This window comes from Populus trichocarpa, chromosome 4 (genome assembly GCF_000002775.5).
Source record: "Populus trichocarpa isolate Nisqually-1 chromosome 4, P.trichocarpa_v4.1, whole genome shotgun sequence".
Classification (NCBI taxonomy): Eukaryota; Viridiplantae; Streptophyta; class Magnoliopsida; order Malpighiales; family Salicaceae; genus Populus; species Populus trichocarpa.
The window spans coordinates 3,843,026-3,962,837 of record NC_037288.2 but is presented as its reverse complement, the minus strand read 5'-3'; the positions used below and the strand labels follow the sequence as shown (position 1 = coordinate 3,962,837).

The 119,812-nt window shown below is 33.8% G+C and overlaps 11 protein-coding genes and 2 non-coding genes across 16 annotated transcripts; 10 read left to right on the top strand and 3 right to left on the bottom strand.

Moving 5' to 3' along the window:
- Window positions 1–13,445: 13,445 nt before the first annotated feature.
- Window positions 13,446–14,405, top strand: LOC7476372 (protein DMP4). Its single transcript, XM_002305075.4, has one exon. It carries the CDS (start codon window positions 13,648–13,650, stop codon window positions 14,350–14,352), a length of 705 nt encoding a protein of 234 aa, XP_002305111.2. The 5' UTR covers window positions 13,446–13,647; the 3' UTR covers window positions 14,353–14,405.
- A 6,810-nt stretch (window positions 14,406–21,215) lies between these two features.
- Window positions 21,216–25,377, top strand: LOC7456262 (triose phosphate/phosphate translocator TPT, chloroplastic). Of its 2 annotated transcripts, none has more exons than XM_002305076.4 (12): window positions 21,216–21,818; window positions 21,914–21,988; window positions 22,137–22,202; window positions 22,297–22,375; window positions 22,824–22,944; window positions 23,080–23,175; window positions 23,385–23,497; window positions 23,597–23,674; window positions 23,790–23,906; window positions 24,424–24,523; window positions 24,639–24,739; window positions 25,076–25,377. In XM_002305076.4, exons 1-12 carry the CDS (start codon window positions 21,556–21,558, stop codon window positions 25,091–25,093), a joined length of 1,227 nt encoding a protein of 408 aa, XP_002305112.1. In that variant the 5' UTR covers window positions 21,216–21,555; the 3' UTR covers window positions 25,094–25,377. The 2 variants fall into 2 exon arrangements, with proteins under 2 accessions (XP_002305112.1, XP_024454237.1); XM_024598469.2 differs by having other exon boundaries at window positions 21,674–21,823.
- A 638-nt stretch (window positions 25,378–26,015) lies between these two features.
- On the bottom strand, window positions 26,016–26,722 carry LOC7456770 (putative CCR4-associated factor 1 homolog 8). Its single transcript, XM_052452510.1, is given in 2 exon segments — window positions 26,016–26,530; window positions 26,533–26,722. Coding segments are annotated over 2 exon segments (648 nt in total). The 5' UTR covers window positions 26,666–26,722.
- Window positions 26,723–30,857: 4,135 nt separating this feature from the next.
- On the top strand, window positions 30,858–42,514 carry LOC7476373 (homeobox-DDT domain protein RLT1). Of its 2 annotated transcripts, none has more exons than XM_052451924.1 (18): window positions 30,858–31,357; window positions 31,807–32,238; window positions 32,789–32,871; window positions 33,568–33,900; window positions 33,987–34,076; window positions 34,154–34,318; window positions 34,421–34,643; window positions 34,773–34,873; window positions 35,184–35,270; window positions 35,357–35,509; window positions 35,608–35,763; window positions 36,631–36,840; window positions 36,939–37,610; window positions 37,707–38,261; window positions 38,929–39,555; window positions 39,715–39,819; window positions 40,602–40,865; window positions 41,334–42,514. In XM_052451924.1, the coding sequence occupies exons 1-18, from the start codon at window positions 31,222–31,224 to the stop codon at window positions 42,156–42,158; spliced, it is 5,217 nt and encodes a 1,738-aa protein (XP_052307884.1). In that variant the 5' UTR covers window positions 30,858–31,221; the 3' UTR covers window positions 42,159–42,514. The 2 variants fall into 2 exon arrangements, with proteins under 2 accessions (XP_052307884.1, XP_052307882.1); XM_052451922.1 differs by having other exon boundaries at window positions 36,625–36,840.
- Window positions 42,515–42,900: 386 nt separating this feature from the next.
- LOC18097490 (uncharacterized) lies at window positions 42,901–57,151 on the top strand. The gene is made up of 22 exons (XM_006383985.3): window positions 42,901–43,845; window positions 44,153–44,267; window positions 44,626–44,726; window positions 45,039–45,130; window positions 45,457–45,592; window positions 45,731–45,799; window positions 45,996–46,097; window positions 46,460–46,558; window positions 46,934–47,044; window positions 47,564–47,770; window positions 48,074–48,181; window positions 48,690–48,785; window positions 48,862–48,918; window positions 49,041–49,187; window positions 49,263–49,322; window positions 52,583–52,687; window positions 53,107–53,268; window positions 54,600–54,673; window positions 55,319–55,442; window positions 56,110–56,201; window positions 56,406–56,526; window positions 56,628–57,151. The coding sequence occupies exons 1-22, from the start codon at window positions 43,132–43,134 to the stop codon at window positions 56,778–56,780; spliced, it is 3,045 nt and encodes a 1,014-aa protein (XP_006384047.2). The 5' UTR covers window positions 42,901–43,131; the 3' UTR covers window positions 56,781–57,151.
- A 3,435-nt stretch (window positions 57,152–60,586) lies between these two features.
- Window positions 60,587–63,770, top strand: LOC7456772 (uncharacterized). The gene is made up of 9 exons (XM_002305079.4): window positions 60,587–60,822; window positions 60,894–61,021; window positions 61,111–61,146; window positions 61,215–61,328; window positions 61,985–62,053; window positions 62,177–62,230; window positions 62,427–62,579; window positions 63,052–63,132; window positions 63,262–63,770. Exons 1-9 carry the CDS (start codon window positions 60,690–60,692, stop codon window positions 63,325–63,327), a joined length of 834 nt encoding a protein of 277 aa, XP_002305115.2. The 5' UTR covers window positions 60,587–60,689; the 3' UTR covers window positions 63,328–63,770.
- Window positions 63,771–64,133: 363 nt separating this feature from the next.
- LOC7456773 (uncharacterized) lies at window positions 64,134–64,871 on the top strand. Its single transcript, XM_002305080.4, has one exon. The coding sequence runs from the start codon at window positions 64,307–64,309 to the stop codon at window positions 64,769–64,771; it is 465 nt and encodes a 154-aa protein (XP_002305116.3). The 5' UTR covers window positions 64,134–64,306; the 3' UTR covers window positions 64,772–64,871.
- Window positions 64,872–67,247: 2,376 nt separating this feature from the next.
- On the top strand, window positions 67,248–68,560 carry LOC112327316 (protein E6-like). Of its 2 annotated transcripts, XM_052452247.1 has the most exons (2): window positions 67,327–68,099; window positions 68,139–68,560. In XM_052452247.1, the coding sequence occupies exons 1-2, from the start codon at window positions 67,400–67,402 to the stop codon at window positions 68,255–68,257; spliced, it is 819 nt and encodes a 272-aa protein (XP_052308207.1). In that variant the 5' UTR covers window positions 67,327–67,399; the 3' UTR covers window positions 68,258–68,560. The 2 variants fall into 2 exon arrangements, with proteins under 2 accessions (XP_052308206.1, XP_052308207.1); XM_052452246.1 differs by having other exon boundaries at window positions 67,248–68,560.
- A 6,057-nt stretch (window positions 68,561–74,617) lies between these two features.
- TRNAD-GUC (transfer RNA aspartic acid (anticodon GUC)) lies at window positions 74,618–74,689 on the bottom strand. The gene has a single exon. It is a non-coding gene; the product is annotated as a tRNA-Asp (tRNA).
- Window positions 74,690–81,127: 6,438 nt separating this feature from the next.
- On the top strand, window positions 81,128–84,379 carry LOC7456775 (uncharacterized). Its single transcript, XM_024599077.2, has 3 exons — window positions 81,128–81,526; window positions 83,236–83,388; window positions 83,853–84,379. Exons 1-3 carry the CDS (start codon window positions 81,515–81,517, stop codon window positions 84,108–84,110), a joined length of 423 nt encoding a protein of 140 aa, XP_024454845.1. The 5' UTR covers window positions 81,128–81,514; the 3' UTR covers window positions 84,111–84,379.
- A 632-nt stretch (window positions 84,380–85,011) lies between these two features.
- Window positions 85,012–86,220, top strand: LOC18097487 (uncharacterized). Its single transcript, XR_008058935.1, has 2 exons — window positions 85,012–85,374; window positions 85,653–86,220. It is a non-coding gene; the product is annotated as an uncharacterized LOC18097487 (transcript).
- An 8,145-nt stretch (window positions 86,221–94,365) lies between these two features.
- On the bottom strand, window positions 94,366–95,455 carry LOC7456777 (uncharacterized). Its single transcript, XM_002305742.3, has 2 exons — window positions 95,215–95,455; window positions 94,366–94,956 (listed from the first exon to the last, which is right to left on the bottom strand). The coding sequence occupies exons 1-2, from the start codon at window positions 95,396–95,398 to the stop codon at window positions 94,706–94,708; spliced, it is 435 nt and encodes a 144-aa protein (XP_002305778.1). The 5' UTR covers window positions 95,399–95,455; the 3' UTR covers window positions 94,366–94,705.
- A 14,400-nt stretch (window positions 95,456–109,855) lies between these two features.
- LOC127905246 (uncharacterized) lies at window positions 109,856–112,204 on the top strand. The gene is made up of 2 exons (XM_052452546.1): window positions 109,856–111,157; window positions 111,469–112,204. Exons 1-2 carry the CDS (start codon window positions 110,089–110,091, stop codon window positions 111,504–111,506), a joined length of 1,107 nt encoding a protein of 368 aa, XP_052308506.1. The 5' UTR covers window positions 109,856–110,088; the 3' UTR covers window positions 111,507–112,204.
- Window positions 112,205–119,812: the final 7,608 nt, after the last annotated feature.

Here is a 119,812-nt window from a genome sequence, read left to right as displayed (position 1 = left end):
CGCAGGACAACACCAACACAGGCAAGTGGTGAGCAGCACAGGTTAGGCAGTGAGAGCTATAATAACTCGGGATCATGGGCATGTCAACCGCGTGAAAACTGTACTCCCTGTCAAATGTGCACGTTAGCTTAGCATATGGAAAGGCTATGGAGCAAAGCAAGAGAGGTGAATGGAGCAAGCTTTGACAATTTACTACAAAGTGATGATGATGTTTAATTTGCATGATTTTCTTACTCTTACCTCATTAACATGATCAATGAAATGTGTCTCCCGTTACAAAGCAAAGCAAGGGCGTATCAGGGCGATGCTACTTGTCACGCTGCTGTTTTGGAGGATAAATTAATGCAGGATCTCTCGAAAAGGGGGATGGAGGCTGGCTGGCTAGCTATAATGTTTGCGGGGAAGACAAAAAAATATTATTGCATATAAGTCAAGATTGATTAAGATTTTAACATCAAATCCTTGAATGTGACCAAGTTTCTGTAGGATAATTAAGGGTTGGAGTCCAAACTACTCCTAATTAAATGTCTTGATGACTCTGTCACCCATGGGAGGCATTTGACCTCTTTAAGCTAGAGGTAAAAGCAAAGGGAAATGATACCCAAGTGCTATATGTCAACTTTGCTACCCCATCACTTTTCTATCATTACGTATAATCATTTGGTTCATTTCTCTTTATCTAATAGCCTTCTAAAAGGTCAATTTCTTTGTTTAATTTGGAAAAAAGAATCCAAACCCTCACAAAGTGGGAAACAATTCCAGGAATACCAAGAACAATTCTAGTTTTGTACGTGGTGAGGCCTATTAAAATCGCAATTAGAAAATAGTTAGGTACTCGTAATTAATGCCATACTTCCATCGGATAATTCTCCATAATTCTTTAATTGATGCTCCTGCTAACAAATGCAATGGCTAGGGATCGATAAATAATTTACTGAGCGAGAACGCAACTAATTGCTGTCGATAAATAGTTAAATTGTATTTTGACTGAGTTTCAATTAAGGATTTTGAATGAAATACCTCAAAAATTATCCTCTGTATGGAATAATGCTGGCAAAGAATCATAACTAGCTAGAGAAATTACGACACATCGATTAATAAACAATGACTTGTTCATAGAGTTTATTGACAGATTCCAACATTGATGAATTATACGAACATGGCATCTGATGATAGCTGGGGTGGAATGTTAAGTACTATTACTACTACTATAAATCACGATCTCGTGCAACATATATATATATATATATATATACTTATAACAAACAAAACAAGGAAATAAATCTATGTATTGAAGGGGTGTCACTGTGCAATTAGCCATGCAATTCACTTGGTGTTTCATCTCACTACATAATTATTACTGCTAGTTTATTAATTGCATGAAATGAACCAGAAATTTCCCTTATATATATATATATATATATATATGTATATTAATTCTCTGCTTTAGCTATAATTTTTCATGGAAGCTATTCAGGACTCAACTGGGACACCACAACTTAATTTTATCCAAGTAATGTAGCTCATATGAACAACCAGTGGTCCAGCAAAAAAAGACCAAAACCAGCCACTTCTTAAGTCGAAAATGATTAAGGATGGAGATGGAGAGCGAGTGGTCCAACCTACAAGGACCTCACTTAGCACCTTCCTAATACCATGATGATCAAGCTCTCTTACACGATAAAAATAATAAAAAGAAGAGAAGAATAAACTTTTGTGCAAGAATTATCTTAACACCTAGGCAGCACACCACGGTCCATCCTTGAAAGATAGTTGTACCAAATTTTGTGGAACCCCATCCAAGATCCGTGGGACCAAAATCAAACCCTATATCACAAACTTTGAGGCAAGTAGATGCTTTCATCCACTATTACAAGGTTAATAAAAGATTCAAAAGAATAGGAAAAGGCAATGGAGGTTCCAACCCATTTGAGTCTGTTCCAAACCACAATCATAATTGTCCTCTTGTGCTTCAAACCCATGCCACCATCTCCCACTTTTCACACTACCTTTTCGAGTGAAAAAAATGGGCTTTGCAATGGTTGTGGAGAACTTTTCTACGTGCATCCTCATTGTAGCTTTCTCTTCTTTTCCCACACACACACTCCCCTATTCCTTGTGAATGACTTGTTGTGGTAGCTAGCTAGCTAGACTTGGGATTTGGGTATTGGATCATAAAAGATCTTTGCTCTTTTAGTTCCCTTTTTTAGAATAAGGATATGTTTGATGCCGGTGCCCGTTGCTTTTAGCCACTCTAATTAAGAAAAAAGTAATGTTGTGTATAAATTTAATGCTGTGTATAAAGCATGGAGTATGCTTTAATGTGGATCTATAAATATAAAATTCAGCAACAAGTACATTCCACATAATACCTCTTATCGATAAGCCAATAGCACCATAACAATATGCTCTTTGAATTTATAAAGAAGCTTAAATAACGCAGTTTTAGCTAGCTAATGATGCATGCTTAAACTTTTCTTTTGTACTTTGACCAAGACAATTAGCAAATGACGAAGAAAGACGAGAAAACGACAGTGATGAAGAAGAACATTTACACCACACCGAAGAAGAGATAATTAAGAAGAGAAAAACAATTTATTGTCATTTTCAGCAATCATCAAGAGATCAAGATTAGATGAGTTGATCATGAAATCAACTGCCATGAACAATGCTGCAATCATAAAAACAGGAGGTCATCGCCCTATATTTACTTTAAAAAAATCATTAGTGATTATGACTCGCTCATTGGAATAGAGATTTATAATTCAATAAATAAATAAATAATAATTAGAGATATAACCTCTAGTTTATCACGTGATCAGTCGTGCTAGAGGGAAAGATCCCGTGATAAGTTGATGAAAACATTTAATATCAAGAGTTTGAAATTTTTATTTAGAAATTTATTACAATAATATATTTTTTTAAAATTTATTTTTGACTTAAACATATATAAAAAAAATATATATATAAAATTAATTTAACAAAAAAAAAAAAACTTTTTTCAAAAACGTTTATACACAAAATGTAACTAAATATTTCTCTCTATGAAAAAACAAATCCCAGAAAAGTTTACTTTTCCCCCCCTAGTTCATCTTCCTTATCTGAAGGGGAAGAAAAGGATAGATGGCATGTGGAAAAGGCCAAAAATACATGTTTTGCCACAAAGAAGATGATAAAAGATGATGAGCAAATCAGTTCTTTATCTTTGAATATAATGTCAAATTATATCTTCAAATCCTCAAATTATTTCAGTTAAGTCCTTTAACAAATACTAACATTTCAAAAGTGTTTAGGGGAGAAATTGAAACTTTTAACTCATCCCCATTTTTCTCCTCTAGAAACTTAATTTCGTTGTTCTTCATATCAAAATTATATATACTTGTATCAGATCAATATACAGGAGTTCATGAAATTCAAATTAATATGATTCATGGATCTTTAACTGCATCAATAATAAATGAAAACAAGAAGACCAAATTGAGGCCTCAATGCAAGTTAGGGGACTGGATTGCACTTGTTCGAAGCTGAATAATTGGGAAATTGTTCCCACAATTATTCATGAATAATTGCTGACCAAGTAATTAAACCAAAATAAAATAAAGAGATGGAAAGCCAAAACTCTAGATGTGGACAAGTGATTGATGGATGGCTACCCTTCGAAATGGAACTTGTTGCTTGCTGCTGTTGAATCTCTTATCCGTCCCCGACTCATGTTTTTGACAGCTGTGACAGTGTGAAACAACCCACATTTCGAAGGGTAGGGCATTTATCATCTAAATAAATAGTTAAATATGATACTCCTGTGATAAAAAAATAAAAAATAAAAAATAAAAAAATCTCAATGTGTTTGTCTTTACATTACGTGTACATTGTTCTGTTCTTGCTTGCGTCCATGGCAACATTAGCTATCTGCAACGGAACTAGTACAAAATAAATTATGGCTATACCCTAACCTAGCTAGGAACTGCTATGAGCTAGCTAGATACCACTTCTTGTCTTCGCTTTACTGGACTAGTAGAGCTAGGGAATTTGGAACCCAGAGACGAGAACCCGTGACTCCGTTCTCTACAGGATTACATCCAACCCTAAGTTGAAGAGTTTCTTTTTTAAATCGTAAAATATCAGAGTTCAGAAAATATTTTGAGAAACAACATTTTTAATCGAGTTAATTATAAACCTAATTCGTGACTCACGAGTTACATGCAGCGTTTACTACTCCAATTATAATTTATGAAGATGAGCTCTATTTGGTTCTTGCATGCCCAAATGAGCTTCACGATCCATCATAACTTTAAACTCGTGTCTCGTATAGTACATATTTTGAACATCGAGTATGGATCATGTGGTCGGAGGTTAGATCGCCGGCCATAAGTCCTGACATTCAAGAAACAAGCAGCTATTCTTCATAAGTTCCCATCAAGATATTCATGGTTGAGTTTGGCGTAACAAAATCAAAAACTCTATTTTCGAATCCATCTATACGATAAACTCTTTAACTTGGAGGTTTAAAAGTCACCTGGGTTTGAAATTTTCATAGATACACAGACTTTTTATGCCTAAATATTTCCAACTTGATTACAAGAATGGATAGTAGAATCTGAAGTCAATCAAAGAATGTCAAGATACATGCTTGTTGAATGCATACTCTCTTTCCTTTTGTCATTCAAGGGGCTCTGTGTTTTTTCCGATAAAGTTGTATGGTGGCCGGTTAATGGCCTTCGGAGGGGAGTGGTCATGCCCAGGTCATCACTGATACTGTCCATACCATACCTTAAATTGAGGGATGACCAGTTATATAATCAATTGCAAGGAGCACTGAAAGGGGAACCAATCGAATACATGGTTCAGACAATCAATAATTAGGAGGGTGAAAAGCTAGTTTTTGCACATAATTTTGAGGAGACACCGTATCAACATGCTTGTTTGTGCACAAGGAACTATGCATGAGTTGTAGGCTAAATGCAAATTAAAGACAGCCTTGTTCTCATTGCAATTGGGACACTTAATCATCACAGCCCAAAATCCCCATCTCTTCTGTGTTATTTAAAAAATCAGTTAAAATTGTATTTTTTTAAAATTTAATTTTTTATTTAAAATTATTTTTTTATATTTTTATATTTTTAAATTTTTTTGATATTCTAATATCAAAATTAATTTTTTAAAAATAAAAAATATTATTTTAATATATTTTCAAATAAAAAACACTTTAAATTTTTAAATTATATATAATCATAGTTTCAAACACCTTTTTCATCCCAATATTGGATTAATTGTAAAGGAACATCGTTCATGCTTTTTGTAGGAGGCGCGTATAATAGAGATTTTTAGGGCATTTATTTTTATTTCTTGGCTTCTTTTTTTCTCCGATTGTGAACAACGGTCCGAATCAATTGATTACACTTTTTTGCTTTATAGACATTAACGTTTTTTCTCTTGTGATCCCAGGTACCAAGGAGACAGATTTATATTAGAAGGGGGTCCAGTTTGATGGGTGAAATCTTGGAAACATTTGTAAGAGTGGTGACTAAGTTTGGTAGCCATTATGGACTCTTAATTTCTCGGGAAAAAATCAAATTTGAAGCTTGGTAATTTCAATTAAGAAAATCTATGTTTTCAAGAATTTAAAAACGAAAAAAAGAAAAAGCAAATGATGCCACGCGCGCGATCCATTAATTATCCATACATGGAGAGTATGTTTTCTTATACAATCAATAAATCAAGGTCAAAAAATGATTATTTAAGGGAGCATAGTGTATTTTAGCCACATCCAGTTAGTGTTGAAAAGTTTATTTTAGAAGCAATTTGAAATTAATGTCTTGAAAATTGAACAAGTGAGAACGAAAGAACAGCTGACTTGGAGATATATGGAATATTCACTTTCATGAGCATTTTATTTTTAACTACTTGAGGAGGAGCACAAGACAAAATGTATGGATTTGTGAAATCACATAGCAACTTCCACTCACCATTAGAATCCCATTGTCACATGAAAATGATATGTTAGGTGCAGGAAATCATCGAATTTAAATTGAAATTTACTTAAAAATGATTGCATAATGGCCCGGATCGATCAAAAGGTCCTGCTTTTATAATTAATCATGTTTTAATTAAGTAAAATAATTCGAATAAATCACTTTATACCCCTAATTGAAGACAGATACCTAACCATTTGGACCAGATTCTGCAATATTATAAGACCTCCCAAAATTATTTATACGAAATAAATAAAAATAAGAAGGGAAGGAATCTCGGCAAGGATAAGTTGACGAATTAATGCTATTTCTATTACAATCTCTTTAGCAGGCATGCAATCATGTTAGAAAGATAGCAGTTGGATCATCCATCTAACCTGCGTCTAATTTTCTAGTTCATGAATTAGATAAATACATATAGGATGAAACTCATTAATATATCCCTTTACTATTATTGAAATCTAATCCGATGAAATTAAACCCTTGACAAATAATTTGAGTTTTTTTTTTAGGGGGGTCTAGCATAGAAAATTATTTTGGAAAAATTACACATTTTATAAAATATTTTGAAAAATAATATAGCTTGACAAGTTGCACACCTCATTTGTGACTCAGTAAAATAAAATTAAAGTAAAGGATATTTTTCCTAACTCTTAACTTACTACGTAAAACCAATCCAACAATTCACATTTTAAAAACATAGTTCACAATTTATATTCCCAACACAATTAAAAAATTAACGCAATTACCAACTAATAATTCATAATTAAACATAATGGAAATTCATATAAGATTTGATTGAATTCAAACTAAATTCATAATTATTATAATATTAAATACATAATATAATTATATCTAAAAATTATCCCAACTCGTAGATGGATCTAAAGAGCTCATGGATAGGCCTGCATCACCTTAACTCATCCAAGTTGATGACAGGCTTGTAGTGCTTGTTGAGTGGTTAGCACCAAAATTATCTCAGCTCATAGATGGGCCTAGAACGCTCTTTGATGAGCCTATTGTAATAAGTAATGCATCTAATAAATACATTGAAGAATAATTATCACTTGTCATCTATAATAACATTAAAATATTTAATAAATGTTATATAGAAAAAAAACATATTGCATACCAATCGATTTTAGTACAACACTAGACCATAAACTGCAATGAATTCTTAATATACTATCACTTAACATCATCAATACATTCAACCTTATTTTTGAGTTTTTGTTAAACCTCTAACTCATCACCTTATAAGCATTGATCCATATGACTCAAGGCCTAGTGATTCCATGCGTTTTGGGTATATCCACTTCTATCCTTCAATTTTGAAGTGAAAGGTCACATGAATTGGTTTAATGGATCAACTATCTCAGTATCATCATCTTCCTAAACTCTATCAACATGAAGGTAATCTTCATCATCACTTGTTTTGGATTCTTTATAACAATATAGAGCAATATCATACCCAACCAAAACTTTTATATCAATAATTTTATATACCGATATTAGGTTCCTTGCACTATCACATAAATATTACAAACTAAAAAAGACCAACAAAAATATCATTAAAATGATACAAAGTGTTTTTATCTAAAAAATATCACAACTCAAGTTTTGGAGGCAAAAGTCCAGCAACTCTCGATTTTCTGGTGATAAAAAAGTCATTGTAGAATAACAATTACATGATGCATCGTCTACATGGAAAACAACATGTAATCCATATGTTTTTCTTTCTTATTTTTTTTTTAATTTTGTGACAAGGCCTTGGTGTACGTGGCCAAATGTGCTCGACCTGCACTTCACCTCATCTTTTTTTAAAAAACAAATACATATTTTTTTTTCACTTTTTTCTTCTTCAATTCCATTACCATTTGATTATTTTATCTGCTATATGTAAAAAGTCTTGAGATTTCTTTCCCTTCAATTAAAATTTTGAATAAATTAAATAAGATATGTTTGTGTATTTTTGTTAAAATTCATCCATATTATTATATAAAATGTTTATTTATTTTTAACTTATTTGTTTCTTTTAATTTCACACATCCTTATGATATAAAAATAATTATATCAAATGTTTCAAATTTATTATAATATATAAAAAATTTAGATAATAAACACTCATGGTTTCTCTAGTTTGACTTTTAGTCAAATTTGCCCCTCTACTGTAAAACTAAATATGATAGATCATAAATTCTCATTAAGTGATCACATGTTGTTTCTCTAACTTGATCTGTAAGTTGAGTAAATTTAAATGATGGGATTTACGATACATCGATGGTGGAGATTAATATAGGCTTGTTAAAAACTATAAATGAATATATGGAATTACAATTTCTAAATATATCAATATTTACTTTTGAAAAATAAATAAAAGATAATGTTGTCCCACAAAATGGGTTTAGGGGAAAAAGATTCTTTTTCAACCCAAAAATAAATACCCCTAAAACAAGTTTTGTTTCACCCCGAACCCAAAAATAATTACAACAAAATAGGGGGGTTGAGGGAAACAAATTTTTTTTTTTTGTATTTAGGAGATACAATATTTTTTTTATTATTATTTTTCAAGAGTAAATATATATAATATATTTAGAAATTATAACTCACTATATTTATTTATATATTTTTCAACAAGCTTTTATTAATTTCCATCATTCACTTGTCGCGAATCTCACCATTCATGTTTACTTAACTTACACATTAGGTTAGAAGGAGAACATGCGAGTAATTAATGAAAGTTTAAAGTCTATCATACCTAGTTTCATAGTTGATGGACATATTTAATAATAATTAAAAAAAAGGTTAAACCAGAGGAATCATACGTGTTCTTTATCCAAATTTTTTTTTGATTCTTTCTTAAACTTCTTAACTCAATCCTTGATTTAAAATTTTATTTTACCTTTTTCATCAATTTTTCTTACATTTTTTTTGAACTACAGAAACCTCTCTTAAATAATATTTAGATTATTATATATCAATTAATAAAAAATGATTTGAATATGATGTATTAATAAATTAAATAATACTATTTATATTTTTAGTCTAAATAATAAAACAACTAACATTTTAATTTCTAAATTTATTTTTTGGTTTCGCCTTGCAGGAGGGCATGAACAACCAAATCCCAAGGCAAAACATGAATCATTTGGCCCATGATGATGCAAAGTGTGACCATACCATAGTAGAAGGCAATAAAATTAAGAACTCTTTTTTAGCTAAATCATTTCAAAAAATAAAAATAAAAATAAGAATATGAATATGACACCATATATATATATATATATATATATATATATATATATATATATATAAAACAATTAGCAGCCGACAATAATTTACTTAGACTAGGTGTATTATTCAAGGTAGATTCAACTTTTTGTCTACCTAAGATGATGCACATCTCACTTTCATTAATTGTTCTTGTTTTTAGCAACAAAAAAAAATGTATATTCCCTATCAATAACCCAATCTGACTTTTAATTTATCAGACTCAACATTTTCGCTGGTAGACAAGGGATTAGATAAGGCATATAGTAACATGTTGTCCAAAAACTGTTGACAGCGTCATCCGCAGCTGACCAAAAATCAGTAGATGTGGCCATTTTACTTACCATATAATTACATGGTTTAGTCCCTGTTCTAAAACACTAGAAGATAATACAGTTATATATATAAAAAAACACCCAACTAGAAGATAGTAACATCACTGCTTACAACATGTTTATTAGGTTATACTCTTTTATTATTTCACATGATGTTTAAGAGGTTGAAAAGAATTTTACTTTTTATTTATTTATTTTTAAGTTTAAGCTATATATTTTTAATTTAATTTTTTTAAAAAAATTATTTAATTAAACATCTTAAAATAATATAAATCGTGTACATTTATTTAAAACTGTTTCGAGAAAAAAAAGAATTATGATACACATATTAGCATGGAACAAAAATCAAGAGTAATGGATTTAATGGGCTTCTCTAGCCAAAAATAATTTGTGGACCTGAGCTTCACATAGTCAGAACCTACTAGTTATGTTGTAAGGCCATGACCTATGTCCATGAAGCGAGCATAAAAAGCCCGCATCACGTTAAGAAGCTGCAGTCCGGCTCCGCTGCAGAATAATGTTTAAGTGCCCTAAAAAACAAGTCATTAGAGAACAATCTTAATCATGTTATCTGCTGCTAACGAACTAGGTTCAGAGTCTATTAATTAAAATTAACATTAAAAAAATATAAAAGAGCTAAGCATTTCACCGTGGAGCCTCTCACATTTCACCGTGGATTCCCATGGTGAAATAATTGTTTTGCTCTCCACAGTGAAAACCATAAAACTGCCTTCTAGAGACAAAATCATCTTTTCTACCAGATCCCTTTGTCATTACTAGATTGAATGGAGGCATTTTGATCTTTTAACCTTTTACTTGCACACTATAATGTCTATAATATATATATTTTTAAAAAAATTATTAATTGTTGGCTAGTGGCATTTTTTAAATTTTCTTTTTAAAAGATCAGTGTAATTACTACATTACTCTTAGAAGCAAAAAATCTATAACTTGTGTCAAGGAGATTATGGATCTTTTCATTCTGGTATTTATCGTTAATACCATGTGAGATGAGACTAGTCTTCTGATAAATAAAAAAACAACAAAAAGAAAAAGTTGTTGAAAACATCGTTAAGTGGGAGGAGACCACACCTTTTGAGCAACGAGTCTAAGCTCCTTCAGAATCCAAACACCGCCTTACTTGAAGGTGCTAGAAGCAACATGTTGAGATCTTCATGGTGGCGAGGTTCGTGTTAGTGGCAGATTGACGATGTAGCTAGGATATATTTTTTTTTCTTCTATTTCCTCTTCTCTCTCTCTTTTCATTGGAAAATTACAATTGTATATTTTAATTTGTTTTCATATTCGATTTGATTTTTATTTTTTTGATTGTTAGTTGATTCTTTTATTAGCTTTTTTTTTCAATTTAGTCTCTTAACATTTAGTTTTATTTAATTTTTATCTCAAATTTGATCATCATTCTTTTAGTTTATATTTATTTATTATTATTTTTATAATTGAATTTTATTTTTAATTTCAACCTTTAGCATTTGACTTTGATTTATTTTTATGTCGAATTTGATTTATATTCTTTTAATTGCTATTTGTTTTATTTTATATCATTTTTTTAATTGTTTTCTAATTTGTTTTTCATATTCAATTTGACCCTCATTCTTTTGATTGCATTGTGATAGTCAGAGTTCCAATTACTTGGAAAAGAACCAAGACTATTATGCAAGAACCAAGCACATAAATGTGAGATTTCACATGATCAAGGAACTGGTTTCTTCTAGTGATCTGTTGTTTAAAAAAGTTCACACTTCTAAGAATGTAGCAAATATGTTGACAAAACTTGTTATCACAGATAAGTTCAAGCATTACTTAAACTTAATTAATGTCTCCAAATGCTAGATAAGAGGCATCTCAACTTATTATCCTATATAGGATTTTCCCTAATTTCTGATAAGGGGTGGATATTCTCTTATGTAAAGATTGTTGTAGTTTGTGGTTCATAGGTAGATACCAGAATGGAGTGAAGTGGAGCAGAGTGAAAACATACCATGTAACCTTATTTTGACATAGTGAAAAATAAAAACTCATCGCTCTTATGGATGAAGGCATATTGTCAAACCATGTTAAATTTTGTGTTCTTTCTAGTTTCCCTCAGATTACAATATTCATCAATAATTGTTGCAAGTTTTTCATAACAGGGAAAGCTTACATCGTCTTAACATCCTTTCTTTATGGTGAAAAAAAATTAGGTTGGTCTGTGGTGTAGCGCAAGCCACCTATCTTATTTATGTTATTGTTTGTGAGGTAGTATTTGGTTCTTATCTTGGGAAAAAAGAAAAACAAAGATATTATGATGTAAATGTACTTGATTATAGAATCAGTATCCATTTTTATCTTTAAGATAATTTTATGGTAATTTATGTCTCTTAAAAAAAATGATAATGCATCATAAACTAACGAACAATAATTGTTCCTTAAGACATTTATATTTTTTTTAGGTAATTTCAGGGTGAAAAAAAATACCTAAGTGGAACTCGCCCTATCAAATGAAACTCGCTGACACCAAAATCGATTATTTTGGTGGCCGAAGTCAGTGTCAAAGCTATTTTTTCTCTTTACCGCCAGAATCTAGCGATTTCTCTCATCTTTCAAACCAGAGACTAAAAAATAAAAATATTAACTTTTGTACCAAAATTGAATTTGAAAAAATACTGAGGGACCGAATTGATATACTATGTAAAGTTTGAGGACTAAAATGAATTTTTTGTGAGATTTTGAAATCATCATCCATTTGTGAAGTCTTTTCTTCCTTGGTTCTTCATCTTTTGATTTTATGCTTAGTCTATAAATTTGATTCAATTTTCTTTTAACTTGGGCAAAAAAGGAAGTAGTCGTGAAAAAAGTTAAGGATGGAAATGAAAAAAATTAAACTCTAAATCTACAGTAAAATATAAGAAAATAAACAGTGCATGTATTTGTAATAAATAACCCACATCTATTAGAGTGTGTGTTCCTTTGTCAAGTCGTTACTTGCTACCACATAAGATGCCATCAGGTTGTCGTGTTACATATGTAAATTAATGAAGCAGTTTAAAAATCCAGCAAAGCACATAATAAGACAGGCTGGATCAGGTCCGCTTGCCAGAAATTAGTCTTTAAGTAGTGCAAATCATGAAATCCTCGAGGTCGTGGCCCATGAAGCTATGGCGTGCAAGCCATAACCCCTGATCAGAAAACGCTCTCTTTTCAGTAAAGACACCATTCTCCGTTGCTTCAAATAGACTGCAGGAAAAGGATAAACCTAAGGCATTCACTTCTAAATTTAGAAAAATAGAAATGTTCATGCCCCGATCGTGGAAAATTAAATTAATTCTAACGATCGAAACTTCAAGCTATGAAGCATATGCCAATTAATATACATGCATAAAGTCAGTTGGCTATAATCTAAAAATGTAAGATCGAATTCTATACACAACCAAACAATATGCTTTTGGTCTGTGGGCAATGAGCTTGTACGAGAAGCAGAGTAAGCAAAGGGTTAGTTGTTTTAAGAGTACTGTAAGCTTAAAAAATGATCAATTACAAATGGCAGCTTGTCATCTTTATATTGATGATTAACATAGTTCATCGCTATACTATAATTCCCGTGCTCCGTTGAGTTCCTATTTACTAATATTAACTCTTTAATTGTTCAACCTCTGTTTATGGACTGCAGAATTCCATACATGATGGGGAAAAAAACATCTCTGCACAACCTTAGCAGAAGAGGTTAGAGTGGAAATGGAAACCGTTGTCTCATGTTGGGTGAACTGTGACCTAGTCATTGCTTAATTGAAAAAATAAACAGAACATATATATATATATATGTAAACATGGGAAATTTACAGGAAGAAAGACAAGAACCCCCCTGGAGGGCAACATACTCGTTAATACGATAAAGCAAGCTAGGTTCCATAACGAAACTCGTTAATATAATGATAGCATCATTGAAATCAGGCAACCCCTTGAAGAGATTGAGTCAGTAATCTAACAAAACTCGGTTTTTATTTCTTGCAAGGGATCCCTTACTACCCTTCCCTTCCTTGACATCCACTCAAGTCTTCTCTTTTAAAACCGCAATGCCTCGCAGCCTGTTCATACAAGGAAGAAGAATTTTTGGCAGAAAAGAAAAGGAATTGCCAGTAATGGAGATTAAGGTAGAATCTCATCATGATTCATTGCATACCAATGAAGAAAAACTCCCTCTCCTGAAAGGAGTGGCCATGCCGAATGAGGATGAGCAAAACTTGATTCAGAAAGCCATAAGTCAGACATTCAAGAGCACAGCTCATCTGGCCAATCTTTTACCTACTGGAACAATTCTTGCTTTCCAGCTTTTATTGCCCATATTTTCAAATCAGGGAAATTGCGACTCGGTCAGTAGGTCCATGACTGCAGGACTAGTTGCCCTCTGTGGGTTGTCATGTTTCCTATCAAGCTTTACCGATAGCTTTAGGGACAAGAACGGAAATGTATGTTATGGGTTTGCAACATTCCGAGGCTTGTGGGTCATTGATGGGTCGGCAACCATTCCACCAGAAGTTGCTGCAAATTACCGGCTGCAGTTTATAGATTTCATGCATGCCCTCATGTCAATACTAGTATTCGCAGCCATTGCCTTATTTGATCAGAATGTGGTAGATTGCTTCTATCCATCACCATCAACTAAGGAAGAGGAGGTCCTCACAGCATTGCCTGTTGGGATCGGTGTCTTTACTAGTATGTTGTTTCTTGTTTTTCCCACCAGGCGCCATGGAATTGGCTTCCCCCTTTCTGCAAATTAACCTTTGATATACCAGTGAACATATCCTTCTCAAAATTATTATTACTCTGCTAATTCATTTGCATGTCCTTGACCTTACCTTGTTTTATCCTGCGGGTTCAATTTCTTAGTCATATGCAGTAAGTTCATGCTCTTCAGATCATTGAAGGTGCTAAAATTGATCTTTCATGGTGTCAGAGCTTGAACAAACATTCACATCCAGTTTAGCTCCTGAAACATGAAGAGTTTCATGACTGATAACTTTATTCAAAAATTATCTGACACAAATAGAGTAATTCATTTGGAGTTGAATAATAAATGAAGAAATTCAGCAAATTGTCTGGAGAGTGGAAATTGATTTTTTCACGAATTCAAGAATCCTGAACACTCAAATTTAAATAAATCGTTATCTACTTGCAACCATGCCATTATTTTTTATCCTTGAACCATTCAAGACTTGGATTCACAAGTGTTTCCCAACCTACACAGCCAATTAATCAGTGTACCATCCGTTTATGAATACGAATCACACCCACGTTTTGGCATCTCACGAAATATCTTAAAAGCAACATCAATTGTTCCACTATTCTTACAAAGGCTTAAATCAAAACATTAAGATTTAAGAGAAACAACACTCGGCCGAATGATATACCTATAAAAACTCATTGCACCCTTTTACTGATTCTCTTCAACAAGAATTGCAAATACGATAATGTAAGACTTGTCAGTGGGTTTGCACCGAAAGTCATTCATTTTGTGGAAAATCCTGATGGCATATAATGGCATACGAACACAGCCATAACCTCTACAAATTGAAAGGAATATCTCCTCAGCAATTCTGCACTTCCCTTCCTTCATTCTATTAAGCATATCCTCTGCGGGTCTAAATTCATTCGTGGAAACTAATTTAGAGATCACGAGGCCGAACGTGGTGTGATCATACCTAACACCATTGCTGTATTCCGCGCTTGCAGAATCAAATATGATTTTAGCTTTTTGTAAGTCCTTTTATGTTCTTAAGTAGTTGCTCAACTTGAGATGGGGTGATTTCTTTTGGCCATTTAAACATTGTTTTCACTCTCTTTTAAGCGTTTAATCAAACAGGTGTTGTGCAGGAAATAAAGTGTTCGCAAAATAGCAAAATCCCGTGAATGCAAAATTATTTTTAGTAAGTTTTGAGGGAACCCTAACACTGGTGCTTGTGAAAAGAAGCTTTAAGGGAAGGAAATGGAAAGCAAATTTATGGTTCTGGTGGTGTGTATGGGGACTGAAAGAGAAGTGAGTGGATTTTGATTTTGAGTCTCTGGGCAATTTTAGGCTTCGGTCTATTTGGACCCAATGCATCCATGGATAAGTGGGTTTAGGCCGCACTTGTTGGATTCTTGGAATGAATTTTATTTACAATGATAGCCTATTTTTATATTTTAAAAACGTTTTAAAAAAAATATAAATTTTTTTATTTTTTTATTTTTTATTTTAAATTAATATATTTTTGGTGTTATTAGATCATTTTGATGTACTAATATTAAAAAAATAATTTAAAAATTTAAACACATTATTTTAATATATTTCTAAATAAAAAATAATTATAATCACACTTTTAAACAGGTTGTTATTACTCATGTTAAGCTTTGTATCTGAACATATAGTTTATTGAAATGACATTTTATCTTCAACTAGAATATGGTGAAATGTTGACGTTTCTTAAAAGTAATTTATGATTAAAAATATATTAAAATAATATATTTTTATATTTAATATTAATACATCAAAATTATTTAAAAACACTTAAGAAATTATTAATTTAAAGTTTTTTTTTTAAATAAAAAACAATTTGATAAGCATGTTGTAATGTAAAAAACAAAGAGTCATTAAAAAAGTTTGTGTTTTCTATGTGCCACGTGAATTTCTACGTATCTCCTAAATTTAACAATTTTCAAGATGGATTGATTTTTATGATCCTCGTCCATTGTTAGTCAAATAACTAGACAAAAATGGCAACTCATTAATCCTTTTTCTTCTTCGTACTTCCACTATACTCAATCCTTCATCCTTCTACTCACCCCTCTTAACAGAACATAACCTAAGATAATTATCATTTTCCATCATTTTACGTTCTTTTAGTATAAGAATCTGACCATTGAGTTGCCTCGAAATGTTAGCTAGATGGTAAAGAAAATACTAATTTAGTTCGAGATTTTCTATTCAAGGTTTATCATTTTTTTTTTTAGAAGGTGTTTGAGAATATGATATATAATAGTTATTTTTTAAAGTGTTTTTAACTCAAAAATATATTTAAATAATTAAATGATAGTCTCTCACAACTGTTGACATTGTCAGAGCTAGTTGAGATTAGATAGTGTTTATAATTATGGTATCAGTTATTTTTTAAAATGTTTTTTATTTTAATATATATTAAAATAATATTTTTTTTATTTTTAAAATTTATTTTTAATATCATAACATCAAAACAATCTAAAATCAAAAAAATTAATTTAAATAAAAAAATCCAAAAACTTTTAATCGCGAAATTAAATACACTCTTAATTTAAGGAGGCCAGCAGATTTTAACATTTAAAACTCATCTAGGCTAGGCCGCGTATATTTCCTTTATTACCAAGTCGTATGATAAATATCGCCTGGTGGAGAGGTGCTCGACTTTGTTGGATAAAATAGTCATTGTTAGAAATTGAAAATTTGATATACATAACCACAAGAACTCCTAAGAATATTTATCGTAAAAAATGTTTCAAGATTTTTATTTAAAAGCATAGTTTTATAAAAACTAAAACAATATTTCTTTCACATCATATTGTTTTAAAAAAGTCTAATGTCTTTCTCAAACAACAAGAAATAGAGCTTTTTTTATATATTAAAATACATGTGAACCCTTATATTAATTAAGAAGTAGAAAAAAAACATAATATCATTTTGATTTAAAAATAATTAAGATGTCCGATTAAATCATGAAAACAAAAATAATAATATCTTAATATATATATATATATATATATATATATATATATATATATATATATATAATAAACAATAATTAAACATCTTTTTTGACGTTTGATTTTTGGGTAACAGTCATGTAGTAAATATCTAAGAACAAAAAACTCTTGAAAAAAATTCAAGAATTTGAAAACAAACTTAGTAAATAATTGGATATTGAAACTAAGAAAGTGTAATTATGTCAATTTGAATAGAAACACTTGATAGAAAGAAATATTAAAAAATTAAATATCATACAAAGATATATATATATATATATATATATATATATATATATATATATATAAATATATTAAAGACTTGACCAATTATGAAAATAATCAACCAGTTTCCATGCGATATCTATGAAAGCTAACCTTTTTTAAAGAGAAGAAAATAATAATTTCATTACTATATATTGTCATACTACATCCAAATAAATTATAGCTTCTTGTTTTAAAAAAATAATTGACCAAATTAGCAATGTATGATAGATTTCCACACAATAAATGGTCCATTCAATGATTTTGAAGACAAACAACACCCTTTGAAACTTTAAAATTTAGATTGTCAACCTAGGAGCCAATTGTATTTTATTCGCACAGAAGAGTTTATTTGGGCCGCATGACCCGTAAATGAATATTAATTTTATCGGTTATTTAATAGTTAAAGTTTGGGATTAAAAAATTTGTTCTAGTTTTAAGTTCGAATCTTATAGTTGCTAATATGATAGACACTGGAAGTTTATATGGTCGTTAATTTCAGGACTCGTGGGATTAGTCGAGATACGCACAAGCTGACCCGGACATCCACGTTAATAAAAAAAAAAAAATTTCTCAATTAAACCAGAAACAACCCCTGAACATATATTAAAAAGGAGAAAAAGATGGACAAGAAAGGAGAATAAATTGTCGAAATCCCATCACATATATCTAAATCCAAGATATAATATAGATATATAGACACATGAAAAAAGAAGAAGAAAAGGGTTGTCGTGGCAGGAAATAGACAGTTGTTTAAAACAAAAGACTAGGGTCTCGAAGTTTTTTTAGAAATTGCAAACATACTTTAATTCACAGCTAACAACTTCAAATTATCTTAGAAATTGAACTGTTGCTTGCTGCTATTGTAATCAGGTCCTGCTATTTGACTAACCGATGTACCCTACAGGTTAGAGCCACAGTTTTTTTTTTTTACTTCCCAAAAATAATAACATACAGACATCGCTAGTATATTTTCTAGAAACAAGAAAAATATAAATTTAAAATTTAAAATTTGATGCTTTTTTTTAAAAAAATAATAGAGTAAAAATCGTATGCACTAATAAATATTAAAAACAATTATTAATGCTATGTCATGAAACTAGAAAGCAAATAAAAATTAAAATATTTGATCTTGCAACGTGAAAAACCCTTTGATTCATATACTTAATTATACAACACTCTTTTACTCTTTTTTATAAGAAGAATAATAATTTAAATTCAATTGAACAAACTAATTTGCTAGTATAAGTCTTATTTTTTTATTATCTTTAATTTCAACAAAAAAAAATCTAACATTTTATTTTATGCTATTTATTTAATTAATATAAACCAAAAGCAATCATAAGACATGCCAATACAAATCTGGACGATTTAGAATAAGAATAAAAAATTATATATTAGAAGAAACTAAAAGAGGTAGTGAGATTCATGTAAGCAAAAAAACATAGCTGCTCCAGATTCATAAGTATTGGAGATTACAATAGTGAATCTATAGTGTTTTGTTTCTTTTCTTTTATGTAGCTCAAGTTTTTTTTTTTTTTTCAATTTCTTTCTTTTTATGTTTAGTTGCTTTGGGATCGACCCTTATAGTTTGCCTCTATTCGTTTTATATTGGATTCTTATGGTATTAGGAAAAAAAATCAAGTACTCGATTTAAAAAAAACAAAATTGATAAGATATTTTTTAGAGATGGAGGGGTGCCAAAAAAACAATACCCTAGCTACCATTGAAAGTGTCAAAATAAACCCTAGCCACTATTGAGTGATCCACCATTAGAGGGACAAGGAGAGAGAGGAGTAGAGAGAAAACTTTTGAGAGATAAAATAAAGAAAAAAAATTATTTAGAGAAAAAAAAAGAGAAAAGAATTGAGAGAAAAGCATTAAGAGAAAACGAGCACAAAAAAAAAAAGAAAAAATATATAAAAAAACAAGAGAGGAAGAAAAGAACATAGAAGCTCCCTTTCTCCCTTACACTATCAATGATGTCGCCGACCACAACAACAATGAGCAACTTAACTGATCATAATCTAGATCTCTTCTAAAAGAAACAAAACTTAGCTTCAACCCTTACTTCCTCGTTCCTCACATTGTTAACCATGAACAACATCACCATCAATGTTGTCAACCCCTTCCAAAACCTTTCCAATAACTTTCTCACAAGTAGTAGTCAAATAATGGACGTAGGAAAAGAAATGAGAAAGAAGAGAGATGAAAATAAGAATCGAGACTATAGGTGGCTTGATCTCTTTGCTCAGGAGATAGTGAAGCTCACTTTTAGAACTAAAAGAAAGACCAGGAAAAGGCGCGCCAGAAGGGCTAGTCAATATGCCACCCAACCTCTTTAGCATATGCATCGACGTGCCATAAATATTGCTACCACGGGCATATATCAGACACGCGTCGCCATAGTCTCCCACTATTCTAGTAGCTTTTAGTTGATCCTAACCTTTTTGGAAGGTCAATTTTTAACCATAACACATTAATTTATCTATTCTAAATAATTTGTGTTGTGTCTTTGTTCATGTTGATTTATTTGTGATAAATAATATGTGTTGAGTTGGTTCATTTATGTCAAATATTTGTGTTACATTATCGATCTTACACAGGGATGTTTTGATTTTTATATGTGGAATTTTAAATTTTTATATGACAATATTTGTTATATGTAGAATCGTTGATTTATAATTGGATGCATAAATTCTATGTGAGGATATACCAATGTTTAGTAAAAAAAAAGCATTTGTTCTCATATAGTAATTTTCAACTAAATTTCAAACTAGAACAAATGGTAGGATTATACCAATGTTTAGTTAAAAAAAAAGCATTTGTTCTCCTATAGTAATTTTCAACTAAATTTCAAACTAGAATAAATGGTAGGATTATTGGCAGGCCAAAGCTTTTTTTTTAATATCCATATGAATTCAATGCTCATTCGCCTAAAATCTCGTTAAAATTTTAAAATTAATGAAATCGTTTATTTTGTAGGGATTAATATTAAAATTTTCTAAAATCAATGAAATCACCTATTTTTAGAGATTAATATTATTTTTTTAAATCGATGAATCTTTTATTTTTAGAGTAAATTAGTAATTTTATTATGCATTAAAAAAATAAAAAACTGATTTATCTCATTCGGTGATGCAATTGAATCCGTAAAAAACTATTTTACCCTTTCAATTTATATTTCTTTGTAGGACAAAAATGACATTATATTATAATAATAATTCAATGCACAATGAATCATGTTGAAATTTGATGTTTTACTGAACATTTTTTATATATATATAAACCAAAATACCCAACATTTAAACAGTTTTCAAAACAGTCAATAACTCAACAGTCACGCCACTCATAACTCACGACTGACACGAGAAAAGAAAACTAACTGAAGTGATAAGAGGATTGGAAAACACAGAGCAAAGAGGGGAGACCACCTCGATTGGACAAGACATCCTCTCAGATCCTCATATCGTTACAAGCCTCTCACTCACAGATAAGGTGGCCCCACCTCATCGCCATCACCCCCCCTCCTTCGTAACATTACCAAAGAACAACAATCCTCCACCAGAATAAAATCTCTCATCGCAAAAACAAATGCTATAATATATCAAATTAAAAAGAAAAATCTCCCTCCATTATTTCTACCTTGGCATCTCCCCCATAAAATATTCCCATATTCTTACTTAACTCTCAAACACGTGTTCACCGTTGATTAGGTCGCGTGACCCACACGGGATTCTTCAACCCTGATCCGCTACTCCCTTATTCTAAATCAAAAGCATCAGAGAGGTCGTGCATTGTATTAACGTACACCGCGAAGCAGGGGATAGCGAGTAAATTGAAAAAGCGGAACAGGAGGCAATTAACCGCTCTCTCGAGGGGGGAAAAAAAAGGGTTTAAGAGCTCACTCTAGGTACTAATATCACATTTCTCTCTCTCTCTCTCTCTCTCTCGATCGAAGTTCAGCCATGGAGTCGCGCGTCTTTTCACATGCCACCACCATCGCTCACGTGCGTAGGCCACTGCGAGAGAGCCACAGCAACACCAGTTGCAGCTTCATCTCGATCAAACCGATCGGAGCAGTCGGTGAAGGCGGGAATCTGATATGGGGAAGGCAACTGCGGCCGTCATTGCTTCTGGAAGCATCTTCTCCGATGAATGCAAGGAAGGATATTCTCCGGCCGGTTATGGCTGCAGCTTCATCTCCGGCAGAAGGAAGTGATTCCTCCGGGTGAGGTCCGTTTCCTCCGTTCTGACTCGGTCGACTCGCTCCGTGTCGGAATCTGACTCGGTTTTGTTCGTGTTTTTGACTCGGTGTTTTTGCAGGGATGGGAAGGTCGCTCCGATTGGGTTTTTCGAAAAGAATCCGGCTCTTGTAACCGGTTTTTTCTTCTTCATGTGGTACGTAGGAGATCACGTGACCTCATTTCCTTTCCATTGGACAATCACGTGACTTTAATTAACAAATCCCAGACGGTCAAGCTTCTTGTCTCGTTATATGATTTTATGGATTTTATTTTAAAACAATTATTTATTAATTAATTTGCAGGTACTTTTTGAACGTGATATTTAACATACTTAACAAGAAGATTTACAATTACTTCCCTTATCCATAGTAAGTATTAGTAATTAGTTAGTTGCTAATTATTATTATATTATATTATGTGTCTGTGCTTTGATGGAATGTTTGTTGATGGTGTCTTGTGTAGTTTTGTTTCGGTGATTCATTTGTTTGTTGGAGTGGTGTACTGTTTGGTGAGCTGGACTGTGGGCCTTCCAAAGCGCGCTGTAAGTTAAACCTCTATTAATTAATGCCTATTTCCTGTTCTAAGATGGGATTGTTTGGCTGATTTTGATTTAGGGAAGATGATTGTGTTTTATAAACAGTTTATGGTTACCTTATATGTAACATGTGTATAGATCGTGATTGATCTTTGACAAGTCTCTGGTTTTCAGGGGTAATGCCTGTGAGGAAACAGGGGTTGTCCTTAAATTGGGAAGAATACCTTGTATTTGGGACTTGGTGAAGAAATATGAAGATTGATAGTATTTGTACTAACTATTGCCATTTAAACATTTAAAGTTCTTATTTTTTTTGGAGGGTATGATTTTTGAAGGAACCGTGAGTTTCCTGTCTTAATCTTATTGTCTATGTGTCATATGGTATTAGGAAGATGATTGCTGAAGCTCAAGAGCACTGATAATGCATTACTTATTTGCTGTGTATTGCGTGCAGCCTATTGACTCAAATCTCCTGAAGCTGTTGATTCCCGTTGCTGTCTGTCATGCATTAGGCCATGTGACCAGTAATGTCTCCTTTGCGGCGGTTGCTGTCTCCTTTACACACACAATCAAAGGTGACATCAAGAAGGCACTTTATTATCCAAATTTATGGGAAGACAATTTTCTTGCTTATCAACACTGTTTTATGAGGACATTTTAACCTCTCAAGAGTGGTTTCCTTATTTATAGTCGATTGTGTTTCATTACAGCACTTGAGCCCTTCTTCAATGCTGCTGCTTCTCAATTCGTATTGGGACAGTCAATACCGATAACTCTGTGGCTATCACTTCTGCCTGTCGTTCTTGGTAAGCTTTCTCTTTTATTTCTGCAATAATATGCCATCTGACTGTAATCAACCTACACTCTATTGGGATGCAAAATCATGTCTACTCATTATTTCCCTCACTCCTATTAATTTGAATTGTTTGCGTAATCAGAAACTCTAAGTTGATTATTATAATACTGATAGGGTAACACAAATTTTGAATGACATTCCATTGTAAATTAAATGCAGGTGTGTCCATGGCATCATTGACTGAGCTCTCATTCAATTGGACGGGCTTTATTAGTGCTATGATTTCCAACATCTCCTTCACTTACAGGAGTCTCTACTCGAAGAAAGCAATGGTAATTCAATGAAGTTTTTTTTTGTACTATATGAGCAACTGCTTGTTGATTAATTAATAAGTACTTCCTAATGATTGCTTCTTTTTTTTATCCCTGCAGACTGATATGGACAGCACTAACATTTATGCTTACATTTCCATCATTGCACTCTTTGTCTGCATTCCACCTGCCATTCTTGTGAGTATGAAAGCATTGATGCCCCTGGAGAATTCTACTTACAAGACCATATTAAAAATCATAATCATTCAGTTCATAAAATCTCTTCTTATTTGTGTCACCTTTGCCTTTGCAGGTCGAGGGACCTCAACTGATCAAGCATGGCTTTAATGATGCAATTGCTAAAGTGGGCCTAACCAAGTTCATCTCAGACCTTTTTTGGGTTGGAATGTTTTATCACCTCTACAATCAGGCAAGAACTTTCTCCTGATCTTCTTATGTCTATACAATTTAGTCATATAAAACAATGCCTCTGGAGGCATTGATGTTTACATGCATTTAGCATAACATTTCCACAGTTTTCCTGAAGAGTTTTTGTAGTGATTTGAATGCTTGCATAGGTTTCCATAACGAGTGTTGACATATTGTGAGACTGCACTAATGATTGGGATATGCAAACAACTATTCTGGAATATTCCAATATCCTTTCCGGAGATCTATGCACTCAAATCATTATGGAAACTGTTTCAGACATCTATATAAACATTAAGGAAAAAGCATTTAAACACCAATGCCTTTGACTTACATCAACAAAATGGTAGAAGGACCCTGCAAATTAAGTAATGGTGTGGTCTCCTTTGCATGCACACAGAGAGTTCAATTCAACTACTTGCCGTTTTTATTCCCTCTATTATCTGGAAAACCAACTTTTTTTTATCACGATACCGTTTTGGAGGATTATAAAAAGTTTTTTCCTCTTGAATTTTCAGTTGGCTACCAATACCTTGGAGAGGGTTGCACCTCTTACACATGCAGTGGGCAATGTGCTGAAACGTGTATTCGTGATTGGCTTTTCCATCCTGATCTTTGGTAATGATTTGTCCACCACTTGATTACTCATTTGTTTCCTAACAAGTGCTATTACTATTATTATTTTTTGTGGATGGTAAAATCAAAATAGTACCTAACAATTCTCTCCTTGCAGGTAACAAAATCTCAACACAAACTGGTATTGGAACAGGAATTGCAATTGCTGGAGTGGCAACCTACTCTTACATTAAGGCCAAGATGGAAGAGGAGAAACGAGTGAGTTTCATTCTAGAATACTCCAACAAACATGAGTATTCTCGGCTTATTTTTGTATTTGGGTTACAAGTTGCATTATGCTGAGCATTTTGTTACTTTTTGGGTTAAAATCTAAGTTAAAGAGTGATATCAGCTTAAAATATCCATTGCTGAAATCCTTAGAACATATGTACCTGCGGAAACTACAAGGAAATTGATCTTTTCTTAAGAGATATATGTACTTTTTGGAGAATTAGTTTGTTTGATTTACGATTTCTTTATGACCATGGAAGTGGGCAGTAAGGTCTTTAAAATGAATTACCCTAACTCTTCATGCAAATTTGGTCTCTTTTGCAGCGAGGGAAAGCAGCATGAGAAGGAAAGAGGCATTGACCGTGGGTGAAGGAAACCTTGTTTGTAAAGTCAAATTCTACTGCTCCGAAGATAAGAGTATCCTGTTGTCATTGTGAAGTTATTTTTTTCCATTAATTTTCGTTGATTCAGAGTACAGACTATTGCTAAGTTGCAATCAGCTTATGTTGACTAGAAATAATGAATCATTTGCTCTGTCTCTCACAATGAGCTTTAATGATTAGAAGCTGCAGAGGGAGTTTAATAGAATGAGTGGAAATGAAATATGCATCGCCACTTGCAGAGAAGTTTTTTTTTTTTGTTAGGTTCACTTGGGGATGCAGCAGCGTGATAGTGGAGGCGGTGTAACTGTTGGAGAAATCCGAGGTTGCATTCCATATAAAAATCCTAGCTTTCCGCGAAAGAAAGAAAATCAGTGTTTTTCTAGCTCTAGATTATAATTCTAAACTATAGAATTTCTTTTATATATTTTATATAATCTGAATAACATGAAGTATGATTTTAAAAAATAACACACGATGTTGTTTATATAGTGACTACAACAAGAAAAATCAAATAAAAAAGAATTTCTAGACACTTACACAAGTAAACCCTTTATAAAACTAGGTAAGGAAAACCTACATCTAGCTATTGAATAAAAAAAACCTTTATAAAACTAGGCCAGGAAAACCTATATCTAACTATTGAATAAAAATTATGACTATTTTCGGTATACATGTAGTATATTTCTTTTAACTTTGAGGCAGTTTCATATTGTGTTTATAAAAATTTTAATTTTTTTTAAAATTAAATTCTTTTATATTTATGAATCATTTGATTTGATGTATTAATATCAAAAATAATTTTTTAAAAATAAAAAAAATATTATTTTAATATATTTTCAAATAAAAATATATTTTAAAAAATAATTCTTATAACACTCTAATTACCTTGTAACTTTGTCTACTTTGGCGAAAGCTAGGATGGTCAATAAACTATCTGATCCTGCTTGGTGTGCTCCACCCTCTCTCTCAATCCTCAATATGTTAGCCAATTTGGACAAACCCAATTCACCACCACAGAGCCCTTCACAAAATCTGGTCATGTACTTAACATCCACATCTCTGTCGAATACAGTGCCAAGGAGGGAAGTGAATCTGGCAATGGAGCAATGGGTGATCAACCCCGGTATATAGGCTAGATCATACAGGCCAAGAGAAGTAGCCCAGAACAAATCCCTGTGTTTTGCAAGAACAGCTGTGAAAATCTTGGTAAACCCAGACATGTAAATACCTTCCCTTGCATGTTTGTCATAGTCCAAACCATTCTTTTTTAAGAGTTCCACGGACTCAAAAACACACAAATCCTCAGCAAGATCGAAATAGAAGTTGAATTCCCATGCCCCAAAACTAGTGTCCCTCTCATCAGACTATGTGATATCCAATTGGATCATTTGAGAACATCAACGTTGAACTTCAAGTCTTTGTATCTCTTTGTCTCAGACCCATCTCTCGGTGTATCGCGTATAGAGCTAGGAAATTCGGTGTCAATAGACATCACTTTGTACTTGAAAAGAGCCCTGTCCAGTCGTGACATCTCTGCCTCCAAATTGTGTTTCCAGACTTGGGTTATTGGAAGCATCTTGCTTCTGCATGTTTGGTGTTGAACATAAAAATGTTGTTTATAAGTATTTGATTAGATATTAAACAAATTTTTATTGTTGTGGGTTCCACCGTAATTGAGACTGGAACTCAGTTTCTTGGAAACGCGGCTGCGGCTGCGTTTCTAAAAAATTTATTTATTTTTTTTACTAAAATTTAATATGATTTGTATGTTTTGAATCGTTTTGAATCGTTTTGATGTGTTGATGTCAAAAATAATTTTTAAAAAATAAAAAAACATCATTAGCATGCATTTTGGCAAGAAAAGTTATTTGAAAAACACCCGCAATCACACTACCAAACACGCTCTTAAATTTACTTTTCGTGAGGACATGTTCTCCTCTCTCCTTCATCGACACTGTAGATAATTAACCATTGCAAAAATTTCCCAAAACAACCCGAGAGGTCTCCATTGTTCAAATCTGGAAAAATCCTGTCATTTCCTAAATTTTCATCCTTGTTCCCCTCTCTTCCCTTTTCTCGTCTCTTGCAAAACGACAACGAAACCATTGCAAAAAATTTCCAAAACAACCCTCTTGTCTCCATTGCTTTTTCCCTTCTCCTTCTTCTTCTCCTTCTTCTGCTACATTTCTTCGTCTCCACTGTTCTACAAAGTGAATAGTGGAGAGTGAATTAATTCGCTCTCCACTATTCATGGACTAGAACGAGTCCGGTTTAAACCTAAATGCATTGGACGTGGTCCGACCTAGTAAAATAAAAAAATCCAAAAACATTTCTCAGATATTGTGTTTTATTCAAAAAAACTAGTGTTTAATATGATTCAATGACACTACATAATTACATTAGAAGGAAATCGCATGATGATGTAGCATTTGCAGAATTTGATTGCAATTCCAATTTTATTCCTAATGATATTTTACTTGATGTTTTTGCACGCTCAGAAAATCATCTTTATAGTTAATTTATGATCATCTTTTCTTTGATTTGTGGATTTTTTACCGGCCAACTTTCTTATTCTATAGGCACCAAAATTAGAGTTTATCTTGCATTGGATCATCAATCTGGTTTGGATCGAATTTAGCCAAGTCAATCAAGTTACTAAAAACTTAGTTAGACCACCTAGATTTAACCAAATCAATATCGTTTTCAATTCAACTTAAAATCTAATCTATATCAAGTTTTGGACCATGAGTTTTTTAAATCAATTTTTTGAGTCGTACTGAATTTAACAACTTTGTTTCTAACTCATTAGGTTTTTTTTAATAGAACTCCAAAATAATGTCCGCAATATAAAGTACATTATTGAGGCTGAAAAGTTTTTTAGAAATCATTTTTAATATAAACTTCTCTTGATTAGTTTTTCAAGTTTAGATTTTCTTCATCCACTTCCTTGTAAATGAGAAATATCCTCTTCTAAATGTATGTATGTCTTGTGATGCTAGTGTTAACCCACCACTATTCAGATTGTAGATCGGTTTAACTTTAAAAATAATAGTAGATAGATTCCTTTCCTAAACTTTATTTGTGAGGTGATCAATATAGATTGATGAGAACCAACAAGCACCACGAAAGGATAAATTAAAGGTGATAATTGGGCCAATTACAAGGTCAAGAAGATTAAAAAGACATTCAATGTGCTGATTTAAGATATTTAGCCCAAGACAAGCAGGGATGATCAAACGTTGATTAATGCGATCCATACAAGGGTTAGACAAAGAGAGATGATTTTAGATTAATTTTTTTCTAAAGCGCAGTTTTAATCTAACAAATATAATTTTTGATTTGACTGTTGGATTAAACTGAAATTTCATCAGAAGATTTTAGAGGATTTGCCAATTTTAATTTAGAAAATCCTTATGATAAAGTTCTACTATACGAGAATTATATTATTTTTATAGTTAATTTATGATCATCTTTTCTTTGATTTGTGGATTTTTTACCGGCCAACTTTCTTATTCTATAGGCATCAAAATTAGAGTTTATCTTGGCAAGGAATCCTAATCTAAGAAGGATTCATAATTGACAGCTAATTATTTATTTGTTAAGGAAACATAGGTTGCAGCTTACTATTTATGCAAGAATTCTATTTTTGTTTTTAAGGACAGGAGCTTAGGAGAATTAATTATCAAGCTCTTCCATATTTCATAAGGATAACGCAAGTCGCTTTCCTTGTGTGTCAAGGTCGACAGCAATAATTCTTACTTTCCAAGGATGCAAGTCGGCAACACACTTATAAATCCAAGGGTGGGTTTTTTCAGATTTTCTTTTGTGATCTTCAACAGCCTAGTTATTTATATTATATTGTTATTTTTAATTGGGTTTTAATATAACACATTAGTTAATTATAGTGTAGTATATTTTATGAATTATAAATATCCCTTGAAAAAAAAAATATGTAAGCTTTAATTTTTATTCAGAATAATATTTTATATGAGGGAGTTCTTTCGTACTTTTGATTTGTTTTTGCAAAATTCTTAAAATATAAATCTATTAAAATTATATTTAAATAATTACTTGATTATTCAATATTTTTCAAATAATATTAAAACTTTTTATGATGATGTTAATGATAAATTTTTGAATAATTATATATAAATCTAATATTTAGATTTGTTTTTAAGAAATTTCTTATGAAAACTTAATATGAATAAAATATTTATTTTGTTATTTTTATTATATTGCTTTTGTAGGCATTTTTTTTAAAAGGTGGCCCTTAATTGTTTTTCTAATTTCATTGTTTTTTAATTGCAATGTTCCTTAAAAACAAATTTATTAAAATAATTATTTGATTATGCCATATTTTTCAAATAATATTAGAACTTTTAACAATGAATTTTTGAATAATTATATATGAATATAATATGTAGAATTGTTTTTTAAAAAATAGGTCATGAATATTTAATTCAAATCAAATATTTATTTTTTATTATATTATTTTATAGAATTTTCTTAAATTTATTATTTTTGTATTTTTTAATACATTCATGTTAAAACTATAGAATCATAATTATTATTGTTAAAACCATAGAACCATAAGATTATGATAAATTTTTATTTAAAAAATAATGTTTTTGATAAAAAAAGGGCATGTTATGTAAAAAGGAAATAAATAAATAAAAAAGGAAGTCTTAACTCAAGAGATACATTTTTTCATCATTATTACAAATCATTAGAATTTTTCCGAATATTTAATTTAATCACCTTCAATTTTTATTCAAGAAACCATACTAATAATACAAATATATATTTTTATAAAAACAAAATACATGAACATAAAAAGAGAATTTACACTATAAAAGCACAAATACTAATTATATATATGAATGGAAATTCTCCATGTCACTATAAATTATATCTGTATTGTACATAGAAAATTCTTTATGCGAGTACCAAAATAATCTTTATTGGCTGGCTTAGAGGACCCTACAACCGGTTCTTTAACTGATTTTTTTTTCATACACGCACTCTTTCCTCTCGTACGTTAGATTACCAAACAAACAGAACTTATTTTCCTTTGTCTTCGTGGCATCCTATTTTTCATTCTATAAGCATACAAACAAAAAACAAAAAAAGAAGTAAGACCCAGGCCCACGCGAGCCCAACCCCGTGAACCCAGCCCAAGAACCAAGAAAAAGAAAAGGGCCCACTAGAAACACAAACTAAAAATGTCAAAATGATTGACTCACCCGAAGATCCCATAGGCTCAATCAAGCTCATATCCACAAGCAAAAACAAGGAACTCTTCAACGAGGAAGGAAGCAAGAACCCAGCCGCAGCCAAATATCCCACGATCCCATCCCTCTTTGCAAAGAAACCATCCATCTTTTCTAAAAAAGAAAAAGAAAAAGAAAAAGAAAAGAACTATTCCAGAGCCTAAACAGGGAAAAAAATAAATACAAAGTGTTACAGTGCAGTGACAAGTTGACCACCAAGTAAAAAAAAGATAAAAAGAAGAGGCAGCACAGAGGAGGAAAGCGAATGAACGAACGAACGAACATATAACATGTTCCAAACAAAAAGGATGTTTTTAGTGTTACAAAAAAAAAAAAAAAACCCATTCCTTCCTGCCAGCAACACTTAAAACACAAAAATCAAATAAGAATAATAATAATAATAGTACTGATAATTATAATAATAAAAACAGTAAAAAAAAAAAATGGAAATCCGAATTGGAGTCAAGAAGGACTATTTTGTTTTTGTTGTTCTCTCGTTGTTATTGTTTTTTGATTTCTTTCTTTCATTTTTTGTTGCCTATTTTCCCCATTTCTTATTATCACTCCTTTCCTTTTCTCTCATAGGATCGTTCAATTCTTTTCGTCACGCGGCGTTTATCAATATTATTTTCGGATTCAATTTACTTCTTAAAGATAATAAACAAATTAAAAAGGAGGAGGAGTGATGTTAATTTCTTCCCTGGGCCTTGACCCTCACGATATTAGAGAGAGAAAAAAGTAAACCAAATCAGTCCTCTCTCTCTTTCTATCTCGTTTTCTGTTTTGAAAACCCTAATCTTTACGATCGCGATTCCGGATGGAGGCCAATTCTGACGAAGAACAACAAAACAGATCGAAGAACAACGTGGTGAGCTCTAATGAAGGACAAAGCAAGCCTAAACGACAGATGAAGACTCCTTTCCAACTTGAAACCCTAGAGAAAGCTTATGCCAGTCCGTACACTTCTTCATTCTCTCTTTATGTTTACACGGTTTTGATTTGATTTGTTTGCTTTTGATCTCTTCTGGCTTGGATTTTCTCTATTTCTTTGTGTTTGTGATTCTGTTTATGCTTGGATTCCTGCTAATTTTATGTGTTATTCAATGAAAGAGGCTTAGTTGTTTGTTAGTTTTGTTGAAATTTTGATTTTTTTGGCAATTTTAATCACATAACTAGTTAATTTTCGTGTTAGTGATTATAGATGCTTAATTTTTTCTCTAGATTTATGTGTAATATGTTTACTTCACTTGTTTTTTTTTTCTTTTTTTTGCATGGATCTTGGATGATTTTGATTCAATAATTAGCTATTATTATTTATTTATTTATTTTTTGCATTATGCGCGCGCGTATCAGCATGTTTTTTTTTTTGTTGATTTTTGTTTGCTATTGCTGGTTTCATCAGCTGAGACATATCCGTCAGAGGAGATGCGGGCAGAATTGTCGGAGAAATTAGGACTATCTGATAGGCAGTTGCAGATGTGGTTTTGCCACAGGAGGTTGAAGGACAAAAAGGAGACTCCAGTAAAGAAGCAGCGGAATACAGCACCATTGCCCGAGTCTCCTTTGGAGGATATGAGGATAGGGGCTGAGAATGGAAGTGATTATGGGTCTGGGTCCGGTTCGGGCTCTAGTCCACTTTCAGAGTCAAGGAAAGTGATTTTAGATGATGGGCATACGATGAGAAGGTACTACGATTCATCACCACAGTCAGTTATGGAGCTTAGAGCTATTGCCTGTGTGGAGGCGCAGCTTGGGGAACCATTGAGGGAGGATGGGCCAATTCTTGGAATGGAGTTTGATCCGTTGCCACCTGATGCGTTTGGGACACCCATAGGTCATGCTACTTAACTGATCTTAACAATGCCATACTTTTAATTGCTTGATATCGTAGTAATGGTTATTTTTGAAATGAGGTGGGATGAACATTGGCATTTCACGTGAATTCAATTTTGAGCAAAGAAAAATATTTAGTCCTCAAGGATACTCTTTTATTCATGCCTTTTTGGTGCTAATTTCTCCTGTTTTTGTATTTGTTTGTTTGTTGTTTGAAATGAACAACCGAACTGCACTTGTACTATATTTAGATACTGATTTTTTCATGCTACCACAGTGATTAGTTCATGCTACTATTGTCACTGATGTTTAATTGGAGAGTGAATACCTAGGCATTTTTGATCACATGATCCATTAAAGTTAAAACTTGCCTAGTTATCCTGTTTGTGGCTGTTCATTCACTGATGAATGTGGAAAAGAAATCAATTTTCTCTCCAGAATGTATTCATGTTAGAATGCAATTTTGACTGTTTAACATTGGCATGTGACATTTTTATTCTTTTTGATGTTGGGATCGCATCTGCTAAAAATTTATTGGTAATCACATGCAGCATCTATTACTGAACAACAGAAGCGAATGGGGTATTCTTATGAGGACAAAGTATACGAGCGACATGATGCCAAATCAAGCAAAGTAGTTTCTTAAATTCCTCATCTCTCTCTTTTATTTTTGTGGTGTTTGTGATATTTCCTTGTGTGCTATAGAACTGCAATATGATTTAGATACTTTGATGTGCTATCATCAGCCTATCAGCATCTAAATGTTTAGTCTTCATTAAACTAGGGAACTTTCATTTGCTTTGCCCTTCCAAGTTCTTGGTATCGTGGTTTTTTTTTTTTTTGAAAAACATTTCTGGTCAGCCTCTATCACCATCTCTTAGGTCAAGATGATGCTCACTTTTCTCTTTATAGCTAAATCATTAAAAGATAGTAACAACCTGCAATTAACAGTTAACCAAAAAAAACACCATCCTTCTTTAAAAATGCAAAAGGATAATACGTGACAGCCTGAAGGCTGTGGAAAAAAAGGCCGCATCTTATTATTATCGACCTAATGGAACTGACCTTGTTGCATATCTGTCAAGTTTCTATAGCTAGTTCTCTCCATTGCTTTTCTTGGAGATTACTCCACTTCTGTATTGGATTCCATAACCTAACTCTTATATTTATGATTGGTACAATAGAATGATATGATGCATGCATTCCCATGTAAATGCTGGGCTTCTAAGTGTAGATTTTGTATTTTGCCTAGTTCATATTGGTTAAACTCTGAATAGCAATTCTATCCTAGGCCTCTGTAAAGGCTACTAATGAGCACCACTTTTTCCAGGATCATGCCAGTGTTCGATCTGATGCTTATGGACTTACTCAATCTCCTTATCACGATTCACCAGTTGATACTTTGAGGGGAAGAGCTTCACCTTTTGGTGCAGGCCAAATATCACGTGCTCGCCTTATGTCTCAACAAGACAAGAGGGGGCATGTTTTTTCATCACCTCAGAGGGATGATGACTATCTCCTGCAACGAGACACCTTTGCAAACAATAGAACAAGTGCTCAATCTAACAGTCATCCTATTATGGGACCAGAAAATCCAAATGTCTTTTCTGATGCACAAACCTTCCACCATGACACTGAGCTGCGGTTGGAAAGGAAACGCAAGGTGTCCTGAAGTTTTCAAGAGATTTTTGCTTTCTCTCTCTCTTTTAATCAAGGAGTGGTAATTATATATGTGGTTGCCTTTTGTAGATTGAGGAACCAAGAACTGTAAGGGATGTTGAAGCTTGTGAGAATCGGATGCGCAAAGAGCTTGAGAAACAAGATATTTTAAGGCGGAAGGTACCATCTTATCAGTCTTGAATTGCTGATGTAGTATTTTTTTCATCTGATTCAGATGTTTGAACTTGCATTTTCAGAATGAAGAACGAATGAGGAAAGAGATGGAAAGGCATGACCGTGAGAGACGAAAAGAAGAAGAGAGGTTAATGCGTGAAAGACAAAGAGAGGAGGAGAGATTACTGCGGGAGCAAAAACGTGAACTTGAGCGAAGAGAAAAGTTTATGCAGAAAGAGTATTTAAGAGTGAGTTTCGAGTCCATTATTCCGAGCTTTTAGGTAATTTTTTTTTAATGTTTAGATAGCAGTATCCCAACCATCTCTTTGTTCTCCTTGTTTATTTTTAAGGCCGAGAAAAGAAGACAAAAAGAAGAGCTTCGTAGGGAGAAAGAGGCAGTGAAACGCAAAGCTGCCATGGAGAAGGCAACTGCACGTAAGATTGCTAAAGACTCTTTGGATCTTATTGAGGATGAACAGCTAGAACTCATGGAATTGGCTGCTGCAAGCAAAGGCTTAGCCTCAATAGTTAACCTCAACTATGATACTTTGCAAAACCTCGATTCATTCAGAGGTAATGATGCCTGAAGATTAGACCATTTTGAAAAAGAATAATTTAATTTTTCTGTTGAAATAGGACGGTTAGAAGTTTGTTTGTTTTACATTTTCTGATTAGTTATAAAAACAAATTTTTGTGCTCCAGACTTGTTGATCACATTCCCATCCGAGTCCGTGCAATTAAAAAAACCCTTTGGATTTCAACCTTGGTTGGATTCTGAAGAAAATATCGGGAATCTTCTGATGGTATGTCCTATAACTCACCTTTTATTTTCTTGAACTGTGATATGTATTATCTATCCATGATTAGCAGATGATGATGTGATTCACTAGGTTCCATTGTAGTCCCACTAATGAAATTCTGACGACTTCTAGTTGGCTCATTTTTCACTGCTCATTTCTTTTTAACTTCATAAAAATGAAAAAAAAAATCATAAAAGTTATGCTTTCTTCTATACTGCTTCTCTATGCTTGTTGTGTTGATCCAGATAATTTTTGATAATGTTAATACTCTCTTGTCTTTATTTTGAGGTCCCAAAATCTTTATCTTTTTCAGGTCTGGAGATTTTTTATTACTTTTGCTGATGTTCTTGGGTTATGGCCATTTACACTTGATGAGTTTGTTCAAGCTTTCCATGACTATGTGAGTTTCATGTCTCAATTTTGTTTTGTCTAACTTCATTTTATGCATCTTCCTCTCAGTTGATTTTTATACTATTTTGATTTTAGGATTCAAGATTGCTCAGTGAATTACATGTCGCTCTTCTAAAATTAATAATAAAAGACATTGAAGATGTTGCAAGGACGCCTTCTATTGGATTAGGAATAAATCAATATTATACAGCCAATCCTGAAGGTGGACATCCACAAATTGTTCAAGGGGTAAGCTCTGCTCCATGGACATGTTTACTGGTATTCATTGGCATGATATCCTTTCAGTTGATGCTTAATCATTTTTTACTTTTACTCCAATGTATTAGGCATATACATGGGGTTTTGATATACGCAACTGGCAGCAACACTTAAATCCATTAACGTGGCCCGAAATACTCCGGCAATTGGCATTGTCTGCAGGATTTGGGCCACAGTTGAGGAAAAGGAATGCAACATGGACTGGTTTGGGCGATATTGACGAGGTTTGTCCTTGTCTTCATTTCTTTATTTTCTTCTATGCTCTCCCTGCTTTAGCTCCTTTAATGTGCCATATATATGCCAACTGAAACTGGTCTTGTACACCAATGGATGTTCAGAGCAGTAACATTTGGAATGACATAATTGATGTCTTGCTATAGACTTGGAAGATAGGTAGACATAGGCAAAATATTCGGGTAGCACATTTAGTAAAAGATTGAAGCTTTTTCATTGGAGTTATAAATAAAATGATATATAACTAAAGAGAGGAGGAATAATACAGTCAATAAAATGGAATGCTGAAACTGCACTTAATGGGAGTACTTACATAATTATGGTTGTTTTATGTGAATTTGTTAATTAGGATATATCTGCCTTTTAGGAGCGAGTTCATTATTATTATTATTATAATTGTTAGGACTATTTGGCATTTAGGATTCTTCAGGATTTTGTTGTGCCTTTATAACTAACTCATCAAATAAATGACATGAGTCTTCCTTGGTGCATTTGTGAAATTCCTAGGTTTTCAGCTATAAAGTTCCATGTTTAGATCCTGAGAAGCAGGCATTTAATGAAAAAATGCTGAAACGTATGATTGTCTCTAAATTTTTTCTCCTAAGATAGTTAACTTGGTAATGGTTTTTATCAATTTAGTGTCATACATAAAATGTTTCTTGGTGGGTTTTGAGCTTCATTATGTTTCGACACTTGTCAAATAACTTGGTGTGATATCAATCATGTTCAATCTAGTTGATAACTGTCACCACATTTTGTTAGTGTGTTATTTTGTATAATAAGATGTTTGCTGACCGATTATTATTTTTATGCTTTGTCCTTCTTGTACTCACAGATGATTGTTTTTTTAGATGCAGGTTAAGGATTGTGAAGATATCATTTCTACTATACGCAACGGATCAGCAGCTGAAAATGCATTTGCATTAATGCGAGAAAAGGGTTTATTGCTTCCTAGAAAGTCTAGGCATCGGTTGACACCTGGAACTGTTAAGTTTGCAGCTTTTCATGTTCTTTCTCTTGAAGGGAGCAAAGGATTAACAGTGCTAGAACTTGCAGACAAGATTCAGGTGAGTTCTTTTGTTTGCCAACATTAATTTTCCCCACTGTTGTTTTCCTTGTCTCCTTTGCTTACAGATATTTCCTTACTTGTCTCCTTTGCCTACAGAAATCTGGACTTCGAGACCTGACAACAAGCAAGACGCCAGAGGCATCTATTTCTGTTGCTTTGACAAGGGATCAAAAGCTTTTTGAAAGAATTGCTCCTTCAACATATTGTGTAAGAGCAGCTTTCAGAAAGGATCCTGCTGATGCCGAGGCAATACTTGCAGCAGCAAGAAAAAAAATTCGAATATTTGAAAATGGATTTTTAGGTGGAGAAGTTGCTGATGATGTTGAAAGAGATGAAGAATCTGAAGGCGATGTTGATGAGGATCCTGAAGTTGATGATTTAGCTACTCCATTGAGTGCTAACAAAAGCACTGTCCCTTCTAGTAAATTAAATACTTTGTCAGTGAGTGGAAAATATAAAGTCGGTAATGATATTTCATTAACTGTACAAAATGAGTCTGAGAAAGGTCTTTCAACTTTCTCTCTGAATGGTCCAAAGGATGTGATGACTCCCATTATCATCGAGCAGTGTGTTGCTCATGAAGATGAGGGGACTAATAATGGAGATGGACAAAATATTGAAATCGATGAAAGCAAGTCAGGTGCATCATGGATTCAGGGACTCACAGAAGGGGAATATTCTCATCTCAGTGTCGAAGAGCGTCTTAATGCTCTTGTTGTATTAGTTGGTATTGCGAATGAAGGGAATTCCATTCGTTCTGTTCTTGAGGTAAAAGCTCCTTTTCATTTTGTTAAATGTTAAATCACACTCTCATCCCAGGAAGCTGTTAGTTTTTCTCCTTGTAACTAATAGCAAGTTTTACAGGATCGTTTGGAAGCTGCAAATGCTCTTAAAAAACAAATGTGGGCTGAGGCGCAGTTAGATAGAAGTCGGTTGAAAGAAGAGTTCATCAGTAAATTAGATTTTCCATCTTTAACTGGGGGCAGAGTTGAAACACAAGTCGCTAGTTCTGCTTTGGAAGGCAGCCAAAGCCCCTTGGTTCTTGTTGATAGCAAAAATAAGGAAGCATCTCCAAGTAATGCTGAGGATCAGAAATCTTTGGCAGAAAATGTAGAGAATCACTTGAGCAGTGTTCTTTCTGAAAAAGCCTTAGTTGTTCAAGATCTTTCCATGAATCCAGATAACATTTCAGTGCAGCAGCATGGATATGCTTCAAAAAGGTCACGTTCACAATTGAAAGCTTATGTTACCCACTTAGCAGAAGAGTTGTATATTTACAGGTCCTTGCCTCTTGGCCAAGATCGCAGACGTAATAGATACTGGCAGTTTGTGGCATCTGCTTCTAGAAATGATCCTTGTTCTGGTAGGATCTTTGTAGAACTGCATGACGGCAATTGGAGAGTTATTGATTCAGAAGAGGTAATTTCTCTCGTTGTGGTTTATGCATTTATATCTTGATTGCAATCTCTGTTGAAAAATATCTAAGAACCCATGGTAAAAAAATATTAATATTTGTTTTGACTCTTAAAGCTAGAGTTAAAATGAGGTTCTTTAGTCAAAGAATAACACCAATTATCCACAACGACCATGGATATATTAGTTGCAGACATAATCTGAATAATGGTAACTATAATGATTTTACCTATTGGGAGGGGGCAGGGTGGTTTGGACATGATGATGGTGTGTTTTGGTTTAATGTGGCTTCACAATTATGGGACATTATTAAATCATCTTGGGGATAATTAGTGCTTTTCCACCATTCCAGGGGAAGCATATAGTTGTAATCTTAGAGATAATATATAATCACCTCTTGTAGTGGAAGCACATGTTTTCTCATCTCTTACCTTTCTGTTGGCTGTTTCCTTAGAGGCTGTCCTGGCATTAAAAGCAAGAAATACTCCACTTTTTCCTCGTTTGCTAGAGCTGTAAAATCATCTCTATACTGATGAAAAACCAGGCTCTCTTTATCTCTCATGATTGATTGCATGAGAGTACGAACCTCCTTGGGTCATATGGTTGTTTTTTGTTCTTTGGTTGATGCCTTGCAGCATTCACTGACACCGTATTCAACACTATTTCTGTTCAGGCCTTTGATACTCTCTTGTCATCTCTGGATACTCGTGGGGTTAGGGAATCTCATTTGCGTATAATGTTGCAAAAGATTGAGTCTTCTTTCAAAGAAAATGGACGAAGGAACTTGTGGTCTCCAAACATTGTGTGCCAAAGTGGAACAACAGATGAAAACAAAAAAGCTGAAACAGACAGCGGTAATTGCCCAGCTGACATCGATGACCCTAGCAGTATGTTTTGTGTTTCCAGCTCAGATACTTTCGATACATTTTCATTGTTTAGAATTGAGCTTGGGAGAAATTCAGCAGAGAAGAAGGGTGCTTTGAAAAGGTACCTGGATTTTCAGAACTGGATGTGGAAAGACTGCTTCAATTCCTCAACATTACGTGCCATGAAATTTGGGAAGAAAAGATGTGAGCAGTTATTGGATACCTGTAACCTGTGTTTCAGCTCTTATCTCTCTGAAGACACCCACTGTCTTTCTTGCCACCAAACATTTAAAGTTGATAAAAAGAATTTTGATTTTGCTGAACATGAGATTCAATGCAAAGAGAAAAGGTTTGATCCTGGAAATGCACGTGCTTTTGATTCTTGTTTACCACTGGGAATCAGGTTGCTGACAGCGCTATTAGGTTCCATAGAGGTTGGAATGACATTTTCATATTACAGTTTAATTTTGATTTCCCAATTCTCTCTATCAATTAAAAAAATACGAGGAAAATATTTTCTTAAGATTCTGGGTTCTAAGCATTGATAACTTCTAATCATGTTGACCCATATATTTTCACTTTTGAGTTGGCAGGTATCTGTTCCACAGGAAGCTCTTGAGTCATTTTGGATGGAAATCTGCAGGAAGGACTGGGTTGTGAAGTTGATAATGTCATCATCAACTGAGGAGCTCCTACAGGTTCTCAACATCTTACACATCGCTAAAATTTTACTTGCACACACACACACACACACACCCCTATGCTAAATCTGTGTTTTTCCTGTTCCATTTCTGGCATAAATCTGTAATGCCAAATCAATTTATTTTAAATAGTGATGATCTTAGATTTGTTTTGTTGCTTCTATTACTGGTTGTTTTATTCTGTTAATGATGGGGTGGGGGAAGCATTTTTTCATTCATTTTCTCAGAGAAAACATACTGTTATTCCAACACTGTTTTGTTTTTTTCAAATATTTCATGGGTATGCAGGCTTCATCTGTGGAGGTATGTACCACTGTTCGTTACTTCCTCGCATAAAATCTGAACCTGGTTTTGATATATAGAAGAATCATGTATATTGATTTTCTCCCGTTTCCATTGCTGCATTATTTTCATGCATTCATTGCTCCATAATGCAGTACACAATCACATTTTGCGATAATAAAGTCATTACATGGTATAATAGACCCAAAAAGGCTGTTGCCCTGTTATCGTTTTTCTGAAGTTCTGTCCCGGGAGGCTATAAAAGACCATGGATTTCAATATATCTGCATGGATTAAAATTTTCTTTGTGCTAATGTGCTCTTACATGGACAAGTGTGCCTGTGGATGTGCCCATCTTATGATTTGTACCAAGCTAGTAGCCTGTTATGATTTGTACCAAGCCAGTAGCACAACAAGCATTTTACGTACCTAGTGTCATGTTTCTGTCTTGTGTGTATGGTGGGATGTTTTTGCTTATTTTACAGTTCATATCGCAGAGATTGACTGTGTTCGAGAGTGCCATAAAAAGAGAGAGATTGTCATCAAATTTTGAGACGACTAAGGAATTATTGGGCCCCTCTGCATCATCAGGAAGTGCAGCACGTGATTCTGCTAGTCTAGGATCAGTTTCTCTACTTCCATGGATGCCAAAAACCATTGCAGCTGTGGCCCTGAGGCTTTTCGAGCTAGATGCATCTATTATTTATGTAAAGAATGAGAAACCTGAACCCTCTACAGACAAGTCAGTCAAAGTATATATGGTCAGTTAGTTTTTCCCTCCTCTTTTGATCCTTTTCTGTTTCATTTACTGCAATTGTCTATGTGCGCGCACGCTCACGTGTGTGTGTGTTTGAGAGGGAGGGAGGGAGAGGGGGAGGTGGGTAGGCATCACTTTCTTTCTTTCCTTCTTTTTTTATTCCAAGTTTAAATTGAGTGCAAACTCTTGCAAAAAGCCTAAAAGGGTTGGTCGTTCGAGTTTTTTAAAGGGAAGTTATAATCCCACATGTTCTGAGGCTGTTTATACCCATATACTTGGTTGGGGGAAGAGTAGTTTCAAGCCCATGCTTGGAATGATTGCCTTTTATGGGCAAGTTGGGGCCACACATTTAGTTAAAAAAGAGGAGAGAATCTGCCAGTGGCACTTTAGAAAATTTCAGGTGATCACTGATAGGAAAGATGTTTTGATTTTGATTTTGATTATGATTATGCACCTGGTTTTTCTCATGCAGAAACTTCCATCAAGATATTCTGACTTTAAGAATGAAGAGGTCGAAATAAAAGATGTAAAGCTAGAAGAGCACAATAAAGAAGAGATTGTTGATCTACGTGGTAAGCGTAGCAATTATAAACGTGGACGAGGGGGGCGTGATCAAGGACTTGCTACAAAGTGGCAGAGAAGAGTACCTGGTTTAAAATCTGATACAGGCAGGCAGAGTTCTTCTAGGGGAATTCAGAATTTGAATCAAGGTCCAAGGCAACAGGGTAGAAAAACAAATTTGCAAGCATCTAGTCGGGGCCGTCGGACAGTTAGGAAGAGGAGAGTGGAAAAGACGGTTGCCAAGGAGCCATTGCTTGGTCGGATGAGGAGAGTGGAAAAGACGGTTGCCAAGGAGCCATTGCTTGGTCGGATGACCAACACGGTTGCTGCCCCCGTGAGCTACCTGTCTAAAAAAACAGCTGCCCGCAACAGCTATGTCAAGTCATTCAGAAACCTGGATGATGAGGATTGGAGTGCTAAAAAGGGCAGTCTGAATGTGGTGGGTGATGATAATAGCAACAGTATGGAAGAAGCAGAATCTGACGATGATGTTGAAGAAGAGGTATATGAGCAAGGAAATTGGGAGCCAGGTTTCAATGGCACTTCCAATGGGTGGAACAGGAATTCAATGGAAGTGAGTGATGATGATGGAGATGCATCTAATGGCATTGCAGCAATGGGAGATGATGATTCAGAGGGGGACATAGAAATGAGTGACGGGTCAGACCGAGAAGCCAATCGGGTGAAGAATGATGAAGGCCTAGACTATGCAGATTCAGATGAGTACAGTGACTGAAGCACATTGATATTCAAGGGATTGCTGATGCGCTTGCGATAGTCATATATTGAGCTGCATTAAAGTTTTTTTGTCATGCAGCTTGACTGGCAACCAGAAATTTATGTATAATAGGGGAAGTAAGAAAGTGAATTGCCCCTCTCCATTCCTCTCTACATATATAGGGCAATACATAGCAGAAAGAAGAGGTAGAAAGTAATTAGGTAGATCCGCGTTGTAATTCATTATTGTTAGGGAGGCAGTGGATTGTATTTGTACAAGTGCCCTGAAAATGAGTTTTCTCATCCTTTTGATTCTATTTAAATGGTGTTTTGTCTACCAGAAATTTGTCAATAAAGCAAATTCACGTTACTCTTTTTCTTTTTCTTCTCCTAGGGAATTTTCTCTTTAATCAAGTAAAAAAGAAAGGCTAATGAGGAGCTGCTCCTGGTCCTGGTATCAGAGCTAGAGTTAATATCGAGCATGACACGGGAGATCTAATGGCATCCTTTATTTAAGCATGACATAAATTGAAAAAAACAATAATAATAAATGTTTTTTTAATTAGAAATATATTAAAATAATATTTTTTATAATTTATTTTTAATATAAAAACATCAAGATAATTTAAAAATATTTAAAAAGTTAATTTTAAAATTTTTAGAAACTTTTAAAGAACAGTTTAACCGGACTCCAAAGACACCTTTATTTTCTCACTTTTCTTTCTTGGATCTGGAAAAGTTGCAAAAGCTCTCCCTCTCTCTCTTTGTCATTACTCTCGAGATTCAAACCACGAAAATCAAATCAATCCCTTATAAGTTGCACGTGTGTATCTTTATGACTTAACTGCCCTTTATTTTAAAAATATCCAACTCTAGTCTCTGAACATCCTCCTCCTCCACAACTCACTCACCCAGTACCCTATATACTCACTCACTCACTCACCGTCTCACCCAACCAAAAACTGCAAACTTGTGCAAAAAGAAGAAGTAAAATGTCTGCAATTTCAGTCCCTCTTTATCAATCAAAACTCACATTTCCATCAACAACCGCCGCCGCCTCTCCTTCCTCTGCGTTTTTTGTTTCCACTAACAAACTCTCCTTTTCCACGGCACTCCTCCATGTTACCTCCCATATTACTTCCCGTACACTCGCTTCCACCAATCAGTCGCTCTCCACCACCACCACCGCAACTATCGAAATCAACAACAACGACCCCTCCGATCCTCACACTACCGCAATTGTAATCCGCGCTCGCAATCGAATCGGTCTCCTCCAGGTAATCACGCGCGTCTTCAAAATCCTCGGCCTCCGTATCGAAAAAGCCACCGTCGAATTCGATGAAGGCGGCGGCGGAGGTGGAGGAGAGTGCTTTATCAAGACGTTTTATGTCTCTGATTCACATGGTAACCGAATTGAGGATGATCAAAGTTTGGAGAAGATTAAGAAAGCGTTGTTTGATGCGATTGATGGTGGAGCTGGAGAGGTCAAGGTGGGGTCTAGTAGTAGTACAGGGAAAGGAGTAGTGGTTAGGAGAAGTGGTGGATTAAGAGGAGGAGAGACGAGAGTGGGAGTGGAGAATATGTTTGGGTTAATGGATCGGTTTTTAAAATCCGACCCGAGTAGTTTACAAAAAGACATCTTGGATCATGTTGAATATACTGTTGCTAGGTCAAGGTTTAGTTTTGATGATTTTGAAGCTTATCAGGTAATTAATTAATTGATTATTATGCCTATCATTATTAGTCTTTTTAATTCTGTTTTTTTGGTAACGGTGTCTTTTTATTTTTACGGTTGGTAAATAACGGCTCTTTTGAATTTTGGCGGGAACTCAGGCTCTCTGCCACGCAAGTGGGTCCATGGTTGGTTATTTTGGTGGGTCCCACTTGCAGGCGAGACACGGAGAGAGTGAACTCTGGGATCACTGATTGATTTTGTTTTTAATAGTAATTCGTAATTTCTTTTTGGAGTGATTATTGTTGTGAATTTGACTTTTGGAATGGTGAAATGTGTAGGCTTTAGCGCATAGTGTAAGGGATCGGTTGATTGAAAGATGGCATGATACACAACTACATTTCAAGAAGAAAGATCCTAAGCGCATATACTTCTTGTCGATGGAGTTTCTTATGGGTATTGATGTGTTTTGTTACTATATGTGATTTATTTTTGGTGTTCTTAGCTTCTGTTGTATTGTAATATATCATGTTGGAGCTCTTTCTGGTGTTCTTAGCTTCTGTTGTTTTGTAATATTATCGTGCTGGAGGAAAGTTGGCAAGTTGATCATCTTGTATGTGAATCTTGAGCTTTCTGTGAAGTTTGATTTTTTAGTTTTTCAATATTGTAATAGGATTTCACTGGCTTCCCTGCTTTATTATTCATCTGTGTTTTTCCCGTGTTGGAGTTTTAATTTTTAGTTACATTTTTTGCTTCTGAAACGCTTGCTGTTGAATTTGAATTACGATTCACCCAGTGTATATTGGAATATTAGGACGTTCCTTGTCAAATAGTGCCATCAACCTTGGCATCCGGGACCAGTATGCGGATGCTTTGAAAGAGCTCGGTTTTGAGTTTGAAGTTTTGGCAGAGCAGGTTGGTTTGGCATATACTTTTCTACACTTTGGTGGGAGCACATTGATTTAGCTAGTAATTTACTTTTCCTTGAAGAAACTGATCCAAGTTAGATTTTTGGATTTCTGTGGTGGACTGTGGATTTGAATTCAGTCAATACAGCAATTACAATATTTTAGATACTCATTATTAAGGGATGTTTTAAATATCCAATAAAGTTAATTCATGCCTTGAAACAGTGAAGGGTGTTCTTTAACTTTTTAAATTCACATAGTGACGCTTTTCTAATCATAAATCGTTTTTTTTTTTTTGGTTCTGCGCTGATGTTTCAAGGAAGGAGATGCTGCTCTGGGTAATGGTGGTCTTGCTCGTCTTTCAGCATGTCAAATGGATTCTCTAGCAACAATGGACTATCCTGCATGGGGGTATTTCTCTACTCTGTGATTCTCCTTGTAAGAACCTTTTTTACTTGCTTACAGTGATCATCAACTCTCTGAAGCTTTAAAACATTTCCAAAGTTGAACGCAGCTGTATTGCCATGATTTTGGCCTTGCTTATCTCAAATCTATTGAGATAGTGTGAGTGGGATTCATCCACTGACACTTGGTATGTTGCTAGGTGACTTTATCGGCTAACCTAACTAACACTAGCAAAAGCTTTAACACCATTAAATAACTATTCTTTGACTATTTTTTGTTTCATATACAGGAAGATGTTAATTGATTTTCTGGAACACATATCATTTTTGCAGTTATGGACTGCGCTATCAATATGGGCTGTTTCGCCAGGTCATACTGGATGGCTATCAACATGAGCAGCCTGATTATTGGTTGAATTTTGGAAATCCTTGGGAGATAGAACGAGTTCATGTAACTTATCCTGTGAAGGTTTGCAAGTACTTTCCTATTTCTATCTCAATCAAGTTGCTTCATTCGTTATTGTTTATGTTGCATTACCACTGTACCATCCTTCTACCTTGAACTTATCTATCAACTATCTACTTGTGTTCTTTTTGGATGGATTAGTTCTATGGGACTGTGGAAGATGAAAATTTCAATGGAGGAAAACGTAAAGTTTGGCTCCCTGGAGAAACGGTATTGTAATATCTTCATGTACTCAAGACTGCATGGTTCATTTTCATCTTTTTATGTTACTTGACTTTTATTAGGTTTGGATGCTTCATATATCTATTTGAAATTGGATGACTTGCATTTTTTTAAATGATAGCACATTTATGCTGACTTTCCTGAATTTAACTTATAGCATAATAGTTTGGTTCCATTTTGGCAGGTTGAAGCTGTAGCTTATGACAATCCAATACCTGGTCATGGAACAAGGAATACTATTACTCTTCGCCTCTGGGCTGCTAAACCAAGTGATCAAATTGATATGGTAATCTTGATTAAGTTGAATATCTATCCTTCCTACGTGTCATTTGATTTTACAGTTAAAACATGTGATATATTCCGGTGTAGATCAATTGACAGAAAAAGAATATTAACTTGATTTTTAAAATAACACTTTAGTTCAGGTAAATTTTTTCCAACAAAAAAAATAATAATCTTGCATCCTCATTTGCTGAGTATAAAATAGCATGGGTAAACATTTTACTTCTGCAGAAAAGGAAATGGTCACTATGTTTTTGTTTTGTTTTTTTCAATTTTTAATTCTCTCTTGCCGAGTCACTTTTTTTTTTTTTATAATAAAACCTGAAAGATTCTTAAGCCTTTATCTGAAACCCATGTCATTTGCAGGAGTCTTATAACACCGGAGACTATATTAATGCTGTTGTCAATAGACAGAGGGCTGAAACTATAAGTAGTGTTCTATTCCCTGATGACCGTTCATATCAGGTATTGTTTTTCCTTTTTTCTTGGCTCATAATAGCATGTGTATATTGAATTTCACTGTCCTATTATGTTGTTTCTTTATCCTCTGTTTGTAGTGCCTGTATTTTAAAAGCAATTTGATTTCTTTGGAGGCCAATTTCACATTGATGAAAAGGGGATAGCACAAATATCTTTAATCAGATACTTGCACTTAATCATTGGTGGTTTACGTGTTGTTTTTTCAATTGCTCTGTTTTTTCCTATGCGCAGGCTCACATCCTTTTTGAATTATTATTTCCTTTTCTTTTTTCCAGTTTTGAGGCATCTTATTATCTTTGATGAAAGATGTTTTTATCTGTCTTGCAATGGGTTTTCATTGGTTGAGCTACTCTCTTGCAGGGGAAGGAACTACGGTTAAAACAACAATATTTCTTTGTCTCTGCATCATTGCAAGACATCATTCGGAGGTTCAAGGATTCTCACAGTAACTTTGATGACTTTCATGAGAAGGTTTTGCTCATTAGTTTTTGATATATGCAAAAAATTAGTTTTCTGACAACCAAATTTTTTAGCTTGCTTAGACCGTTCTTAGGCACTGTTTTATGCTGAACTACAAAGAAACAAATTTTTTTTTGGTAATTATTGATTTTCTTGTGGTGTCCTTTTCTAGAGCACACCATACGCCCGTGAGCGCCTGCACCTTCACACTAACACATATGTAGTTTAAATGTCCACAAACATTTATTTTAAGACAAACTTGACCAGATAACAGATACATGTGGCTTTTATTTTGCATTGAAGCCTTAGATTTCAGAGATTTTACTCGTTTCATTTATGGAGTTTGTTCTAAATTAAGATGATTAAACCATTGTCAACTTCTCGATTCATTATGAATGGTTAATTACATGTAAATTGACACATGGGCTGCTCCGTGGTATGAAGATGGAAAGTTTTGCATTTGCTTTCTTCCATAAAACTTGCACTAAAACTTGTCTCCATTGGTCTGACTTTGCCTTGCCACTTATATAGGTTGCTCTACAGCTGAATGATACTCACCCTTCTCTTGCAATAGCTGAGGTTATGAGAGTGCTTGTTGATGAAGAGCACTTGGATTGGAATAGAGCATGGGACATTGTGTGCAAGATTTTTTCTTTCACAACTCATACAGTATTACCTGAAGGACTGGAAAAGGTCCCTGTTGATCTGCTGGAAAGTCTTCTACCACGCCATTTACAAGTGGGTTTTCCTAGATGATTGTTTAATTGTTTTCCCCCCCTCTTACATGAATTGGATTCTATAATCATTTTCAGAACGTCCAGAAAACAAGTTTGGCTAGCCATTAATTGTATATACTCAACTTGAATTTCTTATTTCCAGCAGCTCATGCCAGAATCCCTTAGCAACCTCATATATTAATCATGATTGTTTCTGTAACCATTTCTATACTACAAAATCAATCTGCTAAAGATTGCAATTATAGATTATTAAAATATTCTCCACCTTTTTTTGAATATTTTTTAGTAATTTCTTATTTTTCAGATTATATACGATATAAATTTTGATTACATTGAAGAGCTGAAGAAGAAAATTGGTTTGGATTATGATCGACTTTCTAGGATGTCAATCGTTGAAGATGGTGCTATTAAGGTACTTTGCAAAACCACCCAAAGTTTTAATCTCTTCTATATTGGCCAAATTTTAATTCTTTTTTAACATCACTGACATACTCTTCATGTTTTATTTTGGCTCATATTTCTGCATTAGCTACCTTTTCTTATGTTTTCTTTTATGGTTACATGTAAAACATTTTCTTATTCTTGTCATGTTGTGAAGAAAAATGTGCTGTTAAAGAGCGTGTGTTGCTAGGAAATAGAACATGATTTGTGTTTGAAATAAAGAGCCGTGTATTTCCTTTCTTTCTCTCTCTCATCATCTCATATTCTTTTTTTATCTCTGCGCACATGTATTTTTGTGCAAAATGAGATACTGAAGGTAAGATTGATGCCTTGGGGACTCTTTTACCATTTTGGGTGGTTTGGTAGTGAAATCTTTTTGTTCTTTTTTTGGTAGTTTTCACTTCTCTTCTATATGCATAGCCTGGTGGTGAATTGTAAAGTTGTTGTGACAGCTGAGAATCAACCGTATTGTTTGACAGAGTATTCGAATGGCAAACCTAGCAATTGTTTGCTCTCATACTGTGAATGGAGTTTCTAGAGTGCATTCAGAATTGCTAAAAACAAGAGTATTCAAGGTAAACTTCACTTGTTTGAAATCTAAACATGTTAGATATTCATTGAGGCCTCTGACTCTCAGAAACTTCTTTGCAGGACTTCTATGAGCTGTGGCCTCATAAATTTGATTACAAGACAAATGGAGTAACACAGGTTAACTTAATTATCACCTTTGATTCACTTATTTACTCAAACCTTTTTCTTTGCTTGGGTGCTGCCATCATACTTACCTTTATACTGGAAAGGATTTCAAGGTATTAATGTTTATATCTCAGCGTCGCTGGATTGTTGTGAGCAATCCAAGTTTAAGTGCTCTTATCTCAAAGTGGCTTGGAACAGAAGCTTGGATCCGTGATGTGGACTTATTAGCTGGTTTGCAAGAACAAGCAGCCAATGCAGATCTACATGAAGAATGGAGGATGGTAACTTTATGCATGCAGTTACTATGAAATAATCTTTTACATATGGATTTATTTGTGATATTCTTATTCTTGTAGGTTAGGAAGGTTAACAAAATGAGACTTGCAGAGTACATTGAAGCAATGAGTGGGGTCAAGGTTTGAAACGAAACCTTTACAGGAATTTTTTAGGTTTTGTGTTTCCTTGTCTCTTTTTAGAAGACTACTTTTTTTGCATGGGCGTTGCCGTGGCCTACACGTGATTAGATGATTTTAATTTTTGTTTGTTATTTTAAAATGTCTTTCTAAAAGGATATCTTGGTATCAAATAACTAAAATCGATGTTATGTATGAAAATAATGCAATAAACTAAAAAATTAATTAAATTATCTTTAATTCAATAACATCCTTAGTGTTGTTATATAAAAAAAATGTCATCAGATTTCTTATCAATTCTTTAATGAAGTTATTTTGTTTTATGAGTAAGTGATAATAATATGAAATTTTAACCTTCCTTTTCAATTAAATAAACAAAATACTATATTCAAATTATTTATTAAATGATCTTTTATAAATTTAACTTTGCTATTAATTTAAACAATTAATAACCTATGCTATATCATAAATCAAGTAACTCTATGTCGTTGTTTGTTATAAGGAGGAGTATGATTCAATATTTCATTGTGTCTTTGATAAAATATATTGATGGAATGAAATCTCGAAACATAAATTAAATAACTTGAATATTGTAACTCACATGAACCAATAAACAAAATGCAAAATCAATTTTCAAAAAAATATTAATGGAATCTAGATGAACCCTATCAATTCATGAGATTTCTAAAGTCTAAAATTTTAAAACATTTTGCATGCATTTGGTTTAATCTCATATTTTCAAAATCCTTTTCTTATGTTAAGTTAAAAAGTGATTTCTTAAGATTGGAATTTTAGGTTTGTTATGCATTCATGTTCAAGTAACAATTTCTTTTTAGATGTGTCATCCTACATCACTTTATATTGCACATTTTTCTATTACAACATTGCTAATTTGCAATAACAAAAGCTGAAGAAGAATCAATGATACCATATAGGCAAAAGTAATATATGCGTGACATTAATCATCTTGTCAAGTCGGAAGTGATATAATTTTGCATAAAAAAATAACAATTTATATATATATATATATATATATATTTAATTAAATCTTAGGGATATAAGTGATATAATTTTGCTTACACAATAATATAAGTAAATATTTATAACTACCTTTGTTTTGGAGGGATGTAAATAAATCACTTAGATATAAGAAAAAAAAAACTTAACATATAACTGTATATTAAAATTCATTTGTCTATATATAAATATAGTATATATTTTAGGAATAAATAAAAGGTTAATGTTAATTTCAAATGAAAAGGTAATTTATTCTGTTAATTATCATTATAATTACTCTTACTCCTTTTCTTTTCTTTTATCTTTTAAGGAAAGAGTGAACATTTTTATCTCTGTTTTCTTTTCCATTTTTGCATACAAACATAAACACAAACTTGCTTCATTTCAATAATTTTGCTTGTTAAGAATTGCCAACTAATAAAAAGATGGAACAATTTAACATAATAGTATTTGTTTTAATACAAATATTATGCTAGTAACTAATTAAGAAAAGATTAATGCAAGTAATTAATTTAGCTTCTATTATTATTATCTAAAAAACAAATGAAGAGTTAATACAGGATGTGAAAAATGTGGTATCAATTTATACAAAAGCCTGCATGTTGAATTAAAGCCAAAAGATTTCCTAAAAGTTAGGGTCGAAGTCAATGTTAGAGATTTTGGATTCTATAATTATAATTTCTTAGAATACAAATACAAATTATTTGAATTGATTTAAGTTAAATAAAAAAAATCAGATTTTAATATTTTTTTTATTATACTTGAATACTTTCTTTTAATTCTTGTATTTTGTTTATAGTTTGTTTCAATCTTGCAAACACATTCAAAGCAATCTAGGTAACTTTCTAACGAAAAAAGGAAATCAAGATATATACTTTGAGTTTTGTTATGTGGATCGGATTCTTTATTTATTTTTCATGTTACTCCTTTTTTTTTAATTTTCTTTTCAAACTTACCCTTAAATTCTTCTCTCTCCCTCTTTATTGATTATATTTATAAAATTAGAAATTTAGAGTGCTATTATCATCTCTTAAGTCTGCTCCTTTCTCCAATACATGATTTAATCTGTTTTATTAAAATAAATTGATTTCTTAGCTATGCTTTTAATTGTAAAGCTAATTAGTACCATTTCTTTTATGAAACAAATATGAACAAAGCATCCTCACAATAAATATTAAGAAGAAGTTTTCAATTAGTATATATAGTGATTTATTTGTTTAATTAGAAATTCCTAAAAATTATGTTAATTTTGATTTATATGCATAATATATATTCACCTATATTCATTGCCCCCCAATCACAAAAGTTTTACCTTTGCCAATGTTGATAATGGGACTATCGTGAAGGTATGAATTGTATAGCCTTGTAAGAGTAATGTTTAAGTTCTCTAGTGTACAGCTGCGAAGCTAGGTTACGAAAAGGAGGGGCAACTGCCGGATTAATTTCTTGAGCTTTCTCCTTTAATCATTACTTCTTTTTTTTATCTTTTCATATAGGTCTAAATAAAAATACATCATCTCCCATAATTGTTTTTTTCTTGCCAATGAAAAAATTTCCCCTCCTTAACAAATATTTCTACCACATGCATCTTATTTTCAATGATCATGTATAATAATATCTCAAAGACATAATTCAATTTATGAAAGTAAGCAACCATTATATGATCTTTAATATGTAAGAATTAAAATTAAATATAGTATAATCAAATTATAACAAGCAACCATTAAAAGAAGGCAAATATACCAAGATGAAATTATAATAAACAAGATTGAGAAAACAATAAAGAGAAATATACAAAGAAAAATATTAAGTACCTTGATAACAAAGACAAATACTGATTTTTTAAATTATATTCAAAGTATTGTTTTTATAAAAATATAATTATATTGTTTTTGTATATTGAATAGAATTCTTATCTAATTATAACTCTGAGTTTTGGGAAAGGAATCTTTTTATACCCTGAAAAAAAATAAATCTTATAGGATTAGGATTGTTATCATAGGCAAATAGAAAATAGAAAAACAAAAACAAAACACGCATGATAAAAAAACAGTTTTAGCTATTTTAGGATTCTTGATTTATTTATTGAAAAAAAAAACCACAGATTCACAATAAAAAATAAAAAAAGGCATTTTAGTCTCTTCAAAAATTTACCTCCTAACTGTGCCTTTTATTACATGTAAAGATTAATTTCTTATAGAAGCTTGCATGGGATCTTACATTAACAGCATACATTTTCATTGCAGGTCAGTGTAAGTGCAATGTTTGATGTGCAGATAAAGCGAATACACGAGTATAAAAGACAGTTACTCAATATACTTGGCATCGTCCATCGATATGACTGTATAAAGGTGAATGGAATCTACTTGGGCAAAAGAAGCCATTATCTTCAGTTAAATCTATTAGAACACTTGCGGTCTCTAAAAATGAGGCCCCGATGTCTGCCTCTCCCATCGCCTTGCTGCTATAAGCTATAACTAAAACGCATGAGCTTCAGCAGTTAACTCTTTCTGGGTTTGGTCCATACATGGCATAAGAGCAACTGGACAATATTTTAGTGTGTCAACAATTTGGACTTTGTTTTCTGTTAGTTATGGCCTGGTTAAAACAAGTCATGTTAGAACCAGTTTTCCTGGTTTACATGATTCATGACAGAGAGCTCATGCTTATTTTACATGAATAGTACTCCTCCAGATGTTGAGGATTGGTTTTACCATGATTTTATGATATTTGGATATAGGTTGCTTATGTTATTCTAATTTTGTTGCAGAATATGGAGAAGAGTGACAGGACAAAGGTTGTCCCCCGTGTCTGCATAATTGGAGGGAAAGCTGCTCCTGGTTATGAAATTGCCAGGAAGATCATCAAACTCTGCAATGCTGTAGCAGAAAAAATTAACAACGATCCTGATGTTGGTGATCTTTTGAAGTTGGTAAGTGAAAAGCGTGTCTGTGTTAAGTAGGTGAACAGATGAGCATCTTCTGTATTATTTGGTGAAAGTGAGGTTTTTAACCAGTTTTTTATCAGCTGAAAGGTTTGTGCTAGGCCAAAAATAATCATGAACCAAATTCCTTTTGAGTGCTAAAATGCCAGTTCCCTCACAAGAAGTTTTCATCAGGGCATTGCATCCAAGCCTCATAACAAGTCATTGTACCATGATATTGATAGTGGTCGACATTATTTCTGTCTTGCTAATCATTCTCAATGAAAATTCTTCAAGATGCATGGAAATGCACGAATATTGATATTACTGTCTATCAGGTCTATCATTAGTTTAGTGATTCTATAAGGTGAGGTAGGTAAGATAGTAGTCCTAAGTGTCAGGTTCCAATCAAGCAATTTTTTTTCTGTTCGAGCAGCAAGTGGTGGTAACTATGGAAATATTCTTGATATGCACTTCAGCGGTGGTTTGATTTTTGTGTTTATAGCATCATTTAAACTGGAAAGAGAACGAATTGTTTTTGGTCCAAAGGAGTGATTGTTTTTGTTTGCATTATTCAGTTGCTAAAAGATATCAACCTTGGAATTGTTTATTGATGGATTTACTTGCTAGTTGAAGGAGGGCCTTAGAAGTGGTTGGATTCTAGTTGCCTGGAGAGCATTTTCATTATTAGATGGGGAGTAAGTGGAAGGAGAGGAAATGGGAAAAATTTGAGGGAATATTCTTTAAGAAGTCTCAAGTTCCTGCATTTTCCCCCCCAATTAGTTTAATGCTTCTAACATTAGGACATAATTTTCTCCTAATAGTATTCAGCTGTTTTCTTATACCACTTCTGATGAGACATCAGTTAACTCAGTTTAAATTACTAGTTTCCTTGTGTGGAAATTTTGTTAAACTCTTCTATTTCTAACTTTCTTATGCTCTCAATTGTTGCCAGAGAAATTTGTTTATTTTCTCATTAGTTTATTTTCTTATTTATAAATGCTTGATTTAGTATGCTAGTAACTTTCTATTGTTTTTTTTACTATACTTTTCAATAGTATGTGTGGATCACCATGCCTCAATCCTGACTTATATACCCTTACGCTGCAATTTTTCTCCTCCTCCCTTCCCTACATGCTGTATTGAGAAGGCATATTGTTTTTGGTATTGAATCAAAAATATAAAACATCTTATCTGTCGGAGATTATTTTTCTTGGTCTTCTGCTTGTTTGATCGCAGTATCATTTGGAACTAACTGATGAATTATCTGTGCTTCTGTTATTTCATGGTTTTGTTTATCTATTGTTTTGATTCAGTTTCTTGTTTATAATCTCCTACAGGTTTTTATACCTGATTACAATGTCTCTGTTGCTGAGTTAGTAATACCAGGGGCTGACCTTTCGCAGCACATAAGGTCTGTAAATAATATGGTGCACCAATTGGATTGCAACCTTAGACTCAACCATAATTATCTTCTATTTAACTTATTTAATTCATTATTGAGTTGATGATAAATGAATATTCCCTGCGCCAAATCATTGGAGAATTTGTAAATGTTGCAAGAACCATTTGAAGTTTTTAACCCCATAAATTCTAGCTTAAAAGGTCAGTTTGGATTGCTACCTTTCTGATTCTGATAAATTGTTCATCCCAAGTATCCTAAAAAGGGATAAATAAAGTCAAAACAAAAGGGCTTGTAAGATTGCAATTGTTTTTTGTAACCAATCATATTTTTAAATTATATTTCACTTAACATATGGAATACTTTCCTCTAATTGTGTAAGTGCACAAACTGACTTTCTAGATGATAATAGTCAACTATGTTTTTTTCACTTTTCTGATCCATTCTCTAGATTACTTGTCTGCTTTTGTTTAATTTTTTTTTATAATGTAGAAGTGGTTGTATTGCATGATAGAATGTAGAAGATTGAGTTGGGCCTTTGGTTCAAAGTCCTTTTCTTTTCCTTGTGATCTTTCCTTTTCTAATTGGTTGTCCATTAGATTTAACTTTATCTGAAATATGTAGGATTTCTCATGTAATATGCATGATTTTATGCAGCACTGCAGGGCATGAGGCATCAGGTACTGGCAGCATGAAATTTTTGATGAATGGATGTTTACTTCTAGCCACAGAAGATGGTTCTACAGTTGAAATTATTGAAGAAATAGGGAAAGATAACATGGTATGTGCTAATCTGAAATGAGGTTTACAAGGAAACCATTTAAATAGAATTTGTGCATTGGCCTTTACTGTTTGCTATGACATTAAGAAACATGAATCAGCAAACAGTTCATGAGACTAAGTTTCTGATATCTACTTAACCAATTTGATGTGGTTGGGTTCTTGCTTTGTTGACTGGGATTCAAGTGTCATCAGCAAGTTATTTGCTTTTGGAAAGTCTGCCTAGCTTCATAAAGGTTGACATGACAACTTGTTCTAAGTATATAGTCGACTGGCCAGTATAAATCATTTTATAATTCAATTGAACATGTAAGGAAGAAGAGTGGATTAGAAGTGCCAGTTCCAATTGTTTTACTGCAGCTGCTGGAAAGTTTGTGGCAGTAGAATGGTAATATATTCAAATGTAATAGGAATTTGACCATTCTAGGCTCAAATGGCTATGATGCCAGTCGAGTTTTGCATGTTTGGGAGCTTTTTGAAGGCACTCCAAAACCAATCAATGCTTTTCTTCTCGGTTTCTGCATGTCTGCATCACCACTTGTAAAATCATAGGTTTCTGTCAACTGGTTACCTGTGTTGTATTTTGTAACTAGACACCAATCGTTTGGCATGCATGTGCTAGCACTCAATGGGGGAATACATTTCTGATGCTGTCATTTTTGGCTCAGTTTTTATTTGGTGCAAAAATGCATGAAGTACCAGCTTTGCGCGAGAAAGGACCTGCCCTTAAAGTGCCTCTTCAATTTGCTCGTGTTGTAAGGTATGTAATGTAATTAAACTTGGAAACCCCGCCCCCCAAATCACTTGCCTTTCAAAATCATTTCCAGCAAACCAGGTAAATGCTTTGGACATCAATTTTTCGGTGTTTCTGACGCAGGTTGTGTTTTGTATGCTGAGCAAGACACTTCTTTGGATAGTGACAGATTTTTTGGTAATTTGATTTTTATCATACTATTGCATGTAGGATGGTTCGAGATGGCTATTTTGGCTTCCAAGACTATTTTGAATCCTTATGTGACAAGGTGGAGGGTGGCAATGACTTTTACCTTCTTGGTTACGACTTCCAGAGCTATCTAGAGGCACAGGTAATCTTTTGTTCTATTGAAATTCCCAAAAGTCAAGCATTTTGGTGCTCTACTACTTGAAACGGTTCCAAGAATCCCATGCTTACACTATTCAACTGCAGGCTGCTGCTGATAAAGCATTTGTTGATCAAGAGAAGTGGACTCGGATGAGCATCCTTAGCACTGCTGGGTCTGGAAGATTTAGCAGTGATAGAACAATTGAAGAATATGCGGAGAAGACTTGGGGAATCGAACCCTGCAGATGTCCATTCTAATCAAAACTTTGAAGTTCTCTGTAGAAGGTACATTTCCTGTGGTTATCCCAATGACCTGGCGGCAACAGTTCTCATGCCTTGATCTAAGCCAGTACTTTTACTGCCGGAGGACGAAACCACTTTGGCTTTCAATTTAGATACCTCATCTTCCCACACATTTCCGGCAACTATACTGACTGCACATAGAAAGAAAACTCTTATGTTTGATTCGAAGTGCAATAATAACCCAATAAACCTCTACGAGGAGCTTGGCTTTCGGACAAATTTTGTCGTGAAGTTGAGAGGAATATCGTATGTTCATGGAAAATTATGTTTCAGATACGTACCACTATAAAACTATATGTGAGAAACATGTTTTGTACTGCATCAAAGTCAAAGTTATTATTCTAAAAAATGGCGTTGTGGTGTGTCGGTGGAATCCGCGTAGAATTGGAAATCGATCCCAGAGTAGTTAATTGTTGGGTTGAGGCCCGAATAACACGTGGGTTTGTCGTTAAGACAAAACCCATAATTTAGTGGACAAGGTTGTCCTAGCAGACCACCGAGCTATCCACTTCGACCAATACCCAAATGGCCAGGGTTGTCATAGCGGACAGCCAAGGCCCATACAAATAGGTAGCTGTCGGTTATTGTTTGCCCCATCAGTCGACCCAGGGCTTGCATCCGTCGTCATTTACATTTAAAAGTTCTAATAATTTTTCCTTCATTGTGTGCTTAGTAGCAGAGTTTTGAAACCCGATTCAAGTTTTGATCGGTCACTCAAATCAACTCTAATTTTTTTATAAATAGAAATGATATTATTTTGTTTTAAAAAAATTCAACAAATTGTAATCGGGTTTTGGACCGGGTTATCGGGTCAACCCGTCGGGTCATCCAGATTTTTAACTTATCTTATTTTTTTTAAACTTGGCTTGGATTGACCCGCCAGGCAGGTTAAATTTTAAAACTATGATTAGTAGAACTTCTTACGCTTATTTCTCCGCTATATCTTACACAAACTTCTATTTAGAAACACATGAATTATAGATGTGAATCTTCTTGTTATTGGCCGTCATACACTTAGATGTCTTACCAATGATTATTAGGGATAGAATGAGTATCTATATACTAGATTTGTAACTATTCATATCCAACTCAAAACTGGAGTATAAATATTTTGATACTTGAATCTAAACTTGATCAGGTGTTGAGTATTCATCGAATATCCCTAACCCAACTACTATACTAAGATCAATTCATCAATAGTTCCCTAATGAATTAAACTACTCTCAATCGCTGCAAACATCAACCCCCAAACACCCAAATTGTTTTAAAACAAATTACCCGTATAACTAACAAAATTCAAAACACAATTAACCCTTAATTTTAATGCCTCTCTAGGCTCCGTAACACAAATTCTTTCAATAAAATCTTTAGCACTACCTAACACAACTCTAGCTAAGTAACTTGTGCCTATGTAGTATTGAAGATTCTCACTTCTAGAATTACGTTGGTGTAAAGACTTTTCATAAAGGAGAAATTATGGGGATGTAAAGGGATGTTGGAAGCTTGTAAAGGTTTTGAGTTGGAACATTGTCGAGGTCTTGGTATGGATGGTTTTTCCTGTGCTAGTCATCATTTGGGTTATTCATGTTTTCATTTTTTTTAAGGTTAGGTTTTAATGGAGTTCTTGATAAAAATATTGAATTTTTGTGGGCTTCTTTAATAGAAATAATGGATTTTTATGGGTTACTAAGGTTTTCAAATAGGGAGAGGCATTTTTTTTTATTGAGGAAATTAACGTCCAAGTTTCTATATATATAGCTTGATATAAAAATAATTTTTTCAAACTATTAATGCATTTTGGATCAGATTCAAGTCTAATTTTGGTTAAGATAGAGAAGTATCCTTACCCAATCCATAAACTGAATTTTTACCTTTAAGTTTTACTTGAATCCGATCGGGTAAAAAAATCTTCTATCTATTCAGATCGGCTAGAGTGAATATCCATCGGGTTTAGATAAAATTGTTATTCCAAAGGGCTACCCCAATGGTAAGTACATCCAATGGTAAGTACATTTACTAACTTATCTAGTATGCTACCTACACACAATAACTCATTTCATAGGTTACTTGTGTAGTAAAAATAATTATTCTCTATGATTAACCTATACATTATGACTATAATTTCATGCTTCACGGAGTAATTTTATGTGATCAAGATATATAAATACCTTATGTCACAAGATAACAACAAAATAATAGAACAAGTCACATAACAACATAACATACACCTTATTGTATTTTTCATTCTTGTTCTTTCTATTATAACTTATTTCACTTATATAAGTTGTTAATTAAGAATTGAAGGGCCATGTATCCTAATTGGGGATTTGTTTTTACAAGAAAGCATGAAATGGCCAAGCCCAAGCACATCATCCCATCAAGAAGTTGTGGGAAGTTCAAATCTAATTTAAAGTTTTTACAACTTTATTAGTGAAATCGTCTATGATGAACTGAATAAAAACTAGTTCATTCTCATTTCATATATCATCTAAATTTCTTCTCCATGGTTGATGACTTAGAAATACAAAGATATTGAAGATTAATCAACCTCTTTACCACAAGTATATAAAATTTTATTTAATCTTTAAAAAATCACCCATCAAATTAAAGTATTTACTAAAGCTATTCTAGCTACATAATAACATCTTTGAGCAACTCCCTCGATGAGTGACACAACAACTAGCTCCAATGCATACACCCTTAAGTGTACGTAAACAACTCCAGTTTCTCAAAGAAATAAGATAAAATGACATACAGAAAAATAGATCTTTTTTTGAAACCTATGTGTCTCTAGGGTTGATATCGGGTTTTTTTAGATTTTTTTTTCACTTATTTTTTTAATTTCATCATTTAATTTTGGGTTTGTTGGAAATTAAGCTTCGTGATTTTCTTCACTTTTCTTTTTAAGGGGTTATCTTGGTCTTATAACCTAGATCATAAGTTTGGTGAGTTAGCTTGGATGACTGAAGTCTTTTTCAAATTGAATATTTTTTTGGTTTATCCTTTAATATTGGGTTAGTTTACGAATTGAGCTTCATGATTTTTCTTGTTTCGCATTCTATTAGGTTATTTTGTTCGCATGATCCGGCTTGTAGGGTTTCTGATTTTTCTTATCCTTTTTGTTAATTGAGTTTTTTTTATATTATCTTTCTATATTTGAATTGTTGGAAATTTAACATTGTAATTCTTTTGATTTTCTTTCCATGGTATTATTATGGTCTCAGAACTCAAGTTGCAAGTTTTGTATGCTAACTTTGATTGATCTAAATCATTTTTTTTATTTTTTTATTTTATTTTTAATTTCATCATTCAATATTGGATTGTATAAGAATTGAGCTTTGTGATTTGTTTTCTTTTGAAAAATGCTCTTTTTATATGATCATCATGATTGTTTTTTATTTTTTATTTCAATATATTTACTCTTGTTGTGATTTTTCATATCATATAATTACATAAAGTCATCTTATTAGATCCCATTGGGATCTATAATCTAATTCACAAAATTTTCTAATCTTTTTTATGTCAAAAAAATTTGTGGCAAAATCATCTACATAATGTAGGCCATTTATTTAATGATTAAAAAAATATTTGTTTTTGTGGTGCTTTTTAAAATGTTTTTTAATTTTTTTATTTGAAATTTAAGTTTTTCGATGATTTTAATATAAGCATATCAAAAATTTAAAAATAATATTATTTTAATATATTTTTAATTAAAAAACAATCTTAAAAATTGACTAAAAAGCAAAAACAAAATAATGCGAATCTCGTCTCTCTTCCTTTCTAGTTCCAAAATAGACGGGACATGTAGCGTAGTGTAGATGACACGGTAAAAGCAGAAGAGGAGGGGGGGCTGGAGACGCAAAAATGGAAGCTGTTTATTATTATTATTATCTACTACCCTTTGTATTTCCAGCCATTTTGTCAGCTGTGCTGGGTCTCTCATCTCAAGATCACCAAAACCAGCTCTACGAGGCCAAGCTGAGAATCACTCAATCAGGTAACCAAACCAAGAGGTTTCGTTTCAGAATTTTGATTGGTTGATTGCCTAATTAATCAATATAAATGCAGAATCTCGTCTTGAGGAAATCACTCAAAATATAAACGACAGAGACCGTTATTTGGAGAGATGTGAGAATCTAATTGGAGAACTAGACCACAAATTAAACCATCTGCAATCTGTTTTCTCACATTTAAAGGTTGGCTGGTTGGTTTCTTGAATTACATTATCACGTGGTTAGTTCATTTGGGATTGAACCTCTAATGAATGTTTCTTTTTTATTTGTAGGTTGCTGATGACAAGATTAAAGACCTAGAAGAAGAGGTGATTAATATAATTATTAACTGGTTATGTGAATAGTAGTAGGTTGTTGATAATGTCTTGAATGACAGGTTAGGGTTTTGTGGGCTACTTTGAGAAAGAACAATTTTGATATTCATGTTTTAGAATCGAAAGCCCGGGAAGCTGAGGATAGATTGCAAATGGTAACTTCGCAAGTTCAGAAGGTCAATCTCTTAACTAGTATGCTTTTATTTATTTATTCGAGTGGTTGTGGATGTTATTGTCGGGCATTTGGAGATTTGAGAACTAATTTTAGATATTGTCTGCATAAAACATTTTTTATGTTTCCTTGAATAAACAGCCGGGGAAAAAAAGAGCTGTGTTATCTTGTGTTTTGTTCAATCTTCTTATTTGCAAGTTTATTGTGTTATTCATGGTGAAGATTGTGTTGTTGGAAATCTAATGAGGCAATATTCCGTGGAAGTGAAAAGGGATATCAAGGAACTAAAGTAGTTTGTAGAGTGAGCCTTCAGAAGCATATATGCAGAATATGGCTTTGTTTTTTAGTCACTTGTCATTTGCTTGGTACCTTGAAATCTGCAGTTTGAGAGGTTAGGGGAAATTGTCTGTGCTGGAAAATAGAGTGGAATCATTTTTTTTTTTTTTTTTTTTTGGGGGGGGGGGGGGGGTTGAATTTAATAATTAGTCTTTTCTTTTGGAAAACATATTTCTCTTATTATTATGATTATGTTTAGTAAAGTATTAAACTCCCCCTCTCCTTTTCCAATATAGCATAGTTGTAATCTCATCATATACAAGCATCCAACTTTTGTTAAGTATAAAAATTAGTTGTTGGTTTATTTGTTTTTGTTCCCTACAGATGGAAGACATAGTATCAGAACGGTGGATCCAAATTCAACAGTTTGAGCAGGCTCTTCAACTTAAAGAAGTATTTTCTCACAATACAATTTGGACCAACTGCTCATAAGGATTTCTAAAATTAAACATTGTTTTTTGCTACGCCTTGATGGCTGAATGAGTCTATTATAATGTTCCCATTCTCTTTTAACAGATAAGATTGAAGGCTCAAAGACAAGCAAGGCCTCCAAGATGGACTTTTTTAAAGGTAACGTCAAGATATTTCTGCTCTGTCTTGATCTTTATATATGTTGATAGGTGTTTATAAAAAAAATGAAGTTTTAATAATTCCCACATTATGAACGATGGTAATGCTTACTTAAAGACTAATATGTCTCTTTTGCCCGATATATTATCACAGATGTAGGCTTTGACCAAATTTATTCCTTTGTGGTGATTTACAGTTTTTCAGTTACCTTTCTGGTGAATATCTTCCAAATGCTCATGGGCTGTTGAGTTCACATTTCAGTGAAGAGTCTGCCTTGAGAGCTTACGTATCTCAAACCTTCTCCTGGCTAAAAAGATTCTATTCAACAGTAAAAGAGTCCCACCATGAGGTTTGTACTAACCTACGTGCTTTCTTGATTCTGTACAACATTTTCCCCCCCTTGTTTTCTCTGTAATGAATCTCTCGTTGGTCATTCTTTTGCTAGATGCTGTACAGTTTAAAGTTTTTCGTTGGTCAAAATTTGTTGTTAATGACAAGTTAGAGAGCTGATCAAATTGAATTTGACACAAAACAATTCAGCCATTAGATACTGGTTCTCTCAACCACAAAATGATTGAGAATAAGGTCGTGACTTGTGATAGATTGCAGTTCTCTGTTTTTATACAAGCTCTCAGTCTACTGAATCATGAATGTTAAGAACTTTACTACTCAACATCTGTTGATATGATCTATCTGTTTATTTGGGGTTTCTTTCTTTGAGCTTAAGTAGAATATGGTAACTGTTGCATCATCTGCACATTGGCCAAAATACCATTGTGATTGTGATGAAAAATTAACCCTTGTCATTTCACTATTTGTAGTTGCAAGTTTTCGTCAAACAGGAAATGGAAAGACATGAGTTCACAGCCTGTCTTGCTAACCAGGAAATAGTATTTTTCGTGGTATGAGTGCCTATCCAGTTCCCAAAGTCTCTTTTATATTTAATAAAAACAGCAGTATACGACTCTGCATCAATTATTTAGCTCTTTCTAATGGAATCAAACATTTCTATGAAATTTATGAAATCACAGGCTTCTGCTTTAATCATCTTCCCTGTATTGAGTGCTTGGATATTGCTCTCATCACAGCTGTGCTAGTCGAGAGAAGTTTCCTCAAGAGAGAAGTTTCACAGCCTATTCTATTAACAGGAAGCCAAGGACACTCACTGAGCATCATTTTTCCTGTTCTTTTCTTACTAGTTGTAGTAAGCAAGAGAGAAACAGTTTGCTCTGTGCCAGTGCTGTTGTTTCATCTTCTTCTTGGATCATGCTGGAGTTTTGTTTCCAGATTCACTACTGATTCTCATGCCCGAATCAATATTGCTGTACCATGTCATCTGTATATAGTGGCAACATGGGAGATGGAGTTGTTGCTTCATACTCGTTGCATGATAGCCTAAACATGCTTCCTTTATGATCCTTTCCCCCGTTTTTCTGGGTTCTTGTGATTAAACTCCCAAAATTTTGTCATTGTACACTGGACAGCAGAATTCTCACTGATTTTATATAAATATGGAATGTAAACTGGTCCATTGGATAAAGGAATTCAAGGATGGGAATGATTTGGCACTTCATGGCCAAACCGTGTGTTACGATGTCCATTGTCGCTCCTCGCACTAAGCTGCATTTTCGTTGGTAGATAGCTTAATGTATAGGAATCATAACAAAGGCTAATTTGCTTCATTGCATACTGTGTTGATTAAAATATGCCTTTTGATTACCTCCTTTCTTAAATCCACATGTTCTTGATATGGCAGACGTGATGTTCTTCATCACTTGAAATGTCAACCTTCCAGTTTATTTGCTTTATTTTCAATCCAAGTTATTTCAGGAGTAATGGCACTCTTTATATTAGGCATCTGCTTAATCGTTGTGCAAAAGGCAGCGTTTGTGCTCCAATAAGTTATTGGCAATAACATGAAACACACCACGCCGAACTGCGAAATTCTTACCAAAAGGCCATTATGCATAGCGTTTGGCGGGCCTACCTCCATGGTAAATAGTGTCAAGCATTTGTTCCCTTGGCACTTCTTATCCAAATCTCAGCCTCATCCTCAAGAGTGTGGTCAATGAAGCAATGGAAGACACGACATGGGAGCAGAGACTTCAAGCCCTAACCCATCTTCTAACCAGCCCCACAACCACACCACCTCTCTACTCTCAGTTCTTCATCTCTACACAAATCCCATGCTATCTCAAATGGGACTATCCACCCATCCTCTGCACCAAAGACACCAAGACTTTCCCTTCTCTCCTTCTAAGGTGGGGATTCTCTCTCTTTCTCAAAAGAGCCTCCAGATTAGGATGTCCTGAAACTTCGTGGAGGTCCAAGTGCCCATACCAACAGCCTCCACCATTAATTCTTGCAAAGGGATTAGAGGAAGCACAGTGGGGCGATGAACAAAGAAGAGAGTATGTTAGAAAGAGGCTTAGAAGGAAAAAACTTGTTAGTAACGTTAACCCTTTCATTCCTATTTTAGTTCCCAATCTTTTACTGTTTTCACTTATGCTGTGGAACCCATTTCCTGATCTTGATTCTTGAGAAATGTCTTGCGGGATTGTAGCACGCATGTGCAAGCCATCTTTCACTAATTTCGGCATTAATTTTGAATTTGTTATCATTTTGACTTTTGGTACTTGAATTCCGATTGTTTCTCCTATTTGTGACCTGCATACGTATCGTATAAGTTGGAATGCCCTGGCAAATGGAAGGACAAGAAGTTGTCGTATCCATCGATTCCATCCACTAAAAGATGATGGAGAAGCATCAAATGTGAGCAAGAAATACTGAGACCACTAAACTGTACCCACAAAAATCAAACAAATTGGACAATTATGAAGGCCCAAAGAGGCTACGATGTGTTTTTTTCTTGCATTGCTTGAAGCTAGGTCACACAGTAAACGGTACCCTAAGCCTAATGGGATGAGTTTATTGTTGGATCTATTATAGTATTATAGATTTGTTTATAATTATAATACCAGTCAACTCTCAATTTAGCGCAAAATTTGAGATTCAAATGTGCTTCAGAGTGGAATGGATTGGCAATAGTTAAAAATCAAAGGAAAATAATATACTGTGGAATACTTCTCTTTTTTCCTCCCGAATTGCCAATGCCAGTACCCACTTTGACAAGCTCCCTCCCTCCGCTAATCAAGGAAGAAAAAACACTTAAAAAAAGAAAAAGAAGAAAAGGCAAAAACCAGAACTCTTTTTTCCTTTAATTGAGTGGTCAAACCACCAACGTTGACAAGTGAGAATTGGGGGGCAGTTCATCTACATATTGTTATGATCTCGATGGATACCAGTACTTGTGGTGAATGAAACTTGTATGTTCCTTTCTCCTCCACCCCTCCAGGAAGGGAAAACATTTAGCAGCTACTTGACAAATGCACGAACAATGGAAATTTCTTTGCCTTTACCTTTTTGTCCCTTTAAACAGTTGCTATTCATATTCCAAGCTTTGAAGGGACAAGGTGGCTTTCCTATCGTTTTCCCTTTTCCTTGAGTTATGGTTACAGTTAAATTCTGGATTCCATGAATTAGTGACACGAAGACATAAAATATAGGAGAGTCTAATAGTTACAAAAAATGGTTTGCAATTTCTTAACTTGTTACAAAAAATGGTATACATCATCTCCAGGACATGAAACATTGTTTTTTGTTAGAAGAAAAACAGAGCACTCATGAGAGCTACACCAGAGAGACATAAACATTCATTAATAATAGCAATCCTGTTTGGTTATGTTCGTTATGTGTAATAAACAAACTTGGACCCTATCTCACCAAATATCCGTGTCGCAATTACAGAAACAACTACCAAGTAGGATTAGCCGGTAGACATAGATATAAAACAAGCCTTTCCATTAGTAAATTTAGTCAGAAAAGTTGCCCTGGTTGGTAACAATTTTATGTATAAATGATTGCGTGTAGCAGCAAATACAAGTCCCAAATTCTACCATCCTGACCCTGCCTCAACCCCCACAGTAGGGGGGCTCTCTCTAATTGAATTGTTAGTTGATTACTAATTAAGAAGTTGTTTAGTCATAAATAACACCCTTATCTTGCATGTGATCTTCAATCTGGATAATAAAATCTATCAATCCAACGGATGAGTATTTCAGAAGTATCCACCTAACAAGCGATAAATTCTAACTGTCCTTCGTGATTTTGTGTTCGATTAAAGAAAATCTTACACATTAATTTTAAGCATATATACATAAAACCCTTTTCCTATCCCATATATATATGGACAGCAAACTTCTTTAATAAAGCTGCTCTTGGAAGAGCGCATGCCAAAAAAAAGAAGAGCATGAATGGTGGTGTCAATCCGCGTAGTAAAAGGGTTTGGTGCGTATATGATCAAATTAAACAAAGGGAAGAGGGCACATGCTGTCTGCACTAAATGGCATTATTTGCTTTGCCCCACCCACCACAATCTACGGCATAATTGCCCGGCCATAGCTTAGCATATTATCATATCCTTCTTTCATCTTTGAAATAGCCAAATCGCCCCTCACATATTAAAGAAAGGACATGATCTTTAATAAAGAAGGCCACTTTATTGATTTCACATTTTTACTGCTTGAATAATCTGCTGCCAGTGACCCCTTCTCCCCGTCAAAGAAGAAATTTCCTTGAGATAAACCCTGGATTCCTTATAACTTAGAGCCCATCATTAATTACCTCAGTATAATCTTGTGTCATAATCCTCAATCTAGCTTGGTTTGCTTAGAAGATAAGAATGATTTATGGAGAGTTAGCATGAATAAGTATTGGTTATTGTTTCGGCTGATGTTTAGGGAAATGAAATTAAAACTCATAGTTTTGGTGCTCTTCCATGATGGCATTCATTAATTATGAAAGAAGAAAAATCAAACACTAAAGAAATACATCACTAAAAGAAAAATAAGCACGATTAACAAGAGATATACATAAATCAAATAAAAAGAAAGAAAAAGAAAAGGAGTTCTTTTGTTAAAGTTTCTTCCCATGCAGGGACCACAGTCATCACCAATTCCCTCCATTTGCACCTAAAGAGTTGAAAATGCTGTGGAAAAAAAATCGGAGAGAGTGATTGAAAGGCTTTCTATATAAAGATCGCACCTTCACAAACCCTCCCAGCTCCACTATAGGCTAGTGATACACAGCAACACTATCCCGTCTTTAGCCATGGCTCCCTCTCCAAGACTCATTTCCTTTCTCTTTCTCTTAACCATTTTTTCTAAGCAAATTCATGCTAGAGAGAGCCAGTTCTTTAGCAAAGTCGGTGCCACCACCGCTACTCCCTCCACTACCACCATCAACAACAATAATGTTCAAGATAAAACACTCCCCAACAAAGAAGAAGAAAGCTTTAACAAGCAAGAACTAGATCCAGCCTTTATCCCAGACACCCAAAATGGCTATGGTCTATATGGTCAAGAATCCTCCCAGTTCCCCACCACTACTAAACTAACAAATGCACCCTACACCACAACCACTTACCAGCCATACAAAACCCAGACCCAAACCCAAGAAACCTACACCAATTATCCAACTGACTCCACCACCACCACCACCACCAATAACCACTACAACAACAATGCTTATGAGGAGCAGCAACAAAACTTTGGTGAAACAAGCCTTCAAGAAAGTGAATACACCAACATGGGGAACCAGAACAGCAACAAGTACTACAACGGTGCCAATAGCAACAACAACAACAAGTACTACAACGGTGCCAAAAGCTACAACAATGATGAGAAGCAAGGCATGAGTGACACAAGGTACTTGGAACATGGAAAGTACTACTATGACGTCAATAATGAGAACAGTAACTACTACCCAAATCAGTACCAGCAGAACTCAAGAAACAACTACAATACCAGAGGTTATTACAACAACAACAACAACAACTACAATACCAGAGGTTATTACAACAACAACAACAACGAGAACTCCAAGTACGAGTACAACAATAACTCCATGCAAAAGTACGACAACCAGGATGATTTCGAAGAGAGCCAGGAAGAGCAGTATGTGCCATGATTTTAATCTATATGGTCAAGTAAAGAGAGTGAGGTCTCTGTTGAATTACAGTGGGTGGTGTTACTATAGATTGAATTATGTTTAGTGGGGAAAAAAACTACATAAATTTATTTGTTGCGGTCTTCGATCTTTGTGTGTGATCTTGTTTTATTGTTATCATAGTCTTTCATCCTTCCAAAAGCTAAGGTATGAGAGTTTGTTTTTATTTTTATTTTTATTTTCTTACGAGCAATATTGATCCAATAAAGTGTATATTCTACTTATAATAACTAAGGAGATAATGCTTTCGTGCAGTTCCTTTAATTACTTCCAAATCCCAGTTAATTAAATAATTTATGCATTACTAGAATTTAATTATAATCCATACTTAAAGTTACTAATAATTAAAATCTTCAAAATTAGTAATTAAATGGTTAGGTGAATATCCCTTGATTTTATCAATTAGGCCACCACTTCTTGCTCTTGTAATCTACCCTAGCTAGGAGATTAACATGTGTATATATATATATATATATATATATATATATATATATATATATATGTTGTAAACTAGTTCCAGTATCCTTTATTAGGGAGCTCATATATATCCAATCCAACATAATATAGAAAATGAAAGGCTGATTTGAGAAAACTCCTAATGGAAAATATTGTGTTCTTCACACCCATGCTTCCGAATATATATATATATATTTGGTAAATGCAAGATTGCTTCGAATTCGGCATCTTTTAATTAGTCTTTAATTAATTTATTTAGTAGTAAACATTAATTAAGCTTAATATTTGTTTGTCTCCTTCTCTCTCTCTTTCTTTCTTTTTCTTTTTTAATTTATATTTCTGGAAAGATAGATAAAGACAAAAGGAAGGGAAAGAGGGGAACCCATGTGCTCCCTGAACGAGCTAGTCCCTCCCTTGATATACCTTCAATTCTCTCGATTAGACGGTTTTAGATAATATTTCTTTTTATGAGACGTATTTGATAATATATTTACACATAGCATGTTTAAAATATAAAAGTATTAATCTAATGTGTTCTTAAATGTTTTTAAATGATCATGTTGATATTAAGTACATTAAGAAATATAGAAAAAAAAAGTTTAAATATATTTTTATAAAAATATGTATATATAGCAACATACATACTTTTAATCTTCTTCAAGTTTTAATTAAATATATGTGTATTTGATACTATGGTAATTTTTAAGATTATAGTTTATAAAAATAATTTTGAAAAAAATATTATAATTTTTTTTAAATAATGAAATTTATGTAAAATAATGTATCTAAATTCCTGTTTTTCAAGCTGTTTCAGGGGTAACCTTATCGTACCTGCCAAAACAATCCATAAGTTATGCTTAATTATGATAACGACCATTCTCATGGATTATCGCATGAGAGGAGAGTTTCAAATTGACTACGCAAGTTGCTGCTGCTGGTACCAATTCGAGTTTTCTTGGGTACATACCAATTCGGGTTAAAAATGCGGTAATTAGTTTCTCTTTAAAAAAGTAATTATTTAATCATTCTCATCTATTTTATGTTAATTTATTTTTTGTTTTAAAAAATAGATATTATGAAAAGATTAACGGAAAAAGAAGATATTCTTAAAATAAAGTAATATTAGATTAAGTGTGGTAACATTGATTAAAAACATTAAAAAATATATTATTTTTTTAAAGAGAACTAATTAATTTATTTTACAACTAGAGGGACAAATGTACTATTTAATCAGTAGAGAAGTCTGCTGAAGTTTTAATATTTTGGACCGCGTATAAACTATAGTAAATGTACACATCCTCCATACTGTGGTGAAATTATAACCACTTGTTTTGTTGCTAAAAAGTAGTTGTTTGATCATGACCAGCAGACAAGGCGCATGCGCTTAGCTGATACCTCAGGTTTGCACTACTGAATTTCTGGTTTGTGCTCTGTTGGGCACTAGCTTGCACTCTGTGAGGGTTTGTGTCACATGATCATTTTTTCATTGAAATTTTCGAGCTCTATACGGCAGTTCAGCCCCTGTTAATCTTGGTCTTTCTTCATTTTTTATACTTATGTTTGCCTACGATCAAATATCTCTCACACTTAAGAGATTTATTTTTCATTCCCACAAGTTGTAAGCAAGCAAAATCCCATAAGAGGAAGCAAATTTGTACATAACATATACAAGAAAAATTCTAAACCTTTATTAATCTCAATAACAAATGAAATGCACAAACTTGTATATGTGTGTTATGCAAAAGAATCGCACGCTACACAACCAAGGCTTTGTAGCTTATTTATAGACAAGTATAGAAAGTTACAAAGCATAAAACTATCATCCCTATTTTTATGAACTAATGAGACGTTTTCTTCCTCATGTTCCCATGAACTTAGTGAGTGATTTTGACTTATGATCTCATAATTTTAATGTCTTGAGGAGCAATCTCAGACATGTCTCAATGTTCAGCGGTCATGCTCCTATGATGTGGACACTCATTTCCCCCTATAAAGTCATGATTGTAATTGTTGTAACAACCCACTATATTATTGCATAATTGTCAGTCTATGCTGCTGAATCTGACGTGTTTATTGTCTATATTGGACTGCTCATCGTCTAAGTCCAAACTCACATCAGTCCACTACTCATATAGGTTAATGTTGTTCATCACTGCTACCGAATTTGCCATTATCTCATGGAATGTCACTGCCCACTGTCTTTCCATTAGTGTTTTCGTCAGTGTATTCATACTGAGTTTTGACTCTATTACAAACCTGCCCCACTAATAGAAATCGACGCCCTCATCAGACAGATTTAGGATACCCCTGCACCACATTTTTCTATTGTCATAAATCTGTGTTCCACACATAAATCCTCTTGGTTTTGCCCACATTCACATCCAGAACACTAACCATTGATTCTACGATGATAAGGACATTGATAATCCCATTGTCAACATGTTTTTGAACCAAGCTATGACTAAAGTTTTATTGTTTTTTTTTGGGTTTTGCTTGTTTCTCACAAAGTCAAAACACACTTTGAGTCCCAAACTAAAGCATTGAGACCAATCTCATCGATCTCATCTAGCCAAAAAAAAAAGTTGTAACACACTGTCACATACGATCATGCCTCTTTAGAAATTGAATTCAACTCCTCTAAGTCACACACAAGTTGTTCTTATTCCCTTGGCAACCCCTTATACCAATTTATCAAACCAATTTATCAAACCGCAAGTCTATTTTCACAAAGTTCAAACACTTTCTTAAGTATCCAAGACTTTCATTTCTTTTTTTTATGAACAACACCATACAAAACACTTAGAAAAATCCAATGAACCCCTATAAATTCACCCAATTCTCCAACCTTTCCATATATAAACATGTAGTACCAAATGAGACAACTCAATTTGATGATCTACACAATCATGTGTCGAATTACCTCCATAACTCTTGGCATATGAAGTCCAGCTACTAGTTTCACAAACTATTCCACAATGGCTTCACATAACTGTCATTTTTCCTGCTCCTACAGATATATCCATTGTCTGCACCGAACTTAACCACACTCTAATACCAATTGTCATAGGGTCAATTTCTTGTCGAAAATTTCTGACCCTATTCGACAGTCTGGCCCCCTGCTAGACTCAACCTTTCCTCACCTTTTACACTCGTGTTTACTTATAACTAAAAGTTTCTCACATCTGAGAGGTTTTCTCCAATCTCATAAGTTGTAAGCAAGTGGAATCACACAAGTAAAAAGGTAGCAAACCAATACACATCATATACAAGAAAAATTCTCAACCTTTATTAATCTTAACAACAAAGAAAATACACAAACTTGTATGTGTGTGCTATGCAAAAGAATTGCATGCTATACAGCCAAGGCTTTACAACCTATTTATAAACAAGCATAAAAGGTTACAAAAGCATAAAATTATCATCTCTATTTTTTAGGAAGTAGTGTAACATTTTCTCCTTCATGTTTTCATAAACTTAGTGGGTGGTTTTGATCCATAATCCTATGATTTTAGTGTCTTGAGAATCAATCTCAGTCATGCCATCATTATCTGGACACTTATTTTCCTCATAAAGCTATAATCGTAACTATTATAATAACCCACTATATATTATGTAACTGTCAATCTATATTGTTGAATCTACTATATTTTGTTTCATGTCTTGGACTCCAAGTCCAAACTCACATTAACTCACTACTACTTATTTTGCCACTATCATTGAATTTGACACTATCCTATAGACGGTCACTGTTCACTATGTTTTTCTTGCATCATATTCAGACTGAATTTTGACTCAATTACAATATGTATCCAGCAAGTCATGTGCTTTCTTCATCAAGCCATTCACTTTACTTTCCTTTAAGTTAGGAAACCGTGTCTTTAATTTGTCAATTTTGGCTACATAATATCCCACTTTCAGCAAGGAATATATGTAAGGAATTAAATTAATTTCCTTACATGTAAGAATATTCTATGTGACGTGTTCATATAATTAGCACAATGGCATAAATTTCTTTCCTTCTTTCTATTAAATAATGGGATGTGATTGTTAATTTAGAGTATATTTTAATTTTAAAGTAATCTTTGTTATATCTTACATGTATATATGTTAATTAATTGGGGCGACTTAAGTTATTCAATGGCAGGGAAACAGTAGTGTCACAGCACTGGGCGATCTCTACGCTTTATTTTGTGTGCTAATCTAATCTAATCTAATCTAATCTAATCTAATCTAATATAGGCAGCTAATAGCATAGCATAGTGGAGCAGATGATTTTTAATTAATTAACATTACCAGAGATCACGTGAAGGACACCAAATCCACCAAAAACGATGGTAATCGAAAATGCAGCTAGCTTGTGTTAAAAAAGCCCAAAGTAACATGTTTTTTGTCTCCGCGTTGTCAACTTATTACTCTCAATTTCAGCCTTCTAGAGGTGATCAAGTAGCTGGTAAACCATTGGCATAGCAACGTCAGATTTGGTTGCTGTTCTCCGTGAATGGTGGGATGGCTTGGATTTTCAAATCAATCTATTCCCAACCCTAAACTCTACTGCTCTCAAGCTTTGAAGTCTTTTACCTTTTGGACTTGTTGAACTTTCAGACCTATGACCAATGTTTTGTTGTGTTTAGGTGGTAGAAGTTCGAGACTTTCTCACATGGCAGTGTTAATAAGTACTTGATGGATGATCCTACCGCAACTAATTTTGGGTCATATGGGTACTATATCTTAATGAATATGGAGCCCCATCTCACCAAGATTCACAGAATTGGGAGCCTATAATTGAAGCAGTCATGATGTTGGGTATGGATGGTGAAAATGGAGATGGGTGAAGTGGCAGATAGGAGAATATAAAGTAGGGGAAAAGCAATAATCACACCCACCCCTTCTGTTGCCACACCACCATCAACATCTCTCTATATCATCATAGTGTCTAGCTAGTTCCTGAACTTGTAACAGCACTATAATTATCACCCATTATATAAGTTTACATAACATGCTAGCTGAACATTTTGTTGGGACAGTCCACTGGTTTCAGTGCTTGATGGCCATTATTTTAATGATAGAACTGCAGTTGTATCATCGTAAACTCAGGAGGTATTATCTTGATTAGCCAGGGAAACAATATGATCACTTGGCTGTAAGAAAAAAATTGAAGTAATAGGAGCAATTGAATGTTCTGAACATATATAAAGTGGAGTTTATAACTAAGACGACGACTAATCGCATTTTAGAGTCATTAATTTCTCTTTCTATTATATATTCTTTTAAAGGTCAAAAACTATACCATAGGAGGAAAATAAAGGGGATCACCGTTTACAAAGAAATTGCTAAAAAGGGAAAAGGTATTTTAGGATACCTCAATTGTTGCAAGATAATGGTACTGTTTGTTATGTTACCAGTCGCCACTGCTGTGCTAGCAAAGCTTGAACCCTCGCTGATGGTCAAGAACTGTTGTAGATCACCAAAACATGCAAGACCAAGGGCCTTTGGTGTGAATGAGGGCACCATCTTTACACATATCCCAACACATTTGTTTTATGAGGACTAAACACTGTGCTTGGGGTTGCAGATTCTAGCTGTAGCGTTACAGATCTTAGCATCACAAAATGCTAAATCTAACCGGAAAAAAATGTGGCAGGTCAAAGCATAAACGGTTCCACTTTGATCCATCAAAGTAAGAGGCAATTTAGGTAATAGTCATGCAATCATGGCCAAACTAAGCTCAAGTTACCGTTTTTTGTTTTTGTTCTATTGAATACAAGCTAAAATTGCATGTATTTCAAGGTTTTCTCGCTGTAGGCTTCTTGCTAATCAAGAGGAAGTGAACAAAAAAAAAAAAGAGGAAGTGAACAAAAAGTTTTACGCCGTTGCCGGGGATCGAACCCGGGTCACCCGCGTGACAGGCGGGAATACTCACCACTATACTACAACGACCTTGTTGCTATAGGCCGGTCTCTCTTACTAATTATATAAATATATTCAGCTTAATCTTTATCTTCATGAATAATGGTCATATTTATTTATTTTTTAGTTTAACGTGGGTGTCCGGGCCAGCTTGCGCGCACCTCGACTAATCCCACGGGCCCTGAAGTTAACAACCATGTAAGCCTCCAGTGGCCATCATATGAACAATCACAAAGCTCGAACCTGAGACCACAGAAGGAGGAAACCTCTTGGTCCCAAGCTCTTACCACTGGGCTACCATCTAGCTACATGGTTAGTGGTCATATTTATTGATACTCCTGCATGTTGGTTTCTTTTCTGAAAACTGCAGCTTGTGACGAGGAAGAAAAAAATGAAGGTTTTGCACTGCTGAGTTAAGTTGGAAACGAAAAGGAGGGCGAATTTTAGAATACCTTATTTGTTGCTGTTTATGGTTTCTGTTGATGCTGAGATCAGTGATTGAACCATGGCTTCTTCAGTTTAGAACTAAACACCAAACCACAAGACCCAAGGAACACTGGTTCCAATGGCTGCACCAACTGATAATATAAAGGAAAATGTACATTTTTTTTTACTAAGAAAAATTTATTATTTTGGATTAATAAATATGTTATGATTTTTTTTAATGGTATATTTTTGTGATTGATTTGCAGTGGCCAAAAAATTCATAAAAAATTTCTTGTCACAAATCAATTTTAATTCTTTTTTAAATAATATTTATTTGTAAATCGATGACAAACAAACTGTGTGATGGAGTCTTGCGACCAATTTTATTTGATTACAAGCTAGTCAGTCAAAAACTAACTTAGATTATGTTCGCATTTGCAATCACAAATCAAGCATTTTTTCCCCCACAATAGTTGAAAGAATATATTTAAGTCTCTTCGTAATCGTTCTATCATTTGCCATGCACATAACCATTAATTTCAATGGAAAGAAATGATAAATGAACACATTAAAAAAAAACATGTAATATATAATGGTATATATATTGGGGTCCAAAACAAATTTAAAATATGATTTATATTATTTTATAATAATATTAGAGAATATTAATAAATAAGGAAAACGATATTTTACTTTTTTCAATTATCATTTTAAACAATTGTTTTATTTTTAATCTTAATGATTAAGTATTATCTAAGAAGAATGATATTTTATTTTTCCAATTATCATTTGAAATAATTGCTTTATTTTTAGTCCTAATGATTTTATTTTTCATGTATGATGATTTTAGAGTTAATGATAACTTAATCTCTTATATATTTATTTATGGAGATTTAATGATAACTTAGTTTCAGTAATTCAATTAAACTAATTAATCTGTCTTTTAGAAACTATATGTTCAGTTCTTATGATTTTAGATCTATTAATAATTTAGTGCTTTTGTCATTTTTATGCTATTTTAAGTTTTTTTAAAAAAAAAACTAGAAAAAGGAAAAGAGAAGTAGATAAAGTGGAAAAACATGACAAGTACGAAGGCATTTTTAGAATAAAAAACTACTAAATTGAGAATAATCAATATCGATAAATGTACTAATTTAATGAATGTTGATGCTATAGAGATTGGCTATGTAGTTTTGGACTAAGTTATAATTAACTCTTGATTTTAAACTATACATTATAAATAAAAATAAAAATTAAGCGATGATGCAATAAAAAAAAAGAGGTATTTTGGAACACCTCGTTTATTTCTAGTAAACTAGAGGGACTAATTAACAATTTACTCTTGTTGCTGCTGCTGCTGTTCTGCTACCAGTTTATTCTTGAACCCTGGTTTTTGGGCTCGAAACCTGGCTTTTGGGCTCGAAACCCAACACAAAGCCACAGGACCCCATAAGCATTGGTGGGAAAGGTTGCATTAAATTTTAATATATTGTAATGCCACCGTTGCATTTTAAATTTAAATATTTTTTAATTTTTTGTTTTGATGTATTGTGATATTAAAAATAATTTTAAAAAAATAAAAATATATATTATTTTAATATATTTTTAAATAAAAAATACTTTAAAAAATAATAATTACTACATTCTTAAATATCCTATAATGTACAAGATTACATACGAAAGATCCATTCTTGGCGAAAAATGTAAAGGCCTTCAAAGGGGAAAAGATTATAGACGACAGATCCCAGCTCCTACACAAATGTTTATTATTTGAACTGAGGAAAGATGCAAAAGCAGTAGCTTGCCTTAGTTATAATAGACAGAATTAAAAACTGGAAGATTGCAGAGCTGATGCTTTTTGATGCCTTACATGTCTATCCATCCATTTAATATCCAGACCTACAATTTTTCTTAAATTCAAAAGTCTCCGGTACAAATTCAGTGCACCGGTCTCCAGCAGGCCTAAAGTCTTGACAACATTTTTCCACATCCCAAGGTGGAACCATTTAGTTTCTAAGCAAATGGTCTCCAGATCAACTATTGTGGAATCCTCTTGACAAATAATAGCAGATCAAAATATTAGTTATTTGACAATTCTGGATTGATCTTGCTCTTGTTCTGCCGGACCCCCCCCCCAATCTACAGTGCCTTCACAATTACACCTTGAGAGGGGAAAGAAGGGAACGAAGAAGGAGACATATTTGTTGGATTTGGGTATCATAGATTCAGAGCGATACCAAAGCTTGAGTCCTGGTTTAGTGGTTGGTTGGAATCATAAGCCCAGAGGGCCACACCACAAGACCAAGAAGCATTGGTATTGCTTGGTGCACCAACTCTTTTAAATCTATTTGCAACTGGTAGATGAAGCTTGCGTTAATTTGAGTTGCAATTTTAATCTCCGTAGTGTAAATATAAGGTATATCTGTGATCAAATTTTGCCAGATCAGAGAGCCTATGGTGATTGTGTCTTCACGTAAAATTGGTTGTGCTTGTTAATATAAACAGAGCAAATTTATCAACTATTTCTAAAATTAAGAAATCATATTAGAAAATATTCATATTATTTCAAAATAATTATCAATAGTTATTTATGAAGAGACGACAGGGAAAAAAAGTGATAAAGATTATTTGAGAATTGCTATTGGCACATTTTTATTTTTATTTCTATGTATTAAATGATAAAATAAACCTCTCTTTTATTGAAAACTATGATCAACTTACTTGACTAATTAATAAGTTACTGCAAACTTACTTCAAATACAAATAAATTTTATAGAGAAAAATGGATCTTTTTAATCAAAATCCCCTTTTCTTATATATACATTGCTTCTTGTTTTGATGAAAACATATTTTTTTATTCAAGGTATTGTTTTTTAAATAAAAACTTATCATAATCTAAAAAGTAAATTTCAATAAAAAAAATCATGATTAGATAATTTTTAAGTTGTATACAAATATATATATTAATTTAATAAAGTTATATATACAATAGACAAATAGATATTTTTCATTCTCATTGAAAATTATAAGTAAAAGTTTATAAAAAAGTTTGTGTATTGGGTTCATATATAATTTTTCATAAATTAATTATTAATGTTATCATGAAAAGCTCTATTATTATTTAAAAACCACGATACAATCGAATATTTTTTAAATAGCATTTAAGGAGAATTTTATTTTAATTTAAAAAAATTAAAAAATTAAAAAGAAAGTTGGAAGACCATTAAGAAGGATAAGGGCATGTCTAGTCCTCGTTCCTTGTTTTTATTTTTTATTTTGAAAATAATGAGTGATCTGCTCAAGTTTTTTTTTTCTTTTAATATAATGATGATACATCATCCGCCTGAACATATAACATGTTAAATCCGCCTGAATTTTGGTTATTTTTTGTGATAAAAAATTGAGCTCTGAATTTTAGAACCAAGAGAAATCCAAATTTTAATATGTTTTTACAAAAAAAACCCTTAAAAACATTATAGAAACCTTAATAACTCCATTTCTAACCTAAAAAAAGTCCTAAATCAGTCTAAAAATCACCTCTTTATTTCCAACCCTAATAAGTTAAATTGAATATATATAAAAAATTGGTTTTGTGATTTTTTTATTTTTTTCTATTGGGTTGTTCTGATCTCATAATCTAGGTCACGATTTTGACAAGATAATCCGGGTTGACTCAACTCCGATTACCGGAGTTATAGATTTGTCATGTTAACTAAGGTTGATCAAAGTCTATTTTTTAAATCCAGTTTTTACTCGATTTTATCATTTTGTATTTATTGGATCGAAAATATTTGAGTTATGTTATCGTCCTCTTTTATAAGAATATTTTTTCCTAGGTTGTCTTGATTTTTTTTTTTAAATGGTCTATCTAATGTTATTGTTTTTTTTTATAATCTAATTAAATATAAAAAAAATTTAACCCAGTCACGTTTATAAACCGAGTCACAAACTTTTCTTCTTTTTTTAAATATGTTTGCGGTAGCTAAAAATTATTTTTTATTAAAAAAAATAGTTTGACCCTACAACAAAATAGGAGTCCACACCTAGTGAATATCTAAACTACAAGCATCAAATATTCAAAAAAAAAAAAAAAAAAAAATTAAGGTTACAAATTATAGTTTTATGAGTCTTAGAAATAATTAACTTTACAATGTAAATGCACTGTAGTAATTTAAAGTACATTTATACCTGCTTTTATAGTAATGAGCCAAATAAATATGCTAGCTTTTTTAAAAAAAATTAAAAATAGGTTAGATGCAGTAATTAATCAGACTTCTTGCCTTTTTTTTTTCCTCAACGGGCTAGTAATTATGCATAAACCACAAGGGAATGAGGTAATGCCAAAGAAAGCTAAGAGCAAGAGAGGTTTTTAATCTAGACCATTTTAATTTATTTTTCCTTCTTCTTTATTTAGAGATAAACAAATTATGAATAATAAGATAATTAAAGTTGGTATTACATAAACTTACATGGCACAAAATATCTAATTTTAATTAAGCAAAATAAAAAATATCAAAATACCTTACTTAAGTTATTTTTCTTACATATATAATTCATAAAATTAATACAATCCTAAAAAGAAATTTTATGATATTTAAAGAATATATAATTATCGATATTTACTATAAAAAATAGATACAAAAAATAAAAAATAAATATGAAAGAGAAAATAAAAAAATTAAGACAGAAAAATATTTTTATCACTTTTAATAAATTCAAATATAATTTTTGTTCTTCTTTTATTATTTAAAAAAAAACAGTATGACCAAATATAATTTTTAAATATCATCATTTTGAATGAGAAGGGAAGAGTGCCCGTAGGAGAGATAATGAAGATGTCGGCATCGTACTAGTAAACTGCTACCTTACACTTACTAATCACCAAAACATTACTTTTCACCCTCATCATTCATTGCCACGTCGACGCCTCCGGGTCCCGCCTGTATTCTCATCTGATCGTGACCACTTACTTTTTTAACATTTTATTCCTTTTCGTTTGATGGCCCAGTCATCTGTTCCCATGTCAGCATCTAGGCCCTAGCCATGTAGTTTATATCTGTGCAACTATGCACTGGTGATTAATGCCCATCTGACTCCCAATCTGCCTTCATCATATCTGTAGTACCTTGGAAGACAATTTAATCCGACCGAGTTTTTTTTTACTACATGAATATTATCAAATTTAACTCAAAATTCATCCCATTATAATTTAAAATATATATTTATATTAGATAAATATATTTTAAAAATATTAATTTTTTAATATAATATAATATATACATACCTTAATAGTAACATAAAACACACATATATAAATAATATTTATTATTTTATTATTTAATATAAATATACATGCTTCAAATATATATATCAATTTTTTTATTTTTTATTGATTAAAAAATAAAAATAGATAATAAATACCTATTAGACACTCAAAAATCAATAAATAATTTATAAATATCTAGATTTTTTTTTACTTGAATGATAAGAAGAAATATTTCCATCATGATTAGGCTGTATAAAGTGTATATAATTGCATTATAAGTATTTGGGATATTTCATTAATCTTTCTCAATTTCAGCTATAATTAGGTGGATGGTGATTTTTGGTTAGTTGAGCAGATTAAGGGTCTGTATAAAAACCATGATGATCCAAAAGCTTTCGTTTTGCTTGTTGGCTATTATATATAATAGACCCCAGCAACGGTCCAAATGAAAAGACCATGAAAGAGCACAAATTGTCCTAGTAGAATTTTATGAGCTTTTTTTTCTTTGTTTTTATATGACTTTTAAGATAATTGCAAGGTAGAACTTCAATTCCAGATTTGTCCTCTCTTCCACAAAGCAGAAGTTACCTCATTATTTTCTTGTCGACAAACAAAATAATTCACGAGCAGTAAATTTTTAGCGGTTACTATTTGATAGCTACGGACTTAAAGAGGGGTCCTGTTGCCCTCAATGCAGCGTGATGCTTCAGCTACTCCACATATTGTGTCCTACTTAAGGTAAAGCTTCTTCTGATCAACCATTGGCAGGTGGGCAAAGACCCCATTAACCAGAAGTCATAAAACTGGAGGTTTATGATCATAAAACCAGCTTCTACTTCACTTTGGACTGTTTTATTGGCTCCTCGGAGTACGATAAAGGGTTTTAAAATATGGCGGTAAGTTATATGGTTGAAGTCTTGGTGGTGATTGTCAATTTCTAATTAAAGAAAAACTGTATCCGTGGGACCCATGTCACTTTGATTGTCTCTTGTTTACGGAAGAATTTGGAGTGAGCTTAAACTCTTTCATTGGTCCTGTCACACACAATTTCTTACTCAGCGTGAGACTGATTAAATTCTCTGGGAGACTTTGACCATATTCTTCTTCTTCTTCTTCTTCTTCCATTTCATTCCATGTGGACGGAGCTGTAGAAAACAGGCATCATGGCAGCAGAGGTAAGATTTCTTCTTCTTTGTGTCGATAATTCTTATTTGTTGCATGTCAAGTTTAATATACATGTTTCTAGCATGTTTTGTTAGTTCCAGTCTTGTGCAGGTTTCTCTTTCTCTTTTCCTTTCTGGGAAATCTCTTAGATATCTGTAGTACTAGATTGTATTGCTGGTATAGAGTTGAGGTTTTCTCCTTATTAATGAGGTAGGGCAGAGAATTTCCTGAAATGACAAATTATATTAATTCTGCTATGGGAAATTATTTGGTGGCTCGTGGAGTTGATTTCTGGAAAATAATGTTGATTACTGATTAGTTTACTGATGGTTGCAAACATTAATTTCATGGCTAGAATTAGACATGTGTGATTTACATGCAGCTGGATGCAATGATTATTATATCAACAAAGCAGATGGGTAATGAATGTGTATACCAAGAAGAAGTATTTGCATTTCTATGCTTTTCAAAGATTTTGATGTAGAAAGTAACTACTATCGGTCTTATACATGAAAGCCAGAAGGATCGTTTTGCAGAATGTATAAATGTTTCTGATGGAGAAACCCATGAGAGGTTCCAGTTACTACTCTTTTCAACTTGTTGTATATTGAGAGGAGAAATATGTCCTTCATTTGGCGATTTGAGGTTGTATCTGATGAAACTTCAACATGTATTTATACCCTTCCATGGATCTGGGGATGTCCTGCCTAGAATGTCTCGAGTTTGTGGTCAGAGTACCGAAACCTTGAATCTGAAGACAGCTTGTTTCCCAGTCTTGTTTACATATAAATCTATGCACAGATATTGTCTTAGTAGAGAAAACTGCCTGTAATGGCAGAGGAGGGATTTGTATTCTTAGAATCATTTTGGAGTTCATTTTACTCGTTACTAATTCTAATTGCTATTGAATATTAAGTTTACCATTTGTTGGGATTTGAATTTGCCCAAGACGGAAAAAATAATGAGATAGAAATTATGGATATAAAGTCCCAGAGTCTACATAGTATCAGAAGTGCTCACTGTATAGGCACTTAATTACATGAAGGCTCAAATGTCTGAAGAAATCTTGTATTTTACCCGATAAAACAATTAGTTATCAATTGAGTTTTCAGACTTTGACTGTCCTCTTGAGCTTCTTCCTGCAAAAGAGATGGTGCAAGTGCTGCCACTTCCGGGTTGATGCGTCCTTTCCTGATCACAAATTGCTTTCACCTAGCTGTTAGTGTTACCATTCAAAGTATTCTCGGTTAATCAGAAGCATTTGCTTGATTTTCCAAAACATGTTTTTAAGGGAAGGAAACATGAAAGACTTTAATGCTTTTAGAATTTCACTTGAATGAGGTATAAGGGCAGTAATTTCCATAGATATGGTCTAGCCTCTGGCTTGTAGTCATCCTGCAGTTTCGCTCATTTCTTTTAGTCAAAAGCAAACTGGAAAATTTATTAGAGTTGAACCCTCAACACACAATTCTTTGTGATATTTCTTCACAGGCTGAGATTATGTCAGCTCTTTCTGGACTCTGTCATTCTCTCTCTCTCTCTGTAGTTTTTTGTAGTTTATCCGTTTTCTTTGGACATGGCTGAAAGATCCTGGCCTTCTATATATTAACTTAATTAGAATGTCAAGATGCCATTAAGTTATATTGGCCACACATATTGAGGGTTAATCAGTAGGAGATTGATCCGCTTCAGCTATGTAATAATCAATGCCTCTTCCCAGGGCAATGAGGCATCAAATGGATGGCCCCTCGGACTAATGAGCACAAGACTACGAGTGATGGAGACAATACAGGCTGCTCCAGCAGAACCGTATTCCTTGCGTATACGCTCATCTAGTTTCTCTTCGTTCTCATCCTCCAACCTTGACACTGAGGTAAAAATCTGCTCTTCTTCCTCCAGATTTCTTGGTATAAAAGTGTGTGTGTGTCCGTGTGCTGTGACGCATGACTGCGTTTTTTTACTATCCTAGTTGCTAGATTGGTAAACCGAACCTTCCAGTCTAAGCTCAGCAGGAATGATTTCTGAATAACTTGTAAGATGTATCTACTCATCTCCTCATAGGACATATAGTAGAGATCATGGAAAAGAATCCTGAGAAGTTCTTGCATTGCCGGTGCTTCTCTTACTCTAATTATTTCCATTTGTCTTGTCAGTGCATATTTCATGTTTTTGAACAAGTATTTGAACCAAATCACTGATCATGTGAAAATTGAGAAGAAAAAAACAAACTCCTTTTGCCTTCCAAAATAAACCGCCAAGAACCTCTGCTGCGTTGAAGTCCATCTTAAGTTGTTTCCACTGGAAGTAATTCTTGTGTTGCTGTTTGTTATGTTACAGTCAACAGCATCCTTCTTCCAAGACAAAAGTGTGCCACTGGGCCGGCTAATTGGAATCAGACCAGGAAATGGAGGTTTGTACTTCCCAAGGAGAGTCCATGCAGATGAACAAGGAAAAATAGCCGTAAGAGCTATTAGGGCTGCAAGTTCTGAAGTCTCTGGAGCACGCAGGGCAGATATGTCTCATGGAATCTGCATTCCTTTACTAGCTGGCACCCTAGAAAAGATGAGCAGAAGCAAGAGCAAGTCGAGACAATGATTTTTTTTTGGGAGACGAGGCATTTAAAGGGAAACAACATCACTGGCATTTATCATACCTGTTCTGTTCTATTGTGTATTTAGAAGGATTTTTTATGAATTGAACATTACTATTCAATTGACATTTCCATAAAGCATTGTTCCGCTGGTGGCAAACTCAAAATTCCCACTGCAGAACTTGCTGGTTTCTCTGCTGCGCGAATTGCTAAAGCACCTGATTTGCTTAGCCCTTGTATTACATATATAGTTTATTCCACAACAGCTTGGGAATGAGATGGGTGCTAGAGGAAAGTTGGAGAGTCATCAATGCAAAAGTGTGGAAAGCAATCCCAAAATCAAAGGTGAAGCATATAATATCTGATAGCAACAATGTGTGATTGTTAGCTAGTTTGATTAATAGAAATTCACGTCCTTTATTCAGTGCCAAAGACGTAACCTTAAGAGAAATTACCTCATCACTTTTAATCCAAAGTCCAGTTCAACTTCCAAATCTCCAATGAAACAGCCATGGCAGGCAACTCTCCAAACAAAGCCTGCCTTGTCTGTTCATTGCCAACAAAACCAATCACATTACCAACAGTTATTGACGAGATAAAGAGATTATTAGATATTCTCAGAACAATGCTCTCTCGCTCAAATGAAAATGAGACTCAACATAATAAATATTTATGGATCCCATTTTCCTATTGGTGAGAGACTGTATCTAATAATTTCTCAACAAAACATTAAAAGGATGATGTGAAGGACTACATTAACAAACAAGAAGCGACTACCCGCCTGCACCCGTTTCCCTCGTACAAGCACGTACACAAAACACTCACAACGTCGTCTGCCAAAACCCCAAGAATCCAGAGCCCAAAACAATCGAAGCAAAATATCACGCTCTACCCCAAATAGCCATGTCCGCCACCGCAGCTTCTAGGTCCTTCCTCCGTTCTACCTCCGCCGCTGCCAGAATGGCATCCGCACAGAAAGCCGGATCCAAACCAGCTTTTTCTCCATTTCGCATCTCCAAACAAAGCCCCTTCTCCCCTCGCATTTTCAGGTACCAAAAAATCATCCCCGTCACTCTTTTTATTACTGATACTATTTTTTTCTGCATTTAAGGTCAAATTTTTTCATGGTGGGCTTTGAATTTGAAAGGTCACCAGTGGAGATGAGTTGCTGTGTAGAGACAATGCTTCCATACCACACTGCCACTTCCTCCGCATTGCTTAATTCAATGCTCTCCGTTTCTCGCCGCAGCTATGGTTGGACGCCTGAAGGTAAATTTACTGTATCTTTAAATAAACTGATTGATTAGCTGTGAGCTTAGTTTTGTGGGTTGTTTGACATTTCCCTTTTGTGTCTAGGTGAAATTTGAATTATATTATGAGTTAAAATATAGATTTTGATGGGGGGAAGTTTGACTTAATTGTAATAGCTATCAGGCTGTTGGTGTTTTGGTTGTATGGATTTGTGTTATGATAGCTGCCGATTTCTCTTCGGTTTGATGTTATATAAGTTTGTCTTCTGATATCTTGTGAAACCCGTTTTGAATTAGGTGTTTAGGAGTGAGGGAAACTTTGAAGGCCTAGAAATGCGATAGGTTTGAATAAGATGAGGAAGGGCCTTCAGTACTGAAATCGTTGTGATGTGAATCTTGCTCTATTTATGCATGAAGATTTTTGGGTTTTTAATAACCTGGTCTCTTTCTATCTGCTTCTATCCCTTGCAAAATGAAAGAACGTTGTTCTTCTATCCTTTTGTAGGGCAGTGCAAGCCTAGATGAAGATCAAGCGATGAAAGATGGAGTCATTTGAGTCTCTTTTGTTGTCAACTTTTGAAAGTACTGGAGAATGCTATTTTTGACTTGAGTAGATTAGGACTGTTTTTTTTCTAGAGATAAGGTCAAAAGTTGAGAGACCGAACAGTTTCAACCAATGTCATGGAATTGTGGGATTCATTTATTCCTCAACCATTTCAGTTGTTTTTTCACCTATGTAACGAATTTGCTAGATTCATTTTACAAAAAAAAATCTCACAAATGGCAACTGATCACCTTAAATGGTTCAACAATGATCTAAAATATTTCATTTTTGCTAGTACTGATGTTTCCATGTCTGATTTTATTATTCAGTCACTGAAACATATATAGTTACTAATTTGATACTGAATTGGAGTATAAAAACATTAGATGGAATCCAAAGCCGATTTCCAGTTTGCTGACTTGAGCAAAACCAAGACTTCTTAATTTCATTTCATATTCATGCGAATGTAGGTATAAAAGAACAACATTAATTTGTTGTATTCACTGAGATTGCAATGATGATCTATGATGAAAGTCAAGGGATCGAGCAAATTTTTGTACAAGCACATTATGAGAAGGTGTTCGAATAAAGCTTGTATTAGGATTTTACATGCTTCATGCTGTTTATAAAGCTAAGAACGGAATTTTATAAAGCTAAGAATGCAATGGTAGATAATCTTGATTACTTGAGAAGTATGAAGAGACTAATCATGCTTCTTACTTGCTTGTGTAATTTGAAGATCTTTTATTAGAGCTCCAATCTACTCCCCAAACTTCATTTCCTGTAGCTAGCTAGATTGTTTTCGTTGTAGCTATTGTAGCTTCATTTGTTCCTAATTTTTTCTTTTTATGTGATGATGTACTGTTCTTACATGTCCTTCAATTTCCTTGATCACTACTTATTGGCTTTGTTTGGCTTGAGGAATTTCCCAAGTGTCACTATCAAACTTCATTTTGTTGGTTTTGCTAATATTGAACTAGCAATTGCTTGAAGGTAATATAGTGGCATTTCTCCTCATGCCTCTTGTACTGTAGATGGATGAGTGTTCTCTGTTTGGATGCAGTGCATTGATCGTAGTTTTTCATGATTTTATTGGATTGTGTTAGACTTGCTTGATACATTGTTCTCCTTGGTGGAATCATAAAAATCTGAAGGTTGTTCTGCGAGCACCTTTTGAAGTAGGTATCTCATGGATATAGATGCATTTCTGTATTTTTCAATTGCTAAACGCTAGTAAAATGCTTGATTTGATTTTTTGATGCACACCCTTTTAAAATTGTTGGTAATATGTGTACGGGTAAGTTCCAAATTAAAATTCATGTTTGTGTTAGGTAGAACTATACCCAAATACATGAACCAAACCATATCATTGAGGTTAATTATAGCCTTTTTCGTGTAGATATTGTGCTGATTAACAAAAGCTAAAACAATTACTGGAACAGTGTTTTTATAGTTTTATTCTTCCCATTTAAAAAACTTTATTATGGCCATTTTTTTTACGGGGCTAATTAGTCATTAACAAATTAATTTGAGATAATTAAGTTTTTTCGCATTTCAAAAATATAGTTCACATTTCAAAAGCACAGTGAAACGATTAAAATGACATTTGAAGCAAAAAAAAAATCAAAACTAGTCTAAATGGATTTTTTTGTATTTTTACAATGGTTTTTCTATAATTATTAGACCAGCTGAGGATAGATTTAATATTTGACTAAATATAAAAGAAAAAACTGCATAGTAAAATGATTAAAATATCATTGAAAATACAAAAAATTAAAACTGGTCTCATAGGTTTTTTTTTGTATTTTAACAATGAATTTTTATTTTGTTATTATCAAGTTCATTGAGGGAGGCAATTTGGTCTTTGCAAAAATATAGAAAAAAAACAAAAAATAGCTAGCGCGTGTGGGATGCACCTTGTGCCCTTCACGTGATGCATACAATATCTTTCAATAGCAAAAATCCCTCTTTTGTTGTGTCATTAAAAGCATTATTGTGTCATCATTTTTTAGGGTGATGTGTGTTAGTGATGGGTGAGCGGTTTGTTATTGGTAAAGCGCTTTTATTTTTTTATCCTTACTTGAAAATGAGAGCTTGGTTTTTTTTGTTGTTGGTATATCAACTCTTGTTTATATATATATATATATATATATATATATATATATTCTTTTGTAAAATTTTTATTTATTTTTAATTTCATTATTCAATTTAGATTTATAATATATTTTTTATTAATTTGATTTTTTTTTATTTTAATGATGTGAAATATGAACATCTTGGTGACGACAATTAAAGGACTATATGTACAATTTCTTGTATTCATAATTGCTATTAATTATAGATGTTAATGGCTTTAGGCCTACAATTATCACTCTTCATAATTTAAACGCAAAATGTTTCAATTCCAACAGATATATGATGTTAACTTATAAACAAATATTCCACATGTAAAAAAAAAAATCCCACAAACAATGTACAAAAAGGGATCACAATTTAAGCAACCTTTAATTAAAACGAGAATAGAAATCTTATTTTTTCATGTTTTCCTATTATGATGCTTCTTGATAAAATCATTAATTTCCGAAATTTGATATCAGTTAATTAAAAAAATACATAATAATACTGTAAAATATCCGTCACTTATTTGTAATTTTTTTTCCTGTAGAATAACATGTGCACAAAGCTTTTTCTTAAATTTAATATATATTTTGTTCAAAATCCGTGACTGAAAGCGGATTAAAATTGTGGTTAACAAAAATCCAAATTGTAGGTTGTAAATTCCACCCCCAATTTACTACTTTTTTTTTTAATCTGTTTGATTGATTCATAATCTCCTTTACCAGAGGTTCTACGAGAACATCCAATTGAAATCTCTGCAGCAATTAGCATTAACTTTTCTGGACAACTTCACCTCCATCAGCTAACGTATTGTAGAATTTTCCTTCGATTAATGCTACTCTTCCTTTAACCATATTAAGACAACAAGCAAAGTCATGCAAGTTTATTTTATTTCAGGGTTAGGTGTACGTACGTATACCATTTTTGACAGCTTGAAAGCTTAATTTATGCTTGTTTTCTACGATCACACAACATCCTCTGATCATCATGTTAAACTTTTCCCTTAACGTTAAGAACTTATAATCTTGATATGCTTTTTTTTACCTATTATATATAATTAGCCCATCTCACCAAAAACATATAATGTACGTATTTGATAATTTGGTCGTTTTTCAATATATACTAGTATGGGAAAAAAAGTAGATTATATCATACATTGATTACCATAAATATTGAAGTCTTGGCAAAGTACGTAGTATTTGAGTTATCCTCCAGCTACTTATTGAACGAAAAGAAAGAGTACGTCGAACAAAAAGCTTATCGCCAACATCACACATATATAATATTATGGAATGTGATGTAATATAGGAAATATTGTATTTTCCTGTATATATTTATCCTACGCAGTATGCTACATAGTAACTATTGTATGTTGCCTTAATTATATATATAGAAGAGATGGCTACAGATTATATATGTCCTTTAATCAATTACAGCTTATGCTTCAACTTGATATCAAAGCCGAAAACATTTAAACAGATTCTTTTCTCCCTAATCGGCACAACCTTCTCTTTTCTGTAAAATAATTGTTGCAGCACGTTTATTCTCTCTCCAATCGGCACAACCTTCTCTTGTCTGCAAAATAATTGTTGCAGGACGTTTATTTTCTCCTTAATCTTCCAGCAGTTTCTATCCAACTTCTTCAGCTTCTTTAGCCTCTCTAATGGATTCCTCTGCTGCTACTGCAGCTGTCATCAATGACAGTATGCCTGCTACTGCTACCTCATCCTCCCTTGTAGCTCCTGCTTCCGCTAGTATGTCTGTTCCTGCACCCTTATCTATCTCTTCAGCCCCTGCAGCACCACCAGCCATCATTCCTCTCTCAAACACACAACATGTCATCAATCTCAAACTTACCAACACAAATTATCTATTTTGGCGTATGCAGATGAAGCCATATTTGATCGGTCAAGGTGTGTTTTCCTTTGTCGATGGCTCAACGATGTGTCCCTCTCCACACAGTGATGTTTCTGCCACTTCACCTGCCTTCAGTTCTGGTTTTCCCCCTGCCTTCTTGACATGGAAACAACAAGATCAACTCATCCTCAGTGCACTCCTCTCCTCTTTATCCACAGACGTTCTTCACCTTGTAGTGGATTGTTCAACATCTGCTAGTGTATGGAGCATGCTAGAACGTGCTCTTGCGTCTCCATCCAACTCTAGAATCATGCAATTTCATGGCTGCCTTCAAGACCTTCGTCAAGGTGATGATACCGTCATCGCCTATCTGCAGAAGGCTAAAGGATTATTTGATGAGTTAGCTGCCGCAGGACGTCTCATCTCCCTCACCGACTTCAACCTATATGTGTTTAGGGGCCTTCGCAATGAATTTCATGACTTGGTTACTAGTCTATCTACAAAATCTGATCCTCTACCATATTCTGAGTTGCATAGTCATTTATCTACTCATGAGTTTTTACATAGGAGCTCCCTTCATCCTCTTCCTATGGCTGCACCATTACTACCAACACCTGTGCAGTCCCCCTCTACCTTCGCTGCCCAGCGTTCTTTTTCTGGTTTTAATGGCAACAATTCATCCTTTCAACGGGGCAGAGGTAGACGCAATGGGTGGAGGAATATGCGCTCTCCAACTCAGTATAGTGCTCTGTCTGTCAGAGGTCACAGCAGCAGCTTCCAGTAGCAACAGCGTGGGCATTGGCAGCAGAATCATCCAGACTAGCAGCAAAGTAGAACCAGTAATGCTGGTCAGTGGCAGCGACAGATTAAGTGCCAACTTTGCAATATATTTGGGCACTCCGCACAGCAATGCTCCCAGCTTGTGCAACATGGTAATCACGCCTCTGCCAACTTCTCATTCAGTGACGCGTCCACAGAAAATTCTGCCACTTGGTTTCCTGACACCGGCGCCAATCAACATGTTACTCCAGATATTACTGGTATGACACACGCAGAACCTTATCTTGGTAATGATCAATTGCATGTTGGTGATGGTAAGGGACTTGTCATATCTAATACAGCCTATAAAATTTTACATACTCCTAAACGAGTTTTTACGTTGTCTAATGTCTTGCATGTTCCAAAAATTAAAAAAAGACTCTTATCTGTTCAACAATTCTGCCGTGAAAACTGTGTCTTCTTTGAATTTCACTCTTCTATTTTCTATGTTAAGGATCTCATCACCAAGGAGGTTCTGCTTTCCGGTCAGAGTAAGGATGACCTTTATGTCCTTTCAGAAAATTCTGCCACGTCTATGCCCCAAGCTTTTTTGTCTGCTAGTTTATCCACCTCTGCTGATATTTGGCATCGTCGACTTGGTTACCCAAGCTCCCGGCTGAGTTTCTTAGCATCAAATAAAAAGGTCACTTGTATGTCTCGTCCTTTAAATTTTTAGTGTCCAGCATGTCCGTTAGGAAAATCATCGCGTCTGTCATTAGGACCTATGGGTCACAAAACATCTGCTCCTCTTGAACTCATTTTTAGTGATGTTTGGGGCCCTGCTCCTATTTTATCTTCTGATGGTTTCTGCTATTTTTTGATTTTTGTTGATGCGCACACAAAATTTATTTGGTTTTATCCTCTTAGTGCCAAATCTGATGTATTTAATGTGTTTCATCAATTTCAAGTTCTGGTTGAACGACAATTCTCTTGCAAAATCAAATCAGTACAAACTGACTAGGGTGGTGAATATCGTAAATTAAATTCTTTCTTCAAAACTATTGGTATTCACCATCGCATCATATGTCCACATACACATGAGCAAAATGGTACTGTTGAGCATCGTCATCGTCATATTGTCGAAACTGGTCTTACTCTACTTGGTCACTGTAAAACACCTCTAAAATTCTGGAATTATGCATTTGAAACCTCTGTTTATCTTATTAATCGCATGCCGACATTGGTCTTACGAAACAAATCTCCATTTGAAACTCTGTTTCATCAACCACCTGATTATGGTTTCCTGCGTACTTTTGGATGTCTCTGCTTTCCGTTTCTCCAACCATATAATGCTCATAAGTTAGACTATCGCTATACTCCTTGTGTGTTTCTAGGATATAGTTCGTGTCATCAAGGTTACCGTTGTCTTGATTTTTCTTCTAATCGTCTTTACATCTCCTATCATGTCCGTTTCCATGAAAATTCCTTTCCATTTATTTAGTCTACTCATGTTCCTGCCACAACCAATTCTAACCCACAGCCGACCCCTATCTCCTACCTTCCTGCCTTAACATCTTTCCCCTCATCCAACCCACCACAAACACCAATCCTTTCCACACACACCTCGGTCCCCTTACCACCATCTGCAACCATGTCTCTTGATCATTTTGCAAGTTCAGGTTCTGCTGCTGCGGACATCACAACTATTGCATCTCCCCCTTCTGCTACGCCACCGACATCTCCCTCACAGGTTCCTGCCTCTTCTTCCCAGGTCCTTGCAGAGTCATCACCGGGCCTAGATCTCTATATTGATATTTCCAGCTACTCCATTCCACAGCAGTCACCGCCCATCAGGTCTCCTGACTCTCCTGCTGCAGTTGCTTCTCGACAGCATCCCATGGTGCTTCGTCCCCGCCAGCACAAGTCTGTCAACGTGAGCTCAGTGTCTGCATCTTCACTGCCTCCCAACTCACGGGTAATTTATTCCTCTGCTCATGAACCTGTGTCTTTCAGAGAAGCTGACCGTTTTCTGTGTTGGCATTCTGCTATGGAATCTGAGATTACTGCTTTACATGCCAACGACACTTGGTCCTTGGTTCCACATGACCCTTCTATAAATGTTGTTGGTTGCCGATGAGTTTACAAAATTAAGCGTCGAGCTGATGACACTGTTGAACGCTACAAAGCGCGCTTGGTTGCGCGAGGCTTCTCTCAACAAGAAGGTATCGACTACTCAGAAACCTTCTGCCCGGTTGTCAAACCGACCAATGTCCGCCTAGTCCTGGCCATTGCCGTCTTTAATTGTTGGCAGATTCACCAATTTGATGTTCATAATGCATTTCTCAATGGTTCACTACAGAAGGTTGTCTATATACAGCAACCCATGGGATTTGTCGACCCTGCTCTGCCAACTCATATGTGTCGCCTTCACAAGTCTCTGTATGGTTTAAAACAAGCCCCGCAGGCTTGGTACAAATGACTGAGTGACTTTCTTCTGTCGGTTGGCTTCCGCGCTTCAAAGGTTGATACTTCCCTATTTATTCTGAAAGTGAATCATGATATCTGTTATTTGCTTGTCTATGTGGATGACATTCTGCTTACTGGTAGTAACTCCAGTTTGCTTCAAAGCCTTATTACCCTGCTCAGTTCAGAATTCAAACTCCGAGATCTGGGTTCTACTCACTATTTCTTAGGGATTGAGGTTACTCCCACCAGCATGGGTCTCATGCTTACTCAACACAAATATGCTCTTGACATTCTAAGTCGTGCTGGTATGTCCACCTGTAAGCCTGTTGATACACCGGTTTCTGCCTCCAAGAATGGACTCCTGCCTAGTGAGCCATTCTCGGACTCCACTCGTTTTCGACAAATTATTGGTGCCCTTCAATATCTTACATTTACCAGACCTGACATATGTTATGCTGTCAATAAGGTATGTCAGTTTATGCATGCCCCTACTGAGAGTCACTGGGCGGCTGTCAAACGTATACTACGATACGTAAAGGGTACGTCCTCTTTTGGTCTTCATCTTACTCGTGGTTCCTCATTATCCCTTCATGGTTTTACTAATGCTGATTGGGCGAGAAGCATCGATGATCGGAAGTCTACGAGTGGTTACATTATTTTTTACGGCACTACTCCCATTTCATGGAAATCTGGCAAGCAACGCACTGTTGCTCGCTCTTCCACGGAAGCAGAATATAAGGCATTAGCTGATGGTACTGCTGAGGTTCTTTGGCTTCGTTACCTTCTAACAGATTTGTGTTTTTCTCCTAGTTCTGCTACCACCATTTGGTGTGACAATTTGGGTGCTACATATTTATCTGTTAATCCTGTCTTCCATGCACGCACAAAACATGTTGAGGTTGATTATCACTTTGTTCTTGACCGAGTGGCTAAAAAGGAGATACAGATTCGCTTCATACCTTCCAAAGACCAATTAGCTGATGTTCTTACTAAACCGCTTCCCCACTCTGCTTTTGCTTCCTTATGGTCCAAGCTTCATGTGGTTTCCCCACCTTCAGCTTGAGAGGGTGTATTATGGAATGTGATGTAATATAGGAAATATTGTATTTTCCTGTATATATTTATCTTGCGCAGTACGCTACACAGTAACTATTGTATGTTGCCCTAGTTATATATATAGAAGAGATGACTACAGATTATGTATGCCCTTCAATCAATTACAGCTTATGCTTCAACTTATAATAACGGAAAAAATACATAAAATACTTTAGTTTTAAGTAATTAAGGCACACATATTATTAATTTAAATCGACACAAACAAGATACATAGAGGGGTGGCTAGCTTTATTACATAAATACCCACATGATTATGAAGGCGTTGCCCTTTCATGCTGCACCTTCAATTGAAAGGTAAGCACATCAAGAGCCAAGCACCTTGCCATCTCAGTGAATATGGTAGCTAGCTAGACAAGACGCAGTACATCTTAATTATGAGCTGATGGGAACATGCATGTACGTATGCACCTCTCGGAATTTTATTTCTCAATACAAATACTAGTAACACGACATATTAGAAAGGGCATGCATGCATGTTCTATTATGCTGGCTAATTTTGCCTAAAGTAATTATCAACAGCCTTGCTGACAGAAACCAAAAGTTGGAGGTAATCATAAGGAGTTGAGCAGTGCATATTAGAGACCATCCATTTTGCACTAGGGTTGCTATCATCTGTAACCTCCAATTTGAGCTCGTGGACGCTGTCCGGTACTGTGTTTGCTTCCGATGTTAAGAATCTCACGGTTCTCGAGGGGTCGTCTGCCGACCTTTCCACTGTACCTTCGACTGTTTTGATGGCACCTGATGATTAGAAAACAATGGTACATGGGGCTTAATTATTAAGTAATCTAAGATGTATAAATCTGAAGGGAATCCATCCTAGCTAGAGATCGAATCATCACATGCATGTATGGACCGGTACCGTATTTTGGAACCGACCTGGATATTTTTCTCAGAAATATATATTGTTAATTAGTAAAATATATAAGTGAAACAAGAACAACAATAAAGTGCCTATCAATTATTATTAATTGCATTTGCATCCTTAATTACACGTACCATCGGAAGTTTGGAATTGAATCGTCGCGCTTTTTTCAGTGGCAGATTGAATGTTGATCCCAATCTGACTGCAGATTTCACGTATGCGGTATGGCGGCTTGTTAAAGACACTGTAAAACTGTTCTGCAGTAGCGTGTTCAAGTGGTGTTGCAATCCTACTGGTCCTGAATTGAATTTGAGCCATATCTTGGATCTTTTGTAGACTGGTTGCTAAGAAACTCTTGGAAATTAATTAGCTGACTGATCCGACGAAGAAATGTGGAGGCCGCCCTGGCCTTAAATAGAATTCCTAGAGAGTCACTTGCCCTCTAATGTAGGACCTACGTCCCAGATGCTAGCTTGCATTGAAAGCTAGGTCACAATTTTATGAATCTTTTTCAAAATATATACCACTTTAAGTTTTTATATATATATATATAAATTGATTGCGCTGGTTGAGAACAGCACACACAGCTACATAAGTTATATTTGAAATATATATTTTTTATTTTTTTTATTTGATTTAAAATTTAAAATAATACTTATCCTCTACCCATTAAAACAACTGATTTTTATTGACGTTATTTTATTTTCAACTTTTACTTTCTAGCTAGCTAGCAACATGACACTATATACGGAGTAGTTGTACAATACACACACACACACACACACACACACACACACACATCATCATCATCAAGGACATTCATTTCATGTTTGGCTAACGTTAGTCTTCATCTTTCTTGATCCCGTACCTCTTACCCTTTATTTTTTTTCTCGTTAAAGTTTAATGCCTCTTTTTCTACTAACTAAAGAAAATTAATATATTCAGAAACTAATGTCTTATTACAAATAATGAGAAGTTTTCAAAAAAATAAAAAGGGTATAAATGAGAATAAAGAACGTAACAAAGCATTAACAAAAGGTATTCAATTGATCAAATCTTGAAATACATATAAATAGAAAGAAAAAAAAAGAGCACAGATACTCGATTTTAAAAAATAAATCAGTCAATACAAGCACCAATTTCCAAAATAAATCAGTCTTGAGGTTGGATGTACGAGACATTTGATTTCGTATATGCTAACTTTATGCATATTAATGTTGGGAGGGCTTCGGTTTCTCCCCATGTTTTTTGCAACAAAGTTCTGCTAGGCTTGTATCCATATTTGCACATTGTGTTTGATCTTCCTATTTCTGAAGGGGAGGTTCAATATATTGGACAGGGGAGCTGGATGTTGCCTCCCTTGAAGAATAGTTGCTATATTCTTTAACTGATTCAGCTGAACATGCAATGAATAAAGAATATGTCATGTTCGATGCGGCTAGTCCTTTCCTTTAGTAGACTGACATGTATGAAGATATGGATGTGGGATTGGAGAGCCATGAGCACAGCCTTATTTAGGAGCTTTTTTTTTCTATTTTTTTTTAAATAGAAAGGAGCTTTCTGAGTTGAGCAACCCTTCTCCGGTGTATAGAAAATTCTGTGTTATAAGTACACAAAGTCATTCTTATGTCAAAGAACCATCTCAATTCAAAAGCTTAAATTGTTAGGTGAGGTCCCAGGATATGATGCTTAAGCTGTTAGGTGAGGTCTTAGGATATAATTTATATTATTTTTTAACACATCCCCTCAAGTGAAAGCCCTTTGAGCTTAAAACTTGCACAAACTCATTTTACCTTGTGCTTAATTTTTATCAAATAAATGGGGATGATGAGATTCAAACTCATGACCGCTTGGTCAGACTCTGATATCATGTCAAAAAACCATCTCAACCCAAAAAGTTAAGCTGTTAGGTGAGGTCTTAGTATACGATTTATATTATTTTCTAACATTTCATTTATTAACCAAGAAGATTTAAAAGTTTGACAGTTTACTTACGGGGATGTTTAATGATAAGTGCAACATTTCGTATATGATGTGGAATCTGGAGATGTTCAAGTATTTTGATGACCACAATTTTAGGTACAACCGTTGGTGTTAACAATTGCTATTGTAGATGATAATATCTTTGGCCTATAATGTCTTGTGTTCACAATAATAATAATTACAAAATTCTCTTTTCATTCTTCAATTCCAATAAATATATGATGTTAACTTATGAAAAAACATTCCACACAAAAACTTTCGAAAAGGATGGGAATATAATGTCAAACTATTGGATAAAGATTATCATTGTTCATAAAATCACAATTTTAAGTAACTTAAAACTCTGAATAAAACTTTTAAATTTCAATTTTTCCTATTATGTTTGCTTATTGATGAAATTCCCAATTTCTGAAATTTCATATCAATTATTTTATACCAAAGAAAATATAAATAAATACATAGTAATATCATAACAACATTCACTTACCTCACATATTTGTATTTGTATTTTTTTAAAAAAAATCTACACTTGAAAGCAAATTAAAATTGTGGCGAACAGATATCCTTATTATAATTTATAAATTGCCATTGTAGATGATAATATCTTTGGCCTATAATTTCTTGTGTTCACAATGATAATTACAAAATGGGCCACTTCACAATAATAATTTCTTGATGTTAACTTATGAAAAAGCATTAATTCCACAAAATAAAATAAAAAATCTGCCAATACAAGCACCGATTTTATAACTACCTTTGGAGATTTTTAATAAGATGGGCCATTTCTTAATGCCAATTGTCCATTTATCAACTACATCATCGATTTTCAAACATAAATTGACAAAGATATTCAATTAATCAAAATTTACGAATACAAACTTTTTATTAAATAAATAAATACATACGAAAAGTTTATAGAAACACAAGAAAATTTTAAAAAATGTAGTTAATTAGATGTATAAACTCATAACTCGTGAATGTGGACTAATTTGTGTGAAAAAGTAAAATTAGCAGTAAAGACTAACGATGAGAATGCAATTTACAGAGAATTAATGTCTTTGCCTATTCATCTTCAAATTCTTACATCTATGTGTTGGGTCATACGATATCTTTAGTTAAAGTACAAAAGACTACGTGTCTGTTTTGGTTTAGCCCTTGAGTCCTTCATCTTGTCTCTAGCCTCGTGCATTTTACAATGTAAGAAACTGGTGAAGTCAGTCAACTGGAAAATGGTAACATTAATGACGTGGAATCTGGATATGTTCTCGTACTTTCGGACCACATATTTATGACTATACCTACAATTTTTTGTGTTCACAATTGCTATTGATAGAGATAATAACTTTATACCTATAATTTTTTATGTTCAAACCTAGATTATCTGAAAAGGACGGATGACAAGTCGGGCTTGCTTCGTATTTCTGGATAATCATCACGTAATTAGAGAGAGAGAGAGAGAGATGAGATCATTGTTTGTTTTGCTATCCAAAATAAAACTCATGGAACTTGCTTCAGATATAAAACAATCTTTGTTATGAGATGCATTTGCTATTACTAGATTTAATTGGACTATATCGGTTTTTTAATTTTATTTTTCTCAGTGTAATGATTGCAGTACTCTTAAAAATATAATTTAATTAATTATTAGTTAAGAATATTTTTTTATTTTTTCTTTAGAAACCCAATAAAATAACTAAATTATTTTTAAAATCTGTAACTTGCGTCAATAAGTTTTTTATTCTTTTATCCTAGTTTTTTTTTATTATTATCAACTAAGATAAAGAAAAATCAAATATTAAAGGATTAAATTTAATTTTTGACAAATCAAATATTGAGGGATTAAATTAAAAAATAATAATTTTATTTTTTAAAAAATTATTATAATAAATAGTATTTTATGAGATGATACACAATAAAATCACCCTCCTTTTTAGTTTTTATTAATAATTAATAATATTTAACTAGAAAAAAGAGATCCAAACCTACAAGTTTTTACTAAATTTGAAATAAAATTAGCGGTTTTTTTCTATTTGAACCGTTGAAATAGTAAGGATTTTTTTAATGTAATCCTAATTTACTTCTATTAGGATCCCTGGTGGCTATAAAAGCCATTTTTTTCATCTTTCATCCATAAAAATTTCATCTGTGGTAAAAAAAAAAATGAAGAAAAAAACAATGTTTAAACCTTCCATGGGCTTTAACTGTAGCATTATTAATAATTCAAGTATCTTAATTTCTGGCAACAACTTAATGACTGAATGTACAATTTCTTGCTTTCACAATTGTTATTATACAGATATTAATAACAGTCGTCGACCTACCATTAATTTCTTGCTTTCACAATTATATATAATTATGAAATGCTCTTTTCAATCTTGAATTCCAATATATATATATGATGTTAACGTATCAAGAAATTTTCCACAAAGAATTTATGATACAAATGGGAAGCAGGGAGTTGTCTCTGTTTCTTGAAATCACAATTAATTTTAAGCATCTTAAAAATATGAATAAAACTTTTAAGTTTTCACTTTTTAATATCATATTGCTTCTGTTGAAATATTTCGTTTTTATATAAAATCTCATTTCAATTATTTTATGCTAAATGAATTCATATTGAGAAGATAGAATGACTTTAACTTACCTCATTTATTTGTGAATGTTTTTAAATAACATGTTGTGCTTTAAACTGTTCCTTAATTTTATTATTTTATTTGAAATCTATATTTGAAAGAAATTAAAATCTTGGCAAAACATATATCCAATTCTTAGTTTATAAACTCCATTTTCAATCGATAAATAAGTAACTAAATTCATATACTGAATATTTATTCCATTAACAACATATGTAACTAGCAATAGGAGCGAAGGAATATATAGAAGAAATGGTATGGGAAAGAAATAAGATAATTATATTTTTTTTTCCTTTAACAATCTCTAAAAATTTCTCTTTTTTTTATTAATTTTTTTTAAATTGTAAACATATTCTTATCAAGGAGTTGAATAGAAATAAAAAGATTGATAACCCAGCTCAAATCTTTCATCTTTGAGTAAAAAAAATAGACTCTGATTTTTGGACCTCTCGCGTTGTCACCGCCAAACACTAGTATGCTTTGCAGCACCATCATCAGGTTTCCATCTAGGTGGGCCTTTTTTATTTTGATAGTTTGTTTTATGTGAATTTTTTTTATATATGTTTTACGTGTTTTAATGTTTTTTATTTATTTAGGTGTTTAGGCAAGTTTGCGTTTACGTCGATTAATCTCACGGGTTCTAAAGTTAACGGCTATGTAAGCTTTCAATGATCCTGAAAGAGCTCGAACTTATAATTATTAAAAAATAAATTTAATTAATTAAACTATCTCTCAGGATTAACCATCAGGATAGGTTAACGTTGTTGTTTTTGTTTGTATATGTGTATGAGTAATTAGATCTTTTCAATACTGATGATGTCGAAGTAGAAGAAGAGGTCAGGCCTCATTTCCCATGTCCTTACTGTCATGAAGATCTCGATATCGGGTCTCTATGCTCGCATCTTGAAGATGAGCACTCCTACGAGTCTATGAAGATATGGATGTGGGATTGGGGAGCCATGAGAACAACCTTAATTATTTAGGAGCTTTTATATATATAATAGAAAGGAGCTTTCTGAGTTGAGCAACCCTTCTCGAGTGTATAGAAAATTCTGTGTTAAAAGTACACAAGGTTGTTGACAGGTAGTCATTCCTATCTGTTTCACTAATTAACCGAGGAGATTATGACATTTTACTTAGGAAGATGTTGAATAAGATGGTACACTTCTTAATGCCAATTGTTCATTGACTGAGACAAAATTTATGAATACAATCTTTTTTTTTAAAATACATATTTAAATAATAATAATAACAATAAAAACCTATCCATTATTAAGTTGAATAGTTCTTTGATGACATAAGGCTCATGAGAAGGCAGAAAAAATTTAAAATATATAGTTAATTAGATGTAGAAATTCACAACTCGTGAATTTGGACTGATTTGTGTGAAGGCTGAAGGGTCAAGACTAACGATGGGAATGCAATATAATTTCTTGGCATTTAAATTTGCAACATTTTTTTTTTTGGCATTTAAATGATATAGCATTTTGAATGATAAGTGCAATATTTTGTATATGATGTTGAATCTGAAGATGTTCAAGTATTTAGATGACCACAATTTTAGGTACAACCGTTTGTGTTAACAATTGCTATGGTAGATGATAATATCTTTGGCCTATAATTTCCTGTGTTCACAATAATAATTACAAAATGTTCTTTTCATTCTTCAATTCCAATATATATATGATGTTAACTTATAAACAAACAGTCCACACAAAAATTTACGAAAAGGATGGAAATATAATGTCAAACTATTGGATAAAGATTATCATTGTTCATAAAATCACAATTTTAAGTAACTTGAAACTCTGAATAAAACTTTTAAATTTCACTTTTTCCTATTATGTTTGCTTATTGATGAAATTCCCAATTTCTGAAATTTCATATCAATTATTTTATTCCAAAGAAAATATAAATAAATACATAGTAATATCATAATTAACAACATTCACTTGCCTCACATATTTGTTTTGTATTTTTTTTTTGAAATCTAAACTTGAAAGCAAATTAAAATTGTGGTGAACAGATGTCCTAATTATAATTTATAAATTGCCATTCTAGATGATAATATCTTTGGCTTATAATTTCTTGTGTTCACAATGATAATTACAAGACGGGCCACTTCACAATAATAATTTCTTGATGTTAACTTATGAAAAAGCATTAATTCCACAAAATAAAATAAAAAATCTTCCAATACAAGCACCGATTTTAAAACTACCTTTACTTATCCTCCACCCATTAAAACAACTGGTTTTTAATATTGACGTTATTTTATTTTCAACTTTTACTTTCTAGCAACATGACACTCAAGGTACGGAGTAGTTGTACAACACACACGCACACACATCATCAAGGACATTCATTTCATGTTTGGCTAGCGTTAATCTTCATCTTTCTTGATCCCATACCTCTCACCCTTTTCTTTTTCTTTTTTCTCGTTAAACAACAATGCCTCTTTTTCTACCCGTTAGTCATTTATTTCTTATCTTTGAGTCTGTTTCTCATTTCTATTGCAAAATACAAGTAAAACTCATATGTTAAAGAAAATTAATATATTCAGAAACTAATGTCTTATTGCAAATTATGAGAAGAAGTTTTCAAAAAAAAAAAGGGTATAAATGAGAATAAAGAACGTAACAAAGGATTAACGAAAGGTATTCAATTGATCAAATCTTGAAATACATATAAATAGATTAAAAAAAAAAGAAACAAAAAGAGCACAGATACTCGATTTTAAAAAATAAATCAGTCAATACAAGCACCAATTTCCAAAATAAATCAGTCATGAGGTTGGAAGTACGAGACATTTGATTTCGTATATGCTAACTTTATGCATATTAATGTTTTGAGGGCTATGGTTTCTCCCCATGTTTTTTGCAACAAAGTTCTGCTAGGCCTATATCTGTATTTGCACATTGTGTTTGATCTTCCTATTTCTGGAGGGAGGTTCCATATATTGGACAGGGGAGGATATTGTTGCCTCCCTTGAAGAATAGTTGCTCTATTCTGTAACTGATTCAGCTGAACATGCAATGAATAAAGAATATGTCATGGTCGATGCGGCTAGTCCTTCCTTTAGTAGGCTGACATGTATGAAGATATGGATGCGGGATTGGTGAGCCATGAGCACAGCCTTATTTAGGAGTATAAACTTTTATATCTTAAAGAAGAAATATTTGAAGACTGTCTTCTATATCTTTTTCATTGTTTTTGTGTGCATGTACAGAGGGTTTAAATACGTGATAATACTAACTGATTTCCTACATATGTGCATGTATATCTGATAGTTTGAATTTTAAACAATAGATACAATCTTGTTTGATTTCAAACTTTGAATATTGGATAGCTACGATCCTGCAGATTTGGTGGTTGTTGCAGCATACTCTTTCTCTTTGACTTGTTCTTCTACACGCCCCTGCAATCGAAAGGGTAGGGACCGAACCCTGAGATTGTCTCGCAAAGTATGAAATCTGACAGATGGAAGCGGTTTTGTGAGAGCATCGGCATACTGATCTTTAGAGGAAATGAAGCGAACAATAAGTTGCCCACGCATAACTTGGTCACGAACATAATGAAAATCAATTTCAATATGCTTTGTGCGAGCATGAAAGATGGGATTACTTGTTAAGTAAGTAGCCCCTATGTTGTCGCACCATAGAATAGGAGAATGCACAGATGGAACACCAAGATCATTGAGCACTGACTTAATCCATTGAAGCTCTGCTGCTGCATTGGCGAGGGCTTTGTATTCGGATTCTGTACTGCTGCGAGCAACGGTTTGTTGTTGCTTGCAGCTCCATGAAATAAGATTATTGCCCAAGTATACACAATAGGCGCCAACGGAACGTCTGTCATCAGGATCGGACGCCCAATCTGCATCACTAAATGTTTGTAAAGTAACATTTGCAGCAGGCTGAATGAGTAAAGAATGAGAAATTGTGTGCTTCAAATAACGCAATATGCGTTTGACGGCCGCCCAATGCATATCCATAGGATTATGCATAAACTTGCTGACTTTATGAATGGCAAACGCAATGTCTGGCCGAGTAAATGAAAGATATTGAAGCCCTCCAACGATACTTCGGTATAAAGAAGGATCATGGAAAGTAATACCAGTAAATTTTGATAATGGCAGCGAGGTTGACATTGGAGTAAGACAAGGTTTGGCTCTGTCCATTTTGCTGCGCATTAAGAGGTCTAGAATATAGCGTCGTTGTGATAGATACAGACCATCATCAGTGCGAATAGCTTCAATGTTTAGAAAGTAGCTTAGTTCACCCATATCCTTGACTGCAAAGTCACCCTGCAACAATGTGATCACTTGGTTTATGGAACCAATATCACTGCCAGTTATGATTATGTCATCGACATAAATCAAAAAATAAAGAAGAATGGAATTGTGATGATAAACAAAGAGGGAGTGATCAGCTTGACTTCCAAGAAATCCAATAGATTTGAGCTTATCTGTCAAACGCGAAAACCATGCTCGTGGTGCTTGACGAAGACCATAGAGAGATTTTTCCAGCTTGCAAACATGATTTGGAAACTGAGAGTGAGAAAAACCGGGAGGTTGAGCCATGTAAACATCTTCATTCAGGTGACCATGTAAAAAAGCATTCTGAATATCAATTTGGCGAAGAGGCCAGCCACGTGAAACAGCTAATGAGAGAACCAACCTCACTGTGGTTGGCTTTACCACAGGACTAAATGTCTCGCTGAAATCAACACCTTCTTGTTGATGGAATCCTTTGGCTACAAGTCTTGCTTTAAATCTGTCAATATCACCATTAACTTTCCTTTTGATCCTGTATACCCATTTACATCCAACTAGATTAGCAGTAGGTGGTTTGGGAACTAAATTCCAAGTCCCATTCTGTAGTAAAGCATCAAACTCGGTGTTCATAGCAGTGCGCCAGTGTGGATATTTAACAGCCTCTGTGTAACAAGTTGGTTCTGTGTCTGGTGTTTGGATTGCAGATAGAAGAGCTTTAGGAATGGGGTATTTGACGTGGAAATCAGGTGGCAACTTCGGTTTATGGATGTTGTTTTTGCTTCTTGTAGTCATTGGGTGCAAATTTTGTAGGGGTGGAGCAGAGGCAGAGGGTAAAGGAATATGGGGTGGAGGATCAGTATGTGGAGGCTCAGTGAAAGTGAGTGTGGGAGAGATCAAATGATCACCATGATCTGTTTGAGGACCAGATGGAGAAGCCACATGCAGAGTGCTTGATGCAGTAGATTGAGGAGTGGCACCTGTAGAAAAAGAGTAACCTGCAGAACACAAATTGAGATTGGATGGTAGGGTAACAGAAGGAGTTGGTGATGGAGGACTGAGAGAGTTTGGTGCAGTGTATGGGAAGAGATTTTCATCAAAGACAACATGACGGGAAACAAAAATTGTGCCTGTGGAAACATCTAGACATTTGTAACCTCGATGACCAATACTATACCCAATAAAAATGCAGTTTCTGGATCGAAAATCAAGTTTGTGCTGATTATATGGACGTAAATAGGGCCAGCATGCACAACCAAAGGTGCGTAAAAAATTATAATCAGGCTTTTGATGATGAACCATTTCATATGGAGATTTATGATTTAAGATTGGAGTTGGAAGTCGATTTATAATAAAAGTTGCGGTTAAGAACGCATCTTCCCAGAACTTTTGAGGCAATTTGGAGTGAGCAAGCAAGGCTAGTCCAATTTCAACGATTTGCCTATGACGCCTTTCAATGGCACCAGCCTGTTGATGGGTATAGGGACAGGTTATACGATGGTTGATGCCTTGATTGTGTAGATATCTATTTAAGCTACGGTATTCTCCCCCCCAGTCACTTTGAAAGGCTTTAATTTTGCTGCCAAACTGGCGTTCAACAGCAGTTTGGAAGGTGAGAAAGGTTTGATATGCGTCAGATTTGAGTTTTAAGGGAAAAAGCCATAAAAATTTAGTAGCATCATCCAAAAAACTGATATAATAGCGTGCACCAGAGGTCGATAATGTAGAAGCTGGCCCCCAAACATCCGAATATATTAATTCTAAAGGTTGTGAAACAGCAACATGCATTTTGATAAAAGGCATAGCATGGCTCTTGGCCAGCTGATAATCAGAATAGATGGGGCGATTTTTATTTGGAATTGGTAAAGAAATAGCTTGATGAATAACAGGAAAGGAAGCATGTCCAAGACGACGATGCCAGATTTGGGAAGACACACGAACACTGGAGAAAGCCTGCGGCTGAAGATGAGCTAAGGAAGCTGAGAAGTTGTATAGGCCATTACTGAGGGGGCCGCGATGTAGGGTATTCCCCGAGTAGTCCTTCACAATGAAGAAAGAGGCATGAAATTCAAAGAAAACATTATTATCTAGACAAAAACGATGGACAGATAACAAATTTTTTTTGAATATCAGGAACAAGCAGAATTTGATTAAGAGTAAATGATTTAGATGGAGAAGATAATGTAGAAGTGCCACTGCGCACAATTTTCAGACCTGCACCATTAGCCACCTGAACATGATCTTGTGTATCATGGTTGGCATGAGAAAACTGAATATTGTTTACGTCATTGGTGAGATGATGAGTTGCCCCTGTGTCGGGATGCCATTCTTTATCTGGTTGCAGATAGTGGGCAACAAGGAGAGCCTGTGGCTGGTTCTTGGAATGAGGTGGAGCCTGATAAGATAAATCAAAGCGATGATAGCATTTGCGAGTACTGTGACCTGGTTTGAGGCATACCTGACATATAAGGGATGATGAGTGGGTGGAATCATGAAAGTGAGAACGGCCGCCGCGGCCCCGACTACGATAGTGACCGCGATAACGATTTGAGTGTTGAACGGTGCCAGTTTGGCGATGGAATTGCTGGGGTGAGGTGGTGACCAGGTTGGCTGAAGGAAGAAGTGGTTGATTATTATGATTGATCCGTGATTCACATATGAGAAGCAGAGAGAAGAGTTCCTCCAAACTGACAGGATCACGCCGTGAGGAAATGGTGGAGGCCAGGGAATCATATTCCTGGCCAAGTCCAACAAGAATATAAGTGATGATATCATCATTTGGGAGAGGTTGTCCAGCAAGGGCAAGTTCATCAGCCATGCGTTTGACAGAGAGGAAAAATTCATTAGCTGTCATGGCGCCTTTCTTAGCATTTGCTAATTGAGTTCGAATCTGGATTACTTTAGCACAAGAAAGGGAGGAGAAATTATTTTCAAGTGCAAGCCATACCTCACGTGAGGTGGTGTAGGACATGACTTGAGTGAGTACATCTTCAGTGAGGGAGGAGTTGATGGTGGCTAGGATTAAGGAATCCTGACGAAGCCACTGGTGATAGAGAGGATTAGGAATTGTTTGACTTGTACCTGAGGTAGAGTCAGAGATGTTGAGCTCTTTTGGTGGAATAGAGATTGTGCCATCAAGATAACCATAAAGATCATGACCACAAAAATATGGCACAGCTTGAGCTTTCCACACAGGGTAGTTAGAGGAGTGTAGTTTAATAGTCATAGTGAATGGAAGATTGGAAAGGGTTAGGACAGTTGGAGGGGTAGTGGAATTTGAGGATGATGAAGATGCCATTTAGAGTTTAGAGAAGAGAAGACGTTTGTCTTTGTAGGGGCTCTGATACCATATAAACTTTTATATCTTAAAGAAGAAATATTTGAAGACTGTCTTCTATATCTTTTTCATTGTTTTTGTGTGCATGTACAGAGGGTTTAAATACGTGATAATACTAACTGATTTCCTACATATGTGCATGTATATCTGATAGTTTGAATTTTAAACAATAGATACAATCTTGTTTGATTTCAAACTTTGAATATTGGATAGCTACGATCCTGCAGATTTGGTGGTTGTTGCAGCATACTCTTTCTCTTTGACTTGTTATTTAGGAGCTTTTTTAGTTTTTTTTTTTTAATAGAAAGGAGCTTTCTGAGTTGAGCAACCCTTCTCCGGTGTATAGAAAATTCTGTGTTATAAGAACACAAGGTCATTCCTATCTGTTTCATTTATTAACCGAGGAGATTTAAAAGTTTGACAGTTTACTTACGGGGATGTTGAATGATAAGTGCAACATTTCGTATATGATGTGGAATCTGGAGATGTTCAAGTATATATTTTGATGACCACAATTTTAGGTACAACCGTCTGTACGTGTTAATAATATCTTCGGCCTATAATTTCTTGTGTTCACAATAATAATAATTACAAAATTTTCTTTTCATTCTTCAATTCCAATATATATATGATGTTAACTTATGAAAAAACATTCCACACAAAAACTTTCGAAAAGGATGGGAATATAATGTAATGTCAAACTATTGGATAAAGATTATCATTGTTCATAAAATCACAATTTTTAGTACCTTAAAACTGTGAACAAAACTTTTAAATTTCACTTTTTCCTATTATGTTTGCTTATAGATGGAATTCCCAATTTCTGAAATTTCATATCAATTATTTTATACCAAAGAAAATATAAATAAATACATAGTAATATCATAACAACGTTCACTTGCCTCACATATTTGTATTTTTTTTTTTGAAATCTACACTTGAAAGCAAATTAAAATTGTGGTGAACAGATGTCCTAATTATAATTTATAAATTGCCATTGTAGATGATAATATCTTTGGCTTATAATTTCTTGTGTTCACAATGATAATTACAAGACGGGCCACTTCACAATAATAATTTCTTGATGTTAACTTATGAAAAAGCATTAATTCCACAAAATAAAATAAAAAATCTTCCAAAACAAGCACCGATTTTAAAACTACCTTTGGAGATTTTTAATAAGATGGGCCACTTCTTACTGCCAATTGTCCATTTATCAACTACATCATCGATCTTCAAACATAAATTGACAAAAATATTCAATTAATCAAAATTTACGAATACAAACTTTTTATTAAATAAATAAGTACATATTAAAATAACAATAAAAAAAAAAACTTATTCAATTTTAAGTTGAATAGCTCTCTGATGACGACGACAAGTTCATTGAAAAGCAAGAAATTTTTTAAAAATGTAGTTAATTAGATGAATAAACTCATAACTCGTGAATGTGGACTAATTTGTGTGAAAAGTAAAATAACCAGTAAAGACTAGCGATGAGAACGCAATTTACAGAGAATTAATATTTCTTTGCCTATTCATCTTCAAATTCTTACATCCATGTGTTGGGTCATATGATATCTTTAGTTAAAGTAAAAAAGACTACATGCCTGTTTTGGTTTAGCCCTTTGAGTCCTTCATCTTGTCTCTAGCCTCGTCCATTTTACAATGTAAGAAACTGGTGAAGTTAGTCAACTGGAAAATAGTAACATTAATGATGTGGAATCTGGATATGTTCTCGTATCTTTCGGATCACATATTTATGACTATACCTACAATTTTTTGTGTTCACAATTGCTATTGATTGATGGTAATATATAATTTTATACCTACAATTTTTTGTGTTCAAACCTAGGCGATTTGAAAAGGACGGATGATGAGGTAGGCTTGCTTCATATTTCTGGATAATCATCACGTAATTACAGAGAGAGAGAGAGATGAGATCAGTGTTTGTTTTGCTATCCAAAATAAAACTCATGGAACTTGCTTAATTTAGATATAAAACAATCATTTTAATGAGATGCATTTGCTATTACTAGATTTAATTGGAGTATATCGGTCTTTTAATTTTATTTTTCTCAGTGTAATGACAGCAGTACTCTTAAAAATATAATTTAATTAATTATTGGTTAAGGATATTTTTGGATTTTTCTCTTTAAAAACATATATAATAAAATAACTGAATTATTCTTAAAAATAAAAACCAATAACTTGCGTCAATGAGTTTTTGTTCACACACCAAATATAGCCTTTTTTATATTGGCTTTGATATCAGCGAAACGAGATCTTCATGTGGACGGGCGTATGTACGTATACGGTGGGAAACCATTTAATTTAATAAAAGATTGTCTCTGTTTCTAGAAATCACAATTTACTGCATGGAGCATACCATACAGAAAAGAGAATTGGTTGGATGAGATAGCTATAACTAGGGCACTCATAAGTAACCAAGGTTCTGCCGCCTAAGGGTGACGTGGTTCTCCGGCGACGCCAAAACAAAGACCAACGGTTGTTAAGGAAATCAAGCACTGATTAGGCAACAAACCAAATCAGCACTGAATAGGTAGCAAACTTGTAATTGAATCGTTAATTATTTGTTTTCTTGTTTGTAAATAATTAGGCTTGATTATAGGCAATAGTGCAGGATCCTGATGCAGAACTATCAGTATATATTGTAATCTTTTCGTTGATTGAAATAATAAGAAGTATATTATTTCTCTTCATGGTATCAGAGCAATAGTCTAGGTATCAAAATAAAACACAAAGCCTTCAGCCGACTCCTATGGCAGACCAAGGAAGCACAGCAGCAGGCGCAAGATGGGATCATCCCAATCATCAATTTTATCTTCACCATTCAGACCAACCTGGCGCTGTTCTTGTGCCACAATCCCTGGTTGAAGACAACTATAGTACATGGAGCCAATCCATGACTATGGCTCTGACAGTTAAAAATAAGATTGGGTTCATAGATGGCTCAATGAAGGAGCCTGATGAGAAGAAATTTGATGAACATCAACAATGGAACCGATGCAATAGTCTGGTGAAAACTTGGCTATTAGGATCCATGTCCAAAGAAATTGCCACAAGCGTCATCAACTGCAAAGATGCCAGACAGATGTGGCTTGACTTACAGGAACGATTCTCGCATGTAAATGTGGTTCAACTATTTAATGTTGAGAATGAAATTCATGATTGTGTGCAGGGAAACATGTTTGTAGGGTCTTACTTCACAAAGCTAAAGGGCCTATGGGATGAACGTGATGCACTTTGCACTTTTCCAACATGCACTTGTGGGGCAATCAAAGAAGTAGTTGCATATATGGAGACACAGAAAACCATGAAATTCCTCATGGGTCTTAATGATTCATATGTAGGTGTTCGCAGCAACACTCTGTTACAAGATCCACTACCCACAGTAAACAAAGCATATTCACTGGTCATTCGCCATGAGAAACAATTAGAGGTGACAACCGGGAAAAGCCATGCTCAGCCTGAGGCTGCTGTCTTCGCTGTAAGGAATTCAAACAATGAGATTGAAGCTGAACTGAGATGCTTCAAGTGTAACAGAACAAACCACACTGCCAAGGATTGCCGTGCACATCTCAGATGCACCTTTTGCCGCTGGAAGGGACATACAGCAGAATATTGTCGCAAAAAGAAAGCAGTGACTGAAGCTGAGTTTAATGCGACAATTTCCAAAGGCAACCAAGTGGCATCACACAAGAATGAAAGAAAGGAGATGAGTTTTCCCTTCACAACTGAAGAATGCAAACAGATACTCAGCATGCTAAAGAATAAAACAACTTCTGCCAATCATGTTAGTAACTGCCCAACTCATGATGAACTCTCGGGTAAGGCCTTTTCACTCATTTCTAATGGCAACAAAAGTACATGGATTTTGGATAGTGGATGCACAGATCATATGATTTTTGATCAAAACCTGTTCACATACTCAAGACCTGTCAATGGCCGCACTGTTGAATTACCGAATGGGTCAATAACACAAGTAACTCGTATTGGCAGAGTTAATCTATCCTCTGATTTAATTCTTGACAATGTTTTGTGTGTCCCATATTTCCGATTGAACTTAATTTCAATTAGCAAGCTTGCATCTGATTCCTCTTGTATAACCATCTTTCTAAGCCAGTTTTGTGTGATTCAGGACCTACGTTCGGGGAAGATGATTGGGACGGGAATTGAAAGGGAGGGTCTATATTTTCTCGACCAAGCCAAGAAAGGAACATGCAACCATGCCCAAACTCTTCATCCGAACCTTTGGCATCAACGTCTTGGACATCCCTCAGCCAAAGTATCCCAGTTATTTCCTAAAGTTAATTCTTGTTCTCACGACAAATGTTTAATTTGTCCGTTAGCAAAACAAACAAGACTTCCATTTTCTTCAAGTTCCATTACCAGTACATCTCCATTTGATTTAATCCATGTTGACATTTGGGGTGGTTATAAAGTTGCTTCTATTTCAGGTGCAAAATATTTTCTCACTATCGTTGATGATCACATTAGATGCACATGGATTTATCTTATGAAACACAAATCAGACACTAAGGATCTTCTAGTCAACTTCATCAACATGGTTGAAAATCAATTTGATTTCAAGGTCAAAATTATTCGTAGTGACAATGGTCTTGAATTCAAACTCGAAAGCTTTTACGCTAATAAAGGTATCATTCACCAAACTAGTTGCATTAATACTCCACAACAAAATGGTGTTGCCGAACGTAAACATAGACATTTGTTAAATATGGCACGTGCTTTACTTATTCAGGCCGGTCTTTCTCATCAATTTTGGGGTGATGCTATTCTTGCTTCCGCTTTCCTCATCAATCGCACACCAACCCCCATTCTCCACGGAAAGACACCATATGAAAAATTATTTAACATAATTCCCAATTATTCACACTTACGAGTATTTGGTTGCTTATGTTTTGTTTCCACTCATGCACAGAGTCGCTCCAAATTTGATCCTCGAGCATCTAAATGTATTTTTCTTGGGTATCCTTATGGGAAAAAGGGATATCGAGTCTTTGATCTAGCTACAAAACGGGTCATAGTATCAAGGGATGTCGTTTTCTTTGAAAATATATTTCCTTCCCTCACACCAAGTGCTGGTACTTCTCCCACTCCCAATTCATTTTTACCTTTTGACATAGACTTTGCACCCCCTTCTCCTATTACCCATCAAACACTCAATGACCTTCCCTCTCCAGCCACCCCTACCCCACACATACTTGATTCCTCACAGATCACTCAACCCGACTCTTCCCCTATTCCCACTCAACCTCTTCGTCGTGGCCATCGATCGATTACCACTCCTTCTTATCTGCAGGACTTTCACCTCGGCATGACCCTCCCTTCAAGGACTAAACCGTCATCATCCACGAACTTGGTTCACACTTCAGGTACTGCTTATCCTCTCTGTTCCTACTTATCTTATGCTCATCTTTCTCCCAATCATAAAGCTTATACCACTCAACTCACCCTTCTCAAAGAACCTACTAGTTTTTCCCAGGCTGTTCAGCATCCACAGTGGCGTGAGGCCATGCATCTTGAAATCGCTGCTTTACAAGCTACTGGAACTTGGAGCTTGGTTCCCTTGCCTTCTCATAAACGGCCAATCGGCTGTAAATGGGTCTACAAGATCAAGTTGAAAGCTGATGGGACAGTTGAACGATATAAGGCCCGGCTGGTGGCTAAGGGATACAGCCAAATTGAAGGAGTTGATTACCAGGAAACCTTCACCCCTGTCGCAAAAATAGTCATTATCCGTGTCTTACTCAGTGTGGCAGCTTTGCATGGTTGGCATCTCCACCAATTAGATGTCAACAATGCATTCTTGAATGGCGACTTGGATGAGGATGTTTACATGTCACTGCCTCCTGGCTTCGGACGAAAGGGGGAGACACGAGTTTGTAAACTCCATAAATCCCTATATGGCTTGAAACAAGCCTCCAGACAGTGGTTTACCAAGCTGTCCAATGCACTCAAGGCTGCAGGATTCCACCAGTCTTTATCTGATTATTCTTTGTTCGTCCGCAGCTATCAGGGTAACTTTCTAGCATTACTGATATATGTGGATGATGTGATATTGGCTGGAAACAATTTGCAGGATATAGAGAACACCAAGCTTTTCTTGTCCAGACAATTCAAGCTGAAAGACTTGGGACAACTTAAGTACTTCCTTGGCATAAAAGTTGCAAGATCACGAAATGGGATCAGCTTATCACAGAGAAAATACGCCCTCGATATTTTGAATGATACAGGATTTTTGGGTGCCAAGCCATCCCGGTTTCCTTTAGACCAAAATGTATCATTAACACAATCTGATGGGAAGCTCTTGGAGGATGGATCAGCATACAGAAGGTTGGTTGGAAGGTTGATATATCTGACTATAACTAGACCCGACTTGACTTATGCTGTGCACATCTTAAGTCAGTTCATGGACAAACCTCGGCAACCCCATCTAGCAGCAGCTCATCAAGTCCTCAAATATATCAAGCAAACACCTGGACAAGGCATCATGTTACCATCCACGGGTAACCTTCAGTTACAAGCATTTTGTGATGCTGATTGGGCTCGTTGTAAGGACACAAGGAGATCAGTTACCGGTTATTGCATTTTACTTGGAGGAGCACCTATTTCTTGGAGGACCAAGAAACAGACGACGGTATCGCGTTCAAGTGCAGAGGCAGAATACCGCTCTATGGCTGCTACATGCTGCGAGATTACATGGCTGAAAAACATTTTAAAGGACTTGAAGATAAATCACACACAGCCAGTGACTCTATTCTGTGATAATCAAGCAGCAATGCACATCACATCAAATCCAGTCTTTCATGAGCGAACAAAGCACATCAAAATAGATTGTCACTTGATACGTGAGAAGATTCAAGCAGGAATGATTCAGACATCCTACATTCGAACTACACAGCAACCAGCAGACTTATTTACTAAGCCATTAAGCTCCACACAGTTTGAGAATTTACTTAGCAAGTTGGGTATAATTAATATACACTCCAACTTGAGGGGGAGTGTTAAGGAAATCAAGCACTGATTAGGCAACAAACCAAATCAGCACTGAATAGGTAGCAAACTTGTAATTGAATCGTTAATTATTTGTTTCCTTGTTTGTAAATAATTAGGCTTGATTATAGGCAATAGTGCAGGATCCTAATGCAGAACTATCAGTATATATTGTAATCTTTTCGTTGATTGAAATAATAAGAAGTATATTATTTCTCTTCAACAGTAGAGAGGAAGGAAAAGAGAGAGAGAGAGAGAGCACCAATTAATTTCCAAACTAACTTGGGAGATGTCTAATAAGATGGGCCACTTTTTAATGCCAATTGTTCATTGACAAAGATATTTAACTTAACAAAATTTATGAATATAGAATTTTCAATACAAAAAATAAATACATCTTTCAAAATTAAAAATATTTATCTGGTAACCTGTTTATTTATGTGTTTCAAAAATGCTTTTGAAAAAAATTAAAATGTTTTTATTTTTTTTACTTCAAAATTATTTCAATATATTTTTAAGCAAAAAACACTTTGATATAAGTTTTATAGGTCTTTGCTGAGACAAGTTAATGAGAAGGCAAGAAAAATTTAAAATGTACAGTTAATTAATTAGATGTACATACACATAACTTGGGGATATAGACTGATTTCTGTAAAAGGTAATATAAGCAATAAAGACTAACAATGTGAATGCAATTCACAACGAATTAATGTGGCTAGCTTTGTCCATTCATCTTCAAATTCTTAAATTTGTTTGTTGGGTCTTCTTTTGATATCTTTATATAAACACGTGTTTGTGTTTGTTTTTGTGATATAAATTTAGAAAAGTAGGATCAATGTCAAAACTATAGTTAATTCAACTATAGGTTAATTAAAAGCATACTTGACCTGCTTTTAAGATTCCTGTGCAAAAAAGTAATTGAACCAAAAATCCATTCATTTTTTTACTAATATCCTTACGTCCTCTCTTCTCCTCCCTACTCTTTTAAGAACCCAATTAAAACAACAATTTGTATCATTCCGTGTTTCAATCTTTTCACTGACTTCTTTTTTTCTTGAACAATCTTTGTTTATGGATGCTATTTTTCTCTTTTTTTATGTTACAAGTAGTTGATCTTACATACGTATTTAAATATTCAATGTCTTGTATTAACTTATTGAATATTCTCTTAGGTTATTTCATATGCAACCATAAGTCCAAAAACAATTTTACCCAAAACCTTTTTGGAAAATGTAAGCATCTCTTCAAAGTTTTTGCAAAATCACTAAAGATAAAATTTGTGTATACATATAAAGATAAAGACAGTTTAAGTTAAATGCTTTTGAATATATTCAAAGGCATGCTAAAACAATAGATTACAATCAGTAGTGTTATATATCTTAGATGGAGGAAATTTTTTTAATAAAAAAAACCCTATCATCCTACCACATTCTACTAGTGTACTAAAGCAACCAGAGAGAAAAAAAAAAAAAGCATTTAATGAGATGGCATATCCAAGTAGGAGGAAATTAATAGAACTACCTAAAATTCTCAAAAAGACAATTGCATATAATAATAGCACAATGAGAATATCTTCATTGATATTGATGATATATTCCCAACATATATGTGATACATTGTGCTCACATTTATAATTGCAAAAATTTCTTGTGTTGACATCTAATTGCTATTGATAAATGATAATGATAATGGGTGTTACTAGTATACGCATAGAGTCGCGATGTTGGAATTAAGGAATCGCTCTCCAGATGTTTAGTTCAAAATCATTAGAAGACTCGAGTAGACTAGTCTTATATGAAATTTCAAGGTAAGAGACTAGTGTAGCTAGGGAAGATATTAACACCCTTAATGCACCTTATCTGAGATAAGTTGTATTGTGTGCTTTGGATGTGGTTTAAAGGTGTTGATAGATTCTTGATCGGAGGTTCATCTATGGCTCAGAACAAAGATTTATGCTCATGAATAAATTTGACATTTTAAATTTATTACGGGCTCATATGCCTAGGTAAATTCTTATAGAAAGAATCTATATAGGTGTTTTGATAAGGTTCATCTATCCTGAAAGGCGAAAGTGTTTTCCATAACTTGTATATTGTGGTGAAAAATACTTTCAATTAAAACTGGTGAATATCTAAAATAATTCCGAGAATTTTCTAGTTAGATTATGTTACTTAAATACAAGCCTACTGGTAGGTCCAATATTTATATCATAATGTTAAGCATTAATTTTCAAGAATTAAAATTTTTAGGATTATTGGAATATTAGTCAAATCCTTGAGAAATTTTACAAACTTATTGTAAATTCCAAAAGAAATGCAAAGAAAAAAATCAACACAAAAATTTTCTAAAACAATGCTAAATTTTTTTTCTCTCATGTTTATAAATCAAATGTTTTTTTTTTTTTGCAAGGATTGAGTCCTATGTAACAAGAAAAAATGTTTTTTTGTTTTTTTTATTACTTATTATGTAAGGCCATGTTTGGCAAAACCATGTTTTTCTTCCCTAGAAAATTGTCAAAATAGAATTAAGGGTGTGTTTGCCAAACAGTCCTTTGGACAAAAAATTCCTTAACAAAAAATTTGTCCTTACAAACAAAGTCTTAAATACTTAACCCAAAACAAAACCAAACGAGTCTACCCAAGACACTGGTTCAACCAAGAACTGTACCAAAAATCAAGATTTGACCCAAAAACTAAACCAAAACAAATGTTTAAAGTAAAACAAAATCAAAGTTGAAAATTAACACAAAACATAATTTTTTGTTATAAAAAATGAATCAAACACTCAAATCATGAATAACACGAAGAACATTAATCAAGACCCTAAAAAACACAAATCTCAATCCAAATAAGTTTTCAAGCAATCAAGGACAGAGTTTTATTCAAAATCATTCCAGGAAAAATAATCTAATATTCATTTGCTTCAATTATCAAACAATTAACACGATTTTGTCAAAGTGGGTTTCGGTTCAAAATCAAAACCGAAAAATTAAACCCCAAAAAAAAAATGTTATTGATGCATATAAATCTTAGATTATTAACTAATGATGTCATACGAAGGTGAAGATACAAAGAAATGAACCAAAATAAGTCAGAATCATAAAAAAATTTCAAGATTGGCTTATGATTTTCTTTGTTTTTTTTTTCTATCGGGTTAACCCAATCTCATGACCTAGCTGTGAATTTGATGGGATAACTCGAGTTAGCTCGGCCTTGATTATTGGGATTATAGTTTTTTCATGCTAACCTGCCAAATCCATAACCTAAGTCATAAGACCAAGATAACTTCATATAAAGTAAATCAAAATAAATTATGAAGCCTAATTCTCAATCAATCCAATAGTAAAGGATGAAATTGAAAAAAAAAACAATTAAAAACAGAACAAAAAAAATGACTCTAGTCAACCGGGTTTAACTCGTTAAATCCATGACCCAAGTTGTAAGACTAGGATAACCTCATAGAAAATAAACGAAAAAAACAACATATGTCAACTAGGGTTAACATACAAAACTCGTAACTGGGGTCATGAGATTGAAATAGCCCCATAGAAAACAAATTAAAACAAATCATGAAACTCAATTCCCAAGTAAATCCATTGTTGAATGATGAAACTGGAAAAAAAAATCAACATAAAAAAAGGATAGAATAAAACGACTGGGTCTAACCGAGTTAACCCACAAAACCCATGACTTGAGTCATAAGATCATGATAACCTCTAAAAAGCAAACTGAAAAAAAAATCATAAAGCTTAATTCATAATCAACTCAATGTTAGAGGATGAAATTGAAAAAATAAACCACTTAAAAAAATATTAAAAAAAACTTGAGTAAACTAGGTCAAATCCACAACATAAGTTATGAGACTAAGATGACCACATAGAAAAAAAATCTTAACAAATCATGTAACGCAATCTTTAATAAACTAAATGTTGAAGAATAAAATTAAAAAAAAACATAGAATTTTTTAAAAAAATTATAATAATAAATAGTGTTTTGCGAGGTAATATAGAGTAAAAACACTATTTTTTTAGTTTTTATTAATAATTAATAATATTTGGGGAGAGGAAAGAGGTTACCATACCTACTAGATTTTACTAGATTTGAAATAAAATTAGCGGTTTTTTTTTCCCATTCGAACCATTGAAATAGTAAGGAATTTTTAATTTAATCCCAGTTTATTTATATTACGATCCTAGTGTCTATAAAAGCCATTTTCTATTCATCTTTCATCCATAAAATTCCAGTCTGGTAAAAAAATAGAAGAAAAAAACTATGTCAAATCTTCCATGGGCTTTAACTGGTTAAACTTGAACCAGTTTACAAATCTAGCATTATTAATAATTTAGATGTTGAATAAGATGGTCCACTTCTTAATGCCAATTGTTCATATTTAAATCATAATAAAAAACCTTATCTGGTCCTGTTTGGTTGTAGGAAAGTATTTTTTTTTAAATGATTTTCTTGAAAAGTGAATTCCGGAAAAATAAATTATTTTTCAATGTTTGGTAGTGTCAAGGAAAGTAAGTTGGAAAACACTTTCTAGTGTTTAGTTATGTTATGGAAAATGAGCCGGAAAATAGCTTATTAATGTTTTTTTTTTCAAGTTTATTAAAATAATAAGGAACAAATCTTACAAATTAAAAGGTTGAATGAGAATGGAATTGAAAAAAATCTAATTTCATAAATTATCTCAAATAAAATAAATTATAATTAAAATAATAGAGATCAAATCTAACAAATAAAAAAATTAAAAAAATGATGAAATTAAAATAATAATAATTACAATTTAATTTATAAATTATTTTAAATAAAATAAGTAACAATCAAAAGAATGAGGATCAATTTTGATAGATAAAAAATGATAAGACAAAAGTAAATAACAATCATAAAAATAAGGACCAAAGTAAATTTAAAAATCAAATTAAATCAAATTTTAAGGGATGAATTTGAAAAAAAAAAGATTCAAACAAAATATATAGCAATCAAAAGTTTGAGGATCAAATTTGACATAATCAACAAATAATATGATATTTTTAAATTTTTCACAACTTCTGAAAAGTGTTTTGCGCTCATAATAAAAGGAAAATACTTTCCTGAAAATCAAGTTAAAATTTATTTGATAGGAAAGTGTTTTTTGTTAATCGGAAAGTGTTTTCTATTAACTAATTTTTTTAATTGTAAATAAATACAGAAAAGTTTAGAAATTAATTCTCTAAAAATTATTTTTAAGAAATAGACGTAACCTAATTAAGATGAATAGCTCTTTGACAAAGAAGTTAATGAAAAGAAAAGAAAATTTTAAAATACATAGTTAATTAGATGTATAAACTCACAACGCGTGAATATGGACTGATTTGTGTGAAAGGTAATATAACTAATAAAGAATAACGATGGGAATGCAATATATAAATATAAAATAATATGAAAAGAATTATGGGAAGCAGATGTCAAACTAGCTATGGGATAAAG

Bases quoted from the DNA above. Each gene is read 5' to 3' on its own strand.
- LOC7476372 (XM_002305075.4), top strand. From the start codon at position 13,648: ATGCCTCGCAGCCTGTTCATACAAGGAAGAAGAATTTTTGGCAGAAAA.
- LOC7456262 (XM_002305076.4), top strand. From the start codon at position 21,556: ATGGAGTCGCGCGTCTTTTCACATGCCACCACCATCGCTCACGTGCGT. The intron at 23,498-23,596 runs GTAATTCAATGA...TTATCCCTGCAG, and splicing joins TCTACTCGAAGAAAGCAATG to ACTGATATGGACAGCACTAA. The intron at 23,907-24,423 runs GCAAGAACTTTC...TTGAATTTTCAG, and splicing joins TTTATCACCTCTACAATCAG to TTGGCTACCAATACCTTGGA.
- LOC7476373 (XM_052451922.1), top strand. From the start codon at position 31,222: ATGGAGGCCAATTCTGACGAAGAACAACAAAACAGATCGAAGAACAAC. The intron at 35,764-36,624 runs GTTTGTCCTTGT...TTGTTTTTTTAG, and splicing joins GTTTGGGCGATATTGACGAG to ATGCAGGTTAAGGATTGTGA. The intron at 36,841-36,938 runs GTGAGTTCTTTT...CTTTGCCTACAG, and splicing joins AACTTGCAGACAAGATTCAG to AAATCTGGACTTCGAGACCT.
- LOC18097490 (XM_006383985.3), top strand. From the start codon at position 43,132: ATGTCTGCAATTTCAGTCCCTCTTTATCAATCAAAACTCACATTTCCA. The intron at 44,268-44,625 runs GTATTGATGTGT...TTGGAATATTAG, and splicing joins GTCGATGGAGTTTCTTATGG to GACGTTCCTTGTCAAATAGT. The intron at 48,786-48,861 runs GTAAACTTCACT...ACTTCTTTGCAG, and splicing joins TAAAAACAAGAGTATTCAAG to GACTTCTATGAGCTGTGGCC.
- LOC7456772 (XM_002305079.4), top strand. From the start codon at position 60,690: ATGGAAGCTGTTTATTATTATTATTATCTACTACCCTTTGTATTTCCA. The intron at 61,147-61,214 runs GTGATTAATATA...CTTGAATGACAG, and splicing joins TTAAAGACCTAGAAGAAGAG to GTTAGGGTTTTGTGGGCTAC. The intron at 62,580-63,051 runs GTTTGTACTAAC...CACTATTTGTAG, and splicing joins TAAAAGAGTCCCACCATGAG to TTGCAAGTTTTCGTCAAACA.
- LOC7456773 (XM_002305080.4), top strand. From the start codon at position 64,307: ATGGAAGACACGACATGGGAGCAGAGACTTCAAGCCCTAACCCATCTT.
- LOC112327316 (XM_052452246.1), top strand. From the start codon at position 67,400: ATGGCTCCCTCTCCAAGACTCATTTCCTTTCTCTTTCTCTTAACCATT.
- LOC7456775 (XM_024599077.2), top strand. The intron at 83,389-83,852 runs GTAAAAATCTGC...GTTATGTTACAG, and splicing joins CCTCCAACCTTGACACTGAG to TCAACAGCATCCTTCTTCCA.
- LOC7456777 (XM_002305742.3), bottom strand. From the start codon at position 95,398: ATGGCTCAAATTCAATTCAGGACCAGTAGGATTGCAACACCACTTGAA. The intron at 94,957-95,214 runs GTACGTGTAATT...TCTAATCATCAG, and splicing joins TCAATTCCAAACTTCCGATG to GTGCCATCAAAACAGTCGAA.
- LOC127905246 (XM_052452546.1), top strand. From the start codon at position 110,089: ATGGCAGACCAAGGAAGCACAGCAGCAGGCGCAAGATGGGATCATCCC. The intron at 111,158-111,468 runs GTAAGGCCTTTT...TGTGTGATTCAG, and splicing joins AACTCATGATGAACTCTCGG to GACCTACGTTCGGGGAAGAT.